The following is a 144,179-nucleotide window of genomic DNA, read 5'->3' as shown; positions in this document are numbered from 1 at the left end:
CTCTTACAGTTCCAAATAAAAGTACCAACATCAAATATTTTTGAAACAGAGAGCTACAGGTTAATATAATTTATAACAGAGGTCTGCAAAAGTTTCAGCCTAAGAAACCACGTTATGCAATAAAAGGTAATACAAAAGACACACACACAGGAGGAAATGAGTTGGAAAAAGGCAAAGCTGATGGAGTTGAAAGGGAGTTTGTGGTCCGCATGTCATTCAAACTACACTCATGTTTATGAGTCCGGTAGGGTTTGTGCCAACAGAAGACCTCAGAGGAATTGCCTGAAACCCACTAATCTATCAGTGAAATCGAGATGAAGCAAATTCTGAAGAAGTGAAGGGTAAACTATTGTATAAGCAAAACATTTTTTAAAGGTAATAATAGAATTACTATAATATTTCTGGAAAGCACCTTAATTTTTTTTAGCTCTTCTGCTTTTTTTTTTCTTTGAATGAAACAATTCTGCACTATATCGCATAGAATGGAAATTCAATAACTGAAAAACCCTTAAAAATGCAATAGATGAAAATTGATTTTATGATTATAACAACAATTCAAGATATATAAGAAAGGTCAAAATCTAACTGTATTTTTAAATTTTGCCTAAAATATCTTAAATTAAATCAGCGGTTATAACATTGAGAGGTAACTATCATTTTTCTTATGTGAAATTTAAAATGATTTCAAGTATCTTTTCAAAATATTCATTAGAAAACAATTATTTAATAAGACCAATCCAAACTATATTATATCTAAATGGAGCTAAATTTAATCATCTCCATGAATCATTAAAATACTAGTGTAAAGCCCATAAAACACTAAAGGATGTTTTATTTTAACTTTCATCATGGGTTGTTATACCACTGAAGTTACTCTTACCTTACTTGTAAACTAAAAAGCAAGCAGTTACCCAATTATTAAACACATAGAATTCTAGGAATTAACATCCTTCACTTTTTATATTACCAAAAATGTAAAATGTTTAATTTTTAATGCTTCGTGTTTTCTAAATATGTATTTCTATTGAGAATTTGAATTTTAATCAAAAAAGCATTTACATTTACATAGATCTTATGAATAAACTATACGGTAAACGTTTATAGTAACATAATCCATATGAGTCAAAATGCATATTTTAGAAGAAATGATAAGAGGTGTTAATACAGAGCATGTACAAGTAGGATTTTAAGGAAGACATGCGTCTTCTATACAGTATTGATTTCTTTAAAATCTTCTAATGTCTGTATATAAGGTTTAAGTGTGAACTTTATAAATGATTACTAAGTGCCCTACTTTCTGATTCAAGGCAATGCTGCTGATAGTTCCTAAGGAAGATTATCTATTCTCTTTTTGCCACAAGATAGCAATTTATATTTTATTAGATCTAAGTTTTATTAAAATTGATTTTACTGCTTCTCCAACTCACTAAAAGGCAATTCCTTTGTCTCAATTAACATACAAAAGTCAGATGTGGAATATTTAAGTGACTTGTTCAAGGACACATGCAACTTAGGAAAAATTAGAATTCTCTTTGCTTAATTTTTAAGTTCGTTGCTTTCTTAAACTACTTATAATTTATTAACCTCTTCAAACAAATTCTTACTTTGATACAGATAACTTTGTTGGAGGATCTTGAATGTTCTGATAAGCTTCTCATCGCTTTTAATTGTCAATATGGTTTTAGGAAATAGTAATTGCATTTAATTATAGTAATTCCTACATAAAAAAATGGAAAAAGAATTTAAAATTATGCTAAGATCTTTAAAACCATATATTTAAAAATTAATTTTTCTGTGATTTGATATGAGTCTACATTGATTTAGTCAATTCTATAATTATTTTATGCTTCAAAAGTTTTTTGCAGTGGTGCCTGGGTGGCTCAGTCAGTTAAGTGTCCAACTTCAGTCCAGGTCATGATCTCACAATTCATGAGTTTGAGCCCCATGTCAGGCTCTGTGTTGACAGTGTGGAGTCTGCTTCGGATCCTCTGTCTCCTTCCATCTCTTTCTCTCTCTCTGTCTCTCAAAAGTAAATAAACATTTTTTTAAAAAGTTTTTTCCATCTAATAAATGCAAATTTACAAGGATGTGGATTGAAAGAAAATTTAGCATTTATGCAAATTTTCACAAAATGATACAATTCTATTTATCAAATATATTGAATGTCGTATTTGACCTAAAATAGTATCTCTATCATAGAGTAAATTTCTGTGCTTGGCTTTCTCATTTTATTTTAATGTCTGATATTTTTGCAATGCCAGATTAAAATCAAATTTTAAAAATATATATTATGCTGCAAAATAATAGCAATACTAATATTAAGATTAAGAAACACACACACATTTAGTTAATACACTTCAGTCCAATATAAAACTGAAGCAGATTCAAAATTTCGGTTTTCCATAAATAAATAAAAATTCTACATATGGTTCGGACATGTTTTGTTCCATGTTTTATTTTTCTATACTTTCCCTCAACTGCTAAACTGAGGTGGGATTAAAGTGAAACCAACTGGTTAGTTTAAGCTGTTTGAACTCGTACCTCAGAGGATGGTTGTCAGGACATAAAGTTATTTTCTTAGCGCTCACATTCTTGCAATTTTCATCATTATCATTGTTAACACAATAGCTCCAAAACTCTGAAATTTATGGCAATATTTTCTTTCTTAAAGAGCACCATCTGTCCTAGATGCACATAGGGCCTTCATACACAATATTTAAGGCAATTCTTCCTTTTAAAAATCCTTTCCAGAATCATTAGTTATAATAAGATAAAATAGTCTCTCTTGGGACATTAAAAGAAGAAAAAAGAATTTTTCTACAAATGGAGAACTTTTGTTTGAAGAGTGGAAAATTCCAAGATTAAAACCAAATTTTGGCTATTTTTGCTATTTCCTGTGCATTTACACTTATTTACAAATAAAATATTCTTAAATTTGAATGGAAGTTCAAAGTCTTAAAAATATTATTGTATACCTTTAAGAAACCTATTAATGAAAGTTTTTTTTTAATAATGAAAAAAGTATCATCTGTGGTATCCAAAGATATAGTTTGATATTTATCGTATTCTCATTTCTCTTGTGCTTATATTTATGTTTTAATTTTAAAATATTATGATAACCTAACATACAAAGAATGTCTTAATGGTACTTACATATTTACCAGGAATTTTAACAATGTACAGGCCAAAAAGGGGCTACTTAGACCAGGGTATTTCATGGACAATGCATTGAAGTGGCACTTGGAGAGATTTATTATTCTGAAATGATAGATGTTATAGTCTTCAAGAGTGATTCCTAAATGCAATCAAGAATTTGTTTACTCAAGAAGCCCACAGACATTTGGGTTGAACTGTCTGGAAGCTGATGTCATCCCCTGCACTCGGGCTGCCGTGCTGGGGATGGGCATAGTCCCCTACCTGAAGAAACAGCCATGTGAAGTGTTTGAGGAATAAATCTTCACTACTTTGTACATCTGTCTCTATCCTCGACATGCACTCAACACAAACACTGGCCTGTAGAGGAACTCAGTTCATCTTTGAATGGATTATTGACTGAAAATAAAATTTTGGACTGACTATAATTAGTGCAGGATGCCAGACAAAGTGGGGAAGGTTTATGTTGCAGCTTTCTGCCCTGGGCTCACAATCTCTTGGGAAGAAGGGATTAGATTCTTCCCCCTTTATAATGGAGAGTAAATTGGTATTTCAGCTACCGATGTAATAAGCCATGCCAAACTTATTAAAAAATGATATATTATTTCTCCTGAGTTTGAAACTGGGCTGAACTCCTCCCAGGTGGTTCTTCCAATCTACCTGGTGTTTGGTGGGACTGAACGTTTAAGGGGCTTCACTCCCACAATGCAGCGATTCAGCTGGAAGGGCTAGAACAGTGGGGCCGCATAGGCTTACCTATCTCTCCATGTGGTTTCTTAATCAGTGTGGTAGGCCCCCTGACAACCCAAGTCAGGACCTCAAGAGACAGTGTCATAAGAAGACAAGCCCCAGTGTTCAAGTTCTTAACCAAGTCCCTGCTTTCATCAACTTGCTAATGTCCCATTGACCAAAGGAAGTCACGTGGCCAAGCCCAGAGGGACTACAAACGAGCACGAATACAGGCTGTTTTCTTTGACTGGAGAATATCCATGTAACAATGTACCACAACTCTGATAAACACTGCACCCAGGAATAAATAAACTGCCATGGCTCATCTGGGAGGAAGCTGTTCATTGTGCTATAAAGATATTACAATGGATTTCATTCATTCATTCATTTTAATAAATATTTTTGAGCAGATGCTAGGGATTCGGCATGGACAAAAGAGATGAGCTCTTGCCTCTGGAGGGTCAAATAATAAATATGCAAAGAAGACAATTTCATATCATGATAAATGCTATAAAGAAAATAAAATAGCATAATAAAATGGAGAGTATCTAGAGGTTGGGGGATGGCTATTTTAGCTAATGAGCTCAGGAGAGCCCTTCCTCAGAGGGGGTAGTTTATTCAAGACATAAATATGAAAGGTAACCGGCCATGTGGAGCTCTAGGAAGGAACATTCTAGGAAGAGGGAACCAGGGCAAAGGAAGAAGGCAGGTATGCAGCTTGACTAAAATTCAGCTTCACATGTTTTAGGGACAGAAAGAAGGTCAGAGTGGCTCACGTGTAGGAAATGATGAAATAGATGGAGAGTAAGGTCAGGGGAAGCAGGCAGGGGACTTGGTGGTCCTTTGAAGTATTATTTGAGCTGTGACCATAACCTTGCCCCTTGAATGTTCTCCTCTGCATTTCCTAAATCATTATTAAAAGGAGCTGGCTTAGTGGCTCAGTTGGTTAAGCATCCCACTCTTGATTTGGGCTCAGATCATGTTCTCACGGTCATGAGATTGAGCCCACGGTCAGGCTCTGTGCTGGAGTGGAGCCTGCTTAAGATTCTCTCTCCCTCCCTCCCCTCCTGCCACTCCCCCAAGGAATTGCCTTATGTAATTTTGGATGCTGGCAAGTCCAAAATCTGCAGTGAGGGTTGGCAGGCTTGACACCCCAGAGAGCCATTGGTGCGGGTGATGTTGAAAGCAGTCTGGGGGAGGAGAATCTCTTCTGGCTTGACGCTGGTCTTTTCGTTCTATTCGGCCCTTCAGTTTGTTGAATAAGGCTCACTCACGCTATGGAGGGGGATATTTATTTTACATAAAACTCACTGATTTAAATAGTTTCATCCCCAAACACCCGCCAACTTGACACATAAAATTAATCATGGTAGGTAGATGGATGGTAAAAGAGGTGAGTTAACATTTGTTAAAAGACAAGATCAATGTGCTTACCTGCAAATTACTTCTTAAATATAAAGGGAAATAATGAACCTTCACTTTGGAGAAATCTCAAACAAAGCACCCTATCCAAGTGACCGGAGTTAGCAGAACCAATATAATAATGCATTACTCTTCCAACATGACGCACTGAAAGAAAATAAATCCTTGAGATTTTACTCTTGACAATGATATATAGCCGACACTAAATCATGGAGAAACAAGACAACTCAACTGTCCTTATTCTATAAAGACACTGACATCATGAGAAATAAAGGTTGAAAAACATATTCCCAGATTAAGGGAGATTAAAGAGTGTTACAAATAAATGTGATGAAAGTTCCTGAATCTGGGAATGGATGGGAAATGTAAATGCTATAGAGGACATTTTGGCAAGAGGGGAAGTTCGTAGTATCTGCCATTTATTCGCAAATTATTTAGCAAAATAGTAAAATTAATACTTCCGGAATAATACTTACAGATTAAATATAATACTTAATACTTATTGAGTAAATCAAGCAAGACAGAATATTACATTTGGTAAATTTAAGTAAAGAATGTATATGTGATCAACTGTAGGGTTTGACCAAGATGGCTTCAATGCACCGTCAGCTGACCAAACTTGGGACAGGCTTCTTCTTGTCTCTAGTCCCCTGTCCTACTTGTAATTGTAAATTTGCACTTTTGAGACATAAATCTTTATTTTTAAGCCTCTTGTCAATTTTATAACCCAGGAAGTGGTTCTCAGGGACTTGAAACTAACCCTTTGGACTGTAATCATCAAAGAAGACAGAGCCAGGGTCTCTCAGTCTCTGCAGGAGGATAGAAGCCTAACCCAAGTAGGTCTTGCTTCAAGCTGTAAAACCATTTTCTTCCAAGAGATAGGAGCAAATGTACTTTTCTTTGAGGAGACCATTTAACAAACACAGATGGCCTGTGCTTCTCAACCCCCCACCTCAGACCCTCAACACTCCACAACCCATTCTGAAGATTTGATTTCCAAGATCTGGCCCCATTGCAATAGCCTTGAATGAAGTCTTCTTTAACTTTTTAGCTTTGTCAGGTGCAGTTTCTGCTTTGACAGGTAGAAACTATTCAAAATTAGTTGAAAATAAAGGAATGAGGTATTTGATTACTAGTGCTCAGCAGAGTGTAACGCTACCTTAACTTTTCCAGGAAAGTATATCACTTAATGTGGGGTAAATCACTTGCTGTAAGTGTTCGGTGATTATACTAGGAAAATATGTTTCTGTGCCCTCATTCCTCAATTTTGGTAGCTCACATGGCACCAGCATCCAAACAGATGTAGAAAACAAAACAAAACAAAACAAATAAAAAATACCTAAGCAATTTGAAAATTGCTGTATGTGCACAAAACTACACTGAAAAACCAGCCACCTGTCTCCTGAGGAAATTTCTGACTCTGTCATATATTTCAAGAAGCTTTTATTCTTAATTTCTTTCCATTTGTCTTCAAGGTGGTTTTCCATGTAATCTATCCTTGTCGACATGAGAATGCTTTTGAGTGATGAACTATTAGCTTTAAAACATCAAGTGACATTCTTTTAATTGGATTTGTATCTGGAAAGAGAAGTTACAAACTTAGTGTTCGTCATACTCATTATTGACAATCAAGACGACTGCTTTAATTTCACTCTATAGTTCTGTCTGTCTACTTGGGCCATGAAGTTATGAGAATCCTTTCTCCTTTTTTCTCAGAAAGTATAGAGAAAAAAATAAGGGAAAGAATGTTTTATATTTTAGCAATGAATATTAAAATCTGAACAGCCGTATCGTACCTACTCGGTTTTACCTCAGCAACCAGTGCTTGGAGTAAAAATTTCAAAGAATTTTCAAATTCTGCTCCTAGGTTAGGGATTCTGTGGTAATAGTGCCCCATCAGGGGACCAGGAAACCATGTAACTGTCAATCATCTCAAGCTCTGAACAACCATGACCGTTTCCACGAAAGCTAAAGTGTTACCAAGTACCCCAGAGCAATTCAACTGTTCATTTCATTATTCTCTTTCCCTATTTCCATATCTTATTTTTTTTCTATGTATTCTCATTTTGGATTTTAACTTCACCTGGAGCCCTGACCTTGGCTTCTCTATTTTTCATGATACAATTAATATTAAAAAAAAAAAGTCCCAAACTAATCTGACACAGAACTTTGGATTGTGATTGAGCCTATAATCACCATCTGAGAAGTTAACGCTTCTAATAAAATGCTTAAACAGTTTTCTAAAAAAAATTAAATACCGTTGTAATTTTTTTATGCTGGCTAAAAATAATTAACTATTTTGTTTCCTGTTAAACGTTCCTAACAAGAGTAAATTGCAATACTGGCCTGTTAGAGGCCGTTTCCCTTACAGGAAAATTATAATGACACTTGACATTTATTTATTTATTTGAAAGAAATTACATTATAATGGAAATATTTTATTTTATTGTAAATTTTATTTCAATTATTTTTTTTCAGGGTATTTAAAGGATATACAGTAAAACCTTGGTTTGCCAGCATATTTCATTCCAGAAACATGTTTGTAATCCAAAGCACTTGTGTATCAAAGTGAATTTCAAGAAACATTGGCTCAGTTGTGATCATGTGATATTGGCATCAGGTACTACTCATATTGCAAGACATGGCTCATTTATCAAGTTGAAATTTATTAGACATGTTTGTTAATCTTGCAGAACACTCACAGAAGAAGTTACTCACAATCCAAGGTTTTACCCTATACCCATGTGAGTGCATTTATAGAATGCACTTATTTCCATTTTCCCTTATCTTCTTTCTAAAGAAGATTCAGAATCTTGACTTCTTCAAAACTTAATTCTCTGTCATCTTTTTCAACTCTTACAATAAGAAAATAAAAATTGGTTGTGAAAAAACAGAAATCTCAATATGGAAAGGATAAGAAGTGTTTAATTTTAAAAATTTATTTATTTTTGAGAGAGAGAGAGAGAGAGCAAGCAGGGGAAAGGCATATAGAGGGAGAGAGAGACAATCCCAAGCAGGCTCTGCACTGTAAGCACAGAGCCTGATGTGGAGCTTGATCCCACAAACTGAACCATGAGATCATGACCTGAGCCGAAATCAAGAATCGACACCTGACTGAGCCACCCAGGTGCCCTGGAAGTGTTTCACTTTAGTAGGTTCATTCAATCTGGGTTCAAGGAAGATTACAGAAATCTTAAAAGCCACATAGGTTGGGTTTGGAGTTGAAAAGTTGGGTACTGGAACAACTAAGGTTTTTAAGAACAGATGAAAAGTTAGGGGAAAAGGGGAATGACTAATAATTTGAATTTGTGTGCCTTCCAAGGTTTTAGAGAAATGCAGAAGAGAACTGGGTTTTGAAATTAGTGCAAGGGATATAATCTGTCCAGGAGTTGAGAACAGTTGATTCACATAGATCTATTTAATGATACTTTGTGGGAGAATGGATTTGATACATTATTACTTTAACACGTAAAAGAGTCAACCTGGAAAACAAATAAATGATTTCTTTCAAAGTACGCAGAAGAATCACTGATGTGAGCCCTACCAGTCTATGATGGATTGGGTGCAAATAAAGAAAAAAAAATGATCCATCCAATCTGATTGGAGGACATTATTGATAGTGAAACAGAGAAGAGCCAATCCAATCCTCAGACATACTTTAAAATTAGACAACACATTTCAGGGGGGAAAGAGCAAATTAACACAGAAATACAGAAACTGAGCACTTCAAGTTTGTTTTTCCTTTCCAAGTTGCCTTTTTAAAAAGTATTCCATTTATTTATTTTCAGAGAGAGAGAAAGAGAGCAAGGGAGTGGCAGAGAGAGAGAGGAAGAGAAAGAATCCCAATTAGGCTCTGCCATGTCAGCACAGAGCTCCACACAGGGCTTGAACTCACAAACCATGAGATCATGAGAATAAGAGTTGGAGGCTTAACCTACTGAGCCACCCAGGCACCCCCCCCACCAAGTTGCCTTTTACTGGGTTTGTTTGGATTCTACTCATTTGCATGTGTGTATACACATAAAAATTTATTTTTACTTATGAATTTATAATATATATTTATATATTATATATAAAAAGTATTTTATATGCATTCATAAATTTAAATAGAATACAATAATGTATTATATGTATATATATATACATATATGTATATATGTATACAATGAATTAATATATTATAAATATCTTGATATTTATTTATGCATATAATTCTAGAATTTACATGGTAAATCATTAGTGATTTGCCCAAAATGCATATACATATCCTATTTGTGTAAAGTCTAGAATTAACTTCAAAATTTCTACAAAAAAATATCTGCTAGCATATTGATTGGGATTATGTTATAGGTGTATATCACATTGTGAACAATAGACATTTTGAAAGTATTGAGTGAGCATTCTTATCCGTGAACATCTCTCCGCTTATTATTTATTTTTATTTTTTTAATTTTTTTTAAATTTATTTTAAGAGACAGAAAAAGTGCAAGCTGGGGAAGGGTAGAGAGAGAGGGAGAGAGAGAAAGAATTCCAAGCAGGCTCTGTACCATCAGCACAGAGCCCAATGCTGGGCTCGATCTCACAAACTGTGAGATCATAACCTGAGCTGAAATCAAGAGTCAGACGCTTCACCGACTGAGCCACCCAGGCGCCCCAACATCTCTCCATTTATTCTGGTATTTAATTTTTCTGTATAATATTCTGTTGTTTTTAGTGTGTCATTCAGTGTGCCAATATTCTTGTTGTCTTCAGTGTGCATATCTGATATCAAATTTATCATTATATATTTCATAATGTCAATGGTATTATAAATGTATTTTTAAATTTCTGGTTGTTTATTGCTAGTATGTGGCTATATGTGGATTTCTTTTTTGCATTCCTTTAGTTGTTACATATATAGGTTTCTATATTTATATATAAAGGTCTCTATATTAATAGACAACATATATTGGATCTTTCAATATGTTTTACCCACTTTGAAAATCTCTTCCTTTCCCCTGGTATGTTTTTCACATTTTTTAACAACAATATTTATCCTGATATCCCTGACATACTATTTCTTAAGTGTGAAGTTATCTTGGTATTTTGATTATTCATAATTTGCCAAAAATACATTTAGTACTGTATTTTGCTAGGACAACCATGTAGATTCAGATACAGGCAAATTATTCTGGAAACTTTTGTGAACATGATTTTTTAGAGATAATCTGCAGAAAATATTTTCATTGTATTAAATTTGCATTTCGCATAGAGGCAATCTCCTGATAAAGCTTCAAATCTAGGTTAAGCGTCATGCTGATTAGAAACATAATTGATATAATTTTAATAAAATTATCAAGCTGTGATAAAAATAAAATTGTTAAAAATGTTCCATCATTATGCTCTTTGGAGGTAATTTATATTTGCTGTTTATACAGTAGGCTTTGTCTTATTTAAAATGGCAAGCATTAAAGTACCCCCTAGAAATTTTCCTTTACTGAGTCTGGAAGAGGGTTTAATTTTAAAATTAGGTTTCTTTCTGTGTCAAAAAATTATTAACAAATCATTAACTTTCCACCCGCTTACTGGCCTATTATTTTAAGCCTGTGTGCTGGGCCTGCTCAATGTTAACTTCGTGCTATACGATGAGCCCTTCAATCTGTGGTAGTGAGATCAGAAAATGCATCGTTAGTAGTCTTTAGTAAAAGTGAGGTGATATCCTTGTTGCCAATTTGGTGTTAAATACTTTGTATAAATTACATCAGTATATTTAAATATCTAAGTATCAACTGATCATGCGTGAACGATGGACAATAATACCTACATAGAAAACTGTGGTGATCACTAACTGTATTAATACACATAAAATGTTTAGAATACTGATGAAGGGCTCTAAAAGTGTTTATTATTACTATTATTGTCATTGCATTAATGAGATATATGGGGAAAAGATGAATAAGTACACAGCACTTATAACTAATGATTTAACCCCCCTGCTTTACTCACACAAAAACATAGATATCTGCGGACACAAATTTTTAAATAAATTTTACTATACTAATGATGTGTAGTATATAATATACAAATACTGATAAAGTAAATAATACACTTTATTATCAGTTCTATAAAGCTAGCTGAAATTCACCAAATCCTTTTTGAACTTTTTTTTGTAAACTCTTTTATCTCCAGGCATCCAATGGTTGAATAGGTAGTTGACATTTGTGTTTATGTCAAACAGTATGACAAAAGTGAAATAAGAAAACGTATGTTTTCTTCATTCTCTGGTGGCATGCATGACTTTCTTTTCCTGGATCAGATAGCAGCCTGTGAGTATTAGAAGTTTATTTCTTCATTTTTTGTGCCATACAGAAGGTAATGGTTACACTTTTCAATTTAATGTACATTATTACTATTTTCTTGATTCACTAAATCAAGCAGTTAATTAAGCTCTGATTTGCAGTCAATTTCTATGGTGTACATACTCTCACCATAGCTGATTTTAAGCTACCAACATGACATCACAGAGTGTGAACTTGGGAAGAGACGTTCACCGTCTTGCCACCGTATATTATTTCCACCATATACATTTAAGACTGACGCAAAGTGAGATCACTGCCATGCTATTTACGCTATTTACACTGATCTAGGTCCCTATATACCCAACCTAAATGGTTTTTGGCTACCGCCTATGGAATCAAAGACCTCAAACCTGGAATAACTTGTAGCATATTTTGATCAGTTGATAGGCATTTTTAAAAGTGCATAGGTGCATAGAATTTGTCACCAAAAATTTTTCAAAAAATGAAGATATTCAGCTAGTCACGGAAGCCTTGTTTATTTGAGCGCCCATAAGACCTCATAGGCAGTTGCCTTTAGAATGTGCATTGGGCAGGCCAGCCTCTGGTAGTGCCATCGTGGGTGTAACTGGAGACATTTGGTTCTAACAAAGACAGCCACATCTGCCTTCTACTAGGAAAGGAATTTTAGTTCCAGGAGTATTCTTGAGTTATGACAGCTAACCAGACAATTAAAACTGTCTTTCACAGGCCCAGTTTCCAGTCTGCAAACACCTAAACTAATATATCTAGACTTGGGCTATACTTTCTTCTTCATCTTCTTTTTAAATAATAAGCTTTAGCATTTTATAAATTGTTTATTTTATAATAAATATGAACTGATAGCTCCAACTTCAGAATGAGTTGTATTTTAAAAGTACATTAATTTGGATTTTTATGGAAATTGGAAAATATTTTCAGCATTAAAACTATGAAAACCTGGGTACCTGGGTGGCTCAGTGGGTTAAACGTCCGACTTCAGATCAAGGCCCAGGTCATGATCTTGACGTCCGTGAGTCCCAGCCCTGCATCGGGCTCTGTGTGGACAGCTCAGAGCCTGGAGTCTGCTTCTGATTCTGTGTCTCCCTCTCTCTCTGCCCTTGCCCCACTCACGCTCTGTCTCTTTCTCTCAAAAATAAAAAAAAAAACATTAAAAAAAACATATTAAAAAGCTATTGTAACAATTCCCAAGCTCACTGGCTACTGTACATTTAAGCCAAAGCATTCTGGATTTTAATATTATAAATAGATTTTGAGTTCTGGGAAGATGAGTTCTATTTAGGTTCATTTATTGACAGATTAATATTTTTATTTTTTTAATGTTTGAATATATATTTATTTACTTTGAGAGAGACAGAGGGAGTGACCAGGGGAGGGGCACAGAGAGGGAGAGAGAGAAAATCCCAAGCAGTCTCTGCACTGTCAGCACAGAGCCCAACGCAGAGCTCGAACCCACGAACTATGAGATCATGACTTGAGGCGAAACCAAGAGTCAGATGTTGAACCGACTGAGACACCCGGGTGCCCAAGATTAATATTTTTCTTAAAGTTAACTTCTATGAAATAAAATTACCATTACCCTTCCCTTGTATCTTCAACTGGGTCTATTTTTCTTTTGCTTATATACAATAAATCCACTACATTTACCTAAAGATAGGCATCATATGCTTTTAACATATTTGATATAGATATTTTGAAGAATGTCCTTAAATTTGGATTTACCATATATGTTCTCACAATCATATTCAGATGATGCCCATACCCCACACAAACATGCAGCTGTCATCGACTCCTACCTTGCTCATCCCTTCCAGTGGATTTTGAGTTGAATTGTTGAGAAGGTAAGGAAGGAGTGATGGAGAAGAGAAGGAAGCCAATCCTATAAATTTTCATTGGCTCATTTGGCAGATCTTTCTTGCATCAAATTTTTAGCAAATCCAGGTTCTAAATAGTTAACTTTAGCTTGTGAGATACATTACTTTTAAAAAAAGACTTTTAACCCAATTTAAAGTTGACTTTTGCTCAAACTTTATATCAGGTTGATGATCTATTTGACCTCAGTCATTATTAGAATGCTCTTTGACTGTCTTTTCCAGACACGTGTGAAAATACTATTCCCATATTTATGTCTTGACACGGACACTGTCATTCTCTTGTGTGATGGATTTTCACCTTAAAATAAAATTAGTGCAAAATTATAATAATTCTAATATAGGATATTTCTAAGCATTGACTTATTTCAATCCTTAGTTTTGTGCCTTTGGCCCAGGTGGGAAAAGACTGTAGATAAACAGAACATCACATTCTTTATGTGTTCCAGCTTGTGAATTTTGCTTGAAGTTATGTGCTTTAGATGCCATCAATTATTTTTATTTTTATGTTTGCAGTAAAATAAGCTTTTAGCTATATTTAGCAGTACTCTCTAACACATCTCCTGTGAAGACAATATCTTCTCCATGTACTCCCTGCAAGGGTCAAATGAACTGAAACTTAACTAAATTAGCAAGCAACACAGAACTTGTGTTTGTCAATATCAACCATATAATACTTCCCTTTTACAATAGGTCTTTTAGGCTTCTATATTTCTCCTGCTTTTTGTAATAATACCTACTTTTTATTGTTTGGCTAAGAAAATTAAAAATTGCAGAGTTAAATACTCCTTTCCCCCCTCTTTGCCAATTTCAAGTGATGAAGTTTCTAGTGGATACGTCTTCTCCTCAAGCTCTGTTTGCAGCGGAACCAAGCATAAAATATAGAAGTTTAGTGGCTACTTTCCAAAATCTCTAAATGACAGTGAACGAGAGCTCAGAACTCCCCAGCCCAGGAGATCGATGATTCTAAGTAGTGTTAATGTTTGAAATTAATTAGCTTACTATCCCCATCTTCACATCTTCACAACTATAATATTTTGAAACCGACCCCCCCCCCACTCCCAGAAGTTTTCTGATATCTCTGTGTAACCATGGAGGAGAATCTCATACACACTCCGCTTTCAGACCATTGTATTCTCTAGCACCTATGTGGAATTCTGTGCCACATCTCAGCCCTACTTAGACTGACATTCTTGAGGGTGGATTTGGTCTGCTGCCTCACCAGGATTCCTGGGTCCGTGCTGCCCTGCCACTGCTTCATTGATTCACTCTAGTTCTGTTGCCACACTGAATACTGCTGCCGTGTCGCCTGCACATGTGTGGACAGGGCCCCATTCCAAAAGCCATACCTTCTGCGACTTAAATTGTGTAACGCTTTATGTAACTGAAATTTCACTTCAAAAAAAATGGCATCTTCAACTTCTGCCTCTACACATTATTTCAAGGAAATTCGGGTCGGCTGGGATTTGTTTCCCCTGAGATGGATGACAAACGCTAAATCATCTGACTTGAAAAAGAGAATTCATCTTTGCCTCATGTAAAAGAGGTCTGGAGGACATGTCCCAGGGAAAGCAGATTCTTCTGCCCTGTTGTTCTGCCAGCCCCATCCTCAGCGATGCATCTTGCAGTCCACACGGTCCAAGATGATTCCCTCAATTCGAGCTATCATTCTCACATACAAGCCACCAGGAGGAAAGAAGAAGGGTGTGATAATTTGAAGAATTGTGCAGCAGATGTTCATTTGACATCCCCTATCAATTTGGGCAGATTTTTCCTCCTCCCCCATTGCCGCTAGGCTTGGCCATATAACGTGCTTTGGTCAATGGAATACTGGCAGATGCAAAGGGCAGATAGCAGGTGCCCTCTGTTCTGGCCGGGACTCTAGAATAAGTAGATATGAAGCAGACAAACCCAATTCCCTTTCTAGATCCAAGTTCAGCTCCAGAATAGCCACCCAGGTGACCTCAACCCAGACCAGCTGAACTGAAAACCTCCGTGTAGGAGGGGTAAATTCTTATTTTTATTTTTATTTTTTTTAACGTTTTATTTATTTTTGAGACAGGGAGAGACAGAGCATGAACGGGGGAGGGTCAGAGAGAGGGAGACACAGAATCTGAAACAGGCTCCAGGCTCCGAGCTGTCAGCACAGAGCCCGACGCAGGGCTCTAACTCACAGACTGCGAGATCATGACCTGAGCCGAGGTCGGCTGCCCAACCGACTGAGCCACCCAGGCGCCCCTAAATTCTTACTTTTAAATGCCACTAAGATGTTGAAGTTGCTTATTACAGACATGCCTCCAACATCCTGCATAGATGTCCATCATCCTACATTATATTGCCTACATCACCTAGGAGTATGTTTGTTCACAACTGCAAGCCCAAAGGAGTCCCTAAGTGCTCTCATGTGAGCTAAGCCTCAAAGCGATTCAACTCAGTAATTTCAGAATCACCATCCACCAGAAACTTCAATTTCTTTCCCCGTTTTAACTGCAGAGAAAACTTGTGAGACCAAAATACACACTATAAGTCCCTTGTTTCCATTTCCCTTTGTGTGCTTTCACTCTCAATCTGCTGCTTTTCAACCCAACCTCTTTTGTCCAACTTTTCCAAACTTCCTCTGGAGACTTTCAAGTTTTAAAACAAAGTGGTCCCACTAGTCTTTACCGAACAGATTATTTCATTGTTGTTGAGGTTGTGATTGTAATCAAGAGGCATCACTCTCTTTGAAGCCTTCTTTTCTATGGAACTGTGCCTGTTTTCCATGCTATTAATGGATATTTCTGGACAGTGAGATTAAGGATTACTACACTTTATCTGTAATCACATTTTTTTACAGTGCAAATGTAGTATTGCATGTTTTTGAAAAAAAAAAAAAAAAGCTATTAAATGACCTGGAGAAAACACAAAACAGTTTTGCCTTCCCTGTGTGGGGATATCATAAAGCAATTATTGACATTACTTTGCTAACATTAACAGTCAAATTGATTGAGTCTTTAAAACAGCTTTTTCTAAATCTGCCATTGTATTTAACATTTTAGATAAAATACACAGCCCAATAGGATCAGCAAAAATTATAGGGATTTTAATTTTTATTATCATCAAATTTGCTAAAGGCAAATTAGAAAGCCCATTTGAAATGCTGACCCTTTAAGTATTAGTAAAAGATATATTAATTAAGAATTTCCAGTTCTTGACCCACTAATGCTATTCTTTAAATACATTGGGAAATATTCATTTAATACTTCAGTGGGTTTATTGTCCTTGCTATCTCATTTCTCATTTCATGCCGAAGAGCTCTAATTTCTTCCTTGATTAAACTTTTGCTGTGATAATAATGAAAATTTATTTTAATTATGTGAAATCTTTATCCATAAGGATTTGATATCTTTCTTACTTGGGTTTTGTTGTCCTTCAAGTTCACACCATCATATTATTTCCATATCTTAATTAAATGTTATTTTCTTTTTCTAAAATTAGAATTAACATCTTTTACCTTTTTTTTAGCTTATGTGGTGAAGTTCATATATTAATTTTCCTTTTTATTAAAATCAGGTATATAGTAATTCATCGATTTAGTTCCTAAGTCTATTTGGTGATATATAAAACCAGAGATCCAAACTGTATGGTTGCACAGAATAGGATTTTTGAGTATTTCTCACTCTATTCTTCAATAATGTCATAAAATTATCACTGTGTATCTACATAGTCATGTCTTTGTTTTTATAGTACACTTTTTGTGTCAAATGTTATAGAAGTAGACAATCATCTATGAGTCTATATAGACATAAAATATTCATGTCTATATTCTATATTATTATTCTATATCTTATTCTAATGTATTCTATATTATTTATTACTGTCAATCCAGACACAAAATGAAGTTAAGAAAATTAATTAGTTCTACTATTTCGTGGCTCGTTCACTTGCCCTTTATGTCCTCCACTCACACCCCACTGCCAGACACAGCTCCTTACTTTTTATTTTGTTTGATGTTTATTTTTATTATAATTTATTTTTGAGAGGTTGAAACAGAGAGCAGGGGAGGGGCAGAGAGAGAGGGAGAGAGAGAATCCCAAGCAGGTTCCGGCACCCAGTGCAGATGCAGGGCTCGAACACAAACCGGGAGATCATAACCTGAACTGAAATCAAGAGCTGGATGTTTAACTGACTGAGTCGCCGAGGTGCCCCACAGCTCTTTACTTTTTAATAGAGAAATTAAGTGATAGTCACTTTAATATGTATTTTGTCTTCCATTCTTCCTGCTCTTTTTCATTATGTTTTACCCAGATCATTTGCTCAGCTTTGTTGTTCAATGCTCATTCTTTCTTTACTCTTGGATGGTTCTTTTCTGTGACTATGGATTCCAATATTATACATCAAAGATTCCACATTTATATGCCTACTGTATACCTCCTCTTTTTTAGACATATATATTGAATTCCTTCTTTGAGCTTCCTCTCCAAAGGATGTGCCATAAGATCATCTTAACTCAAAAACAGCTTTGTTCTCCTTCTCCTCTCTACCCTCAATGCCAGTCAATGGCACCACCATCCAAATCTTGTGTAGCCTTATAGGTTTCTATTTCTGACCTCTAGTTCCAATCCATAAAATCCTTTCAAATGGATTTCCTAAAACTTTCCAAGCCATCCATTTTTCAAAATCAACACCTAATGTAAACCACTATCATCTCAAACTTATACTGCATGAACATTCTCATTCAATCCTCTCTCCTCACCTCAGGAAGGTGCCAAAGAGTTTCTAAATGCATAATATTTTGTTTTTGTTTTAACTTAACGCATTCCACCTTGACAACAAAGCACTTTTGACCTAGATGGTTGTGGAGGTAAATCTACCTGTGGCATAACACTTAAGGGGGGCTAGAAGTCATTCTTTACTCTGCAAACCTTAGATAACTGACGCATTTGGGGAAGAGTATAGGAGGAAAAGTGTTTAAAATGTATACTAAAACTTGTAAAAAAAAATCCCTGAATTTTCAGACATTAGACACACTTCACTGAGCCAAACATTGGAAGCATCCCTCTGAGAGCCAGTGCAGCTAACCTATGGATTGGGCTAAGTGAGGGACACTTTACAGGAGTAAGTAAGTTCAGTAAAGCTATGTAGTCCTCACTTCCAGATATGTTGTGCAATGAACAAAACAAGGGGAGTCAGAGTTTGTGGTTTGCAATGAGATTGAGAATATATTTAACTTTCTTCTTCTCTGACATTTGCTCATAATATTGACACTTTAGAGTTGAGTAAACATATAGGGTTCTTCAAAAATTAAAGTGCAGGAACCAGAGAGATGAGAGAATGTCGCTTTAAATTCTGCTAATGTGAATACAGGCATCTCCAACAAATAATTTGGGGGAAAATGTTTCCATATTTTGATCTTATTTAGATTTGATATTCTATTTGACCCTATGTGTTATTGGGTAACCTTTACATTACTTACTATTATATATTGTGACTAATAATTTTTTGAATGAAACCAGGGTTTAAATGCTTTGACAGTTCAGTGGAGTTGGTTCCCATTTACAACTAGGATAAACAATTGACCTCATGATAGTAAACGGGGCACTGACAGGAAGTGATGTCGATGAAGAAAAAAACAGCACCATATAGAAAAGAAAACAAAGATTAAAAGTCCAAGGATGTCAGCCTGATGAAAGTGAGTTTCATTGAATAGCCCCAATGCAAGCAGTGTCAACATTCTCCTTTAAGATCTATTACAAATAATGCCTGAGTCATATCACTCTGGCAAAACATGAAATCATTTAAATTTATCAGAATCACTGATACATAGGATTTAAGATTGACATCATTTTTATACTTCTTTATTAAAATTTGCATCAAATTGAATACTACTATGTCAAAATTACCTATAACTTTATAAGGTACTTGAAAAAATGGAAACTTTTTAAATGGATAATTTAATGTTTCTCAAAATCCCAGGTAGTTTTAAATCATATTTTGACAGTTTAAATTTTTTTTAATGTTTATTTATTTTTGAGAGAGAGAAAGACAGAGCATGAGCGGGGGAGGGGCAGAGAGAGAGGGAGATACAGAATCCAAAGCAGGGTCCAGGCCCTGAGCTGTCAGCCCAGAGCCTGACGCAGGGCTCGAACCCACAGACCTTGAGATCATGACCTGAGCCAAGTCGGATGCTCAACCGCCTGAGCCACCCAGGTGCCCCTTGACAGTTTAAATATAAGAAGTTTTTAGAATGTTTTAATGTGCTTAATGTTGTAATAATTATATCACATACGGCTGTATTGTGAGAAATAATGAGAACACAAGAGTTCTAATTTTGGAGAGTAATGCTCCCCTTTCAGATTAATTTATGTAACTGAATAGCATGAGTAAATGTTTCTGTAATGCAACAGCCTAGGCATACAAAAGAAGTAACATTAAAGAGTAAGGAAAACGTTTTGCTTTTTCTCGTCCTATTCTTTTTGGACTCATCATCTACTTCTAAACTTTTTTTTCATTATATTCAGATAACCCCTATGAGAATTCTGTTGCTCACTGTCCAAAGCCCAGGTATATGCAGCATGGGCATTGTTGCCTATTGTTTTTAAAACTCCCGTCCTCCTACTTGGATCTGGCCAACACTGCTTTTCCATGCTTCTCAAACTTGTGACACTAAGGGATATTGATCTTGGACCTGTAACTGACCCCTGTCCCAGTCTTTACAAGCCCTAGTTCTAGGTATGGTAGGCCTGGAGTGTTCTTAACACCGATGAAACCTAACGTAGATCTACCAATTGGACTCAGCTCCTTAAAGCTACAGTGTGAAGAGGCCCTCCTGTTTTTTGATGCTTAAGATGAAATAATTCCCTTTTCCCTTATATATATTTCTCTATGACATTGTTCTCAAAGTAATCCTACATGTCAATCTTAAATTTTTTAAGTAATCTTTTCCATTTTTGGTGCTTTTTCACGGAGCCCTTAACCCTTGATTTCACCACCATACCAGATAAAAATCCAAGGTTGGTCTTGAGAACAATCTTAGTGATACATTGCTATATTTAAATATGTTCATTCCTTCTGATGATCGAGCTAATGTTATTGAATACGTAGATATGCCTTATTCTCTTTTCTCTTAAGATGAATTATTACTCCCCCCCCCAAAAAGATAAATTATTACCCAGGAAACTTTATTCTAAAGGATTAGACATGTAATAGATTCCATAATGAATTCTCCAGCTATTTTCTAAAAATCAAAAATATAAATATCAGTGGCTATAAATAAATAGTTCAAATTTCGAGAAGTATTGAGAGTTAGCTGAAATGGTTGACTATAATATAACACAGGAACAAATACTTCTGTTTTATTCAGTTTTTCTTCATTAACCTATCACTAATTGTTTTTAAGCAAACCTAAAGTACTTACTTTGGTTAATGTAGGCCTGGGATTTTTGCCGGGTAGTTTTGACAAGGAAAAGAGAAAAAGCGCTTGGGTATTGCCAGATTTTAAACTAAGAATCGCGGAAGCTAAAACATCAAATGTGTAAAACATAAGCAAGGGAATTAAATAAAAATAAGAGACAGAAAGGCACACCAAGAAACAGACTTTTAACTATAGAGAACAAACTGAGAATTGCTGGAGGGGAAGTGGGGGGGAGGATTAAATAGGTGATGGATATTAAGGTGGGCACTTGTGATGAGCACTGGGTATTGTATGTAAGTGATGAATCACTAAATCCGACACCTGAAACTAATATTACACTGTATGTTAACTGGAATTTCAGTAAAGACTTGGAAGGGAAAAAAAAATAAGGTGAATTAAGAACAGATAGATAAGGAGTATTTTATTACTTAATAAACCAGCCAAAGGGACAGGTTTTCTCAAGAAAGAAGGAGGGATAGGAGGATGAGACTGGGTCTTTATATCGAAAATCGGGCAGGTTCGAACTGTATTAAAATTCAAGATGCACACACGAGAGCTGGCTGATATGGATAGGAGATCAGTGCGTGATAAAGAGGCCAAGCATTACAAAACCTATTAAATTAAATAACAATTGAGTAGAGTTGGCGTGCAATGCTACATTCGTTTCGGGTACACAACACGGTGATTCAACTTCTATGTTATGCTACGCTCACCACGAGTGTAGCTACCCTCTTTCACTGGACAACACTACTACAATCTCATTGACTATATTCCCTACATTGTGGCTTTTATTCTGTGACTATTCATTCCCCAAGTGGAAGTCTGCATGATGACTATAATGATGGCACATATTGGAATAAAGAGAAAGGCTCACACACTACACAGAGCATACTCACCCAAGACTTGTAACAAAGGCAAAGAATACAGTGGGGCCAAAGAGAGAGCACGCTAACATCAGAGGTCTGAGGGACCTCTAGGGTCAAACCACCCCCAGAGCTTTCTTATTCATTCAAGGCCACGCTTTGGCTTTGAAATCAACCACCAACATGAGTGTGATGAGTATTAGTTGCAGAAGACTTCTGATAAAAGCTTCCAGCTGAGTCTTATGTCTGCCGCCTGGTCAAACTGCCATGTGAAAACCATTCATAAATACACCAGGCCTGGGTGTCATGAGAGGAATTTTGGCTTTTAAGTAGCACATCACGAATCATTAATTAGTTAGTTAACCCACGTGCCCTTATCTTGGCCAAAAGCCAAAGCTAGATCCCCTCGCCTCCTCAGAGATAAGGATAAATATCTCCCAATCCGACTGTAAAACAACTCTGGCCAACAGAGTGACCTGCCCTCCACCACCCTCGTGCAAGGTGACCTGGTGAAAGTCACTTGCATTATCCCAAAGAGTTGGTGATTGTGTCAGCTGCTAATTTCTCTGAGGAATTGCCTAGGATTTGGTGATAAAAACAATGAGGATACTTGACAATTAACAGAGTGGACTCAAAGGCGCCAATATTTCTTATACAAACATATAGTCATACATAGATTCGCAAAGGGCTGGAAAGAGTAGAAGGTAGCTCATTCCACTTTCCATCCTCAAACCCTGTTATCGAACCTCCCTAATCATTTCTCTGTTCAGGTTGCCATAACAGAAATACCGTGGAATAGGTGGCTTGAAAACAAAGAGATGTATTTCTCACCGTTCTGGAGGCGGGTGCCAGGCAGATTAGGCATCTGGTGACAGTTTGCTTTCTGGCTCATAAATGGTGCTATCATGCCGTGACCTCACATGGTGGACGGACACCCTGTGGGTGGTGAGGGATCCTAGTGAAGCCTCCTGTATGAGGGCACTCGTTCCAATCATGAGGGCTCCACCCTCACGATGTAATCGTTTCCAAAAAGCCCCACCTCCTTCTCACATTGGTTTGGGAATTAGAACTTGAATGTATGAATTTGGGAGGTGAATTTGGGACACAAATCCATACATCATCCGGTCAGTACATAACATCATCCATTCAGATACTTAATGTCACCTCTTTAGAATTATTAAAAAAAAATCCATAGGAAAATCTGCTATTCTCACACACACACACACACACACACACACACACAACACAGATTCCTGGGTGCCTGGGTGCCTTAGTCAGTTGGGCTAACGACTTCGGCTCAGGTCATGATCTCACTGTCCACGAGTTCAAGCCCCATGAGCTGTGCTAACAGCTCAGAGCCCGGAGCCTGCTTTGGATTCTGTGTCTCCCTCTCTCTCTGCCCTTCCCCCCACTCATGCTCTCTCTCTCTCTCTCTCTCTCTCTCTCTGTCTCTCTCTCTCTCAAAGATAAAATAAAAATATAAAAAATAATATTCTAAAAAAGCATGGATTCCAGTTAGAAATTGTTAAGCTCTTCCTAAAGAGTTATTGAATATAGAACTATTAATGTTAAGTTGGTTTTCAGTGAAGTGTTTTGTCATTTTAAAATTACTTTATACTTGCTATTTTATCAATTTAAAAAGCAAAAATCACAATTTTGGAAGTTAATTAGGAGAAACATAATTTGTTTTATGTTTGCTTACTGAGAGCATAAGCCTGAAATTTAGCTTAAAGTGTAAATATCCCTTGCCTGTATCACCAATAATGCACTCTCAACCAACACATTTGGCTTAAATCACAAGAAATTTGGAAGTATTAATGCCATGAGTCTTTCCAGATGAAGAGTTTCCCATATATGTGTGTATATGTTGATTGATAGCCACGAACTCATTCAAAGCCCAGGAAAAAGCTGAGTAACGTCAAGCAGTTGGCAACTCTGCAGATCGATCAAAGAAATACCTCATTGCTCCAGAGACAATGACAGGAACTCATGTTGAATCTGACAGGTTCACTGACATTACCTCTAATAAGACCACATTTCAGTGCAGTTGCATTAGACGACAAACAGAACTGCTCCCTGCTCGTAGTCCTTGAGGGAAAGACATGATTCACACCCTCAGATAGTGCACAGACAGGCCATGAGTGATTAGAGCTTACATGAGGTCTCGGAGTAGACATGCTTTAAACGCTCCATAATCTTCTTTGAATTGCATTAGTCCAAAATATCCCTCTATTTTTAACAAATAAAAAACAGCCCAAAATATGTGCCCAGCAGGTTGCTGGACACTCTGAGGGGATTCGTGAGATATAAATTATGCCCTTGCCTTCATGGATCTTGGGGAGCGATGTGTGTGCTCGTTCTACTCTTACTGATGTTAGGGCTTTGGCCTTTGGACCCCTAAGAGCATTGGCTATGCTTAATTAGTAATACATCAAATGTGTGATGTTGAAAGAAAATGTTATTTGAAATTCAGAGCATAATGATCCCCAGGTAAATACTGCATAATGACAGTTGGCATTGAGTTCAGCTTTAATTGATGGCACGATTGGGAAAAAAGGGTGACGGAAAGGGGAGGGCAATTCAAGAATCAGACAATGAAACAAAAGCATAAAAATATGAAAGACTAGGACATGTAACACGTTCTAAGAGGAGCTGTTTGCAACTTGGCCTTGCAAATCAGAAAATTTAGAGAGGAGGAGAGTGGGGTAAATTGAATGACAGGGATTGTGAAGGGCTTTGAACACCAGGTAGAAAATCCCAATCTCAGCTGTGCGTGGAAGTATTTTTCAGCCATGAATAATTTTACATTGTGGCAGGAAGGAAGAAAAGATCGTAAATTTTCAGTAGTGTTGATCCCTTGGTATTGTGTCAATTGGAGATGAAAGAACCAGGAGTTAAGATGATTATTACAAAGCCACTTTTGCTTCTGGGCAAGTTTTAGTGTAAGACATCAGGAGAAAGAGGAAATATGAACTAGACATGAATGACATGTCAACAGACGAGTAGTGTCTTACGACTTGTTAAAACAGTGAAAATAACTAATGGGCTTTCTTCTTATTTTCTCAATTGCTTTGTAATCATGAAACAAATATTAGCAAAGCTCAAAACCTTTTTTTTTTTTTGCAAGGGGCAACTACAGGAAAATGCGTTTACTTTTGTTATTGAAAGTCTATGCATGCCCTCAGTTTTAAAACGCCTATCTAGGGGGCACCTGGGTGATTCGGTCAGTTTAGCATCTGACTCTTGATTTCAGTTCAGGTCATGATCCCAGGGTTGTGGGATCAAGCCCTGCAGTAGGAGCATGGAGCCTGCTAGAGATTCTCTCTCTCTCTCTCTCTCTCTCTCTCTCTCTCTGCCTCTGCCCCTCTCCAGCTTGCTCTCTCTCTCTCTCTCTCTCAAAAATAAAAAATAAATAGATAGTAGCCTATCTACTGTCTTTTTCAAATGTCTAATCTGTATTTATACTATTCATCTCAGATCAGTTTATCTTACTATTATTCTATACTTTTTTTTTTGCAAATTTAACTGTATATTGTAGAAATTCTCATGCATATTCAAAGAGAACAGGATCATAAGTCTCAATTTCCCCATCACACAGCTTCAACAACATAGACTATATCTCCACTAAATCTCTGTATCTATTTCAATTATTATGATTATTTCTAGAGGCTTTTTTTCTAGTCCAATTGAAACACTTGTCTCTTATCATTAACTTTTATTGCCTTACTATGATTTATCTGGTTTATTTTTATATGTTACTGATAATGCAAAAGGAAACAAGGTGCATTGGATTTCGGAAAGGAGGGGGAAGAAAGATGTGAAATACCAGGCACTGAGGAGAGAGTCAACTGGTAACTTAGAAAAATCTTAAATTGAAAAGATATAAAAAAGGGAAAAATAGAATCAAAGACACTGCTGGTGTGTGTCCTGTACCTGAGCTTTAAGCCAGGCCAGTCTGCTCATAGAATTTATGGATTAGTAAGATATATTAGCCTGGTTCCAAGGTAATTGGAAAAGACCCCACTCTTCACTCTTGTTGTTTCAGTCTGTGTTGAGTTTGTGTGAAGACTGAGTCCTGACTGGTTTCCATTAGACTCAAGCTTCATCTTTCTTTCTTCATTGCCTGAATCCTTCCTGGTCACATGTACACATTTTTTTTTAATGTTTATTTATCTTTGGGAGAGACAGGGCATGAGTAGAAAAGGCACAGAGAGAGAGGGAGACACACTATCTGAAACAGGCTCCGGGGTCTGAGCTGTCCACACATGGCCAGACATGGGGTTTGAACCCACAAGTGGTGAGATCATGACCTGAGCTGAACGAAGTCTGACACTAAACCAGCTGAGCCAACCAGGCACCCACATGGTCACATTTGATGGCGGTAAATATAAACTATAGTGCAACCTCCTTGAGCCCTCCTGCTGCAAGTGATTTAGACCTATTGGAGGCTGTTAGATAGGTGACGTTATATCAGTCCCCTTATTATTTATATGTTTATTTGGGCTTTCTAATTCTTAATGGTATAGTCTTGGTATGTTTTGTTTCTGTGGTTGGGTAAACTGGAGAGGGTCCTGGGCCCTGAGGCCTTGACCCAGCCTGTCCCAATGATGTCACTGGAGTCTCTTGACCTCTTCTTGAGAAAGATTTCAAGGACAGACAATGCAATGGAGGAGCAACACAAGTGGGGAAAGTTTACCAAGGTGAAAATACACTGTTCAGATGTGACAGTGGGTGACCTCAAGAAAGAGAAGATTTGAGTTTCTATCTTCTATTGGCAAATGTTAACAAGGAGGTGAAATATTTCTCACTTAGAGGGGATTTCTTAGAAGCTGGGTTTTGCACTTTTTCTTCCTTATTTGGTCAGGGGTTTCCAGGTCTGGCATCCGCCATCTTGGGCCCATCCGGTTTGATTGGCTTCTTGTGGAGTACTACCAGGACAGGCCTCTGATTTTCCCAATAGTCGATAGTGGCCATGACTTCCCCTTTGCTGGCCTCCAGGTATCCAGTTAGAACCTAACTAACTGCCTCTGACATTTCTAGGAATTTATCCATTTCTTCTAATTTATCCAATATGTTGGCATGTAATTGCTCATAGTAGTCTCTCATAATCTTTCTTATTTCTGTGGCATCAGTTGTAATATCTCCTTCATTATAATTTTACTTCTTTGAGTCTTTTCTGGTTTTTTTAATTAATCTAGTTAAAAGTTTTTCAATTTTGTTTATCTTTTCAAAAAGTCAACTCGGATTTATCTTTTCTATTGTTCTTCTAGTCTGTATTTCATTTATATCTGCTTTAATCTTTATTAAATTCTTCCTACAGCTAACTTTGCATTTATTTTTTCTAGTTCCTTGAGATGTAGTTATGTTTTTGAAGATCTTTCTTTTTGTGTTTCTATTTTCCTTTAGCTCAAGGTATGTTTTGACTTCCCTTTTAATGTCTTCTTTGACCCATTGTATCTTCAGGAATGTGTTCTTAAATTTCCACACTTTTTTGTAAATTTTTCAATTTTCCACTTGTTATTGAGTTCTAATTTTATAACGCTGTTGCCAGAAAAGATACTTTGTATGATTTCAATCTTCTTAAACTTTTTCAGAGTTATTTTGTGGCCCAACATATCATTTGTGCTGGAGAATGTCCCATGTTTGCTTGAGAAGAATGTGGATAGATATTGTATATCTGTTGGGTCCATTTGATCGATAGTGTTGTTCAAGTACTCTGTTTATTGATTTTCTGCCTGGATAATCTATCCACGGTTGAATATGGGATATTGGATTCCAGTAGTATGATTATATGGCTGTCTATTTCTCCTGTCAGTTCTGTTAACATTTGCTTTATAAATTTAGCTGCTTCAATGTTGGGTTCATATATATTTCCTATTTTATTTCCTTGTGATGAACTGACCCATGTATCACTACATAATGACCTTCTTTGTCTCACATGATCATTTCAACTTAAAATCTATTTTGCCTGATAAAAGATCCCCCCTTCTCTCTTCTGGTTACCATTGCATGGAAGATATTTTTCTACTCTTTTACTTTAAGCCTTTGTCTGTCCTTATAACTGAAGTAAGTCTCTTGTAGGCAGCCTGTAAATGAGTCTTTAAAAAAAAAAAATCTATTAAGCTGATCTATGTCTTTTGATTAGAGAGTTTAACTATTACATTTAACTACTTACAGGTAAATATACCATTGATATTTTGTTCATTGCTTTCTGACTGTTTTATAGTTCTATTATTCCTTTCTTCCTCTCTTATTGTCTTCCTTTTTAAATTGATGACTTTTGTGTTTTTATTTTGTAATGGTATAATTCAATTCCTTTCTCTTTAACATTTGTAAATTTACTAAACATTTTTTGTGTGGTTATCATAGGCTTATATAAAATATCTTATAGTCATAATGTTTTATTTTAAGCTGATGATCACTTAACATTGATTACATACAAAACTCTGTACTTTTTTCTCGCATTCACACATCTTATGTATGTCACAATTTACATGACTTTACATTGCATATTCATTAACAAAATATTATAGCTGTAACTATTTGTAATCTTATGCTAGAGTTAAAAGTGATTGGGGCACCTGAGTGGCTCAGTCTGTTAAGCGTCCAACTTCAGCTCAGGTCATGATCTCATGGTCCGTGAGTTCAAGCCCCGTGTCAGGCTCTGTGCTGTCTGCTCAGAGCCTGGAGCCTTCTTCAGATTCTGTGTCTCCCTCTCCCTCTGCCCCTCCCCAGCTTGCATTCTGTCTCTCTCTCTCAAAAATAACATAAAAACAAAAACAAATTTAAAAAGTGATTTATACACCATCATTACAGTATTAGAGTTTTAAATTTGACTATATATTATACATGTGTGACTATATACTATATTTATCAGTGAGTTTCTGCTATCTCATGTTTCTATGTTGCTGATTAGCATTTTTGTGTTTCAACTGGAAAACTTTCTCTAGCATTTTTTCTTCTTTTTTTATTTTATTTAAAATTTTTTTAATGTTTATTTATTTTTGAGACAGAGCACGAACAATGGAGGGGCAGAGAGAGAGGGAGACACAGAATCTGAAATAGGTTTCAGGCTCTGAGCTGTCAGCACAGACCCTGATGCGGGGATCGCACCCATGAACCATGAGATCATGACCTGAGCCGAAGTCGGACGCTTAACCGACTGAGCCACCCAGACTCCCCATTCTTTTTCATTTTATTTAAATTTTAGTTAACATACAATGAAATATCGGTTTCAGAATTAGAATTCAGTGACTCATCACTTACATACAACAGCCAGTACTCATCACAGTAAGTGCCCTCCTCCTTCCATCAACTCACAGATTATTCTCTATCATTAAGAGTCTTTTGTGGTTTGGTTCCCTTTCGTCTCTTCCTCACTTCCCATATGTTCATCTGTTTTGTTTCTCAAATTTCACATGTCAGTGATATCATATGGTATTCTTTCTCTGATTGACATATTTTGCTTAACATAATACACTCTATTTCCATCCACATCATTGAAAATGGCAAGATTTCATTCTTTTTGATTGCTGAATAATATTCCATTATACATATATATCACCTCTTCTTCCTCTATTCATCAGTCGATGGACATTTGGGGTCTTTCCATACTTTAGCTATTGTTGATAGTGCTGCTATAAACAGTAAGGTGCACATGGCCTTTCCAATCAGCACTTTTGTATCCATTGGGTAAATACCTAATAGTGAAATTTCTAGATCGCAGGGTAGTTCTATTTTAGTTTTCTGAAGAACCTCCATACTGTTCTCCAGAGTGGTTGTACCAGTTTGCATTCCCACCAACAGTATAAGAATGTTCCCCTATCTCTGCATCTTTGCCAACACCTGTCATTTCTTGTGTTAATTTGATCCATTCTGACAATCGTGAGGTAATATCTAATCATGGTTTTGATTTGTAATTTCCTGGGGATGAGTGATATTGAGCATATTTTCATGTGTCTGTTAGCCATCTAGATGTCTTCTTTGGAAAAGTCTCTTCATGTTTTCTGCCTATTTCTTAACTTGACTATTTTTTGGGGGTGCTGTGTTTGATATTTTCTTTATAGGTTTTGGATATTAATAACCCTTTATCCAATATGTCATTGGTAAATATCTTCTCCCATTCCATAGAATTCCTCTTAGTTTTGTTGCTTATTTCTCTTGCTGTGCAAAAGCTTTTTATCTTGATGAAGTCTTGATAGTTTATGTTTGCTTTTATTTTCCTTGCCTTCATTATTAGAGTGTTTTAGTATTAGTGTTTAGTATTAGAGTGTTTAGTATTAGAGTGTTTTAAAGTTGCTGTGGCTGAGGTCAAAGAGGTTGCTGCCTGTTTTCTTCTCTAGGATTTTGATGGTTTCCTATCTCACATTTAGGTCTTTTCTTCTACGGCAGGTCTCATGCCAATGAACTCCTTCAGCGTTTGTTTGTCTGGTTGTCCTTTTTTTTTTTTAATTTTTTTAAACATTTCTTTATTTTTGAGAGACACAGAGAGACAGGGCACAAGTAGGGGAGGGGAAGAGATGGAGAGAGAGACAGAATCTGAAGCAGACTCCAAGCTCTGTGCTGATAGGCCCAACGTGGGGCTCAAACTCACGAACTGTGAGATCATGACCTGAGCCGAAGTGGGATCCTTAACCAACTGAGCCACCCAGGTGCCCCTGTCTGGTTAAGCCTGTATCTCATCGTCATTTCTGAAAGAGAGCTTTGTAGAGCCTAAGGAGAGATTTCACTTTCCTAAAGGTTTGGACTCAGGGAACACAGTGACTCTTCATGCAAGTCTAGGATTTTGTTAATATGGATAGAGGAAGAGGGACATAGGTATGAATCCAATAGTGTGTGTGTGCTATAGTGACAATAAATATCATAATCTACAGATAAAGAAACTAAAACTTAGAAATGTACATGCTTACTCAAGATTTCACAGTGTATGCCTGTTATAGCTGGAGTTGAGAATCACTGAAACAAAGGTCATTTTTACCCATTTTTTATCTCTTTTTATATGTCAATTCATTAAACATACATGTATTTAAAAGCTACTACATCAATTATGCCAAATGCTGGTGCTTTGAAAATAAATAAAATAAAATAACAAGATAGTAAACACCATCAAGGATATCACAGTCTAGAGGGGCCAGGCGTACAACAGGTAATTTGTCAACGAATGCCAGTTAGATAAAAAGATAGCTGTAGCTTTGTTTTAAAGACAAACTGAATAAAGTAAAGCGAAATGAATAAAATATAATAAAAGGGATGGCTAACAAAGTTCAGTGGGACCTATGGGAAAGGAAAGAGTTGAACTGAATTGCAAAGAATAAGACCCCAAATTTATGGAAATCACTTGGAATCTTCCATAAGGAAAAAAAAAAAGGAAATTTATGAACACTAAAAAAGTCATTTCCTTTTCTTTTCCTCCTCCTGATTTTATTTACTTTGTTATTCATAGTCTTTAGATGTTGGCTTTATTCCTTTTGAGACTTAAGTAAAAGTTGGTTTTTATGACTTTAAAATTTCCAGTTAAACTTTGACATTTATACAAATTTATCACATTTGTAAGTTCTCAGGAGGGAAAAAATAATTTACTGATGAAAATCAATGGTTTATTATTTAAAAAATAAACTCATATTAACAGGAACTACAAAATTATTTCCTTAATCTTCTGGCAAAATTCTTTCAGTACTTTTTCTGCCCTGTCAATATGAGTATTTTAAAATATCATTACACTATTATATAAATAAGTTCATATATTATAGCAGTAGATTTTAAAACCTTTTTTTTTTTTTCCTAATTGTGATGGTAGAAATGAGTCAATGTCTCAGAAATCCACAGTTGTTTGTGTTGAAAAGGAAAAGAGTCTTTTTACCTTTCCCTTTCGGGATTCTTTGGGTAGGGCCCTGTATTTTGGACTAACAATGGACATTGACAAAAGAAAAACAAACTGAAATTTATTAACAGGAGCAGAAGACACACCCTCAAGTGGTTAGAATTTGGGCTTAAATAGTATCTTAACAAAAGAACAATACATTTTTTAGAGGAGTAACAAGACAAAGGAAAAACAAAACTGCTTCTAGGAGTGTCAGATTGCAGGTAAAAAATATATGGGGAAACAAATGGTAACTAAAGATCAGTTTATCCAGGTTTGCTTTGTAGAGTACTGTGGCGATGCCTCTGAGCTGATAAAGGTCTACAGTTGCCTCCAGTGATTAATTTCTGTCCTTCTTGGTAGAGAGGGGAGGAGACAAATTTACAAATTTATGTCTTTCCTTAGGCAAATCAGAGAGCTTTTGTTGTATTTGCTTCCTCTTAATTGCCTTCAGCTCAAAATAATTCTCTTGCCAAAACGGTAGCATACGCCCCAATTTTTCACTTGAAACTACATAATAACCTAATTGAAAAACCACTTAGACAATGAGAATAAAGTTTTCATCTATATACATATACCTTTCCAAATGTAATAAACCAGGAATAAATTAAGAACATTTTGGCATGTTGTTTATTACCTGGCACAGTTAACTCGTTCAGAATCCTGGTCATTCATACAATTTATTTAGAAGCAAACAGTATTGATGTCAAAAGAAAATTTCAAAGAAAAGTAAAAAAAAAAAATATATATATATATATATATATATATATATATATATATATATATAGAAAGAAGTAAGGATTTTCTCCTAGGGTATGTGACTCAATTATTTATAAAACCATTCCCTCAAAGTAGTTAGAACTCTTGGGACGCCTTTTTTGCTCTCTTTGTTTGAAGTGGAAAGCTAGAAATAAAATCAATAGGATTACTCCTCCTTACATCTTCCTTGGAACTGGCAAACAAGTTCTGCCCACTTTTCAGACTTAATGAAAACTCTAGTGCTGGATGAGCTGAAAATATCACAAGATAGTCAAAGTTTGAGGCATGGACCTCTAAGGAATGTTCTGACATTTATAGCCCCTGTTCACAATTTCTACTGTGTAGTTTTACTTAAGAATGATGAAAATTATGGAAACCCTAAAGACTAAAAAGTCTTCAGGCATGAGTATTTCATACAATTTATACAACTGCGATGGATATTCTTTTGATAGGAGTAAAAAGAGACATCCAGAGCCATTCTTGAAGTTTTAGCCTATCACATTCTAAGGAATGAGCAGAAGTCTAAAAAATTAATAAAGCAAGGGCTGGAAAAATATGAATGTACCTTCAATACAATACGATATAAGAGAGATTCTACTAATAGTATAGAGTATCTAAATACAAAATAAAAATACAAGGGTGGGATCTTAGAGGGAAAAATGGCATTCCCCAATTAGCAAGATCCAATGGAATGCACAACCTCATCATTTTATTATAGTATAAAGTCTGCTTAGCAAGCACATATTTTCACATTAGAGGTGGAGGCATTCAGGACTTGTGACAGTGAGATGTCATTAAATGTTATATTCCTTTAGCCTGATGTCATCCTCCTTAAACTTCTGATTGAAATAGATCTTAAAACATTTGTTTCTTATAATGAAGAAATGTGCTGGTTTTCTCACGAATTTTATTCTGCTCATTACAAGTCAGTAAACTGATATATTGTTTCATACTCCCCCCCATTTGTAAGTTTTACTAATGTGAGCCAATTCTTAAAACACTGAACCTATCTTATTAGTGCCATAGCAATAAGCTGAGAACCAGACTATAAACAGTGATAACTGTCTTTATGTCAAGCCAGCCTATTCAGCAAACTTCTAGGCAAAAACACTTCAACTTACAGTTTCCTTCAAATCACACTCTTTACAAATGGACAAATTGAAAGAAAGTATTAGGCAGGGTATATGTTACGGTAGTCAAAAGCACTTGTTTCAAGTGCTTTATTCCTCCAGAAAGTTAATATAGAAAATTATTCACGCAAATGAACACACTGACTCATCTTCCCTGCATAATTGACAGAGGTCCTGTTACAGAAGTAATTTTTTTTTATTTAAAATGCAAGTAGAGGATCATCTGATCTTTATTATGGATAACTTTCCAGAATACCAGAAGAAATTTAAGTTTGACTGAAAGATAGAGTAGATCCAATTGAATGAGAAAAATATAAGGGTGGGGAGATTGGAAACAGTAAGTCCAACCTTCTTGGATGTCACCTTGCCTCAATTTGTATATAAATTAATTTGTCTGGACTAATAAAGCCAAGAGTTCAATAACTGAAATGGGGACAAATATTTGTCGCACTTACAAGCTAACAGTAGATGCTGGCAGAAGACACGAGATTGCTGGATCAGAGACAATGGACTTTCCTACTCACCACACAGAGGCAGCATGAATTTTATGTTCACAATGACTTCCCTTGTCACCAAGTCCCAGTAGGCAATGCAGATCAGCTCAGATACATGCTGCACACACAATATGCTGGCATGGCTGAGGAGCAGCTCCACGTTTCAGAAATCTCAATCTTTCAAATGTAGGTGCTACCAAGCATGTCCAACCTTTGTTCCAGAGAAAGACATTTTTTTTCTTTTTTTATTCTGGGGAGAAAAACAATCTGTCCTTTGCCGTGAAGAGAAGTAGCATTCTTATCCTTCAAAACAAATGTTATGAAAGGTATCAGTGTCTCTATTCAGAAACCCTTCAGGAAAACAGGAGACCCATTGGGATTTATTTCTCAAGTCATGAACAGTGCTCATTGACATTCATTATTGTGTAGACATGCAGTTCAAGAGAAAAAAAAAAAATAAGGGAGATTCCATAGAAACTTCATGTGTAAGGATATTTTTGCCTTGGTGATTGTTTTTTTCCCTCTTTTAATATATATTACACACACCCACATACACCCACACACACTGTATGAACTACAGAACTATTTTCAATATGTTTTGTTAATCATCTGGAACTTTGTTCATTTTGTGCTACTTTTGCACAGAGGAAAGTTCTAATAAAATATATGTTTTTTCATATGGTGCCTTGATATTGAACTTCTCAGCCTCAAGAACTGTGAGAAATACAGATTTGCTCTTTATAAGCCACCCAGCTTATGAAATTTTACCTATACATTGTATTTTCAGTTCCCTGGTGTGTGTGTATATGGGTATAAATGCGTGTGTGTATATGTGTGTGTGTGTGTGTGTGTGTGTGTACTTCATACTCAATATCAGTATATTTTCCTTTGTTTCCTCTGATTTAGAACAGTAGAAATTTCTAAGAACTCAAAGGAAAAATATTTTCTGACTGAATTTTCTTTTTTTCCTCCAAGTTTTTATTTTAATTTCAATTAGTTAACATACAGTGTAATATTAATCTCAGGTGTAGAATTTAGTGACTCAACACTTCCATACAGTACCTGGTGCTCATCACAACAAATGTCCTTCCTAACACCCATCACCCATTTAGCCCATCCCTCCCCCTACCACCACCCCCCCCCACTCCGCCCCTGCTGCTGGCAGCCATCAGTTTGTTCTCTGTAGTTAAGAGTCTGTTTCTTGGTTTGCCTCTCTTTTTCATCCCTATGTTCATTGTTTTGTTTTCTAAATTCCACACATGACTGTAATCATATGGTATCTGTCTTTCTCTCACTTATTTTGCTTAGTATAATACTCTCTAGCTCCATCAACGCCGTTGCAAATGGCAAGATTTTGTTCCTTTTTTATGGCTGAGTAATATTCCATTGTATATATATACCACATCTTCTTTATCCATTCATCAGTTGATGGACACTTGTGCTTTTTGCATTTTTTAATCAGTTTTTCTCTAGGATTTATATTTGAAGCGTAGTTTATTTTGATGTAAAATTATTGACTTATTCTTTCTCTCTCTGATTATATTTCAAGCTCTGTCTTCTCTTTGTAAATGTGACTGAAGAAATATGTGACTTCGTTTATTTTATTTCAGAAGAGTTGTTATAATAATAATTTCAAATACTTGTTTTCTCCCATTTTTGTCATATTTTCTTTACCTGGGAGTCTGTGTGTGTTGGATCTTTTTTGTCTATCTCCATTACGTAGTATTTGGTTTTTAATCTCTCTATTTCAGGATAATTGCCTTATGTGTTAGTAGTAAACTGAATATTTCACTAATCTAAAACAACTTCTGTTTTTTGTTAAGCGGAAGTTTTTCTGACAACTGTTGTTTTTCTTTTTCAAGTAGCTTTTTTAACTTTACTTTGAATTCTTTTTTTTTTAGTTTTTTTTTAACATTTATTTATTTTTGAGACAGAGAGAGACAGAGCATGAACAGGGGAGGGGCAGAGAGAGAGGGAGACACAGAATCCGAAACAGGCTCCAGGCTCTGAGCGGTCAGCACAGAGCCTGACGCGGGGCTTGAACTCACGGACCGTGAGATCATGACCTTAGCCGAAGTCGGACGCTTAACCGACTGAGCCACCCAGGCGCCCCTACTTTGAATTCTTAAATTTCTGATTTGCTGTGTTAAATCACAGGTGTGATTTATGCATGATTGCATACATGCAAAAGTAGACATATATATAATGTATATATTGTATACCCACTGAAATGTGCAATTATACATATTTGCATATGTATAAATATTTGTATACATATAGCCATATACAGACATGCATATACATATATACACATTTAGAACTAATAGATATTAATACCAACTGTATATATCTGTATATGTATGTGTGTGTGTGTGTATATATATATATATATATATATACACATATGCATTTATGAGCTTATGTGACATCCACTAAAACATGAGTGTGTATGTGTATGTATGTTATATACCTGACATTGTGCGCATATGTGCACATACATTCATTTCAGGTTTGAATATTTAATGGCTGTTTCATCGCATCTGATGCCTGATAGAAATACTTTGTTAAGTATACCTTGCCCTCCTTTTTTCTTAAAGTATCTTTGAGTCAACACAGTTCAAGTTCTTTAATACTATTCACTGGTGATTGAGTCACAATTTGCCAGACCAGCCAAATGGGGAAGATTCCTTGGGAGTGAGGAGGAGTAACGGTAGCCTTTCACTCTTCACAATCTAAAACTCTTTACCCACTGCGTGGACTGTTTCATACAAACCTGGCCTGGTTGGTGAGAGTCCTTGTGTAACTCTGCTTTTTGGAACCAAAATGGCTACAGATAACTACTTTCACCAGCACCGTTCATTCCAGATGCATCTTCTTTATCTGCTAGACCGTCTCATCTCTCTTCACACTTGTGTGCGTGTAAACTTTTTTCTGTAACCGTTTCACTGAATGTGATGCTTCTGTTAACACTTATCTACGTTCCGCCCATTGTATATGTGTCTAGTTTAACTGAGAACAGAACTTGTAAGGCTTTCATTTATCACGCTCTCTATGCAATTCTAGAATTTTTTTTTATAGAAGAAGGGGAAACAAATACCTTGAAGCATTGTTATTCATTCATTCACACAAATTTATTTTTCTCTCACTTGGATCACCTAATCACTAATGAATACTGACCATTATATAAATGCATACCTATATGGTTTTACTTATATTCATATTTATATATTTCACTTTAATATCTGTCCACTTGTGTCCATTTCACATAACACTATGCTAGTTACTAGTCAGAATTATACTAGATCTTATTAATATTTTCCTATCCATTAATAAAACTGTTGATTCCTATCAATCTATGATAGGTCTAATAAATTCTTCCTTTGTTTGCAATAGTTCCAGTAGTTTGTCAAGTATATTTTCTGCTCAAAATCTAACTCTATACTATTATTTTTGGTAAGTTTTATATGTTGCCATAGATTTAGACATATCAAAAAAATGTAAAAATAATACAGAGTTCCTGTATTTTCCTTACCCAGTTCTCCTCTAATGTTAACATTTTTTATTACTAAGAGAAATGTCACAACTAGGGCAAGTATTGGAAAATTGTTATTAACTAAAATGCAGATTTTATTACAGTTCTCCCAGTTTTTCAATGGTTATATTTTTTGTTTCAGTATCTAGTCCAGGATAAAACAACCTGTCTCCTTAATGTTCTCTAATTATGATAGTCTGTACTTGTTTTCAAAGACTGAGAATTTTGAGTACTGATCAGGGATTTTGAAGAATGCTTCTCAATTTGAATTTGAGTCCTATTCTTCTCATGATTAGACTACAGTTATGGAATTTGGAGAAAACCATGAAAAACAAATGCCCTTTTCATCCATTTATCAAGGTGTACAGTGTATCAAAATGATTTATCAACTAGGTATATTAATCTCAATCACTTGGTTAAGGTAGTGTTTGTTAGTTTTTTTCCCACTCTAAAACAACTACATACTATTTTTTTATTTTTTATTTTATGGAATCAAGTCACCAAGTTCAGTCCACATTCAAAGGGAGGAAGAGGTTATATTCAATCTCCTGGAGAAGGGAATATCTATCTATCTATCTATCTATCTATCTATCTATCATCTATCTATCTATCTATCAATCATTTATCTGTCATCATCTATATTATTTGGAATTTTCTGAAAATAATGAGCACTCATTTGCCTCCATTTATTTATTTAGTAATGTATTATAACTATCCACTCATGTATTTTAGTTTTATACACTGCATTATAGTCCCAGGCCACCTTATTTATTTTATTCTCAAATTTCTCCAGCTTTTTGCCATTAAGAGTTCTTTTGAATTGGCTCCTGTGCCCTTTGACATGTTCCCCTCCTCCTGTCTTTTGATCATTGCTTTGTTTTCTGCCACCATAATATGCCAAAGCTTCATCTTGTTTTTGCCTTTCCCAGCCCTAGATTTGGCTATTTCTTACAGAAATCCTATTTCCTTTTATTGGAAACCAAACTCTGTTCTCTGGGTTTACCTGTTGAGCACAGTTTGTAAAATGGGGACAGATGCTTTGTTTCAATCACTTCAACTTTTGCTAGAAATCCCAATCTTCACAGATAAAGATTGAAAAATGTTCTCTTTTGACAAAAACAAAACAAAACAGAAAAACAAAAAAACAAAAAACCCAGACACTTAAATATAGAGAATAAACTGGTGATTGCCAGAGGGGAGGTGGGTGGGGGGGATGAATAAAATAGATAAAGGGAGTTAAAAGTTCACTTATCTTGATGAGTACTGAGTAATGTATAGAATTGTTTAATTATTGCATTATATACCTGAAACCAATATGACACTATGTTAAATATACTTCAATAAAAATAAATAATATATTCTATTTTGGGGATTATATTAGGTATATTAGTGTGTTTCTGCTATCATAGCAACATACCATAGACTGGGTAGCCTAAACCATAGAAACTTATTTTCTCACCATTACAGAAGCTACTGGTCCAAGATCAAGGTGGCAACAGGATTGGTTTCTAGTGAAACCTCTCTTCTTGGCTTGCAAATGGCCACCTATCCTGTGTTCTTACATGACTCTTCCTCTGTCCACAGAGACAGATCTCTGATGTCTCTTTCTCTTGTTAATCAGATTATCAGTCCTGTCACATTAGGGCCCTGCTCTAATAATTTCATGAACCTTAACTATTTCCTTAAAGATCCAAATATAACTACTTGGTGGCTAGGACTTCAACATACAAATTTGTGGGGAGGACAATCCATCCATACCATTAGGCAATAGCATAAGGATTCAAGTACAGTACGTATTTCTGTGCCTCGCAAAACACTATCTACAAAAATCAATACACTGGCATTTAGTTTCCTCAGCAGTGGGGGGAAAAAAATGGGGGAAAAAATAAACAAGTGGCCTGTGTTTGCAACAGAACTCTAACTCTTTCTTTTTGTTTTATGTGAGCATCTTTATAAATCAGGCATTGTTTGACATGTAGTGACAATCTCAATTTTTAAAATTTTGTATTTTTTGAAGAGGCTTCCCTCTGATATATCAGTGCTTCTTTTGAAATCTAAATAAATGAATGAAAAATCAAACAGCATCTACCACTGGAGTCCCTGACATTATTTTGAAGTAAATTATCGGCCTGTTTTCCAATAATTATGAAAGAATTAAGTCACCTCTGTTTCCTTTGGCAATGGTATTGTATTCTGTGTATTCTTTGAAATACCAAGAGAAATATTTCATTCTCTTGCTAATTCTCTTGGTAAGAAAGGCATCAGATTGAATATAAAATGTGAATAAAATGTGGTCAGTTTTCCTTTCACTCCCCCTTTTTTCCACCAGAGTTTTTGGTTCAGTCAAAGCAAACAAATAGATGTTTTATTAATAATTTTATAAATGCTTTGTAAACGCTGATAAAATTTTGGCAACAAATCAAAGGAAATGAACAAATAATGAGACAAGCAGATGCAAACAACAATAAAAGCAATCAACGTTGATTCTATTCTTGCATGATGGTCCTTGGTGGCTTGTCTGTAGTTTCTGATGATTAGTGCCTCAGGAAAACAATTTGGTGAAATCAGTGTTCCATTTATTTTCTGTATCTTTTCAGCGGCTGGAGAGATTGCTAACACTGTAAGTGACAATGAGCTAAATCTGCATATATTACAAACCTATCAATTCTTACACTTTATTTAACTATTTTCAAACTTAGTACTATGTGAAAGCTACTGCAAAAATATAAGCACTTAAAATCTGTACCATATTTTGAAAAATAATTTAGTAAATCATATAAATCAAATTAATATTTACTGTTACAAACTTGTATATAATATAATATGGGTGGATGTATAATTACTTGTTATCTTATTTTTATTATTGTTGTTAATCCATTCTGTTTGACTAATTTATTGTTGGAGACATTTGAATGTCCTTATCTATCTGCATTTGCAATTGATTTTAAAGGCACATCAATTATACGTAACTAGAAAATCTCATAATTTTTAAATTAGTAATTTCTCCATTTTTTTCTTTTGCATTATTGGGGCCCCCTGGGATATTGTTATTCTTAGACACTTACTCACAAGAGGAAACAAATAAAATGAATCCAATCTGATGTTCACAGTTGCATAGTACGATATTTCACTAGCTTATACCAAATAATGTTACTAAGTACCTCCTTGCTGGTACCTTCTCTGCTGATGAAAATTCTTTATCTTCTCACCCTATAGGGAAAACAGACAATTTTAACACTGGCTATCTGATATTGAACAGTTTACTTTTTTTGTCCACCTAGACATATGGTTGAAGACTGCAAAAACATTGTTGATAAGACAAGGTTTTAGGAGGTTTTCTTGAATTGATTATCGCTGATTTAAATAAAAATTTACATCCCTTAAAAATATGCCAATATCCTTTCTAGAATTATCCTAACATTTTATGAATGGGAGAAAACAGACATTTTTATTTGGCAACTGATTCTCTTTCTTAATATAATGCAAAAAAAGTTTTAAATTACACTTAAGAACACAGAATGGTTTTATTGAAGTCTTAGAATTGACAATGTCTTAGTCTGTTTGGGCTTCCAGAACAGATTACACAGCCTGGGTGACTTATAAACAACAGAGAGTTATTTCTCATGGTTCTAGAGACAGGGAATTCGAAGATTAAGGCACAAGACAGGTCTTTTGTGAGGGATCTCTTCCTGATTCAGACAGCACTTTTTTTATTTCTCTGTGTCCTCACATGGCATCGAAGACAAGGCACTCTCTGAGGTCTCTTTTATAAGGACATTGATCCTATTTATGAGGGCTCTGCTTTTATGACCTAATCATCTCCCAAGCCCCTATCTCTGAATTCCATCACACTGAGGTTTCAAAATATGCATTTTTGGAGGACACAAATGTTCAGTTTACAACAGATAATGAATAGGTGCGTATATATAGAATGTTATATAACTCCATAACCCATTACCTTTTATTTGGTAGTTTAGGAATTATTTTACAAAGAATCTGTTAACCATTTTTAAAAATATCTCTCATAAGTACATTTTAGAAAATTCTCTGTCAGCAATATATGGGATTTGCCAGGGTAATAGCACGGACTACTTGAAAATAATCTATTAATTAACTGCCCTATTTGCACACCTTGTTCTATGTTAAAAGTTGCTAAAGTCATTGTGACATTTGACAATGAATATATACAAAGTTGTCACCATTTACCTGTCTTGCTAATAGATATAATAAATACCAGAAGATTCTCCATGGGAGTGGCAGAGAGAGAAGTGAATAAGAAGGCAAAGAGATAAAAGGAATGACACATGTTTCAGGGCAAATGTCACTGGAGTATCTCCAAGGCCTAGAGATTGATGCATCAATCAAAATACACATATTCATGGTTGCTTTTAATATACTGCTTGCAAATTTCCCTGTAGGTGGAATTTTAATTTTCAAAATATAGCTCAGAGCAAATCATTTTAGCATCCTTTCCTTATACTATTTGGCAAGTTTACTTCATGACTCCTCTGTTGAAGACATCGTACTGAACACCATGGGAGTTTGAACAACTGTCGGATCCATTATCTACCTTCAAACTTTGGAAGCTTCCAAACTAGTCTGGTGTGTTGTATATCATATATGATGCAAGACATTTTAAGTTGAGTATGTGATACATAAATGTACGGTGTTTGTCAGGCTTTATCTTCTGAGATCCGAGGAGATCTGGCACATTCGGAGTGGTATGGCCATAGACTGCCAGCCTTTTTCTTAAACACTTCACATTTCTGAAGGTATTGAACATGCCTTACATAAAGAAATACAGTTACTGGGGCGCTTGGGTGGCTCAGGTGGTTAAGTATCCAACTTCAGCTCAGGTCATGATATTATAGCTCATAAGTTCGAGCCCCACGTAAGACTCTGTGCTGACAGCTCAGGGCCTAGAGCCTGCTTTGGATTCTGTGTCTCACTCTCTCTCTCTGTGCCCTTTCCCTACTCTCTCTCTCTCTCTCTCTGAATAAATAAACAATACTAAAAAAAAAAAAAGAAATACAGTTACTGAATAAAACCAGAATACATACTGAATAAGGAGCAGAGACTATTTCCTAAACCTGATGCAATAGTTTAAATGTCCTCCAAAAATGACATTACAATGGAGATATTTAAGGCAGGAGATTTTTTTATATTGATTGCTAGCACTATGTATGGTAAAGTAGGTGGAAAATCAGGTTAGAAAGATAGATTGACATTATTTTACATCTATGAAAACCATGGTAAAGAATTTTTATTCAAATCTGTAGTGAGTAACAAAAATATTTGGGGAGCAAATAAGCTTTTAAATGATGGCTTACTCGTAGAGCAGTGGTGTTTATTTATTTAGTCAATTATTTATACCTGTTCCCATAAACAAATTATATACTGGAGGCCCATTATATGTCAGACGTTAGGGTAAGCTATAAAATTAAAGTAAACTGATAAAGCACACGAGAAATTATAGGCTACTAAATAGAAGTAATCCTGGGACACATTTGGGCTTCTGGTAGAGAGAATTATAAGACTGCCGTGTGACTGAATCACGCAAGGTTAAGTTCACACCTATATTCATACTCTGACTTGAAATATGAGCTGCCTAGGTCTGACACATGTTTTATTACTCGGATGTTTTATTATTCCAGAGTAGCACCTTGCTTTGGTTCCTGTGCTCAAACTTCTCACAAGGTGAAGCAATGAGGGTAAGATACTTACCCGCACATGCAGTGGAATTTGTGCTACAAGGAGGACGCTTGAAATTATGAGAGTTTATCTAGGACAGCTAGCACATTGTCCTCTCCTCACCTGCAGGAAGAGAGAAAGACATTCAGACAAATCCTCTCTGTGAGGTGAATGGAAGGTCCCTTGGTTTCATTAATCTTAGAATGTAAACCAAATGTCTCCAGGAGAGAGTTTAAAAGCATCTAAAAGTTTATTACCCTTAGAACGTACCACCCAGTAGCTGAATAAGTGTTTGGAGAATAGCTTCAAATCCCAGAGGAAGGACTCGAAAGACTAAAGGAGGACTGAATAGCAGTTCTAAAGGAATAAACCTTCAGTTAGTTTCTGTAACAGGGGACAGAGCTTATGGGATTAAATTCAACAGAACCATGAAGAAAGAGGTGGGAAATCCTGTCTGATTCTGTCATCTGCATTATTTCTGGCGGTTAGCTACATCCACAACTTGATCAGAGGTCAGTGTGTAAGCAGAGGAAAATACTTCCTTACTTGCAAGATATCAGTATACATGCAAAAAATATCAGCCTATATTTGTCAAGCCAGGCTTTCCATGACTAATGAAAGATAGAACAATTGCTGAAGGGTACAGACAATTCCCATGTCCTGGAGCTAAAATTAAAATTTTAACAAAATTTTCAGTTACGTGAATTAAAGAAAAGTTACTCAACATTGTAATCCATATCATAAACTTGGAGAGAATGAATATGAGGCATATCACGAATCACAGAGCAAAATATAGAGATAATAATCAGAACGGAAAACATGATGGTATTTGAAGTCATACCCAAGAGCATAGCTAAAAAAATAATAATGTATTCACAAAAAGAAAGAAGATATTTAAGAGATGGAAAATTTCAAGAAACGTTCTTGAGCCAAGAAATGGCCTAAGTTTGTAGATTCAGGTAGAATTATCTAAGTTCCAGTCTGGACTGATGAACACATGGATATAACTGTGCATATTCTGATTTTTGAATCAAAAATATGAGAAATATGGGGCCCCTGGGTCCCTCAGTGGGTTAAGCTTCCAACTTTGGTTCAGGTCAGGGTCTCAGTTGGTGAGTTTGAGCCCTGTGTTGGGCTCTGTACTGACAGCTCAGAGTCTGGAGCCTGCTTTGGATTCTGTGTCTCCCATTCTCTCTGCCCCTCCCCTACTCACACTCTGTCTCTCTCTCTGAAAAAAAAATAAACATTATTTTTTTTTTAATTTAAAAGTATGAGAAATAGTAATTTCCTGCTTCTGATAGAGAGAAAACCAAGGTCCCAAGATAAGCCACCACCCTGGAATCTGGAGAGAGAGAGAAATGCAGAGAATTACAGCCGGGATCTGATTACCAGAGGCAGGAGCCTCAAGAGCCATAGACTTGTAGGAACACTTACACAGGAACTGTGATGAATTATTTGAGGTGGAGTGTAAATTGAATCGAGCATTAACCCCCCCCCCCACACACACACACATTGCTGTATTTTACCTTTAAGAATCCCTGTAGGTTCTCACAGTAAAAAGCCAAGAATTTTGTTTGTCTAGCAGGCAGAAATAAAAGAAATTATTGTGAAAACACCCAAACCCTTCCCCATAACATAGGTCTACTCTGCAATGGAAAATGCTTCAACCTGCTTAATTGGAAGGATACTTACTGACTCCAGCCCCTTTTAAACTTCGGGTCTTTCCTAAAGTGATATGAAAACAAACAAAATCCAAAAGAACCCACTTTGATGGTCACTGGCCACTAAAAGATTAAGATTTAATCATAAGATAACAGATTGTTTCTCCACTTCTATACCTTACCATTAAAATTAGAATCCATTATAATAATACTAGATTACAGATGAAAGAATTTCAGAGTGTATACTCTTGTTAAGGGGAAGAAGAAAAAAAATAAATCCAGACATTAGAGAAATGTGAAATCTCTGATACCTACAGCTACAAAAAACATTCAATATAGCCTAGCTCCTAGAAATATTAACATTAATACCTCACACTTACCTCATACCATGTTATGGTATACACCACGCCCAAAATTCAACAACAACAAAAAATGACAAGGCATGCTAACAAGCAAGAGAAAACACACTCTGAAAAGAAAAAAAACAAGTAGCAGAATTAGACTGACCTATGATATAGAGGTTGGAATAAAAAAAATTAAATAACTATGATTAATATGTTAAGGGCTCTAGTGAGAAAAGTAGACAATAGCAAGAAAAGAAGGATAATAGAAGCAAAGAGATGCAAAGTCTAAGAAATAACAAAAAAGAATGCTAAAAAACAAAATCACTGTGACAGAAACAAGAATGCCTTTGGTGGAATCATCAGTAGAACAGACACAACCTACAAAAGAATTGGTGAACTGGAAGAATTTCCAAAAGTCAAATGCAAGGGGAAAAAATTACACACACAAAAAAAGACAACATAGAACACTTAACAATTGTGAGATAATTTCTAAAGGTGTAACATAGGTATAATTGGAATACCAATGGAAGAAGAAAGAATGAAATAGAAAACAAGTTTGAAGCAATAATGATTGAGAATTAAAAAAAAAAATAATGACAGTCACTAAAGCACAAACACCAGAAGCTCAGAGAACATCTATAAGGACAGATACCAAAAGAATCTACATGAAAGCATATATGTCAAAAGTCAAAGTAATATGTATAGTTTTGTAAGAATCCAGGATTTGGAAGAGGGGAGAGAAAGCCATGCATCCATAGAGAAGATAAGGTAAGAAAAATAGCAGATTTTCATATTGTGCAGGCATGCAAGAAGAGAGTAGAGTATGCTATTTGAAGTGATTAAAAAACAAAACAAAACAATAGCCCTTAGAAATCTATATTGACTGACTTTTTCCCCCTCAAAAGATGAGGAGAAATAAAGGCTTTTCAGATAAACAAAGACAGGGAATGAATCATCAGAAGATCTACACGGCAGAAAACACTAAAGGAAATACTTTACACAGAAGAAAAAGTGTATATATCAGGAACTCAGATCTAAATAAAAGAAGAACATTAGGGAAGAATAAAGGTTAAATAATAACTTGTTTATTCATAATTAATCCAAAAGATATTTGTTTAAAATTATAATATTAGGAATTTCCTGGGTGATAATAGCATAAGTGAAAAGAAACACAGCATTCTCATAGGAATAGGAAGGAGAAGGTGGAAAAGCTCTGTATGAGACTATTTTAACATGAGAAACAGCATAAAGTTGTTTGAAGGTGGAAATGATAAGTTGCAAATGCATATAGGAAACCCTCAGGCAAACACTAGAAAATTAAAAAATCAAGTATAGTCAATATGCTAAGGAAAGGTATGAAGTGGAATCATATCAATTCCTCAGCTAAAACCAGAGAAAGCAGAAAGAGGGGAGAAAAGGAGCAAAGAACAGATGCAATGAATAGAAATAGTTATAAACATGGTAAATACTAAGCTAACTACATAAATAATGACTCTAATTAATGGTATGTATACCAATTAGAAGAAAGAGATTGGCAGAATAGATCAGAGAGAGGGAGAGAGACCCAACTACGTGTTATTTACAAGAAACCCACTTTATTTTTTTTTCAATATATGAAGTTTATTGTCAAATTGGTTTCCATACAACACCCAGTGCTCATCCCAAAAGGTGCCCTCCTCAATACCCATCACCCACCCTCCCCTCCTTCCCACCCCCCATCAACCCTCAGTTTGAAGAAACCCACTTTAAATACAGACTCAAATATGGGGTGTCTGGGTGGCTCAGTGGGTTGAGTGTCAGACTTCAGCTCAGGTCATGATCTCACGGTTCATGGGTTCGAGTCCCACGTCTGGCTCTGTGCTGACAGCTCAGAGCCTGGAGCCTGCCTTGGATTCTGTGCCTCCCTTTCTCTCTGCCCCTCCCCCGCTCACGCTCTTTCTCACTCTGTCTCTCAAAAATAAATAAATGTAAAAAAAAATTGTTTGTTAAATATAGACTCAGGTTAAAAAATAAAGTGGTAAAGGTACACATCCTAGCACTAATTTTGAGAGAGCTAGAGCAGTTATATTAATTTCAGGTAAAACAATCTTTAGATCAGGTAAAGTTATCTGGGTGCCCCTATTTTGTATTTTTAAGGGGGTAATTATATAATGATAAAGAAATTAATTATCAAAAAATTATAGTAATCTATAACATACTTGCATTTAGCAACAAAGCATCAAAAATCATGAGGAAAAAACGGATAAACGAAATGGAGAAATAAACCTACTATTATGGTAGAAGACCAACATTTATTTCTTTTGTAGTAATTGATGGACAAAATGGAAGAAAATAATTAAGGATATATTGACCTGAAGAGCAATACGATCAGCTTAATTAGTTGATATATTTAGACCATTTCAACAAATAAAGCAGGACACATTCTTCTGAAGCTCACATGAAACACTTCCCAGGATAAACTGCATTCTTGGCCACACCTTGCCAAATTAAAAAAAAAAAAAATAGAAGTCAAACAAAATATATTCTCAGAACTTTAAAATATTTTTTTAAGTTTTTTTTTTTAATTTATTTTTTTTTGGGGGGGAGGGGCAGCAAGAAAGGGAGAGAGAAGCCCAAGCAGACTCTGTGTTGTTAGCCAGAGCCCAAAATGGGGCTTGATCCCAGGAATTGTGGGATCATGACCTGAGCCAAAATCAAGAGTCAGACGCTCAACCAACTGAGCCACATAGGGACCTTATATTCTCAGATCTTAATGGAACTTAACTAGAAGTCAATAATTAAAGATCTGGAACATTGCCAAATATTAGAAAACTACATGTTAAATTACATATTAAGAAATTTCACAACACTTCGGAAGAATACATTGGGTCACAGAAGAAGTCTCAAGACAAATTTGAAAATATGTTGAAATGTATATTGGAAAATATATTTAAAAGAAAATATAACTTACCAAAATGCGTGGAAAAAAACCAAAACTGTGTTGAGGAAAATTTACAGCATGAAATAGATGTGTTGGAGAAGAGGAAATATATAAAATCAATAATCTAAGCTTCCATCTAGGAAAACTAAAGAAAAAAGAGAAATGTAAGCCTAACATGAGCAGAAAAATAGAAATAAAACCAATAGTAAATCTTGGTGTAGAAAAGCAGATGTGTAAAAAAGCACGGCCAGCCAGGGGGGCCAGAGTCCTTGACTCCAGCTCTGCCGATTGGGCACCCAGTTTGGTTTGAGGACAATTTTCCCCCATTAGGCCTACTGGATAAGTCTTTGTAATTGTCCAGTGTCAGACCTTAAAAATGATATAGATTTTTGGTCATGAGCCAGATTCTTCACAAATTTTGGAGAAAATGAATATCCTTAAATGTTCATTTTATTTTATTTTATTTTTTTTAATTTTTTTTTTTTCAACATTTATTTATTTTTGGGACAGAGAGAGACAGAGCATGAACGGGGGAGGGGCAGAGAGAGAGGGAGACACAGAATCGGAAACAGGCTCCAGGCTCTGAGCCATCAGCCCAGAGCCTGACGCGGGGCTCGAACTCACGGACTGCGAGATCGTGACCTGGCTGAAGTCGGACGCCCAACCGACTGCGCCACCCAGGCGCCCCTAAATGTTCATTTTAGAGAAAAAAATTAAGATGACTGAAAACTTATATGTCAAGAATATAATGCAGAGTGAAGTAAAAGAAATCCAAAGGATCTCGGAAAGAAGAAATGTGTGAAAATTACTTGATAAGATTGCAATAAAAAAATCAAAATTTTTGGACATACTAATTAAAAAATGAAAAGCCTCTGGCAAATGGTTCAATACCTTATCATTATTTTGAATTTAAAAAAAAAACCTTTTTAACGTTATTCATTTTTGAGAAAGAGAGAGACAGAGTACAAGCAGGGGAGCAGCAGAGAGAGAGGGAGACACAGGATTCGAAGCAGGCTTGAGGCTCTGAGCTGTCAGCACGGAGCCCAACACGGAACTCAAACTCGCCAACCATGGGATCATGACCTGAGCCAGTCAGACCCTTAACCCACTAACCCATCCAGGTGCCCCTATTTTGTATTTTTAAAATAACGATAGGGGCACCTGGGTTGCTCTGTTGGTTCAGTGTCCAACTCTTGATTTCGGCTCAGGTCTGGATCTCATGGTTGATGAGTTCAAGCCCCACATCAAGCTCTGTGCCGACAGTGTGGAGCCTGCTTGGGATTCTCTCTCCTTGCTCCTCCTCCACTCACACTCTCTCTCTCTCATAAAATAAATAAATAAACTTTTTAAAAAATAGAGGAAGAACAAACAGCATATATAAATACTGTTATATATACTATTAATATGTTATAGTATATTACTTATTCTCTATATTAAAGTGGACCCTTGAACAACACAAGGGGCAGGGGTGTGAACCCATCAGTCAGTGAAAATATGCATATAACTTGATCTTTCAAAAACTTGATTACTAATAGCCTACTTTTGACAAAGTCTTACCAATAACATAAACAGTTGATTAACACATATTTTGTATGTTATATGCATCATAGTGTATTTTTACAATATGTATTCTTACAATAAAGGAATCTAGAGAAAAAAATGTTACCAAAAAAATCATAAGAAAAAAACATTTACAATATTGGACTGTAAAAAATCTGCATATGAGCAGACCTGCACAGTTTAAACTCACGTTGCTCTCACCAGTGTAAGGTGGCATCTCAAACTGGTTTTGATTTGCATTTCCCTGGTGATGAGTGATGTTGAGCATCTTTATGTGTCTGTTAGCCATCCGGATGTCTTCTTTGGAAAAGTGTCTATTCATGTCTTCCTCTCATTTATTCTCTGGATTATTTGCTTTTTGGGAAAGCGAACAACTCAGGAAACAAATGTTGGTGAGGATGTGGAGAAATGGGAACTCTTTCGCATTGTTGGTGGGAATGCAAACTAGTGCTGCCACTCTGGAAAAGAGTGTGGAGCTACCTCAAAAAATTAAAAAGAGAATTACCCTACGACCCAGAAATAACACTACTAGGAAATTATCCAAAAGATAAAGGAGTGCTGATTGATAGGGGTACATGTATCCCAATGTTTATAGCAGCACTTTCAACAATAGCCAAATTATGGAAAGAGCCCAAATGTCCATCACCTGATGAATGGGTAAAGAAGATGTAGTTTATATATACAATGGGATACTACTTGGCAATGAGAAAGAATGAAATCCTGCCTTTTGCAGAAACAGGGATGGAACTGGAGGGTATTATGTTAAGTGAAATAAGTCAGCCAGAGAAAGACAAAAATCATATGACTTCACTCATATGTGGAACTTGAGAAACTTAACAGAAGACCATGGGGTAAGGAAAGGGGAAAAATAGTTTCAAACAGAGGGGGAAGCAAACCTCAGAAAACAAACTGAGGGTTGGTGGGGGAGGGGAAAATGGGTGATGGACATTGAGAAGGGCACTTGTTGGGATGAGCACAGGATGTTGTACGTAAGTAATGAATCATGGGATTCATGAATCATGGAAACCAAGAGCGCAATGTAAATGCTGTATGTTAGCTAACTGGACAATAAATTATATTATAAATAAATAAACAAACAAACAAAAAACCAAACAAACTCATGTTGCTCAAGGTTCAACTGTAAATGAATATATACAGAAAGAGACTGTCTATCTAATATATTCATGTATAATGTATACATACATCAATATGCATACACATATACACATATATTTAAGAGAGAGCACTTTTAAGAGAATATTATGTCAAACTTTGTGTGAATAGTTTTGAAAATTAGGCCGAATTTCTAGGAAAATACAAATAATTAAGATATAACCATGAAGGAGAAAATCTAGACAGTCCTAAAGCTGACAGAATATTTAAGCCATTACACATATTCCCACAAAGAAAAGACAGAACACAAATGATTTTACAGATAACTTTACTAAATATTTAAGGACTAAGAACTTGAAAATTATGAAAAATGCTGCAGGGAACAAAACAGAAGGGAATGCCTCAACCAATTCTGAAACCAGTTTAACATTGTTATCAAAACCAATTAAGGACTAAATGATAAATAAAATTACAGGTCACTATCATTGGTCGCCAGTGGTCTTAACACTGGTGTTACTTCTATCTCAGATGGATAAAAATGAGATTAGGTTATGATCAGATTGGGAGCTATAGGAATAAAGTGTTAATACAATATTTTAAAATTATTTACAATTAATACGGTAAGCACAAAAGGATAAATGCCATAAATTATCCTAAATGCGAGACAAAAATTCTATAAAATTAAACATTCATTTCTGATTTAAAAAGTATAAAATAATTCCTTTTCAATTCAGGAATAGAGGATAACCCACTAAAATTTAAAGGCCAACAGTAAACATACTGAATGGTAAAATAATGAGTCCATTGCTCTTACAATCAGGTACAAGACAAGGATGTGAGCTAGCATCTCTTTTTTTTTTTTTTTTTTTTTTTACATTTATTTATTTTTGAGAGAGAGAGAGATAGAGCACAAGTGGGGGAGGGGCAGAGAAAGAGGGAGACACAGAATCCAGAGCAGGCTCCAGGCTCTGAGCTGTCAGCACAGAGCCCGACTCAGGGCTCCAACCCACAAACTGCGAGATCATGACCTGAGCCGAAGTTGGACGCTCAACCGACTGAGCCACCCAGGTGCCCCTGAGCTATCAACTCTTTTATTCAATATTCTTCTGCATTACTTTTGTATTGTTGCAGTAATACCAGGTGAAAAAAAAATCTACATTTGTAGTGTAGAAGATTAAATAAAATGTGATTTAGGGGCACAATGTTGAGCTCTAATGAAATAAAATAGCATAATTAGCGCAGTTATTATAACAGCTGTCGTGGGAGAAGGGAAGGAGGGAGGGAGGACGACATGATCAGGAATCCAGACAGGGCATTTCAGAGACATGGCATCATTGTGTTTCTTAAGTTGGATGGTGAATACACTAGGATTCATTTTATTCTTGTTTAAATTGCCCACAGAAATTATCTATGCATGGGTATGGATAATATATTTCATAAGAAAATTCTGTGCTGGACCAAGGGGCAAAAATGTATGAGTTTAAGGTCATTCAATGTCCAGTTCAGGCTTTCCTTCCATTGAATTATCTGGCTTATATTAATTACTATGATTCCAAGAATTTTTCTCTCACGCACTAGAATATTTCATTTAAGAATAAAGTCTTTTAGGACACCTGCGTGACTCAGTCGGTTAATCGTCCGAGTCTTGGTTTTTGGCTCAGGTCACAATCAATCTCACCGTCCTGAGATAAAGCCTCGCATCAGACTCTGTGCGGAGCCCGCTTAAGATTCTCTCTCTCCCTTTCCCTATGCCCCTCCCCTGATCATGCTCTCTCTCTGTTTCTTAAAACAAAACAAAACGAAGCAAAACAAAACAAGCGATGAAGTCTTTTTTTCATCCAAGATCTATTTTATTTTATTTTATTTTATTTTATTTATTTATTTTTTTTTTTTTACTTTTTTTTTTTAACCTTTATTTTTATTTTTGAGACAGAGAGAGACAGAGCATGAATGGGGGAGGGTCAGAGAGAGGGAGATACAGAATCTGAAACAGGCTCCAGGCTCTGAGCGGTCAGCACAGAGCCCGACGCGGGGCTCGAACTCACGGACCGCGAGATCATGACCTGAGCCGAAGTCGGACGCTTAACCGACTGAGCCACCCAGGCGCCCCTATTTTATTTATTTTATTTTATTTTATTTTATTTTGTTTTATTTTATTTTATTTTATTTTATTTTATTTTATTTTATTTTAAAGTTTATTTAAGTTTAAGTTTATTTTATTTATTTTGAGAGGCGCCCCTTCCAAGATCTTATTTAAATTCAAGTTAGTTAACATATAATTTGGTACTGGTTTCAAGACTAGATTGAAATTGGTGATTTATCACTTACTTATAACACCTAGGGCTCATCACAGGTGCCCTCTTTAAAACCCATCACCTTTTAGCCCATCCCCCTACCCACTTCCCCTTAAATAACCCCTCTTTCAATACAGCTAAGCACCTTCTCTCATTCATTATCAAGCACCTGAAGGTGGTAGGTCCAATAGTAAGGTCTGAGCTAACTCACTGCATGCCAGAATCAGGGAACCTTGTCTACATCACCATAAGTGTAGACTTTTCGTCTCATTATGGATCAGTCCTTCAAATGATGCTAATAATGTTTTCAGAAGCTATAATTTTGCTGTAAATTATGGTATGTAGGGTAGAAGAAGAATGATATTAAAATCCATGGTTTGTGTAAATTCCCCTGATACTATACTTTATTTCTTTTTTTGTTATTTGAATTAAAACGAATATATAGTGTTGTATTAGTTTATATAGTATAATGACTCAGTTTTAGATGTCACTGGGTGCACATCACAAGAAGTGTATTCTTATCCAACACCGTACTTTGAAATTAAATGTCTACTAACATACATTAAGATACGAAAATGGTTAATTGTATTTTATAATACTTTAACAGATTTTGCACTGAGAATTCTGTTCATTAACTGAGATTTAATCTTTGACCATTGTCTAAAACCAATCATCTATGTTACATGCTTAAGTATGTAAGTTAACATGATGTTAAAACAAATTAAGTAAAAATAAAATCCACTTTGAAAGGTACTTAAATTAAGCAGCATGTTCTTCTAATATTGATGATATTCAAATTCATTTCCACTCAATATTCCCCAGAGATTGAAATTCAGAAACATATGTGCATCTATTTTTATAATTTTCTGCACATTTGTGAAGACACACTGCCCTCTTTTGAACAAAAGCAGTTAAATTTCAGGGGGGAAAGCAAACCAAATTCAAAATTCACAAAACGAAATAGGAAGATGATGCTAAACAAACCAGATTGCCTTTCCCTTTTGACAAAAGGTTAAAGAATGACTGTTGTATTGGATTTCAATACAATTCTCAAGGCCAAAATTTCTATTGCATATGTATTTTTCTGTCTTTTGTTCACTTTCGTGGACACATGTGAACACAGCTTGCTTGTTTAAAGAATTTTTGCACTTGGAAAATCTGGTCTTAAAGATATTTAATATTTACAGTAATTAATAAAAAAATCCCTGATATTCTCTGCAGAATCTCTATAATTTATCCGAAGTGTTTATGACCATTTTACTATTTGCTATTATTCATCTCCATGAATGCTTTGTCCTTAACAAATGAGCACCTATAGTTTAGCAACAAGGCCATTGCAATAAACCTGTCAGTGTGAGGTACGTTGTGTGTATATAAGTTTATAAGATGGTCTCTGTGGTAGATGGCTACTTAAAATTTATTTCTCGAATGCCACATCTATATTCACTTTTTCTTTTATTTTATAATCCTTGAGGATTCTAAGTTGAAAATTAAAGATAGACTACAAAATAAACAGGGACAGTGGCACAACGGATAATATGTCTGACTACAGATCAGAAGATTCAAAATGAATGTGGCGATTTCATAATTATTAGTCATTTTTAATAGAAATATTGAGACCCAGCACGACAAAGGAGAATTTTCCATGCAATACTGATGTGATAGATGTTTGATCACTGATTCTTGAGTGAAAGTAGATAAGCATAGAATATGGTAGCACTGTAATAAACAAATGTAGTGCAATTACTCTAATAGATATGATGCCCATTAAAGTAAATCTTAAGATGAATCTATTATTCACATGTTTTAAGTCCTATTCTCCTTCTATGATCCAAAAGGAGTCCTTTGGAAAGAGTGAGCAAAAGATTTTCTTCTGCCCTCTGCATTTTGCCCTCCCCCATGATGAAGAGTCAGACAAGCATATCCTTTGTTGTGGTCCAATATGAATGATTTAATAATGCAGCTGATAATTAAGAATTTTTGTTGATAATAAAAATGGAAATAAGATTAGATGTGCAATGAATTATCATCACTTCTATTGAAAAGTAACAGGTTCCTAGACAAGATGGCTAAGAGAATCACCAGTAAATTGGTGGTTTCAACAACTACCTTCGTGGTAGAAAGAGGAAGTAAGGTAGTAAGTAACCAAGAAAGTAGCAATATAATACAATTAGGAAGAGGCTCCAAAAAGGATAGTAATACACAGGCTCTATGGTTAAAGTTCAAAACACAAATAAAAAATGGGGTAGAAAATGGATCATTTATTACGTCCCCACTCTTAAGAGAATAAAAGACTGTACTCTATCCCTGTTTTACCACACTTGACTCACACTGGTAGGAAGAACAAAACAGAGCTTAAAGAATCTAATAACAACAACAAAATCGTAATGTCCATCATTTAGGGTATGTCCTGCCTAATGAGGAGAAACAATCTCTGCTAATACACTAAAGATTTTCCAAACTTATATTAGATACCTCATAAAATGACAACCCCAAAAATTCCTACATGCTTTAGTCTGTTAAAGATGCTATTACAAACTACCATAAACTGGGCAGCTTATAAACAAAAACAAAAATGTATTTATCACCATATGGAAGCTGGAAATATAGGATCAGGGTGCCCACATGGTCAGGTTCTATATCTGACAAAGGACTATTTCCTGGTTCACAGATGCCCTTCTTTTCACTGTGTTCTCAACATGGTGGCAGGAGCAAAGAAGCTCTCTCAGGCCTCCTTTATATGGTACGAATCCCATATATGAGGTTCTACCCTCATGACCTAAACGCCTCCCAAAGCCTCACCTCCAAATATCGTCACCTTGGCAGGTAGGTTGCAAAATATGAATTTGCTGAGAGGACACAAATGTTTAGCCCACAGTGCTGGGCTTAACTAGATATTGTTGACATCAATGTCGATTTCTTCTGAAATTCTAAAACCTTCCTATTTAATTGACTTAAAATCCTAAAGCTAAAAGCACATTTAATTTTTGGCGCTGTAAATCTTCAAAGGAGTACATTTTGGCTAACATTAATACTGAAATTCTATAAACTTATGCTAAAAATTGCATTCATTAATATAGTTTTTTTAAATAATCTGAAAAAAATTCTTTTTTTAATTTTCTTATTTTTGATCTAGTAAGTTCAGTGAATCTAGATATCATTGTCTAATAAATGTTACAGATAAAACGTATTGTTATCACAAATGGGACAAATTAAAATGTAGTTGTATAGGTTATTTATTAAAACAAGTTGTAGAGAATGTTAATATCTCAAGTGCTTAAAGTAAATCTTACAACTTGGGATTAGCAGCAGTGATTCTGATAACCTATACCAAGTGAAAATATTTTATGGTAAGTAAAACCACAATTTTTGTTAAAATGCAGGAGCTAATATTTGCACAAAATATAATTTTAAATATTAGCAATATTAAAATAAAAAGAGGAGGAATTAATTTTTATGGAACTAGCAGTATTGATTAACTCATACGAATTTAGGTCTTGAGGAGTTGCCGTTAACTTAACTATTTCACTTTTCTTTTGTTCTTTGGAATCTACTGTACTTTGGAGTTATTTCTATTTTTTTTTCCTAAAAAAGAAACTAAGAGGGATGTCTGGGTGGCTCAGTTGATTAAGTGTCCGACTTCGGCTCAGGTCATGTTCTCACAGCTCCTGAGTTGGAACCCTTCGTTGGGCTCTTTGCAGACAGCTCAGACCCTGGAGCCTGTTTCAGATTCTGTGTCTCCCTCTCTCTCTCCGCCCCTCCCCTGCTCATACTCTTTCTCTGTCTCTCAAGAATAAATAAACATTCAAAGATTTTTTTTGAAAATGAAACTAAGAAAAATGTGAGAATATTTAAACAGAGAACATGACATATATCTTTTCATATGAACCTAGTAGTGTAGTAATGTAATTTCCTTTACACTTAATATAACACTTATCTAGAATTTTCTACATGAACAATGATTAGACTCTCAGGATGGTGATAATGTTTTATGCTTTTAAATCATAATATGACAGTTAATATTTTATTTAAACTTTACAGACACACCTAGAAAAATCTAAAATGCAAGTTAGTCTGTCAGTATGAAAATAGTCAAGTCCTAGAAATTTAGTTTATAGTTAGCTTTTCTGAAGTAATTGCTTCAGAAAGTCTTGTACAACTTGCTGAGATATTTTTTCCTAGAACAAGCATCAAATTCTTTTTTATTTACCTGGTTATCATTTATATTTTGGGGAAAGCTCTTTAACTTATGGAAGCTGACTTGCTCATCTGCAAGCTTCCAATGAATATTAAATGTATTAACACGCGTAAACCTCAGTGCAGTGACTGATCAACACTGAGTATTCAGTACCTGTTAGCCATTATTAAAATTACTCTACACACCTGTATTTGAAAATGCTCTGAGGCCTGACAATAATAAAGTCAATATTACCTTCCTTTTCCTCCCACCATCCTGCATACACTTCTATTGCAACCTTCACAAAATGATATCCTATTCCGAGATTATTTTTAACTTTGAGATATTCATCTGGGTTAACAGTTAATGAAGGTTCCCAGCAGAGTGTAAAGGTGGCAATTACAGCAGATTTTTTGAGCTGCAGAACTGAGTTGTAAGGCAAATTCTATCTTAATCAAAGCACCATCAAGAAAGTGATAGCACAGGGTAATGCAGTAGCTACACTGGGTGGGTATCTGTAAGGGACATACATCTGCTGTTAACAGCCCTGAGGACACCATTCTCAAATACCTGTGTTGAGGGGGAAATATCCATTCTTAGGTTCATGCATATGTTCTGTTCTTCAGATATGATTTACTTCTCATTTTAGATAAGAAGAGATTAATAACATTATTCTTTTTGTTCTTTTTTTCTAATCACTAAAATAAATATGGTCATCATGTGTAATTTGAAGATCTGTGAAGGGGTGCCTGGGTGCCTCAGACGTTTAAGTGTCTGACTCCGGCTCAGGTCATGGTCTCGTGGTTCCTGAGTTCGAGCCCTGGGTCAGGCTCTGTGCTGATGGCTCAGAGCCTGGAGCCTGCTTTGGATTCTGTGTCTCCCTCTCTCTCTCTCTCCTGCTTGTGCTTTGTCTCTCTCTCAAAAAGAAATAAACATTAAAAAACTTTTTTAAAAATGAAGATCAGTGAAGGGTACAATTAAGCAGTAAAAAAAAATTGTATGGAACATGCTATTTAATGATATTCTTTTTTTTTTTTACTTTATTTATTTTTAAAAGAGAGAGACAGAGCATGAGCAGGAGAGGGGCAGAAAGAGAGGGAGACACAGAATCTGAAGCAGGTTCCAGGCTCTGAGCTGTCAGCACAGATCTTGACACAGGGGTTGAACTCACAAACTGTAAGATCATGCCCTGAGCCAAAGTCAGACACTTAACCAACTGAGCCACCTAGGGGCCCCTATTAGATGATATTTTTAAAGTCATCTCAAAATGTATGTTCATATTTTCTTGTATCTAATATTATATAAATGTGGCTTGCAGATGCACCAGCTTACTTCCATCAATTAAATGGCTAAAGCAGGAAGTTGATTCTAAGTCTGTTTCTAAACTTTGATTTAATGTTAAAACTGGTTTTCAAATAGAGAAAAATAATAATAATAAAAATAAGCCTTCCCAGATGTCTCATTCTCAAGGTCAATATTGGGTAAGATTTAGCATATTAACCACTGCTTGCCTTAATAACATTTTTAGTTACAGCTCAAATTGGAGTAATTTAATTTACAACAGGGTTGTGACAATCAGGTAATCTTTTTCCCTTAAGGCTACCAGTCACAAAGACTCTGGCAAAAGCTACTTGCCTGTCTCCAGGCTTGCAACCAGTTTTCTGAAACAACTTTGTCAATGTAATTTCATTGATACCTTTAAAGACATTGGTTCAACACTTAAAAATGTCTGTTTAAATCCAAAAAGGATTTCGTAACATTGAAAGAAGTTCCAAATTCCAAATGTGAAAATGTGTGACACCTATATCAAATTTATATTTGAATAAATAAAGCCTTTGCATAGCACTTTAAAAGGTTATTATAAAAAGTGTTACGTAATGAAACAAAGATGGGGGTGTCAGACACAATGTGGGTAGGTACAGATCTTACAAGTTAAACATTTTAAATAAGAATATTAATTAAAAATGAAATAGGCAATAAGATCACTACGAACAATATATATAGCTGTTCAATGGCAGAGCTTGGGTTAGAATTCATCTCTCCTGCTTCTTTTTCCAACTGCTTTTCCAAAGCAGTCATACCATTTGTATTTCCAGCTGACCCTTGAAAATTGCAACATTTTACCTAATATAAGCAACATTTAGTGTTTATCTATAAATTTGCATACAAAATATATTTAAGATTACACTAAATTTTCTGAAAATTAAGATAGAGTTTGGTTGTTCAGATAGCATCCTTATTTATTCATAAAACTGTGTGCATCCCAAGTATTTATTTGCTAAGATACAGCCAGAGTCAACAACGTTAAAACAAACAAAAAGATTTAAAAAACGGGCAAAAGCCTTGAATAGACATTTCTCCAAACAAGATATACAAATGGCCCATAATCAAAGGAAAAATGCCCATCATCACTAATCTTTAGAAAATGCAAATAAAAACTATGAGATACCACATCACACCCGTTTGGATGGTTATTATTAAAACAAACAAAACAGAAACAGAAACAAACAGAACACCCAGAAAATAGCAAGTATTAGCAAAAACATGAAGAAATTGGAACCCTTTTGCATTGCTGGTGGGAAGGCAAAATGGTGCAGTCACTATTGAAAACAGTATGGTGATTCCTCGGAAAGTTCAACGTAGAATTACCAGCAATTCCATTTCTGAATATACGCCCAAAGGAGTTGAAGCAGGGACTCGAAAAGATATTTATAGGCACATCTTCATAGCAGCATTATCCATAGTAGGCAACAAGTGGAAACAAGTGTCCATTGGCATAAAATTTGATATATACATAGAAAGAAATATCGTTCAGTCTTCAAAGGGAAGACAAATTCTGACAAATACTAACTACAGCATGGCTGACCCTTGAAGACGGTATGCTAAGTGAAATAAGCCAGCCGCAAACGGACAAATGACTTAGGAGCTTCCTAGGATAGTCAAATTCGTAAAGACAAAAAAGTAGAAGGTAGTTGCCAGGGGTTGGGAGAGGGGAAAATGGGGATTTAGATTCAGTTGGAGAAGATAAACAAGTTCTGAAGATTGATTGGGGTAATTGTTGCCCAACAATGTGAAGGCACTTTATGTTACAAAACTGTGCACTTCAAAATAATTAAAATAGTAAAGTTGAATTTATGTATTTTTACCATATTAAACACATAGGTATAAGAGAGATGGACTCCACATGATTTTAATTTGCAGTATAATTTTATATTCCCCACACCCCCAAAAAGTATATTTTAGTTTTATTCTAATAAGCCAAATAAACTATTCAGTAGACAAATGTTTTGATTTTTCACTGAGGAAAATTATACATATGCATGCGAATGATTGTCCTATAAAGTTCCAAAAAGAGTTCATGTGAAGAGTCCTAATTGTCGTTTCCAGAAAAGGATTTCAATGAGCCTCAGCATCTTTGTGAACTGAAGTAATTAAGATCTGTGTGGTTTCGTTTTGGCCTCAATATGTAATTAAAGTTAGATTTTTTTTTTCTTTCAGCTGGTCACATTTCTCAGTCAAAGAAAAAATTTGTATATAAATGATTCTGCAAGTTAAATTGGTCCCACTCAAAAATACTTCTTCTCAGGAATGCAGAGTGCACATCACCTTAAACAGGAATCACTATCTGGGAAAAAAAAAAAAAAAGTCAGAATGTATATGGAATTGAATGGAATGTGGATGGCCAGCTTTTCCTACAAACAAGCTCCACAAGTGTCCTGTACAAGTGTTTGCTTTATCTGTAAAAAAGGAACCTGTTCTCACTTTGTCTCACTGGGGTTTGCCTAATATTTTGCCCTGTTGATACTTCTGTAAATGAAATACTGCAGTGACTGTGAGTGTAACATCTAATATCCAATACATTTATTTTTTTCTCATTTTAGCTTTAGTAAAGTGATGCCATGCATTATCTTTAAATATTGGCTTCAAAAGAAGAGAAGCTGTGTCAAAGAAGGACTGTCCAAGAAAGAAAGAAAGAAAGAAAGAAAGAAAGAAAGAAAGAAAGAAAGAAAGAGAAACAAAGAAAGAAAGAAACAAAGAAAGAAAGAAAAAGATATATTGATGTGACATGATGAAAAAACAAAGAAACAAACAGTGTGAACCGGAAGCTGAGAACTCTTGGTTCTCTTTAACATAAATTAACTTTGTGGTCCTAAGCGAGTCTACTAATATACCATCTCAGAGTGGCGATTAGACTTGCTAAATAAGCAGAGGACACTTGAATGAGAAGGTGTGAATTTGTTAATAAGCCCTCCTTTTTGGCTCTTCAAAAGTGTTTTAAATATAAAAAGTTGATGAAGACTTTTAGTCTCTCAGTCATTCTATATAACTCAGCAAAGTTATGCAGTTGAAAACAACAAATTTGACCCATTCTCTCCTGGCTCAAGGGCTTACATACTTTTTCTACATCAAATTTTCTAGACCAACGGCTGGGTTGGGACATTCAGGGAGAGATCATTTCTAGGCACTTGAAAGGCCCAAGTTCAAAACAGACTCTTAACCAGAGAGGACAAATGGAGGGTTGCTGGAGGGGGGTGGGGGGTGGGGAGAGATGGTTTACATGGGTGATAGGCATTAAGGAGGACATCTTTTGGGATGAGCCCTGGGTGTTATAGTGATGAGTCACTAAATTCTACTTCTGAAACCAAGATTCTACTATATGTTAACTAATTAGAATTTAAATGAAAACTTAAAAAAAAAAAAAAAATAAGGCCCAAGTTCAATCTGTAGAATAAGATAAAGGCCCTGGTGCAAAAGTCAAGGAGGTGATCACAGTCTTGCCAAGGAAACTTGAGAGGTCAGTACTAATATTCCTTGGGTTTTAATCAGAAATGGAACTAAAAAAATTCCTAATTAATGCCATACTCATGTTAAATATGACCTGAGGCCTAAGGTTGGAGTTACTATTGTAATAAACAAGTAAGTAAAGTCAGAGAGAGTTAAAGAGAGTGAAGTCAAAGGCATATATTGTTGCTGTTTTTCCTCAAAGAGTTTACTCCCCTGAAACCTACATTTCTAAGTATTACAGAGTAAATTTTAAAATGAAAACAAAAGTGGTCCTTCTCTAAAGCTTTATGGCAACGATATAAAATGATTTTTGGTTTGATGTTTCCTGCAGCTAAACCTGATGAGGAAGAGAAAGAAGTAAGTCAAGCTGAGTACTCTTACTCGGTATTAGGGTGAGATGGGGAGCTTGTCAGTGTAAAAACCTACCACCAGCAATGGGCAACAAGATTTTATCGAAACGTTCATTAAGAACATACGTGTTTTGGGGGCGCCTGGGTGGCTCAGTCAGATAAGTGGCCGACTTCGCCTCAGGTCATGAACTCACAGATCGTGAGTTCGAGCCCCGCGTCGAGCTCTGTGCTAACAGCTCAGAGTCTGGAGCCTGCTTGGGATTCTGTGTCACCCTCTCTCTCTGCCCCTTCCCCACTCACACCGTATCTCTCCGTCTCTCAAAAATAAATAAACATTAAAAAAATGTTTTAAGAACATACATGGTTTTGCTGCTCTTTTCTATCTGTGCTACCATTGGGTAATTTTCCTTTATTTAAGAGTAGAAACTAGCTCCCGTTGCAAGAATGCTGAGTTTTAGGTCATTTGTCTTCTGTCTGACATTTTTGCTTACCATGGGAAAAGTATATTTTAGTGTCCCAAATATCAGGTTTCCTTGTGACAATATGATTTCACCAATGTTATATCAAGAAGGTAAAAATAAGCAAGTGTGATAGCATTTTTTTTCACTGACACACAACCATTAGCAAATATTAGACTAAAGTTTCATAAAATCAACTTTGGATGATATAGTCTAACTATTTAGAGCTGCTGATTTGTGAAATCTCATTAGAAATCTGAAACTTGGCCTTTTCTTCCCTTGGGTAATTTATAATGAAGTTGTTTCACGTACTGTGTTCTGAGAAGCACCAAAATAAATACTAAGGAAGCAATGGAACAAATAACCATAAGACAACCAGGTAGATGTTTCCCACTTGAACAATAGTGGCTGTTGGGTACATGAAAATTACTGTGTCAGCTTTTTTGAGATGGCCTTGCTAACTTAGTCTCTGATGGACCATTGACATTTCTCATTTTATCAATTTGTTTTGAGAGAAACCACCTGGAGGTATGATTCTTTCTGTTTGAAGAAGTTCACAGTACTCTGTAAGATTTAATCATAAATACAGAACTTTGAAATGTTTTTGCCCATTCTTTTAATTCAAGTTTATGGGAAACTTAATCTAACAAATTTTGAAAGCTGCATTTAAACAGTTTAAGGTAAAGTAATCAATTATCAGGCCCCTAAAGGAATCTTGAATCCTTTTAAACTAACTATATAAAATGGTACCTGGAAATAACATTTTAACTCTCTAACAATAAATGAAAAGGGATTCTCCATCTTATAGCTTTCTTAGAGTATCAATAACAAGTAATTGAAATATATATTGGAGCAGAGCTTTGATATTAAAACTGTGCCTTGGCAAATATCTAAAAGAAAACACTCAATGCTTTCAAATTTCTCTTGACTACTTCATCTCATTTTAGAACCATAAGTAGAGTTTACCCCACTTTCTTGGAAAAAGAGTTTACCCCACTTTCTTGGAAAAAATCATACAGGTAGCTGAACTGTGTCAATCTGTTAGATTTTATTAATTAAATACTCCTCATCCTCATTTTAAATTTCAGCTGACAGCAACGTTACTGGAAATGACATGATGACTCATTCACTATAAGATGGTTGTGATTAATATGTGATTACTGGGTCATCTCTTAAATGGGAGTTTGCAATAGTTAAGGGACAAAGACTCATCCTAAATAAGTTCTAAACATATTATTTCAGGTATCAGAAGTAGGCTTGCACATGAAGAGATTTGGGTCATTCAGATCTGGTAATTGCATGTGTGTGTGTAATGCATTTCTAATTATGTAGTTAAGTTAAGTTAAGTTAAGTTAATTTTGACCATATTCAATATGAAGATATATTTTCATCATGACATTTTTAACTAAAATATTTCTATGAATAGGTTCTAGCACAGTATTTATAAATACTGTTACCGCTGAAAAAATCATAGGGATAAATCACTTAAATTCTACAAGACATGTACAGTAGGGAATGGAAATGGGGATAATAAAGGTGACTACTCCCTGGCTACTTAAAAAATTTTTGTGTATAAGTATACATATATTTATACATATTTTATATATATAACATACAATATGTACAATATAATATACATTATATATTATATGTAATATAATATGTACAAAATAATGTGCATTATATTATAAACAAAATACATATTTTTAAAAAAATTTTTATCATTTATTTTTGAGAGACAGAGAGAGACAGAGCACGAGCAGGGGAGTGACAGAGGGAGAGGGAGACACAGAAACCAAAGCAGCCACCAGGCTCCCAGCTGTCAGCACAGAGCCCAACGCGGGGCTCGGACCCACGACCTACAAGATCATGACCTGAGCAAAAGTCAGACGCTTAAGTGATGGAGCCACCTAGATGCCCCTAAATATAATATGTATTAAGTATATGTACTATACAATGCATAATAAAACACAATGCATATATGTATATATACATCATTATATATACACATATGTGTTTATATGTATTATACATACCTATCTGTGTTCTTGACACCACGATGAATCTTTAGACGCTATGATAGTATATAAGTATTCTGGGCTACTAAACTATGAAGAATAACAAAATACACATTACAGAGGCCCTAACGTTGTTTAATTTTTATGGGCTCGTATCATAGCAAATTGTGCAGATTCTTAGAAACTAAAGTGATGAATACTTGCCCAAGTCTATCATAAAGGCTAAGGAAAATTGCAAGGTCAGTGTAAGGCCGTTAGCAGAGATATTTCATAGTCTTCTAACAGCAGGAGTATTAAATGCCAGAGTGACAGATTTTTTTTTTTCATTTTTTGCTATTGTAATGTATCTTTAAAGAAAATTTAAAGGACTATTTCACATTTTTCAAATAAAAATTTTATAACGAATCACATTTTAAACTTGACTTTGAGGGGCGCCTGGGTGGCTCAGTGGTTGAGCGTCCAACTTCAGCTCAGGTCGATTTCACGGTTCGTGGGTTCAGAAGTCGGACTCTGAGCTGACAGTTCAGAGCCCGGAGCCTGCTTCAGATTCTGTGTCTTCCTCGCTCTCTGCCCCTCCCCCCACTCGCGCTCTGTCTCTAAATAAATAAATAAATAAATAAATAAATAAATAACATTAGAAAAATGTTTCAACTTGACCTTGATGTAGATATAAAATTAATTCTTTAAAAATGTGATCAGAAAGAACCTCATTCTCTTGTTATAGTATAATAATGCCAATAGAAGAAAAATGATGGGTGTAGAGAAATATTGATATATATCTATGTATATATTGCCTGTGTACTTGTTTGTTTAGACATAGGTTTATATTTCAGAAAGTAAAATATACCTTTTTACTTCCAAACTGTGAATGGCAGAAAATAACATTTTTTAAAAGTGATACTAAACCTCATCCTTATCGTTGAAAGCAGTCAGACTATAGAGAGCGAATAAATGTATGTGTGCTCTGATGTGAAAGAGTTTGAATTGCCTATTGTTACATTAAACATAGGGTTATATAAATTTCAGAGGACCTTATTTCTAGTGATGTGTAAGTTATAAAAAATGTTGGCAGCTTTTCTTCTTAAATCAGGCTGGAAAATGTTAATGTACTATAGCATTTTTTAGGGGCTATTTTGACAAATTACTCATTTGTCATTTGACAAATATATCATTTTTCCTTTCTATTCTGAAAATTACACTGTATGATTATTAAAAAATTTATTTTAAATATTGTGTTTTACCAATTTGCCTAGGTTATAAGAAACAGCCTAAAATACCACCGTTTCAACTTTTATCTGTATCCTTCCAGAAGACAGACAAAATTAATTTCAATTATTTGATAAAAAAGTAGAATAAAGACAATAATTCTTGACTAATATTTACGAGTTTATTAAACACTTTCTCAAAGTACTATTTTGCTATTTTCTTAATTACAGAAAAATATTATGAAATAATTGCTGAGAAATTAAGTAAAATTAGGGAAAATATTTATGATTATACATGAATATGATTCAAAATATTTGAGCCATGTTTCTACTGCAACAATTTGCAATATGAAAGAATTGATAAATTAATAAACTATTGAAACAAATTCAAGCAAGCACACATTTTGGTTTTCCCCCCAATGAATCAAATTATAATAGATTATTAAATTAGTGTTTTTTGCTGGATGTTTATCCAATGAGTGTCAGAATATTTGAGGATTAATATTCCCAATTCCAAAAATAAATATATCTCCATGTTAAATTCCAAGTTAACGTCTCTCTAAATTAAAAATAGAATGTAAACATCAGTTTTCCTGTTTATCAAATACATGCTAAGAAAAATCACAGAAATAGACTCTCCAACCTCTTCATTCTCAAATCAAAACAAGTTTATATCTAAAAACAGAACAATCATAGGAAAAGTCATACGAAATGTCATTTACTTTGGACACATTCTGCATTTCCTACATTGTCACGTGATGAAAATAATATAAATTTTTTGTATACTTGAGGTTACATATTTTGAATTTGTATGTCAATTCAATATTGAACACATGTTTCTTCTTAACCTATGCACACGATCTCAATATTTTGAAGGTAACACATCCATTTAATCAATACTTGCATGTGTTCAATGAGTTTGTAACTTGGAATTTGACAAATGTGATAACTCCAAGAGTAAGTGGAAAGTATATGTACCAACAACAAACAAAATAATTTATGTAGAATTTGTAGGATTAAATATGTTAGTCATCGTACCAGGGTATTTCACATATTGTATCTCATCAGTCACAAAATAATACATGACATATTGCATCATCTACTCCATTCAACTAATGCCATCAGACTTGGATTCAGGCTAACTATCCAACCAAATACATAAACACAGTGTACCTCACCCACAATATTTACTTAGATTTCTAAAAGAATATGGGTCAGGTAATTACACAGCAGAGTAAGACCTTAGGATTTAAAGGCATAGTTTCAGATGTCCTAGGCACTCCATATTTGGGATCTAGGTGGTCACACACACACACACACACACACACACACACACACAAATTGAGTGAGCAAGAGTCATGTAGTTAGAGAAACCCATCTCTTCTAAGTTTTTCTTGCTCTTGCATATGGTTAATAACTTAGCTCTCACGGGTACCTGGCCAGCTCTTTCATAAATTCTCAGTCAAGCCAGCTCTTCGTGGGTGGTAAACATATAATAAACCCACATTATTTTGTGTTTTTAAGTTTGTTTTTGTACACCGTCAGCTTTGAAATGAAATGATCTGATGAAATGTAGCCTAGAGGACACAATTAAGACACATTGTGCTGTTACATTTAACAGAGTTCTCAGCAGGGTCTTAGTCACAATGGAAACTCAAAGAATATGTGTCTGTTCAAATCAGGATCCATTTAAAGCCAGCAAGAACTACTTTTAAAGCTCTTATGTAATTCACTGCTCTTGAGAGGAGAGCTGACTCATTCTTGAATACTCTTTCTCCAATGCCAGCTTTAACTGATTTATTTCCTGTTAGAAGTCTGTAAACATGTCTAAACAAATTAACTATTTCAGTGAGCAAAAGAGAAATACGTCACTTTTCAGTATAAAGATACATAACTCAGACTCTTAAGGACCAATCCCAACACCTTTCCATTTAGCTAACTAATTCCAGGACCAGAATAAGGTGTCTGCTTTCGCATTCCAGTTTTGTTTTTTGTTTTTTTATTTTCTGAGTAAATAATTAGCCCTGTCTAGTAAGCATCAGTATGGCACATTTTAACTCTTTCTTGGAATTCTCATGAAATATTCATAATTTTATTCCCTGTACATAAATATCCTGCTACATCATCACCTAGGGCTCGTATGTCTGACAGTACAATGAAGCCATAAATTCCTAAACATCACCTTGGAAGTGAGAGCCCAATTCTTCCTGTAATGTCAGCTATATTGCCAGTTCTGTCCTACATATGCAGTTATTCTTGCCTACTCCACTTTACCATCTACGGAGTGAATACCGGCAGAAATACAAATGACCTCCGATCTTTCCATTTGTGAACATCCTTCATAAAGAAGGTGACAAGCTTTGTTTCACTGGTGGAGAAAATTGTCCAGTTTCAGGTAATTAAGCAATAGAAGCTCTCAGTTCTTCTGAGGGTTTTAGTGTAAGTCCCAAATATAGATCCGATCATAGCCATGATGTTCTCAACCAGACCAACTGGTAATGACTCACTTCCATTTATACCATTTTGATTTTATCTTTCAGCTTTGCCAAGCTGTTCCATCCTCAATGGAATATAGCCTTGACACGACCCTTGATACAATAAAAATTTGGGATCCAGGTTTGGCTACATCATTTGTGAGCCCCAGGGCAAAATAAAAATATGGGGCCCTTTGATCAAAACACATTAAGAATTTCAAGACAATCACAACAGGACATAAACCAACCATGGGGCTCTTCTGAATATGGTGCTTTATGCAACAGCACAGATAGCACACCCATGAATCTCAGAAGTATTTCACATCAATCTCTCATTAATTGAGCTGTCTTTACCAAAGCTATGTAGCGGGCCAGCAATGGACTCTCAGGATGATTCTAGCTAGCCATGGCAAAGGAAATTTGTCAATCCAAAATCCCTCTGGAAGCTGTGTGACAGTACTCTTCTGCCATCGACGCCAGTCTACACGTCTTCACAGAGCAGATATTCCACATTAATGTGCAGAAACCGATAAATGCTACTCAGGGATCAGTTGAAACTCTGCCTGACTCTTTTGACAGGGGGCTTGTTCTGTTAGGGGATCTTACCTGAAGAAGCAGAGGGCGGAGGGAAACTTGCCATTAGGCCATTTGAGACAGTACATAATACTGAGTCTTCCTTTGAGACCTCACACCACATATTGGTCAACATAAAATATCGGGCATCATGAACACTTTCGTCATATGTGGTGAAGCAGAGGCTGTGGGTGGAACCAGATTATTCAAGTCATAAAAAGTTTCCGAGAACCATCGGCTTTTCTCATCATAAGTCAAGCAGGATTGTTTTGCAGTGTGCTGTTGACAATTAAATCCTCTCTTTCAAGCATTTATTTTATTTCTAATGTTTGATATTCACTATAGAGAAGATATGGGACAATTCTAAAGCTTGCTAATTAAGGTGTTCGATTAAAATTGGCAAAAGATATAAATTCCCCCTCTCCACTCTTACATCTATTTCAATTATGCACTCACATATAAGTATTTTTTGTAATTTTACAAATGTTCCTTTTATCATAATTATATTACCTTCCATTACACAATCATCGTACCTTCAAATTTTATTTTCAACCTCCTATTACTGTTCTTTTATCCTTCTGTAGGGATAATAGCTCACTGTGCACCAGTTTCTAATATTCCCTAATGATTCTGTTTCTCTACCGCCAGCCACTCAATTTTGTTTATTATAGAGGCAACTCGGTTGCTCTCCTAAGGACCAACAGTTGTCTTATCCAAATTCCACTTTTAATATTTAGCCCCAGGAATCACTGACAAAACTTTCACCACATCAAACCAAGAATAGTTTATCAAATATCCTTGCCTCAAAGTCGTGTCAGAATTTCCCCGTCCAAAACTTCTCTTATTCAACGCTGCCCTTGATGCATTGATAGAAGGATGTGATCATCATTCCTGCTTCTGCCCCCACTCTGCAACATGCTCTCAGCGCCATAAGCAGCCACAGTCTTTAGATCAAACTGACAATCAAATTGTCTAGACAAAACAGGCCTCGTACTGTGCTACTGTTTTTAATTACATCAAAGCATAGAAAACGGGAAAATGTGGCATTCACAGCAACAGTATATTGTAATTCTTGTAATTTCCAAAGAGAGCTTCCACATATCCCCAGATTACTATAGTTGGGACAGACATGGTCACAAGAAAAAACTTGAGTGCAAACCAAGAACGCCAAAATAGAGAAACAAGCCATAAACGCAGGGAAATTTTTGAATTCCAAACCCTGCCAGTTATGAAGCCACTCTGAAATACTGATTAGATTCCCCCCTTTTTTTGGCACAGCTATATCTTATTATTACTCGTAATGTATTTCTTGATTTAAAAAAACCTCAAAAATGGGCACATGTTCATAAGGGGGTAGGCCAAATTCTCACTTGTCTTGAATTCTTTAAGAAAGCGTTGTAAGAAGTATTCTGTCAAGGATCTAATCCTTAGACACCTCTAAGAGGAACACACAATTACTAGAATCAGTTTTAGCCAGTTCCCTCCATTGACTTGCCTGACAATTTTAAATTTCATCTTTGTTGTTTAGGAATTTGCTAAATAAGATGAATTATGATTTTTTTCTAATCAATTCTGCCTGAACCTCAGGAAATCCTTTCAATCTGCATGGTTAAGTCTATTCCTCAACTCAGAGAGTAATTCTTCTAATATTTTTTTAAAAAATCATGCATCACCTCTCTCCATCTGGTACTTCTTGCCTTTCTTCATCTTCCATTACTCACAGATCACACCTCTGATATCTCTGCTCTGATAATTTTTTTTCTCCAAAATGGTTGCCTCTCGTTGCATGCTTATTCCAAACCATGTCTTCTGCTTGATTTCCATCTCCCTTATTCAAGTCTCCACATTGAGAGTCTTCCCAGTTCATCTGTAGAATTCTTCCTTTTATGATTTATTAACTTTCTCTGAACAAAGACGATCTTTCTCCAAGAGTACACTCAAGCAGTCAGCATCCATTTGTAATTCTGCGGGACCAAATTCTGGAGGACTCAGAAATTCAGGTTCTCTCCAATGTCTCATCCAGAACTTTTAGAGACATCTTCCTAGCTTCTCTTCTGGTCCAAGGAAGGAAATGTCTCTAGAGGCCTTCGTACCTCCTACTCTAGGGCACAGAAACTGCTAAACTAAAGGAGACACATGGAGTAGATTGGAACTGGGGGAAAATTAGGATGCTTCCTGGTCGTATGGCTGTAGTCTTAGCTAGATGTTTGTTTCTTTGATCCTTAGAAAAATGTCAGAGTCCTATGCAAATTCAGCATCTTTTTCTTATACAAGCATGAAAAATCTATAATTGTATTTAAATCCCCATGATCTTTAATGACTCAAAATATTCTGCTGTGCAATTGAATGTGACCATATTTGATGTGCAGATCATTAGTTTCTCAATGAAATGTTTAAATTATGACAAGATAAATATATAATTTTACTTTTAAAATCCAGAATATTACATACATAACTATTTAAGTATTTTGTTTGTATTAATTTTTAAGGAAAAACATTCAGTGATCTTTTTATTCTACTTCTCCTTGCAAAAGTATTTGCCTTAATTTCACACCAAGGGTGACGTGAAGTCAAATTGAGTCTAAAGATCATTGAAAATAATAAAAAGGCAAATTAACTTAGCACATTAGAACTACTTACAGAGACATCGCAAAATATGGATTAATGATCAAACACAATGAAAAGAACTTTAACAACTGGATTAAAGAAAGAATAAACCAGATGACTTTTTAGGTAAAGGAAATAGGAGGTTCTTAAAATCAGAAGTATTCCCAAATTGCTAACTTTCACCGAAAATAAGAATATCTTTTTCATGAAGAAATGCAATTTCTTTTCTGACAAATACCAAAGCAGCGTAATATATTCCCACGGAATTAAAACAAATAGAGCTGCACTGCCCTGAGAGAAGATCTATTCTTGACCAACATGCTTGTGTAGTTTGCATCTTCCAGAGCGTAGTGAAAGAGATTGATTGTTCCAGTGTGTGGGGGTTTCATAGATTTGTGCCTTTTGCTACAATATGTGTAGATTTTACATATGTATGTACATTTTCTAACATAAACTTCAGAACACTGCATTAATTCTGAATTCTAAAATTCAAAAATAAGCCAATGGATAAACACTAAGACGGTAATTAGTATTTATATCACTAACATCTAGCTCCTTTTTTATAATTATTGGTAAAATAACAAATAACAACTTTTTGAGCTAGTAAATATTGTGTCATTTGTTTAACTGGTTGGAGAGAGGGAGAAAGAGAGAGAAAAATGGAGAGGGAACATACCCTATGAATGTATAACTTACTGTTTGAAATGTATTAGTCAAGTTTCTTAGAATTTTTCAGTTTCCATATAAATGACTTTGCTTGGTTAGTGATGTCATACCAACACGGTCATAGTTTTACTCTCAAATTATTACATAATACACCAGAATTTTCAGTTATAGCTGTTGTAATTTAAGACAATTCTCATTCTGCCATTTGAACCATTTTAGATGAATTTTAAAGAGATACACTAATATAAAAAACGTAATATTTTTTACATTCGTATTTTATTTAAATGTGTTGTCTCTTGCTAGGATCCCAACCTCTATTTCCTCTAAAACCTCCAGTTTAGATCCTACCTCAAAGGGCTTCTGAAAGCATAGCCTTTCATGACTTTCTCCTTTTCCATTGGATCGCCTGTGAAACACCATGCTTAAATCCACTTAGCACGAAAAAATGCAAATAGCAACAAGCAAATATAAAATCCTTTCTTCTGAGATTAGAAAAATGCGCTGCCAATTTACTGGTCATAATTCTTGTTTTATTTTCTGTTTACACACAGGAAGAGACTTTAAAATTAGAGTCTGTATTTTCCTTGAAAATGAGTGTTAAGTGTACTTCATACCCTTTCTTGGCAGTTGGTAGACAATTTACGAATGGTCTGCTTCTGAGCATGAGAGATAACAGAAGTCCCACTGAGACCATTGGACTACTGGCCAAGGTGATTTGCTGACAGCCAAAGGAGACAGGAAAAGACATGCAATGCAGTAACATTTCAAAAAGTCACACCACTAAATAAATCATTTTCACGATTGTTTGCATTTTAAAAGGTATTTTTGTTATAAATGTAATAATTGCTTATTCTAAATATGCCCATGTATACATAAAAATGTGTGCATACACTTATACCTATTTCAAAAGATGAAATCCCCTTCTTACTCTAATCCCACATCCCCACCACCAAAGCTCAAGGGATAAAGACTCTTTAAAGTGTAGTGAACATCTGTACCAACTTCGCAGCCAGTCACTGAAGGAACTATGGACATGGACAGTAGGGTCACTAGACAGATTTAAGAGAGAGGTTCAGTACCGTCCTCCCAGGATTTGGTACCTGACTAAGGTTGCCATGAGGACTGAAAAGTTGGTACATGTGAACTCCAAGCACATAATGAATGTTATGTAGGTGTTTCATTAAAACAAACAAACAAACAAACAAACAAACAAATACACAAAAGGTATTTGTTATATTGTTAAAAAACAAAGCGAAAAAGCAATCTGAGTGGCCACCTGAGCTCAGATTTCAAATCCCCCACTTACTGTCTGTGACCTTGGGCGATGTACTTATCATCCCTTAGGGCTCCTTTTCATTCCTCTTCTGTGAGGTAAGGATGACAAGAGTTCATGACTCTCGAGATTGTAATGGAGATTAAATAAATTACTATTCATGAAGCGCTGAGAACATTACTTGTGGATTTATGAAATAAAGTGCTACCACTTATAAAACAAAAGATCCCTGGGAAATCACTAGAACTAAATAGCTAAACAAAAAATAAAGTATATCTAATGCTATATATTATATAAGGCATACGGAGATAAAGAATTAGCGTTATGTTGTGTTAATACTTATCACAAAGATTCCAATTCTTCATATACATGTGCATATATAAATATACAATTCAAGACACCACATGCTTTTCTTTTCCTTCTTGCAAACATGAAGAGTGATTTTAAGCTTAAGTTTAAGGGTGACTGGGTGGCTCAGTCTGTTGAGCATCTGACTTCGGCTCAGGTCATGATCTCACTCCTCGTGGGTTCAAGCCCCACATCAGGCTCACTGTGGTCAGCACAGAGCCTGCTTCAGATCTTCTGTCGCCTTCTCTCTCTGCCCCTCTCCAACTTGTATGTGCTTGCTCTCTCTCTCAAAGATAAATGAACATTAAGAAAAAAAAATTTTAAAGATTAAGGTCAATGAATCGAAGCACAATAAATCCTTTTATTTAAAAAAGTACAAAAATAGCTATTTAAAAAATTACTTTATCTAATTTTGAAAGTACTATGCTGTTACATTAATTTAATCAAAAATAAAAAAAATGGTCATGATTAGGAAAATAGATTAATGTAACGGAATAGAGATTAACAAAATAAGTGGCAGCAATGTGTGTGTATGCATTTGTGTGTGTGTGTGTGTGTGTGTGTGTGTGTGTGTGTGTGTGTGTGTATACCAAAACCAAATAATAAAGTACTGGATAAAATGCAACTTTAGAACACACACACACATACATACACATTTAGAATATGAATTAGTTAACATTTCTGCTCATAGAATGAAATATTTGGGGACAATATTAGGTCCTTGTTGCAAAAGGAACACACAAATAAATCCTGGATGGATTAAATATTTGAAAACAATAGCTATAAAAATACTACAAGTTAAAAATTAACCGTTACTTACTATTATCTAGATCCTATTTTAAGTGTTTTATGTATATTACTTCGTATAACCCCCACAAAACCACCATATTTTAAGTACGGTTGTTGTCATTTTTTTTTAAATTTTTTTTTTAACGTTTATTTATTTTTGAGACAGAGACAGAGCATGAACGGGGGAGGGTCAGAGAGAGGGAGACACAGAATCTGAAACACGCTCCAGGCTCTGAGCTGTCAGCACAGAGCCCGACGCAGGGCTTGAACTCACGGACCGCGAGATCATGACCCGAGCCGAAGTCGGCTGCTTAACCGACTGAGCCACCCAGGCGCCCCCGGTTGTTGTCATTTTTAATTGAGGAACCAGAGACACATTGAGTTAAGTACCTGATCCAAAATCATGTAGCTAATACAGGGTCAAGTCAGCTTAAGTGCAATGACACTAAAGCAAATTTGCTTACCCCAGATTTGGGGCAAGAAAGAGTCCACCTAAAAGAAGTTGCCAAAATAGTTTGAATTTCCTTTTCTGTAGTAATGACACTTATAAAAATTTGTGTCTATTACAGCAGTTGTTCAGGTAGTCCTGATCATGACATTAATTAGTGAGAATAATTTGTGACTTATTTTCAGTCCCTAATAAATAATGGGCAAAAATTTCTTAGTTCTAAGAGTTGGTCTTCCAAATTGCCAAACCAGATTTCAACAGAATCTGTTGTGCTATTGTGATTACTATATTTTTTTAATTTAAGGGAATTTTTTTCTCTCACTATTCCTTTTTATAGCAAAGTATTTTTCTTCCAAACCTCAATTCACTTTAGGAATATTACTTATAAAATAATTACAGTTGGCCCTTGAGCAATATGGGTCCATGTGCTTGCAATTTTTTTTCAATAAATATAATGGAAAATTTGTTTGAAACTTATGACAATTTGAAGACACTCGCAGATAACCCATGTTGCCTACAAATACTTAAAAAAATTAAGAGGGGATCCTGGGTGAGTCAGTCAGTTAATTGTACGACTTCAGCTCAGTTAATGATCTCACAGCTTGTGAGTTCAAGCCCCATATCGGGCTCTGTGCTGATAGCTCAGAGCTTGGGGCCTGCTTCGGATTCTGTGCCTCTCTCTCTCTCTCTCTCTGCCCCTCCCCTGCTTGTGCTCTGTCTCTCTCTCAAAATAATAAAATAAAATAAAATAAAATAAAATAAAATACATTTAAAAATGAGAAAACTTTAGATATTATTGTAAGAATACAGTAGCTAATGCATTTAACATACAAAATACGTATTAATTGACTGTTTATGTCATCAGGAAGGCTTCCAGTCAATAGCAGGCTATTAGCAGTTAAGTTCTGGGGGAGTCAAAAGTTACATGCAAATTTTCAGTGGTGTGAGATCGGTGCCCTTAACCACAGTGTTGTTCAAAGGTCAACTTGAATACAGTTCTCCTTGTATTAACATATCTCTCAGTCTTTGGTTCCTTCTGCTTGTCCCATCCCATGTTTTTGTACGTGCTCAAATGTTAAAGGAAGTTGTAGTTTGGTCAGTATCCACAGCTTGTGGAAAATACGTGGATACTGTGGAAGTCACCGAAATCAATTCAGGTCTCTCTTCACCTCTCCTGGCACAGTCATAGTGGTGTGAAAACTCTGGCAATCCTTGGAAAGGCTTCACCCTTTGTGAAATGGCCAGCTGGGAATGGATGATCACGTAGGCTTCTCTTCGTTCCCTAAGAAGCCTAAAAGATTCAGGGCAGGAGTGGGCAGCCAGTGCCACACGTACTGCCCCCTGTGCCAGCATCGATTCTTTACATCAATGATCATCCATGTTCATTATAATATCTATGGAGTGGACCTTGGGTCCCAGTGTCCGCTGTGTGCACTTGTTCCTCACATGCTCACGTCATCAGACCTCTGCTAGTGACATTTCAGGCTACCTGAGCCTTGTTAGCGCATCATCACTTGTAGGAAATAGGAAAGCAGTTTTATTAAAGTAGAGACTATCAGAGGAATGTTCTTCCTCTAACTCTGTTCGGTCTATTTTTCTATTTGGCTGCTTGGCATCCATTCAACACAGGGCCACTTATATCAACTATATTTTCTTATCTTCTATATTTTTGATGGCCTGGGATTTGGAAGAATACAGATCCAAGGAAAAACTGTCCTCCCAGGGTTATCTAATTCCTGAAGATAATCACGGCTTGCCTAGGAGCAATTCCTTCATATATAAACCTCTTTGTCTCAACCTCACACACCAAGCCAATATGTCCCCCGTCCTCAACATGTGAGGGCCAGGTATCAGACAACTATGAACAACAGCTCTATGTCCCAAAGACTTGCCTTGGCTTCCCCATGGAAACCCCAATAAAGGCTCAGACTCAGATTTTCCTCTTGCTTATATCTTCTGTCTTTGACCATACGGACATTTCCCCTGTGTCCCTGTGTGGTGTGGCATGTTTTCTCTCGAGAAATGGAAGTAATAAATTCTTCTTTCTTTTTTCCTCAGTATTATTGGGATATAATTGACAAAAAAAAATACTGTTATATCAGCATGAGGTATACAGCAAAATTATCTCACTGACATATATTGCAAAATGATTACCACAGTAAATTAACATCCACTATCTCGCATAGGTAAAAAAGGTAATTTTTAATAATTTTCCCTTGTCATCACAAGTACTCTTAGGATCTATGCACTTCATACCTTTCAAATATGTGATACAACACCAGTGAATCCTTCATTCGATAGCATTGGCCTCTGCTTGTCATCAATCAGTCATATCTTCATAAAATAAACCTTAGGTGCGATTTCAGAACAGTTCTATTGTGCCGCTCCATTGTCCCTATGTTTGCAGTGACTGCTTACAAGTGGCTTTGTCACTACACTCTGTATGATATAATCAGTTTTAGAAATATACTGTAGCTTCTGTGGGGCACCTGGGTGGCTCAGCCAGTTAAGCACCTGACTTGGGCTCGGGTCATGATCTCATGGCTAGTGAGTTCAAGGCCCACATCAGGCTCTGTACAGACAGTGCAGAGCCTGCCTGAGATTCTCTCTCTCCTTCTCTCTCTGCTCCTCCCCCACTTGAGTGAATGAAAAACAAACAAAAAAAGAAATGTAATATAGTTTTCAGCATTCTCTTGATTTGGATTATTCTGAATTGTATCAGAATAATTGTATCAGAATTGTCTAATATTGTATCACATTCTCCTGGAGATATGATTGGGACTGGATTGGTTTTCCCTAACATTTCATGCCTAATACAGATTGGTGTTTTGGCAAAGGGTATACATATTCTAAGATTGAGGCTAACTCAAACATCGTACACCTAGTAACAAAATATGTGCAAGAAACCACTGCTTCTTCGGGGGTCCCTGGCTGTTCCCAGGTTGCAGCAACGAAGGTCCCCTCCAGACTCACTGTCATTTCTCCTTTGAAGCAAACCCAGCCTTCTGACCTCCACTTTTCTCCCAGTGCTCCCCCGACCCCTACCCTTCTCCCGGTGAGTTCAGTCGCTGTCCCTTGCCTTAATGACAGTCTCTGAAGCACGCAGCCTAGGCAGTAGTGTGCCAGGGAAGAGCCACAATCACCAGACCTGACAGCAGGTAGCGCCATGAAATGCAGGCAGGGAGTGGCAAGCAAATACAAACTCGGGAGAAACCATCTCCGGAGGAGACCGACAGGAGCCTGTGGCTGCCCAGGTAACAGGACTGGATCTAGTTGCAGGACGAAAGGAAATTTCTAGTGCAGGTGAGAAGAGAATTTTGGTAAGCGGGGGCTATGGAGAACATGGGGGGTTAAATTAATGTTGCTAAACTAGGCTCATTACTGAGAGTCCTCTAGCACCCAGGATAGTAGAATTTTTCGCGGGCATTCAATACAGTAACTTAAGTTGTATTTTGAAATGTTAAGAAAGTGAGGGTGCCTGGGTGGCTCATTTGGTTAGGCGTCTGACTTCGGCTCAGGTTATGATCTCACAGTTCATGGGTTGGGTAGCCCCGCGTCGGGCTCTGTGCTGATGGCTCGGAGCTTGGAGCCTGCTTCGGATTCTGTGTTTCCCTCTCTCTCTGCCCCTCCCTCACGTGTGCACGTGCGCGCGCGCGCTCTCTCTCTCTCTCTCTCTCAAAAATGAATAAACGTTAAAAAAATTAGGGATGACTGGGTGGCTCAGTGAGCTAAGCGTATGACTTTGGCCTGGGTCATGATCTCGTGGTCCATGAGTTTGAACCCCGGGTGGGTCCCTGTGCGGACAGCTTGGAGCCTGGAGCCTGCTTCGGATTCTGTGTCTCCCTCTCTCTCTGCCCCTCCCCTGCTTGCACTCTGTCTCTCTCTCTTTCAAAAATAAATAAACATAAAAAACATTAAAATGTTAAGAAAGCACATTTGCCTCCTTTCATTTTCTCTGAAGTTCATCCTCATTGAAAATGTCTGCTGAGACCCTGTTAAATGCATGTTTGATTAAGCAGCACTAAAATTAAAATCAAGAAAAATCTTCCCCACTCACTAATATTTTGTTGGCTAAGCAAAGTCAGTTATTGTCTATCATTCTAATTCAGTTTTCACCAAGTTTATTTTGGTTTCTTTCGGCTTTAATTATGCTTCCAATCCATCCACTTTTATTTACACTTATATTTTAAATCAATGTTGTAGATCATTTAAAATTACATGTTTTAAAACATCTGGTTTCATTATGCTTCCTCTCTTATTGCCATCGTTGCAGCAGCTGTCTCTTGCACTGACTGCTACCAGAAGTTTATCCTGCCTCATTTTTCAATTTCGTTTTCTTCTTTATGCAAACCGCCCCCCCCCCCACATTACAGCAACTATTTTCTTCATTATTTTTGTTTTCTAATAGTTGATTTTGTGTTCTACAAGGAAGAAGCAAGGCATAGGGAAAAACCAACAGTGAGTGAACTCTGTGAGGAGAACAGCTTTGTATGCTGGATCGGCACCCCCACTGTTTGTAATTTGTCTGTGGCATTTTCCTTAATGTTCATATATTTTGAGAGAAAGAGAGAGAGAAAAGAGAGAGCACATGAGTGGTGGGAGGGGCAGAGGGAGAGAGAGAGAATCCCAAGCAGGCTCTGCGCTGTCAGCATAGATCCCTACGGGTGGCTTGATCTCACAAACTGTGAGATCATGACCTGAGCAGAGATCAAGAGTCCCACACTGAACCAACTGAGCCACCCAGGTGTCCCTGGCTGTGGCTTTTATCTGAACTTTAATGCAGAGGGGCTGAACCTGAGGGCACAAAAAGATTGAGACAACCTTCTTCTTATCTGACACTACCCAGTTACCGTCACTGAAACATAGAATAATATGAATAAATCCTTGGGAAATAGATCCACCCAGACGTTTCCATATTTAGAAGTACAGTTTTCTAATTCGCTGAGCTGGCACTCTGGTGCTTAAGGAGAAGCAAAGAGGTAAGAGTGGGGTATTACGTCTTCCAGCTTAGGATACATTGTTTTGATCTTCTCAATATACAGTTGAGTTACTTTTAATCTTTATTTACTTATTTTGAGAGAGACAGAAAGAGAGAAAACTAGCAGGGGAGGGGCAGAGAAAGAGGGAGAGAGAGAATCTCAAGCAGGCTCCGTGCTTTCAGCACAGAGCCAGACACAGGGCTCGAACTCACAAACTGTGAGATCATGACCTGAGGGGAAACCAAGAGTCGATGCCTAATTGACTGAGACACCCAGACACCCCAACAGTTGAGTTTTAAGCCCAGAGGGCTAATAAGACTTTTTTTAGTGTTTATTTATTTTTGAGAGACAGACAGTGGGGGAGGAGAAAAGAGAGAAGGAGACACGGAATCCGAAGTGGGCTCCAGGCTCTGAGCCATCAGCACAGAGCCCAACGCGGGGTTCGAACTCACGAACCGTGAGGTCATGACCTGAGCTGCAGTCAGATGCTTAACCGACTGAGCCACCCAGGCACTAAATTTGACACTAAATATAGATTGCATGGTGTAATGTTACACAGATACGTCTAAAATTAAACTATCATTATTTAACGTGACACACAGCAGTACCTCCATATTTGTTTTTTTATTTTTTTTTTATTTTTTTTAACGTTTATTTATTTTTAAGACAGGGAGAGACAGAGCATGAACAGGGGGGGAGGGTCAGAGACAGAGGGAGACACAGAATCCGAAACAGGCTCCAGGCTCTGAGCGGTCAGCACAGAGCCCGACGTGGGGCTCGAACTCACGGACCGCGAGATCATGACCTGAGCTGAAGTCGGCCACTTAACCGACTGAGCCACCCAGGCGCCCCAATATTTGTAACTTCATATTAGAAACACCTATGATAAAAAAAAAAAAAAAAACTTCACGATATTGAAATTCACTGATACTTGAGCAGCACCAGAGCACTTTAAAAAGAATTTTATATATATCATCTCACTGCATCTCCAAGACGCCACGAAATTATTATAGTCTCCACTAAGCAGATAAGGAAGGTGAAATTTGAAAATGTGATAGACCTGCCCAAAGTCACACATATATTAAGAAACAGAAGTGGTACTGGAATCTGAGGCTTCAATTTGAGGTTCCTTTCCTCCTGCATGGGGGTAATGAAATGTCACCAGTTTAAGGGGCAGGAGATTGAGGTTTTAATTCCAGCTCCATCGTTGGAAAGTTATTTGACAAGTGGAAAGTTATTTTATGTTTCTGGGAGGACATCCAGGAGTTTCTATGTAAGGTGAAAAAATCTGGGGTCTGAAATATTCCATCTCACTCATTTACACATGTGTTTATACATATATGTATATATATATACACACACATATATGTGTAGACACATATAGACACATATACATACATATTACAGCTTTTGAATTATACATTAACATAAATAAGTTCCAATGTTTTCTTTTTTAATAGTAATACTAAATAACCTAGCAATATTAACATGCTACAAAAAGTCCACAGGGCTGCACGGGTCATGTTCTTATAATATTTGTGGAGAAATAACAACTATTATTCAATAACGAAAATTCAAAATGTATTTATTTCATCTTACCTGCCATATGAATGAATGGGCCAAACTATTTTGTTTTAAAAATGTTTAACATTAAGAAGAGTGAAATATTTAACTAAAGAGACCAAAACTTTCGGGGTGCCTGGGAGCCTCAGTGGGTTAAACACCCGACTTTAGCTCAGGTCATGATCTCACTGTTCCTGAATTCGAGCCCTCTGTGCCGACAGCTCAGAACCTGGAGCCTGCTTTGGATTCTGTGTCCCCTCTCTGTCGCTGCCCCTCCCTGACTCGTGCTCTGCCTCTCTCTTTATCAAAAACAAATAAACCTTAAAGAATTTCAAAAATAAAAAAGAGAGACCAGAATTTTCAAACTTCAGTGATGCTTTGTTCAATCCTTCTACACCAAGTCGGTTGGAGAATGCTGATTGAACTCCCAGACCTGTCTAACCAAGATGTGAGACGTGTCCTCTAATATATTTTTATTTTAACGAAAGAGATTCCCAAATAATTAGCAAAATTCTTAACTAATTACATTTTTTCAAGCCTTCTTGAAGCTTCATGACTTCAGTTTCTTGAGTCTCTGCATCATAGAGTCAGTCTTCCCTTCATTCTCTACCTTTGTGTTGAGTCTTGAACATAGCATCATTTGGGAAAATAGCTCACCTTCCCTCTGCAAAAAAATTAGCTATTTTTATTTTAATTCGAATATCTGTCTCTCCAGTAGTAAGTCATCAATGCAGTGGACAATAAAACATAAAATCAATAACTTTGTGCTATGCCTTGATAGAACTGTATGTTTTCATTTGATGGGATTATCATCATGTGGATATTAGGGGAAGGTCAGTGAAGAACTGGTATATGAGTTCCTGGAAAGCAGTAGCTGAGATGTCTCAGTGGTCTCTGATGTCACTGAGTACGTGTTTTTGGAGTTCACTCAGTCTGCTCAGTGCACATCTAATGCATATCTGTTTGGGATATAGAATAACAATCCATTTTCCTCTTGTATTTAACATTACAAGGTAAATAACAGTAAGTCAAGGTTATTTTTAGGGCAGAAATATGATGCTTTCTTAGATAATCAGGTATATTATCAATATTTACATCACTTATTAACACCTAAGATTGCTGTTTCCCAATGTGAAATAAACATTACAGAATTTTTAGCATATATTAAAGATACAGACATAGGTCATCAAATTATACTTAAGATCGTGATATAGTATGGTGGGGCGCTTCCAAATGCTGCAAAATATTAAGGTAAGCTTCCAAACTGGGGAATTCAAACAGCAACAACAACACAGTCAAATACACCCAAATTAAGGAAAAGGAAGACAATAAAGGTGAGAACAAAAATTAATGAATATTTTAATAGCAAAACTTGACCTGCTGAAAATTTATTCCTTTTTAAAGAACTAGCAAATTAAACAAACCTCTAATTACTGGTAAGAAAACAGAAAAATAAAATACACGATTGGAATGGAACGGAGACATAAAATGAGCTGCCGCTCATTTATGAGCTGCAGACATGAACTGTTAAAACATGGATTCGATGAATAACTTTATATCAATAGCTTTGAAAATCCAGATAAATTGATAAATTCCTAGAAGAACATGATATATGAATATTGAAGAAATTTTTATTCCAGAAGATACTGAACATCTAACTAGTACCAAAACGTTTGTTGGAAAGATGAGTCAGTGGGGCACAAGCCTGGTTCAGTCAGCTGAACTTCTGACTCTTGATTTCGGCTCAGGCCATGATCTCACAGTTTGTGAGTTTGAGCCTCACATCAAGCTCTGCTCTGACAGCACGGAGCCTGCTTGGGATTTTCTCTGTCTCTGCCCCTCCTTCATGCATGTGAGTGTGCTCTCTCTCTCAAAATAAATAAACATTTAAAATCAATAATAATAAATAATATATAAGTAAACAAAAATTAAAAAGGAGTCAGTAATTCATTTTTTCTTGAAAGTTATTATGTGTCATGTGATAAAATTGGTTACATAAGTATAAAATAATCTTGATACAAAAAAAACAAACAAAAATGTGGAAGAAAGGGTAATTGTACATTTATCTCAGTCATAACAATTGATTCAAGTATCGTAATCTAAATATTAGTAAACTGAGTTCAGTAATGCATGAAAAAGAATCGACACCGAAAGATCCATTTGGATGAAAATCATGAATGCAGGATTAGGTCGGTATCAACCAGTCAATTAATACGATTTCCTAAAATAAAAGAGATTACATAGGAAAATAGGATTGTCATTGCAATTAATATATAAAGCTATATAACATTTAATAGCACCTGTCAGTCTGGATGATCTTATAAGAGACATTTGAATAAAAGCTTAAGGCAAAACCATACTAAGTGGTGAAAATTACAATATGTGTTAAAAGACATTAAAAATACCTAAATAAATGCAAAGTGAATGAAAGATACAGCATATTCTTGTAGGGAAAAGACCTCATAGAAAGATGACATTTCTAAAGGATCATTAGGTTCAATACAATGAAAAGAAAAATCACAGCAGGATGTTTGTAGTGTGAAAAAATGCAGGAGAAAATGGCCAAGAATAACTGAGATTATGATAAAGAACAAGGCAGTCACACCATCTCTAGTGACTATTCACATAGACGATAGAAATGATAGTAATTTTTATTGTTATTTAGGAATTTCAGTAATTTCTCTGGTATTTGAGTGGGAATAGGCAAATGGCTTATTGGTTTTAAAGACTGAGCCCAGGAGCGCCTGGGTAGCTCAGTCCGTTGAGCGTCCAACTTCAGCTCAGGTCATGATCTTGCAGTCCGTGAGTTCGAGCCCCACATCAGGCTCTGTGCTGACAGCTCAGAGCCTGGAGCCTGTGTCTCCCTCTCTCTCTGACCCTCCCCCATTCATGCTCTGTCTCTCTCTGTCTCAAAAATAAATAAACGTTAAAAAAAAAAAAAAAAGAGTGAGCCCAGGATCAGATTAAAAAAGTGTGGGCACCAGTTTTTTCTAGAACAGGTATTTTTGAGAATTTGGAATTTTTTTAATTATCTATGAAGTTATATAATTTGGAATTTGGAAATTAAATTATATAATTTGGAAACGATATTGTTTACTGTACAAAAAATAATATAAAGAAAAGAAGTGGTGTTGGGACAATTAGTTGGGAAGAAAATGAAACCAGATACTACCTCACAATATGTACAAAATTCACTTTCATTTACATAAAATACTCAAAAAGATAAAGGTATGAAGGTCTTAGAAAGTAATACAGAAGAAAACCTTTCTATTGTTCATAAGGAAGGATTGCCAGCAAGGGGAAAAAACAAACTATAATGGAAATGTTTCATAACATGAACTCTATTAAATTCCAAAAAGAAGTATACCTTAAAAAGAAAAACTTCATATGTCAGGACAATACTGCACCCAAAGAATTTTAAATCTGAATACAAAGAAGTCCTATCAACATTAGAATAGATCAAATAATCAGATGTTAAAGGGCAATTTGCAGAATAGAAACACAAATTGTGCATAAACAAATGAAAACGTGTTCAAACTCGTTAAAACCGGGAAAATAATGAAGGCCCAAATTTTCTGTTTACAATATTGGCAAAAAGTTAAGTTAAATGTATTCGCAGTAAATATTGCTAAGGATGTGTGGAAACTAGGATTTTTACACTCTGGATTGTCCAGCAACATCGAGAGAGTTGAACATGTACATCAGGCATTCCACATGAGAAAAATCAGGAAGACCACATGGGGGGCGACACGGGAAATGTTTCCTAATCTAAATGGGGGGGGGGGGATATAAGCCTTCATTTATCTTTTATTCTTTAATCTGAATAGACCATAAAAAGGACATACTTAAAGAGTTTTCATTCTTACAGTAAAATGAGTTGTAAGTAAACACATACAAAAGTGTTGTCAGATTAATGGTGGATTAGTGTTGTTATCATGTAGCACATTTTAAGTGATACATGTATGTCTTTATGTATTGTTATATATTTAACCCACTAGATTATAAAAACTCATATGACAAGGCCACACATCCACAGTATTTGAACGTGGTAATAGGGAATATAAATGAACCAAAAAAAAGGTATCAAAAGCTCCCAAATATCTAAAGTATCATAGGTATGGTAATCTTTTCATTTTTTGGTAACTGTCAGAATTTTTGAATAGATCATTAAATATATGATTATCTTTCCACACGGACCAGGAGGCAAGTGTAAAATTAAAAAAAAAAAAAAAAAGGAACAATAACTCATGAAGTATAAACAAACACAAGTAAGAATATACCCAGTATTTAATCCACACAACACGATGTTGTAGGTACTATCATTATTCCCATTTTACAGATAAGAAAATTAAGACATACAGAAAAGTCTAGCATCTTCTGCATGGTCATAACCTCTAAGTGGTGAAACTGGGATAAAACCTTGGCCCTTGGCGGTGCGTCGCCAGTAGCCATGGTCCAAATCACTATGCTGTGACACATCAGCAGAAATAGAGAGAGATAGGGTTGAAGCCCAAATCTGTGCTGAAAACATCCTCCGAGGTAATACAGGGTTTCCCAGCTTTTAACTGCCAGTGACAAAATATAAGCCCAGGTCCGTCTGATCACAAAGTCTAAGCTCTTTACTGACATCCTCAAATGAAAGGAAAAAAAAAAAAAAGGATCTAAAGATGTACGTGATGTGAACCAGTTTGGATTCCATCCAAACATATCTCTCTTAGGCTCCATTCAATTTGTCTACCATAGCTGAAACTTCTATTTAAATCCAATTGGCGCTTTCTTCCTATCTGTTTGGATATCGTGTTTGATACTTTGCTTCTCCTGTCCATGCTTTCTGGGACTTAAAATGTTATTTGCACCTTTTCTCCATTCCTCAGTCACAGGGCAGCCAAAGCCACCATCAGACAGAAGCTTCTCTAGGAAGAAGCAGCTCCAGGCAGAAACCGTTTTCTCTGAAAGAAGGTTCAGTAAGAAAAAAATAGTAATATATACACTTCTCTTTTCTCTCTTCACTTTTGTGTTTGAGCAACTTCTCTTCATTTTCTAAACAAACAAACAAAAAACTTTTGGGGCTTTCTGGAAGTTCTTCTTGTATGTAGCTTTTTCTACCATGCACACACATACCACCCATGCACCATGCCATACACGTTTTTGCAAAGATTATCATTTTAATGAAAACATAGTCATCTTCTATCTCTGCTCTAAAACACTTAATGGCCCCTTGTTTTCTACAGGGTTAATTTAAAATCTTTAGCATGGGAAACAAGGACATCTTGAAATGTTTTGCATGTATATGTTGAGGAGTAATATTGTTTTAAGATTGCTGCTGACATTTTTCTTTGTCTACTCAATAAGCACTCATGCCATTCTCCTAATAGACCCCCGATGCATTGCAGATAAATAGTTGTTTCTTCTACTTCCTTTATGCCTGGGGGGAAGCTGAATCCAGTGGCTCAATCGATTTTGAAGTAATCTCCAAAACCTTGCCAGAGATTGCTACAGCAGTGGACTATGATCCTACCACCATAACTAGTGGCAGTGGACTCAGAAATTTCAGGAAAAGTTTTCTCACTTTGAAGAGAGACTACAAGAACAGGTAGGATTTTCATTTTCTTCAGGATATGTTTGTGCCTGGGAATGTGACAACTGGAATCAATATGGCCTTTTTACTACCAGCCTGAGAATGAATTAATTGAAGGGAAGCAGGTAGAAAGATCTGGGTCCTTGAAGATTCTGCTGAGATGCTGGCGAATGACCCTGAAGTCTATCCCTGTTCACATTCCTTCATGGAGAAGCATATGTTTTATTATCGATCACACCAATTTGAGACAAAATCCCTGTGAATGGCAGGGGAAAATACACCACACTGTATGTAATATCTGAGAATGCTATATCCTGAATTTCTCATATTTTCTGGTGTTCCTCGAATGAATCAATCAGTGGCACTCGTTGCTTCAGGGAGAACAGCAGATTTCTAAATAGATTTTTTGCATGCTTGGAAGAAATATTAGTCTTAAAGCAGATACAATTTTATTATGAAAGCTAGGCTGTTTTGGAGATTAATTTGAGCACAACAGTGCTACAAGCCTGAAATATTTACAGCCTAGAATGCATACCATAAACCATAGAGTGGGGAGCAATGGAGAATTATGTGAAAACTAGGTTTTCCTCCCACTAGGAAAAGAGATGCATGGTTGAACAACTATAGAGGGCAAGAAACTTTATAGAAGACATAGAAGTAATTTTATAAAATCTGAGTCCCTGAGAAGGGTGATAAAGACCCAACTCCAGACTAGACTAAAGTCCCGGAATAAAGGAGGGATGTTAGAGAATAGAAAACACTGTGTTTGCATCCAAAAGACTTAGTTGGGGTGACTGAACACCTAACCAAATGCCCAACCCCAATGTGAAGTAACAATATTTGATGAGTAATAATCAAATCAGAAGTGTGCCCAAAAAGGCTTTTTAGTAGCCTCACAGAGACCTGTGGACCTCAGCTGGGCAGTCCAAAGGTCAGCAATGAGAAGAAGCCTGAGGATCCTACAGTCAGGTGGAAAAGGCTACAGAGTGCACGGTCCTGGAGAATGAAGGCCATGGCATGAACACAGATTTCAAAACCTGATTCCAGTATATGATTGTTCGTGATGAAAAGGAGAGAACATGAGACTCCATTCAGCAGATGCCAGCAGAGAGTCAGAGATGACTGAAGACCACCCTTCACTGGTTAGACAATATGTACACTTTCCTCATCTTTCCCAGTAACACCTGGAATTGTCCCTATTAATCTGGAGTTTAGTAAGTTCCGTAAGAAGACCATCTGCAAAAGAAAAAACAGTGAATCCATTGCATCACTGAGGAATGTTTTTGAAACAGTAGCATCTGGCAAGGGCACCTGAATTGCCATTAGATGTGGAGTTTTGGCTTTTATTGATTCACCTCAACTACAGTTGATTACTCACCGCTGGTAGATGATCTTGGATCCTTGGGTGTAATGATAGCCATGAAAGCTCAGAAATTGGTTGTAAGTCATCAGTCATCTTTCAACCACCTTAGGTTAATTGAGTCTGAACTGATTAGGGCTGGAAGCTTTAGTCCCTAAATGTTGAGGTGACTGGGAGAACGAGCAGCTGTTTTTTAAAAATGTTTATTGGGGCGCCTGGGTGGCGCAGTCGGTTAAGCGTCCGACTTCAGCCAGGTCACGATCTTGCGGTCCGTGAGTCCGTGAGTTCGAGCCCCGCGTCAGGCTCTGGGCTGATGGCTCGGAGCCTGGAGCCTGTTTCCGATTCTGTGTCTCCCTCTCTCTCTGCCCCTCCCCCGCTCATGCTGTGTCTCTCTCTGTCCCAAAAATAAATAAAAAACGTTGAAAAAAAAAATTTAAAATAAAAATGTTTATTTATCTCTGAGAAAGAGAAAGAGTGCAAGCGGGGAAGGAGCAGACAGAGGGGGACAGAGGATTTGAAGTAGGCTCTGCACTGACATCAGACAGCCCTATGTGGGGCTCAAACTCAGGAACTGCGACATTATGACCTGAGCTGAAGTCAGACACTCAACTGACTGAGCCACCCAGGTGCCCCAATAAGCAGCTATTTGTAATAATTAAGCACAACTGAGATATAGGACAGGTTTATCAAGATGGCCATGATGATCCTTCACAGAAAAGACTCAAAATTTCGTAAACAAAGTGTACCCTTAAAAGCATAGATGCTGAATTATGTCTCCAGATTAATAGTGTGTGCACAGGATGGGTAAGGGATGGCTTTCCCTAAACAGAATCTCTAGAGCTAAAATTGCATAGGAGTTGTGAAAGGGGTTGGCACAAGTTTGAAGATATTGAGGAAAGAGTTGCCAAAGTCTTCATTCTGGCGAGGGCCGCTTCTTGAAACAGGAGCAATGGGAACAAGAAAGCAATGCATCGAAAGTAGAGGATAAGAAATAGATAGCTGGGGATTCCAAGGATTCTGAAGCTATTACTGAAAGACTGAGAGTGAGGAAAAATACACAATACAACATGTTGCTAAGATTCTAGCTTACTAGCTTACTACACTAAATGAAAGGTGATCAGAAGAAATGTTTTTTTAAGGGATGTTGATGAGAATGACTTTAGTTCTGAGCCAATAACATTGAACATTGCCTCCTAAATCACTCAGCATCCCATAGTTAAAAAAATGTTACACTCATATTGAGAAGGTTGCAAAATTTAATGAACAGACCAATCACAATGTTGTGTTTAGAGAAGTTACAGAGGATAAAGTACCCAGGAAAGGGGAGGATGGGAGTCAAAGGGGGAAGCTTTGGAAACCAGTGTTTCCTCCACCCTTTTTTTTTTACCTGGCCATGAGTTTGGTTATCACTGCTAAGTACTCAGATGGAGAGGCAGCACAAGAGGACTCAAAACAGATGTGTGTAAGAATGTTTACATGGATTCCCTATGGCCTGGAGTAGAATGAAAAATATTACTGAAAGCAAAGAATCTAAGAAATCACCTGTTCCAGACCACTTTTATATAAGGTTGTTATAGACGTCTTGCCCGGAGCTCTAATCATTAATATATTTATTTGTGTGTATCTTCAAAAACTGATTTTTTTTGCTCTTGACTGTGTGTAAATTTCACTTTCTGCAAGAAGTAGGAAAAATTTACTTTTGTATATGTGTGTGTGTGAATTCTCAAAACATTCACATTGCCAGTATTGGTCATCGTTTCAATGTTTAGGAGTAGACATGAATCTTTAGATAATTCAGATGAGTGTATGCTGAATGAAAATATGATGTGAGAAAGAAGCAAGAAGGTTTAAGTTTTTGAATTCCTGACTGACGTTGTAGAGTACGTGCCCCATTCCTCAGAATTAATGGTAAAATTTGAGATTAATTAACTTATTATCTGGCACCTAAGTCACCAATGTAGCTAAAGTATAATTTTACCAAATTTGGTCAAACTAACTCAAAGTTCATAAACATCATATTTTCATTTAGCATGCATTCACCTGAATTATCTAAAGATTCAAGTCTACTCCTAAACATTAAAATGATGACCAGTAATGACAATGTGACTGTTTTGAGGATTTTGTTATTTAAACACCCTGTAATAAAATCCAAATTTATCCATTAAAAATTACTGACTTGGGAGGCGCCTGGGTGACTCAGTTGGTTGAACATCTGACTCTTGATATCAGTTCAGGTCATGATCCCAGGGTCGTGGTTTTGAGCCCCTCATTGGACTACACACTGAGCATGAAGCCTGCTTAAGATTCTCTCTCTCTCTCTCTCTCTCTCTCTCTCTCTGTCTCTCTGCCTCTCTCCCCCACATGCATCCCCCCCCCAAAAAACAAAAAAATTACTGACTTGGTTTTATTTCTTTTTTTAGTGTTTATGTTTGAGAGAGACAGAACATGAGATGGGGAGAGGTAAAGAGAGAGGGAGACACAGAATTGGAAGCAGGCTCCAGGCCTGGAGTTGTCAGTACAGAGCCCAACACGGGGCTCGAACTTACAAACTGTGAGATCATGACCTGAGCCAAAGTCGGACGTTTAACCAACTGAGCCATCCAGGCACCCCTGACTTGGTTTTATTTCTGCTCCAAAGTGCACACTTCCATTTTATCCATGGAACTATTTTTGCCACTTTTTAAAGAAATTTCCTTGTTATGTGTCTTCCAATAATAGCCAAGAAGAAGCAGTGACATGTAAACAGGGAATGGCTACCATCTCAGATGACACAAATGTGGGCAAGCATTCGTGAACAGGAGACACAGAGGTACCTTATACACTGCTCCAGTCAATTCTTCCCAATTCCCATGGGACGGAGACAGAAAATAAATGGAAGAACACATTAGGGTAGCCTCTTATGGACCAACTGTTTCATATTCCATAATTGAACTCACTTTAAGAAAGCTATTACGGACTGTGATTGGAATTTTCCTTTTGCATTATAATTAAATGCTAACCTACCTGTTATCTCTTATTACAGAATAAACTAGCAGCCAAACTAGTCTGAAGGAAGTATTTTAAGATTTCAGTACAGGTGGCCTTTGTAGATGGCCTGCCAAACCTTTGCGATACTTGGTAGGGGAGCCTGTGCAGATGTGAGTCATGGATGAGGAGAACCAAGGCGGTGCTCTGTGAGAAAGAACGCAGACCATGGGACATTACACCGTCTGGGATTGCTAAGGGTAAAAGCCAGCAAGAATGTACCCGTCGGGTAGTGGGGGAAGGAAATATCCACAGCCTTAGTAGCATTACACTAGGCAAACTCTTGAGAGCAAGGCTATGAGGAGGGTTACTTGTGGGCATGATGAAGCACCAGGTCAATCTTCTAGAAAATATGTATGAGAAAAACTGTTTTCTTCTTGAAACCTGAAGAACTTAAGTCATTTTGATTATAAAAAAAAATTGCATACATATGTATACCTATATATGTGTACATATATGATTATTAGTATGATTAGCTTTCTTGGTTTTACTTTAAGGTCATAATAGTAAAAAACCCTGAATTAACTGGGTATAAGCTAGAAGGCAAGACATTTTGCATACATTTCTAAGCTTAAAAAATCCCTTTAGAGGTAGCTCTTATAGTTTCTATATTACCAATGAGAATCTTGATCCAAACTCGAGATCCTCAAATTTGCTCAACAACTAAAAGAGAAGTAATTTGCACAACACCAACGCAAAGTTGGAAAAATAACTGAAGTTTCCAAAACTTTAAGTTCTATCACAATACATCTTACCACCTTCATTTTCTCAGTAACAGACATAGATGTAATCATGTATGATTTTGTGAAAATTATGTTGTATTATTTATCTCACAAGATCTTGTTGCCATCTGGATCATTTACATAACAAAAAAATGAGCCGGTTGCACAAGGAAATGACAATAGCTCTGAATTAATTTGTAGATTCAGTGCTATGTTTTGGATGACCATGTAAAATAAGGCTGATGTCACAAACCAGCAAGAGGGAAATGGAACACTGAGATGTAATTTTCACAGGAAATTATGATCTTAAAATAATCAGTCAGTGCTTCTCCGTCTCATGAAAATATATTTAACTCTAAAACAAGCAAACCAAATAAAGAATGCTACAAAGTCTTTTGAGATAAGAGTATATTTTGTGCTACAGATATGCTATTGAGTTCGATTTCAATCAAGCAGATATAGAGATATAGACACAGATGACATAGAGATAGGTATGGATATTAATGATAGCACTAAAGCTGTAAGATTCAGACCCACTGCAATCTAGCTCTTTTTTGTGCCATTTTATCACCACCATTGTCATCCATCCAAAATTTACGACATTAAGATAGGATCAATAACAAGACTTAGAACTGCAACCTGCCAATGTCACATACTAATCATACATGCTGATACTGACCACATAGCTCATTAAGCTCAGTTGATAAGATATATGAAAACAGCTTTAGAGAAAAGGAAGTTAACTAGAAAGACCACAGCCAGAGTATTTAGCAGAAACATTCCAAGATACTCTGAAATACAATTTAAAACAATGCCTGCCACGACACTATACATAAAATGCACCTAGGTTCTTGGCAGATTAAGATGACTTCTTTAGAAAAATCTCTAAAAGTAATTCCATGCTTTGCACTCTCCAGAGGCATAACAGAGTGTGGGGGATGGGAACCTATCTGTTTCCTACTCCAGAGGCTAGTGAAGCAGGGGTCTACAAAGTGTATACAGTATATACAAAGCAACATTTGGGACATACATACTTAATATAAAATAACCGATCTATTTTGTTAGTTAATTAATTAATTGGAATTCTTAGCAATATAATATATATATATATTTATACATATATATTTATTTTTTCATACATAATATACATTTTAGTGTATATCAAATATATACATGCAGCAGCAGCTTACCCAGAAGCCTGTTAAAAATACAGAATTTCAGGGCACCTGTGGGGCTCAGTCAGTAAAGCGTCTGACTCTTGATTTCAGTTCAGGTCATGATCTCATGATCTTGAGATTGAGCCCCACATTGGGCTCCACACTGGCCATGGAACCTGCCTGAGATTCTCTCTCTCTCTCCCTCTACTCCTGCTCTCTGCCTCTCTCAAAAACAAAACAAAACAAAACAAAACAAAACAAAACAAAACAAAACAAAACAAAACTGCAGAATTTCATTCCCATCCAGACCTATTGAGTTAGAATCTATATATTAAACAAGATCTTCAGGTGAACCATATACACACCACAGTTTGAGACGCCCTGGTCCATACTGTATAAGAGTGGACATGTTCATTCTTGCATGAATTATTTTTGCAACCCAGATTTCCTAAGTGGCCTTGTGAGTAGAAAAATATTTGTGGGAATTTTAAAATTTGTTTAAAAAGGAGGGAGTTTCCTGCCTACTTATTTTCTAAATTTTCCAAAGAAGAATGCAAAGGTAAAAACTGGGTTAATATGTGTGATATTATGGGAATGTATTGTGCACAACATGGCATTTATTCAACTATTGATTACCGATCAATCAAATAATTTTCTTTATGGTGCAGGGCATGATTAGTATAAGGATATCTTCTCTAAGAAAACTGGAGAAGATGGTGAGGCAAGACCATTAGGATTTGTCTGCATATAATTTCAGTGGGGCTAAATAATATGTTGCATTTGTTGTTCAGGCTTTAAAACAACAAAATATCAGTTTGCTGAACTGGAAAAGGCCTCCGAGAGCAATAGAAGACATGAAATCATCATTCCATATGCACTAAAGAAATTTGCCCTGATATGGCGCTTCCTTCCTGATACTCATTCTTACCCTGAAAGTAGTCTAAAAAATTGGTTCGTGATGAACATAAACATTATTGGTAAAACTACTGAAATGGAAAAATGTTCTTTTAAAATTGCATATCACCATGTAAATTTTATTCGATTATTAGAAATGCATTCCTTTTAAAATTACTTAGTTTAAAAACACCAAAAATATAATTGTAACCATTGTGTTCTATTCTATAATGCAAATTTGTAACATAATTTACTGTATTTTCCCACTGTGTAAAAGTACACCAGGGAGGCTAAGAAGCATTTTTGAGCTCTTTCAGGCCACTTGGATATTATATACGAAATTAGCACTCATTATACTGAATAACACACTTGGTGCTTAGAAAGGTCAATGTAGCTTTCAAAAATTCTAACTTGTGAGATTATGGCTCTAAAGTGGTCATTTTGCTTTAACTACATATTATTAGTTATATGCAAATAAAAACCTTATTTAGTGATAATAAAAATGAATATATGCCTGGATATAGTTACTTTAATTTCTGGTAATAAGATGAGATATATATTTATGTAAATAAAATAAAGTAAAATAAAATAAATATAATGTTACTTTTTACAAAGACAGTTATCTCTACATACGATGGGAGTAGGTCGATGAACTCATTACTGTGAGATGTCTATACATGTTTAATGGAGAGAAATAATCCACCTTCATTATCATGAGTCCTATTAGAAGCCCAACACCTCATACATTTCATAGACTCAGAAACTTCTTGAATATTCAACTTCTTAGAAATGTGTATATGTTTTCTATTACTCTGTGCTAACATGCTGATATATATCTAGTCTATTGTGATTTAACAAAAAATTTTTCATTTTTGAGAGAGAGAGAGACAGTGAGAGAGTGTGAGCAGGGGAGGGGCAGAGAGAGAGGGGACACAGGACCGAAGCAGGCTCCAGGCTGTGAGCTGTGAGCACAGAGCCTGACGAGGGGCTGGAACTCACAGACATAACCTGAGCCGAAGTCGGACGTTCAACTGGCTGAGCCACCTAGGCTCCTCCTTATAAAAACTTTAATGCAGATTTTATCAACTCTATTTGATGATACCAGAAAATGTGCTTAGGAATGAGAAATTCCTTCTTTGTGTCTATATGCAATGCGATTTCACTACTTTACCCATTCTGGTGATTAATTGCACATGGCAACCTGCCAGGGCCTTGGGGTTCTCAGACATTTGGTCAAACATTACTTCTGGGTGCATCTGTGAGCGTATCTATGGATGAGGTTAAAATTCGAATCCATCAGTTCACAGACTAAAGCGTATTGTCCTCCTTAACGTGAGTGGGCCTCATCCAATCAAACGAAGACCCAAATACAACAAAAAGGCTAAGAGAGCCTTACCTCTTGCCTTCCATGTCCTTTTCTTGCCTTCAGGCTTCAACTGAAGCATCAGCTCTTCTTGGGTCTTGAAGTTGTGGTTTTCAGATTGAAACTGCCAACTCTCCTGGTTCTTAGGTCTTTGGACTCAGATGGATACTACACTACTGATTCCTTTGGGACCCCAGCTTGCCAATGGCAGGTCTTGGGACTTCTCAACCACATAAGTCATGTGAATTATATCTACATTAGATGCAGCACAGAGGGGTGACCTAATCCAGTCCTCACAGCCACACCTATGCACTTGGCAGAAAAGAGCAGTAGGAGCATAAAGTTGCTGAATAGGCTTTGAATGGATGTTCTTCTTCAGGCTTCTGTTAAAATATGTGCTCATCATAAACACACAGAACAAATTCTGAGAAAACTGCTCTACAGCTGGTATAGTTTGATTTTTTGTTTGTCTATGCCTAAGATTCTCATACCGCTCCACTTTAGGTAATACCTAACGGATCACTGAAGGGTTAATACAGTGGATTTCTGCAATGGAGCAAATCAAATTCATTACTAATACGCTTCTGAGGCTCAGGTCAATATTTATAAGTAACCACAAAAATAGTTTTACCTTCACTTGTTTTATTATTACAAATTTCTGATTCTCTATTTTAAGGCAATTATTAACTTAAGACTGTATGTAAAATAAGTTCAATAGCTAGAAGGAAATTACTTATGACATTTATTAGCTCTAGAACACATATAAAGTTCATCAGTGGAAGCTTTTGATGATTACATAAAATTCAAAAAGCAAACTATGGGCTTTTCAACAAATGGTGCTGGAGCACCTGGACATACATATATAAAAACACATAAACAAAAAAATGAACCAAGACATAGACTTTATACCTTTCACAAAAACATTAACTTGAAATGATAATAGACCTAGGTATAAAACTCCTAGAAGACACAGAAGGAAATCTAGGTGACTTTGGTGATGACTTTTCAGATTCAACACCAAATCATGATCCATGAAGGAAATAATGGGTATATTTGATTTCATTAAAATTAAATATACCTACTCTGCAAAAGACACTGTCAAGAGAATGAGAAGGCAAGCCAGACTAGAAGCAAGTATTTAAGAATGGCTAATCTGATAAACAGCTGTTATCCAAAATATACAAAGTATACTTAAAACTCAACAATAAGAAAATGAACAACTCAGTTAAAAAATAGGCTAAATAGGGGCGCCTGGGTGGCTCAGTTGGTTAAGCATCCAACTTCGGCTCAGGTCATGATCTCATGGTTCGTGGGTTTGAGCCCCACGTCAGGCTCTGTGCTGGCAGCTCAGAGCCTGGAGACTGTTTCGGATTCTGTCTGACTCTCCCCTACTCTCTCTCAAAAATAAAATAAAAAATAAAAATAAATAAAAAAAATAGGCTAAATATCTCAACTGACATCTCACCAAAGAAGATATACAGATGGCAAATAAACAAAACAACACTCAACATCACATGGCTTTAGAGAATTACAAATTAAAACAACCATGACAGGACACCTGGGTGACTCTGTTGGTTAATCCTCCGACTCTTGGTTTTGGCTCGGGTCATAGTCTCATGGTTCATGTGTTCGAACCCTGCATCAGGCTCTGAGCTGACAGTGCAGAACCTGCTTGGGATCCTCTGTCTTTCCATCTCTCTCTCCCTCTCTCTCTCTGCCACTTCCCTGCTTGTTCTCTCTCTCTCTCTCTCTCTCTCTCTCTCTCTCTCTCTCTCTCTCTCTCTCAAAATAAATAAATTAAAAAGAAAACAGAAAATAACCATAAGATATCAACACCTGTAAGAATGACAAAAATCCAAACCACTGACAAATGCTGGAAGGGATCTAGAGCAATAAGAACTCTGCGTCATCACTGGTCAGAATGCAAATTAGCCCAGCCACTCTGGAAGACAGTTCGACGATTTCTTAGGAAACCACACACTCTTTCATATGATCCAGTTCTCAAGCTTTTGTATTCACACAAATCAGTTGAAACACACCCAAACAAAAACCTGTATATGGATCTTTAGAGCAGATGCACTCATCATTGCCAAATCTCAGAAGCAACCAAGGTGTCCATCAATAGGTGAGTGGATAAACAAACTGCGATTCATTCATAAAAAGGAATATTGATTATAAATAAAAATCAATGAGCTCTAATAGAGCCACAAAAAAGAAAAGGTGAAACCTTGAAAACATATGGGTAAGTGAAAGAAGTCTATCTCAACAGGCTACCTATGGTCTGATGCCAACTATATGACATATTGGAAAAGTCAAAACTGTGGAGAAAGTGAAAACATCAGTGTTTGTTAGAAGTTTGTGGAGAGAGAGGAAGCGACAAATGGAGCACTGAGGATTTTCAGGATCCTGAAACTCTTCCGTGTGATACTATAATGGTGGTTACATGTCATAGTACATTTTTAAAACTTATAGAATGTACAACACAAAGAGTGGATCCTAATGTAAACTATGGACTTTAATAATAGTTTATCAGTATTGGCACATTAATTGCAAGAAATGTAGCACACTAACATGAGATATAAGTTAAAGGGGGAACAGGGAAAGGTTGAGGAGATATACAGTAACTCCTTGTCTATCTTTAACTTACAACTCTAAAAATTAGTACACAAATTAAAAAAAAAACTTTATAATCTACATGTTTATAGATTCTACATGTTTATAGATTCCTCTCAATAGACATTTTGTCTTCAAAACTCTTCAAAAGAGTTACCATAATTATCCCTATTATCCTGTATGTTTGTTTTTAATAGACATAACAGCTCTTATTGAACTATAAGATTGCCCTTATAACCCAATTAGAAGAATTCGTGGTGTTTTGTTACTTTCATGGTTTTTAATTGGAAGTTTCATATATATTGCTTTATAGTTTTATCTCTGAAGTCTAGGTACAGAAAACAGAAGTGTAATACTATTCACTACATTCTGAGTTTCTATGTGATCACTATTTAATTCAATATGCATTTATTCTTTCTTTATAAAAATATATTAATTCCCTGATCATGACCAACTTCTTATTATATAAAAAATAATATATGCATGATTAAACTATTTCCCAAGGTATGCCTTGATAAATTATTTTTAAACATTTAGCTTCATTATTCATCTTGGCTGGGGAAATGAGAATCAATGTCACTTTCTGGGAGCCATGAAATAGAGTAAATAAATCTATTTCGGTGGACAGCTTACTTAATCTATCATCTCAACTAGCCTTTGTATTTAAAATTTTTAATTTATATTATTTTTAAAATTACCTTTTATTTTTTTCATTTATAATTAGAGTACCTCAACTGCATTTCTCTCTCAAACTGAATAGGCATTTATAGTTCAAATAAAATATATGTGAGTTATTATATTATATATATTATGTTGTATGCATTATTTTACATATTTCACATGAAGTTATAGATTTCATATAAATATATGTATTTATATATGTATGGTGTTCTCCTAGAGACATGGACCTGATTTTAAGTGTATATATATTAAATATTTATTATATGTGATTTATTGTATATTTTTTTGTTTAAAATTCAGATACAAAGTAATAGATTGGATTCCACCAGATTTTGAATATATTAGCATCATTACTTTTAAGAAGTTTGCTAGTACTCATAATTTTAAAATAATCCAGCTATGATTATGCATAATACACACAGAATACATACAAAAAGAAACCCTGGGCAGCAATTGCAAGAAACAAAACACTGCTGAGATGAATTTGAAGTGTGTGCTCAAAGCAGAGGAGAAACAAAACAGAGAAAAAAATTAGCCCTTTCATAAGATAAAAAATACAATTTAGCACTTTTATAAAAAAATCTATTAAATCTTTCTAAGTAACAAAGATAAGAGCATAATTGGAATCATTGGGATGGCAAAAATAGCGAACACACATCCTTTGCAATGAGACTTTCTTTGGAGATCATCCCATTAAAAATTAGTCTATTTCCTCACCAATAGAAACTTGACTGGCTTTGCTACTTGCTTGACTAATATATGTCTGACATAAAGTGATAGTGACCCAGGTTTCATTAGAGTCATCAACCATTCTTACTGGCTTCTGCTTTCTCTTTTAAATTCTGGTGTTGCCATGTGAACAAGCTTGGTCTTCATTTTATGCAAAAGTGAGATTGTCCAGCAGGCAGCCAGAGCCAGAGCCAAATCAAAGGCCTTCAGCTTAACGCAAATAGATGCAGTAGCTGGAGACCAGTCTAAAGTTGAAACCTGAAGAATCATGAACTAAAAAAAAAGCTTTTTATTTTATGCATGGATTATTAGTTTGTTATGCATCAAAAACAGATGTGAACAAAAATATAACAAAAATAACAATATGAACAAAAAATGCCACAAATCTAAGACATTGACATATTATTATATTTTTGAAATAATACACATTTTTGAAAAGTCACCTAAAGAGAAGATCCATGTTTGACATGGGTAGACAGATAGATGGATGGATAGATGGGTGGATTGTAGATTGATGGATGAAATGAATACGCAGGCAGAGAGATAGACAGTTGATAGATAGATGATAGATAGATACATAGATAGATAGATAGACAGATAGATGATAGATAGATAGATAGATGATAGATATAGATTTGCAGTTATTTTACATAAAAATATACATACATATATGCTTGAAAAATGAATCTAAAACATTAGTTGTTAAAGCATCTACAGTTTATTTTAGAAAATTAAAATTGTTTTCTAATGAAAGTATTTAAATAAAACTAATTGAAGTTTTCAGTTTTGGGAGCTCCCTGGATAGAAATTCGCTGTCTCCTTCATCTTACATTTCTTTTATAGTTTTATATTTTGTTCAAAGGTTCAAGATGAGTTTCTCTAATTTATCTTTAAGCTTTTCTTTTGTTTTGAGGCTATATTTTAATTTTCACAAGATTCTGTTGCCTTTTCAGATCTTTTTGAAAATATTTGAAGAGATCTAGATCTCCCTTTTCTGACTACCCATCGGATTTGCTTCCTCTGAAACCATCTTTTCTTTTTTGTTTTTTTTTTTTTTTTGCTCCTTTGCATCCTCTATAGGTCAGGTGACTGATGATTACACGTAATTAAAATTTACTGAATAATGTGATACTTCAAATATATGTATATGAAGCTATGCATATACATGCACACATACATATACACATAAAATATATGTAGTAAATATGCTCACTAAAACAGTGTAATATAAATACATGAGTTTGATTAATCTGTAATTTAAGGGCAGATTTCAAAATTTGAACTGCTTTAATCAGAAACTCACACACATACACTACACTCATTGTGTTCATCTTATTTAAAAGTTCTGATGTTTGGTAAAAACTGGCTACCAAGACCTTAGTAAGTCCTATCCTAAATATGTACTGGAAATCTCGCTAATTAGATTAACATTAGGTTAATATCTGACTGATGATTAGATTATTACTAATTTACTGATTATTAAAAATTGCTAAAATAAGCAATGTTTAATAAATACTCACTAGAAAGAACTGTCATGTTGCACAGTAATTTCATGAATAGGAGACACCTTATATGAACACTTTGCATGAGCTGGAATAAGCATCTGACAACCTGCATATTCAAAATTTACAAAAGAACATTCCAGGCTGAGAGTTCCACTTATTCCAATCATGGAATATCTCAGCTACATGATCTCAATAAAAGGTTAACTTATTCTGCCAATAAAATTGTGTGGCATCCACCTCAGAGAGAATTGAAGCAAATCATCACCTAATTATATGTCTTGCCACAGTGTAAAAGCTTAAGAACTATGTTTATAAAAATGGGAGAACTTTTAATATTATTTTGTTAGGGGAAAAATTTCTAAATTAAATTCTATTAAGCATTTGTTGAGAACCAAGAATTGGTCATTTGTTGATCACTGACTACTAGCTAGCACTGTACTATAGAAAACAAAGTGATTGGGGTGCCTGGGTGGCTCAGTTAGTTAAGCGTGGGGCTTTGGCTCAGGTCATGATCTCATGGTTTGTGAGTTCAAGCTCTGCACTGGGCTCTGTGCTGACAGCTCAGAGCCTGGAGCCTGCTTCAGATTCTGGGTTTCATTCTTTCTCTGCCCCTCCCCCACTTGTGCTCTGTCTCTCTCTGTTTCTCAAAAATAAAAAATAAATAAATGTAAAAAAAAAAAATTCTACAAAGAAAAGTGATTAACTCCACATTCCTGCCTCCCTTCTAGGGGATAAAAGATAAGTCAGTGAGAAAACAAACAAAAAACACAGGATAAGTCACATAACATCACTTCTAAGATAAACATAAAGACACATCAAACAGCAAAGAACAAATAGAAACCACCGTCTTTGAAGATAGGTCTTCGTGAGAACTGGGAAAGTGCCTGATCTAACTGGGGACTTTGTGAGCATCCTTTGGAGCCTGAGACAAATCACTTCTCCAGGTAGAAGTGATGACCCCCATCAAATCATGCACATGGAGCTTCTCTGAAGAGACCAGCGGGGGTGAGACTGCCTGTAGGGTACCCGTTTATTGTAGAATATTCTTTCTTATTCTTATTTTACAATACAAACATTCTAGGACAGATATTATCTTAAATCCTTATTACATATTATTTTTATAACATATTTATATCAAATTTGTGTTGTCAGGCAGGGATATTGTCCCAGATAGAAGAAGACCTCACACGACACAAAGGTATGGAAAATAGGAGCAGAAGCCAGCCAAGAGGACCAAGATCCTGATAGAAGTGGCTGAGATCATTAGCATCCAAGAATATTAGCTATAAATCATAATCATAATACCAAGCCAGTGTTGAGCATTTACCATGTGCCCAACTCTGCAATATATGCTTCAGGTATATTATCTGTTTTATTTTCAAAATAACCCTTTAAGGTAAGTATGAGTTCTACACTTTTTATTTTATAGATGAAGAAATGAAAACTTGAGGAAGTTAAATAACCTGTTCAAACTACATAACAAGTGAATGTTGAGTCTGAGATTCAGTCCCAGGTATCCTAAATCTATTCTGGACCAACGATCCCAGAATTCATGTTTGCATGTGGGATGCACTCTGTTGGCCTCTGTGTTTTTGTTATCAGTGTAAGAGAGTTTAGAATTCTGTATGGAGCCAGCCCTGACCTCATACAGTCAGTTTCCATAAATCAAATCAAATACAGGTGAGGAGCAAAGATATTCACCTTACTGATGTTGTAAAAATAAATGTTTTGAGCTGCTTGTAAGTGCCACGCCATGCTTACCTTTTAGAAACAAAACAAAACTACAGTGATTTGGTGACCCATTGTTAAGTTTTTAATAAAATATGTAGTGCATTCATTTTTTTTTATTTTTTAAGGAGTTTTTTTTTAATGTTTATTTTTGAGAGAGAGAGAGAGAGCAGAGGAGGGGAAGAGAAAGAGGGAGACACAGAATCCAAAGCAGGCTCTAGGCTCTAAGCTGTCAGCACAGAGCCTGACGTGGGGTTCGAACCCACGAACTGTGGGATCATGACCTGAGCCGAAGTCTGATGTTTAACTGAATAAGCCACCTAGGTGCCCCAATAGTGCATTTAATTTAAAATATTTGAAACTCTAATTTACTTTTGTTTTTGGTGAATGTAAATTTTATTTGTAAATTAAACACATGAGCTACAGAAATTCATTTTTTAAGAACACTAATTATTGAAATCCCAATTCTACAAATTTTATAATTAAGAAGTACTTCTTAGTATGGTTTATTAGTAATTTTATGCAACAAATATTAAATTCTGTGGCATAATGCTTTAGAAAGGTGATTTTTAAATAAGAATTTTTATTAGTGCAAAATAATCTGTTTTGACATCTGCTATTAAAATGTTTCATCGTATTCAACCAGTGAGATAATTAGGAATAATATTATTGCATACACCCCAGTCATCTACTTATTCACTCACTTGAGAAAGGTTCATTGAATACCTATGATGAAAAGGATTTACTTAATTTTATTCTTTATTTAAAATTTACAAAATTGGTATATTACAAAATAGACTGTGAACCTGATTTTCATAGCAGCCCTGTGTTTACAGTCATAAATCACATTCCTTAGTCTTATATAGATTTCTTTTCACCTGTTTTACTTGTGTAGATAATTTGTGAAATGGTACTCAAACTAATAATAATGATGATAATAGTTCTATTTTACCATCTCAAAAGCTTATTTTGATTTATGAATCATAAGAATAAAATAATTAGTTTAACATAGGATAGGGGCAGTTAATGTTAGAAATTAAATGGCCTAGGGGCACCTGAGTGGCTCAGCCAGTTAAGCTTCTGACTCTTGGTTTTGGCTCAGATTATGCTTTTGGGGTTTGTGAGTTAGAGCCCTGCATTGGGCTCTGCACTAACAGCATGGAACCTGCTTGGGATTCTCTCTCTCTCCCCACTCTCTTCTCCTCTCCTGCTCATGCTCTCTGTCTCTCTCTCAAAATAAATAAATAAAATTATAACATTCTTGTGGATAACTTTCTTCTTGGCCCCAGATCTAATGAACTCAGATCCACATCTTATAGAACCTATCCAAACACAAATTTCCTATCTTTAGGCCAAGTTACAAAACAACTGGAAATTATTTTATGCATTGTAAGATGTTGTCCACAAAAGAGATATTTAAGTCAAGATCTTAATGTCTTCAATATAATACACCTGTGGATTGAAGATTTATCTGATTTATCCCCCCATGAGGCCACTACTGATAATGACCATTCTGGTTAATTACTTCCTAGATTGTACCAAATATACTAAAAAGCCTATGGCTTTTTAGAGTAAGTTACCATAATATAATATTGGGTATAATATAATATAATATAATAATATTGGGTATAATAATATTTGTTTTCAAGATTATCAAAATAATGTAGCCTATTTAATAATTAAAAACAATTTTCCACAAGAGCATAACTGTCTTCCATAAATTTTCAAATACACAAATACAGAGAAGAAAAATTTTCAGTATGGTAGAATTGATAAATATTTAGCTAAATATAACTTCTGTTGTTTTAAATGTATAGCATCAAATAGCCACCAAAACTTGTCAAAACCATATCAAAATGTTGAAGTCGTAAGTAAAAGAAGACCATGTTTTCAAAGCTCAGAGCACTGGTCACAGCTTTCAGAGAAGTGGATATTGCTTGAAACAAATTCCCGGTCTCCCTGGACCTTTTCCTCCAAGACATTTCTTGACCTTTGTAACTCAACAAACACCTAGCCCCCAAAAGGATGTACATTAACCTTCTCACTTTTCTCTGTCTTCCTTTCCCCTTACCCTATCGTTCCAGGTTGCATTAGATATTTTAGTGGACTGAGTTTTAGTTTTAGACAATATATCAGTATAAAAGGTTGGTTGTTATTTCAGACAGAAAACAGGCACATGGTGGGTGTTGGATGGAAGTGAGGCGGCGTAGCAGATGGGTCCTAGCTAAACTCCAGTGGACTTTCATCCTTCTTGGCATAAAGATTAAAAGCTTTAATACTCTCCACAAGGTGCCACTTGGTCTGGCAAATGTAGACTTTTCCAGCCTCATCTGATGACACTTGTCTTCTAGGTCAGGCTCTGTTTTTTTGTAATATGCTTTGAGAGATTCCCATCGGGTTGGAATTGTGCTCAGTGCATGTTCTCTTTCTCCTCCGTCGTATGGTCACAGCAGGTACACAACAGCTTTTCTACACAATAATTCAGGCAGCCTCTACCAGTCACTTAGAAACAATTTAGGAGAGTAGGGGTGTCTGGGTGGCTCAATCAGTTAAGCATCCGACTCTTGATTTTGACTCAGGTCATGATCTCACGCTCAGGAGATCGAACCCCTGAGACAGTTTCCCCACTGAGCATGAGCGTGGAGCCCTCTTGGGATTCTCTCTTTCTCCCCCTGCCTTTCCCCTGCTCACTCTCGTTCTAAAATAAAACTAAATAAATAAAAATAAATAAAAATAAAAATAAAGTAAGTTTAGAACAAAGCTGAACTTGGGCTCCTGGGTAGCTCAGTTGATGGAGCTTCTGGCTATAGATTTCAGTTTAGGTCATAATCTCACGGTCTTGAGACCAAGCCCTGCAATGGCCCCCCTGCTGAATGTGGAGTCTGCTTGGGATTCTTTCTCTCCCTCTCCCTCTACCCCTCCCTTGCTCTCATGCATGCACACCCTATCTCTCTCTCTCAAAATGAATAAATAAACATTAAAAAAAAAAGAAATGATTTAGGAGAGATTAAGCCTAATAATCATCCAAAATCTGAAGCTATATAAAGTGATTAAAATACCCTGGAATATCTGACAGTTGTTAAGAACAGTGTAGGGATTTAAAAAATCTCTTTCTGGGAAACATCTGGAAAGAATGGCATGTTAATAGCTCTCTTCCCAATACTCATTATAGAAACTAAATGAAATGATTGAAAGTAAACACACATAGGAAAATATTAATTAACATGGAGATAATGATATCAGCAACCAGAAACTACTGAAATATATGAAATTATGAAGATTAGATTCTTGCACACAGGAGAAAAGTGAAACAATGAATAAGAAGCAAGTCAATATATTCTTTCCAGGGAAGAAAAAGGGTAGCTTTTAAATACAAACCTAAAAAAAAATTGACTAGTGTTTCCAAGTTCAAAAGCTAGAAATAAACGCAAGCAAGAAAAGGAGAATGCTCTTCCTGTGAATTCTTTCATTCAATGGCAGATCATCAATATGCAACATGTATAAGGAGGATAGAGGTCACCCTGCAAGCCACATGACAGAGAAAGTCTGTAGAGTTATGTATTACCAGCACTCACCAATGTACCATTCTCTTTTCCCTGGAGAACTGAATCCAAGAAGGGCACATTTCCCCTCCCACTTGTTCAAGTCATGTGACACACTCTAGTCAACCAGCCTTCAATGTATCACTTCAAGGTTCCAGAATAAAAAGTCAGAGGCAAGTTCTCTACTTTGCTAGAATTTTCTAGACAGCTGTTATGGAGGCCAGTGTTCCAGATAATACAATGGGGGGGGGGGGGGTCAAGAACTGTAATTTTACCCTATTTGCAAACTAACAGATTAACTTGGAACAATGTCATCAATGAGAGCTGAACATATGACACTTCTTTTTTTTTATTTTTTTAATGTTTATTTATTTTTGAGACAGAGAGAGACAGAGCATGAATGGGGGAGGGTCAGAGAGAGAGGGAAACACAGAATCTGAAGCAGGCTCCAGGCTCTGAGCTGTCAGCACAGAGCCCGACGTGAGGCTCGAACTCACAGACCGTGAGATCATGCCCGAGTAGAAGTCGGAAGCTCAACCGACTGAGCCAACCAGGCACCCCACTTATGACACTTCTTCTGAGTCAGAGTCAAATAACTTTCTTTCAAATAGTACAGCAAACAGCAGGGGCTTCATGATCACATTAGTTCTACTTGCCTCCAGTTCCTTAGAGAATGACCCAGGTGAATGCAGCAAGTGCAAGATGAGTTTTGCCACAACTGAAGAACCCAGAGTCTAGGAAATCTCCAAAGGGGCTGCTGACAGATCCGTCCAACCTCTGTTACAGAAAGACATGATCTTTCTGTTATCATCTGTTCCAAAACCATTTACTATTCTAATGTCCTTGAAACATTTCAGAATAAAGTTGCTAATGTCTCTTCATAAGACCTGCAGGAACAAGTAATCCATGGAGAATTGTCTCCCAAACAAGAATGTCTCTAACAGCCAGAGTATCAGAACAAAGATTAACTCATACCTGATACATAACTTGATAAAAAAATGAAACTTGGTTGTTTCAAGCTATTGACATGTGGGGATTGACTGAATGCTACACTATTAACTAGTCTACACTCATGAAAATCAACGGTAAGAGATGGGGCTGTGAAACCATGTGAGATAACAATACTTATATTGCTGGAGCACCTGGGTGGCTTAGTTGGTTGAGCACCTGACTTCAGCTCAGGTCATGATCTCACAGTTCTTGAGTTCGAGCCCCACATCGGACTCTGTGCTGACAGCTCAGAGCCTGGAGCCTGCTTCAGATTCTGTGTCTCCCTCTCTCTCTGCCCCTTCTCCACTCATACTGTCTCTTTCTCAAAAATAAACATTAGAAAAATTTAATAATACTTATATTGCTGATAATTTTGTTTCTCAAGGGCATCCACTCTGGATTTGCCTTCAGTCACAGCGTTCCCTGTTGAAACTGCGAGCTGATGCAATTCTAAGAATGGATAAAGTATTGCTTTGCCTCATGATCTAATTGTACATACTAATTAGGAAACAATAGATTAAAAAACATATTTATTTTGATTCTGTGTGGGCATGCAAAGTTATAGAGTGGTTCTATTTATACTACTTGTACAATTATATTGGAATGTAATTCTAGTAGAAATTACAGAACATACCGGTCTAATAATAGATGACTCTTTCAGATTAGTTTTAAAATCAAGACTCAGAGGCAAACACACTGCTTGAACTGGGCTGAACACTGAAGAATGTAATCAAGTGATAATATGACACGGAGAGAGGTTCATCCACAGTCTCCTGTTCAGACATTTCAAAGGGTTTCAGCCGAGTAGTAATCTCTATGTGGCCCTGGTGGAACGACTTCCTGTTTTCTACTAATTCAAAGAAGTGTCTATAATCAGTGTCTTGAAATAGGAAGGGACCCTATTGTGAGAAAATTGGAAAATGTTTATCTTCTGGGTTGAAAAATTGAAAACAAAATAATGCTAAACTCATATTTATTTTGATCCTGTATTATGTTTGACGTGTACACAGAAACTAGAAACTGAATATATGGCAAGAAATCAGGATATTGCCATGCACTCAAGAGAATTATTTTTCTGGCGAGGAGACAGGGTTGGTTGTAAAAGATCATTTATATCCAGAGAGCTTAGTGGTTCCAAAATATTTACAGAGCCTGAAGCTGCAATTTGGCTCATAATTTAAATACTATAGGAAATTATATCTCTGTAAGGATTCTAGCATTCAGATAGAAAATAGGAACTTGTTCCAGGAAAAATAGGTGTCTTTTGTTTTGTTTTACTTAAATAGTTCTAAAGAGGTGTCCTTGCACATTAAAAAGGGTATTTAAGGGCACTTGGATGGCTCATTTGGTTAAGTTTCTGACTCTTGATTTTGGCTCAAGTCATGAGCTCATGATTGGCGAGTTCCAGTTGGTGAATTCGAGCCCCATGTGGGGATCTACGCTGACCTCACAGAGCCTGCTTAAGATCCTCTCTCTCTCCCCACCCCTGCTCTCACTCTCTCTGTCTCTGGCAAAAGTAAATAAATAAACTTTAAAAGAATAAATAAAAATAAAATAATGAAAAAGGCATTTAGCCAAAAATAACTAGAAAGATTTGATATAAATGAACAATTCCTGCCTATTTCATACCTTTCTCGGGAAGCTTCATCTTTAACATGCCTTTTGGCAAATGCGAGTAAATCGTTACACACTTATTTTAAATCTTAAACGATGCTATTCAAATGTATACTTATATTTTTAGAAACCAAAAGCGAAAGCCTTTTTAAGCAGATTGGAAAAAAAATGCTTCTTGTAAGTTGCATGTTCACATGCAAGGAGATGGAAAGGAATATACAGAAATGTAAGCCCCAAGCTGACGAGGGAGGAGAGTTACCCACTCTAAAATGCCACAGAAGGATTTTCTTTGTGGGAAGAAGCAGTTTGAAAGATAGAGGCAACATATTAAAAGTAGTGTAAAAAGACAGCTGAAACATCCCATGGCCCAGAGAAACGGTACGCATTGCAATAGAATGACGGGAAAAAGATTCGTGTTTTCTTGATCAGGTTAAAGAACGGTGTCCACCCAGTAGAACATAAAGTAAAGAACCAATACCAGGATGTAAGCTCTGATGTAAGGACAGAGGGGTTTATAAATTTTTGTCACTGCTATAACTTAGCACCTAGCCTAGCTCCTGACCAATAATGATGCTTGGGGACTATCTGCTCAACATAGGATTCCCTGCATGAAACTCGAACAGATAAAAGATTATAGAAGAAGACAAAAATTCTTTCTAAGTTGTAGCGGGAGTAGGGTAAAGGCCTTGTATGTTTCTAGAAAGTTGCCTTTCAAAAATTGTACATTGACTCAGAGAAGACCTTAGAGGCATGGTTATTTGGATACTATTAGCAACAGAATACCATGAGCCAAATAATGCAGCATTGTTTTCTTATCCAACAGGGTTTCTTTCACACGAACACTTGTATACTATTTGCTTAAAGACTGAATACTTTTTTTAAAAAATAAATCTTATTTATTCATTTTGACAGAGAGAGAGCAAGCGAGTACAAGTTGGGGAGTGACAGAGAGAGGGGAAGAGAGAATCGCAAGTAGGGTCCATACACAGTAAGCAGCCCAATGTGGGCTCTATCTCATGACTGCAAGATCATGACCTGAGCCGAAATCAAGACTCGGATGCTCAACTGGTTGAGCCACCCAGGTGCCCCCAACTGTTTCAACTTTTTTTTATTATTAACTTGTTTTATTTTTTATTTTTTTTTAATTTACATCCAAATTAGTTAGCATATAGAGAAACAATGATTTCAGGAGTAGATTCCTTAGTGCCCCTTACCCATTTAGCCCATCCCCCCTCCCACAGCCCCTCCAGCAAACCTCAGTTTGTTCTCCATATTTATGAGTCTCTTCTCTTTTGTCCCTCTCCCTGGTTTTATATTATTTTTCTTTCCCTTCCCTTATGTTCACCTGTTTTGTCTCTTAAAGTCCTCATATGAGTGAAGTCATATGATTTTTGTCTTTCTCTGACTGACTAATTTCACTTAGCATAGTACCCTCCAGTTCCATCCATGTAGTTGCAACTGGCAAGATTTCATTCTTTTTGACTGTCGAGTAATACTCCATTGTATATATATACACCACATCTTCTTTATCCATTCATCCATCGATGGACCTTTGGGGTCTTTCCATACTTTGGCTATTGTTGATAGTGCTGCTATAAATATGGGGGTGCATGTGTCCCTTCGAAACAGCACACCTGTATCCCGTGGATAAATGCCTAGTAGTGAAATTGCTGGGTCGTAGGGTAGTTGTATTTTTAGTTTCTTGAGGAACCTCCATACTGTTTTCCAGAGTGGCTGCACCAGCTTGCATTGCCACCTACAATGCAAAAGAGATCCTCTTTCTCCACATCCTCTCCAACATCTGTTGTTGCCTGAGTTGTTAACGTTAGCCATTCTGACAGGTGTCAGGTGGTATCTCATTGTGGTTTTGATTTGTATTTCCCTGATGATGAATGCTGTTGAGCATTTTTTCATGTGTTGGTTGGCCTTCTGGATGTCTTCTTTGGAGAAGTGTCTATTCATGTCTTTTGCCCATTTCTTCACAAGATTATTTGTTTTTTGGGTGTTGACTTTGATAAGATCTTTATAGATTTTGGATACTAACCCTTTATCTGATATGTCATTTGCAAATATCTTCTCCCATTATGTCGGTTGCCTTTTAGTTTTGCTGATTGTTTCCTTCCCTGTGCAGAAGCTTTTTATTTTGATGAGGTACCAGTAGTTCATTTTTGCTTTTGTTTCCCTTGCCTCTGGAGATGTGTTGAGTAAGACGTTGCTGCGGGCAAGATCAAAGAGGTTTTTGCCTGCTTTCTCCTCAAGGATTTTGATGGCTTCCTGTCTTACATTGAGGTCTTTCATCCATTTTGAGTTTCTTTTTGTGTATGGTGTAAGAAAGTGGCCCAGGTTCATTCTTCTCATGTCGCTGTCCAGTTTTCCCAGCACCATTTGCTGAAGAGACTGTCTTTATTCCATTGGATATTCTTTCCTGCTTTGTCGAAGATTAGTTGGCCATATGTTTGTGGAAAGATTGAATAAAAATGTTAAAGGACTAAGCTTTATTTTGTATTACCTGTTGCTAAAACATATAGCAGATACTAATCACTGACCCCCCAAAAGCAGATGACACACACATAGAGCACAATTACTTGAGGCTTCCATGTAGGTGTTATCTGCAAAACTGTAGCAGAGTGTAGAAGAACCACAGGGATCAGAAGAGCAACAGGGAAGCAGAATGACCTGTGTTCCCACTCATATTCCCTAAGAAAGACAAGAGGGACAAGTGATTATCCAGACCCAAAGGAGAGAGTCTTGTGAAGGGCACCCAAAAGGAAGCAATAATCCTTGATTAAAGGACACTAGGGTGGCAGGTGAAGAAACCAGGCAAATGTGTACACTGAAATCATTTTCCTTCCTCATCATAGATCCAATCCAAATGGAATTCAGAGAGCAAGGAATTTTTTTAATATTTTTTGGTGAGTTAGGAAAGGTAGAAGTTTGCCTCAGGACCAAGTGGATGGTCAGGGAGCACAGTAACAAACAGCTAACTAAGAGGATTGGTAATTATATACAAAATACTTTTTTTCCCAAAGTTTCTTTATTTTTGAGAGAGAGAGAGAGAGAGAGAGAGAGAATGCAAGAGCATGGGAGGGGCAGAGACAAAGGGAGAGAGAGAATCCCAAGCTGCTCCCAGTGCAGAGCCTGATGCAGGGCTTGAACTCACGAACCCTGAGATCATGAGCTGTGCCAAAATCAAGAGTCAGATGCTTTAACAGACTGAGCCACCCAGGTGTCCCAAAATATTTGTATTTTTATTGGTATTTCATTACATATTTAACCAAATTAATTATTTATTGCCATACTGTATAATGGACTCATTAATGTTCTGAATGTTTCAAAATATTTTGTTTTTCAGAGATCTGGATCTAATAGAATTAGGTGTCTCTAGAGCAGAGTAATGATTAAATCAACATTTTCATAATGAACAGAAATTCACATCATATTTTCTACAAGTTACAAACTTAGCTGATGTAAACAACAAAATATGAAAAATATTCCACTTTTTTCTTAGAAATCCCCCCTTCTTTTGTTCTTTTAATCCCCCACACAATGAGTCTAGGAAAAAGAGAGCACTAGGTGCTTACAATGGACTGGCAAATTTTAGATCTTATAAAGATAGAAATTTCTTTTCCTGTGATAGGCCATTATGAATTCATATTTGTGAAGTACTTAGGAAATAATTCAATTAATATGTATTATAGCCATTGGCCATTCATCTGTTTCATTCTAGTCTTTCATTTTTATGATCACAGACAGTCACAGGGGTTCTATATGCAATTCGAAATTGCTCTAAAACACAAAGGAAAAAGATTGCTTGCATTTCAAACTGTCTGAACAATAATTCATGGCTACATTTCTTCTGGGGACTTTATCATTTTGGACTTCAGAAATACATGGATTGTAAACTCTGAAGCCTTTCTATTTTTGTAAGTAATTAAATGTAGATCAAATATTGTAAAGGTTTTGACTAGGGTGGAATTGAAACGTCGTCTACGCCGTCACTAGTTTATCTGAGGTTGAAAAAACTGAAAGTCAGAGACTGAAGTCACACAGTTAACTCTCTTAAAGCTGTATCAGGATGATGTTGGCTTTCTAAATTTAAACAAAAAGAAAAAAGAAAAAAAGAAAGATTAAGCAGGAGTACCAGGAAGGAGAGTTCAAAATGCAAAGAGGAAATGGTATATTTCCATTTATACATGTAATTTAAAGTTATATGTGAACAAAAAGGTAGAAAGATTTAGCTTTATAACCATAAATTTGAGTTTTTGCAAATATTTTTGTGAAAATTCTCAATGAATGTTCAAGAACAATCTGGATCCCCTAAGAAATGCCCAACATTTATGTGTGGTTCCACGGACACTCTTAAGTGTTTTATTTCTTCTTTATGATATAAATATCTTAAAAGCAGGGCTGTAGAGTTATATTTCTTTGATATTTCTAATAGCTTTCCTTATTCCATATTATAGTATTCTATTGCTAGATCTACCTATAGATTACCATTGGTCAAAGATTCACCCTCTTTCTTTTTAACACATATTTGCTACTCCTCCTCTAGATACTTTTACTGCCTAATTATAGTAGCTTTGAAACTTATTAACTATATGAACATGGCCAATTTGTTTGATGTATTGCAGCCTTATGGTCCTTATCTATTAACTGGGCATAATACTATCTTGGAGAATAGTTCTGTTTTTATATTTCATAGGTGTACAATAGGGGGAAAATCCAGAAGGATATAAAATCTGTAAGCTCACACCCTCAAAAGAGTCAATTACCTCAATCTGAATGATAGCTTGTGATGAGAACATTTCAGGGTGAATATTGAGGTCAACTCATCCCGCTTAGTCCATAAAATGATGGAAAGCTATATTTCAAAAGATAGATTTTTGAAGTGTTTCAGTAATAAAACATAAATATGTCTATGTTAAATCACTGAGGTTTCCTTTAAAGGTCCAATCCTACATAAAATAGATAAACCATTTTAACATGTATGCATATTAGTTATGTAAGTCATACTACTCTGATACTTTAAGAAAATACATTTTTGGGGGACTCCTGGGTGGCTCAGTGGGTTAAGCATCTGACTTTGGCTCAGGTCATGAATTTGCAGTCCATGAGTTCGAGCCCCGTGTTAGACTCTGTGCTGACAGCTCAGAGCCTAGAGCCTGTTTCAGATTCTGTGTGTGTGTCTCTCTCTCTGCCTCTCCCCCAACATGCTCTCTCTTTCTCAAAAATAAACATTAAAAAAAAAAAATGAAAGTCTTCATGCTGACCATGCGGAGCCCACTTGGGATTCTCTGTCTTCCTCTCTCTCTGCTCCTCCCTCACTTGCTCTGTCTCTGTCTCTCTCAAAATAAATAAGTACACTTAAAAATAAAAAGAAAATATTTGTTTTAATGTCTATGCTTAACCCTACCTTCAGTCATTAAATTTCAATACAGAGTTATTGTAAGTGGTTCAGAGGATGTTTTGTATGAAGCTTTAACAACTGTACACGATACTGGGTAAAATGAATTAAAATCAAGTTCAAGGAAAATAATCTATCCTGTTGAGAAAGAAATCACACTATGTTATACAAACTATTCTATAAAAGTTTAATCTTTCTAAAAAGAAATTATTCATCATTCTGCTGCTTAATTCTATTCAAAAGTGCCCCAAATTGACCCAAACTTAATGCTACACTATACCATGTTTAAATTGCCCAGTTTACAATCTATTTCTCCACCCTTCCCTGCTTTATTTCAAATGCACCACCATGGCAATGACTTGTTAGTTCTCCAAATATGACAAGCCATACCCCACTACAACGCTTTGTACATGCCATTCTGCCTGCTCCGAGAAGAGTGCTCCTGTTTTCAAATCTTCTGGTCTTGTCCAGATTCTTCTGAAGGTCTTCAAGCTTTACATTGTGTTGCACTTCCTCAGAAAGCCTTCTTCCCCACTCCTAAATCTCTGCCAATCTTTTTCATTGTTTCGTTATCAGACCTACTTATTTTATTTTATTTTATTTATTTTATTTTATTATTTTAGGACCTACTTTAATTTTAACGTTTTTTTTTTTTTTTTTTACTTATTTATTTTTGAGACAGAGAGAGACAGAGCATGAACGGGGGAGGGGCAGAGAGAGAGGGAGACACAGAATCAGAAGCAGGCTCCAGGCTCTGAGCCATCAGCCCAGAGCCCGACGCGGGGTTCGAACTCACGGACCGCGAGATCGTGACCTGAGCCGAAGTCGGCCGCTTAACTGACTGAGCCACCCAGGCGCCCCATGACCTACTTTAATTTTAAATTGGTTATTCATTTGCTACATTGATTTTTTTTTTAAAAGAGTATGTCTTCACAAAAATATAAGTTGCATAGAGGCAAGGATTGAGTATAGTTGGTTTATTATAAATTCCCTATAGCTTATTCAGTTTGGTGTATAGTAGGGGTTCAGTGAGAAGCTACTGAATAAATGAATCAATCAGGAGTAACTATACAATGTAAAAACAATAATAAAAACCAATGAAATTAACAACCATAACAAAATCAGCTATGTGTGTGTTACATATAAAGCACCGAGCATAGCTTTGTGTTTATCATGTCATTAACACAGTAAAGCATCCTATGAAAAAGTTACTACTTTCCTCACTTTTTAGGTAAGAAAATAAAGCAATTAATCTTCTCTATGTGGCATGGATAGTAAGTGAATTTAGATACATTTGATTTCGGGGCCTATGAAATTAATCAATGTTTCATGTTCTCTTGGCTTTTATGACTTTACCAGTGTTTTTGTTAAGTTATACTCTGTCTGTTCTTTGGTAGCTACCTTAAAAACATTTTAGAAATGGTTGAGAAGGTGTTTATATTAGACAGATATAGAAGCAGATTTAAATTCAGACTTTAATCTAAAGCTATCAGAAGACCAACAAAATCCATTTCAGAGTATCTACTACATGTGAGACATTACACACTAGTGAGCTCACATGGAGATGGAAATCAAGGTGGCTGCCAGAAAGAAGCTAAAACATGAAACCAGCACATTTTATTTTTAAAAAATAGATTAAAACTGCAAAGCAGAAATGAAGCATACACTGGGATTGGTGGAGCAGACACTCTATCCCAAAACCCAGGGAAGGGAAAATCTCATTACCATCTAAATCTGAGACATAACCAATTGGCCAGAGAAAGACATACCATCCAAGTTAGGCCAGGCAATGATTCTCTCCAGGAGCTATGCACTGGGGCACTGACACTAAGTCAGAAGATATGGCCTCTGGAACCAAAACACTGCCTAGAGATTGTGCTAGAGTCATTGTACTGACCAGTCAGATCTATGTGTAAGCAGAAAATTTGGATAAAGAGAATCACCAAAGGAACAAAGAGAGTGATTCTGCAGAGAGAAGTATGAGCATGGAGTAGACACACAGAAAGAGAAGCAAAGATGAGAGCAAAGAATGGCCCCATCAGACAAAGTGATTGTTTCTGCTTTTCCATTCAGCCATATTTCCCAGACTTGCAAAATCTATTAGGTTATACATCCATCCATTGTGCAAATATCTGCTTTCTTGAGCTAACAATCCATTGCAAAGGTATAAAAAAAGATCTTTAATTAAGATAAGATAGGTATTTTAAAAATTGAGTATGTAGTAAATTTCAATGGAATTCTTAAATAAAGAAGATAAAATATGTAAATACTTATAGTAAGTAATTTCTGAGCTTTAAGATGTATCTTGGGAAAACAGGTTTAGGATTAAGATATATATGTATACACACACACACACACACACACACACATATATATATATAATTTTGAGAATATTGATCAAAAGAACTTCAAAGCAATAAAGAAATAATGCTGATTTAAGCAATAAGAAAGTCAGTCTAATTATTTAAGTAATGTATAAATAAAATCAAAGTGAATATAATTTGGTTAAGAATTATTTTTCAATCTAAATCTCTATGTAAATCTGATTAATTGTATACTAATTAGGACTATTGACTTCAAGAACAGAAATCCAAATTGACTTAGTTAAAAAAAAAAAAAGTAAATAACTTTAGTTCTTAGAATTCGAAGTGGAATGAAACCACTCAGGTGCAGAAAGGGCACAGATGGAGCTTGACCTCAGGGGCCACATGAAGACTTAAATAATATCAGGCTCTCTTTAGCTCTGGCTGCTGTGTCTTAATCTCTGTGTGCTTGATTCCGTCTATTGGCATATTTTGTTCCACATGACAAAAAAGTCATCCATTGACAGTTCCATAATTTTAAAATTCATAGCTTCAAGCACCTTAAGAGAGAATGACTGGCAACCAGACCCAAACCCAAGTCCCATGGAGCTAGTCTTTGGTTCAGATTAAATCAGGTACTCATATTTGGACCAATCATTATCACCTGTCACAAATAAAATGAGAATTAATTAACAGGACACTCATGATAACATGTGCATGGGACAAAGGAAGTTTGATAAACAGAATAATGACCTCAAAGATATCTCTACTCTAATTCTTAGACCTGTAAGTATATTACTTTCCATGGCAAAAGAAACATTACAGGTGTGATTAAGTTTGGGTGGGAATGTTGAAAAGATCATACTGGCTTATCCTAGGAAAGCTCAATCTAATCAGAGGAGTCTTTCAAATTGGAGAAGGACCTGTCTCAGTTGTGGTCAGAAACAGAAGGCAGCATGAGAAAAACGTTGCGCCCTATTGCTGGTTCTGGAATGCAGGGGGCTATGTGCAAGGATCAGAGGAAAGCCTTTAGAATAAGGAACGGCAAGGGAAACGATCCTTCTCTAGAGTGTCCAGAAAGGAATGAAGTTCTCCTGACATTGTGATTTTAGATTATGTTGGATTTCTGACCTACAAAATCTAAAACAACGTTTTTTTTTTTGTCTTTAAACCACTAAATCTGGAGTAATTTGTTATAACATGAACAGGAAGCTAACACAGGGAAGAAACAAGAGACCTTACAAAAGAGGTGCTATAATGACTGTCCCATATGTACCTAATATCAGCCATATTACTGTGACTGGTTGTGTCAAACTCTATTGGCATGCCCTACAGCTATAAAGTCTGATACATAGATGGTAAATAAACAGACAAATATGACTCAAACCGGCCTCAAAAAATTCAGATTATCAAACTGGCTTCATGGTTATGATAATTATTACACATTTGATTATTTGCTTTGAGTGCATTAAAATTTTAGGCGCTCTGCATCATATTTATATGTAAATAAAATTAGAAAAGTTCAATTATGTGTATTTGAAATAATAAGAAATATATATGTGTATATAGAATGTCTCTACCTCCCACCCCATCCCTGACACACAGATCCTAACACCCTTGCAAATGGAGGTGCTAAGAAATCTTTTGTTCTGATATTTAGTCGTTGACCCCTGTTCCTGACGCCAAGTTCCTAAAGTTCCTAATTTCTTCAGTGATGGGAGGGCTTGACGCAGTTTCTCAATCCCTTAGAATTTCCTGAGTGATAGGAAGATCTTCTGTTCTAATGAGGCAACTTATTAATGCTTCTGGATAGGGGATGGTCACCAGAAAGTCCAAGCCAAGTTGGGAACTTAGAACTTTCAGCCCCACCCTTCAATCTTCAGAGAAGGGAGAGGAGCTGAAAATGCAGTTAATAGTCAATCATGCCTGTATAATGAAGCCTCCATAAAAATTCTAGTAACGCAGAGTTTGGAGAGCATCCAGGCTGTCAAACATACCTACATGCTGGGAGGGTGGCACATATCAACTCCATGGCGACAAAAGCTCTTGCATTCAGGACCCTTCCAGACCTCTCCCTATGTACCTCTGCATCTGACTGTTCATCTGTATCACTTACCATATCTTTTATTTTATAATAAACTGGAAAACCTAAGTAACTGTTAACCAAGTTCTGTCAGTAGTTCTAGCAAATGATCAAATCCAACAAGGACTTTGTGGGAATCTCCAGCTTGGGGCCAAGTCAGACAGAATTTGTGGATAACCTGGAGACCCCAGTTGCAATTAGCATCTTAAGTGGGACAGACAGTCTTGTGATATAGAGTCCTTAACCTGTGGGATCCTTGCTAATTCGGATGAGTATCAGAATTGAACTGAATTGCAGGACACCCAGCTGGCACTGGAGAATTGTTTGATGTGTGAAAAACCCATGCATTTAGTGACCAGAGACAAAGTCATACTGAGAGTACAGAGATATTCTGTGAGTAATGAGTACGGGAGAAACAGGAGTGGTTTTCCTTAAATACTACTGAATATATTTTGTTGCATCATTTTTTTAATGTTTATTTACTTTGAGAGAGAGCGAGAGAGAGAGAGCAGGGGACGGGTAGAAAGAGAAGGAGAGAGAGAATTCCAAGAAGGCTCTGCGCCATCAACAAGGAGCCCCACATACAGTTCAAACTCCGGAACCATAAGATCATGACTTGAGCCAAAATCAAGACAGATGCTCAACTGACTGAGCCACACAGGCCTCCTTTGTTGCGTTATTTTATAAAGTAGGTAAAATTCTTTCCTAACATGACAGAATGTTAACATCTAGATGGTTCTTTTTGTATGTTCGTATTTTGCTATAATATAAATTAAGTGTGTACACTACTTGATTTTAGAATCATTATTCAAACAAAATCAATACACAGGCCTATCTCTTGAATATTTGTTTTTAAACCACACCAAATAAAACACTGACTTTTTATTTTCCATTGGTATGTATTGGAAATCAATCTCTGTCTTGGAAGGAATGAGTCAAGCTATGAAAAACACCTTATGATAGGCATCACAAAGAGACCAGGAAAGACAATTTTCATCTTTGTATAATTAATGAATTATTAGACAGTTGTTAAGCTGAAATAATAAAAAGTCATCAAATATCAACTTACATTCTTTCAAAAAATATAGTAGATGTGTAACTAACATTTAAAATAAAGGGAGTTGTTATATTGACACTGGAAATTCTAAAGCTTGTAAATTTAGACTTGGCCATTGTCTTCATCTCAGAAAAAGTGGTTAAAATCTTTAAATATAATACAATAGGAATAATTTTCAGGTGTTTACTTCTAATTACACTGGACTGTAATCACCACATGATCTCCTAATCTTCTCAATCACCCAATACTGGACAAAGAAGTGCAAATTTAGCATTAGAAATTCATACTATGAATAACAATAATTCCTCCAAAAAATATCCTGGTGATTGTCACTTCTGCAATAGGACTTTTACAAACTGAATTCTATCCCCCCAAAACTATAGATTAAAACTCTAAACCCCAATTTGACTGTATTTGTAGGGAGAATTTCTAAGGAGATAATTAATGTTAAATGAAGTTCCAAGTATAGGACCCTAATCCAACAAGACTTGTCCTCATAAACAGAGGATGAGACACCAAGAATATCCACAGGGAGAAGGCCATGTGCGAACATAGAGAGAAGGCAGCCAAGGAGAGAGCCTTCATGAGAAGTCAAGACACCTTGGTCTTGGACTTCCAGGCTCCAGAGCTGTGAGAAAATAAATTTCTGTTGTTGCAACCACCACGTCTCTGGTATTTTGTTATGGCCGCTGTAACAAACTAATAAATGGTGTTGATCACTCATGTGCTAAGACTACAGGAATGATTGAAGCAAAAGACGTCTCTTAATGCATCATCTGCTATAGTCCACTGTGCAGTATATTTAATATTATTATTATGGATTATTTTAAATGATAAAGCAGCGACATAATTAAATATGTCATGTATTTGCAAGAAGCTCATCCCACCAAAAATAAATTGCTAGTGCTCAAAACAGTCACTCATTGTTCCAAACAAAAACAAAACAAAACAAAACAAAGTAAGACTTTTTTATATGCATTGTGTAATGGTAGGAATTAAATATCTGAGGATGATTCTAACCCAAAATTGATGGGATTTATGTTTGTTTCTAAACTTTCTTCTTTAAACTATTAAAAGCCATAGTCGCGGGGATGGACATTAATGGAGAAAATAATCATTAAATTTTATTATTCAAGGACAGCGAACAGGATTCCGTTCCTCCTATTCTCCTTCATCCAAAAGGATATCTCCTTTATCCTTTGCTTTATGTGTTCTACACTTTTTATTATTTACACTTCTCACTTTACTTTTTACTGACCATTCGTTTGAAGAAAGGAGTTAAGGATGAGAGTAATGGTTTAATACCACCACCGGAGTAATACATTCATCATTCCAGGACTTTATATATAAATTAATGATATTGAAAGTTTCTGAATGTATAAACAAAGATCAAATGTTGAATAAGCTATTGCAAATCACTTTCCCAAAGTATAAATACAAGTAATTTTACTGGTGACTATTTTGAAGACTGGGAAGAACTACATCGAACTACTACCATAAATGTCCGACTGTGGAAAAGACTCAAGTCACAAACTGCACATACTCATGGAACAACTATGTAGGAAGAAGACATATATACTAAGAGCAGAAAAAGGATAGGAGTCTGTCTTTCCACTACTGGGTCCTATAATGTGTACTCTGTCCAGATTTCTAACGACCACTAGCATGTGGGTAAAGCACCCGGGTACCAGGTGTCAGGCAGGAAGCCCAAAGTCTGCTGGTGGGAGTCTGTCATAGTGAACTGTCACATGGGCATTCCAGCTGCCTGAACAGTCTTTAACATAAAAAGCCTCAAAGTTACAGTGAAGCCAAGTGCAAATCATAAATCCAATTACTATTATTAAATAATGCTGGGAAGGTAGTACATTATACCCTAAAATAACTCACGAAATTGTGGTTGTACAATATCATTTACATAGCTATTATATTCCATTGGGTTCCTTGGGGGACATTATAATGCTCTAAGAAGTTCTGTTGAAATCATTTCATGATAGCTGTCACAGTCTTTTATCATTTGACCCATAGCTACCTCTCTAGTTTTGTTTGTTTTCCCTATGCTCACTCTGCTTCATAAGCAGACCATCTCCCTAGTTTTGCCTCCAATACATATTTTTCCATCCTCCTGTCTTCAGGGCCTTGACACTCCTTGCTATGACCTTCAAACAGTCCTTTGTGGGGACACTCCTTCTCATCACTGATCCACACACGCTTTTTCAGACAGATCTTTCTGAAACATGCTACCTAAAAGTCTGTCTTATGGCACTGAGCACTGTCGATATCATTTATCCTCTGCTTCTCCCACTTAAACATAAGGTGCAGGATATCAGGAATATCATAGTCCTGGTGCCTAAAACGGTGTCCCTCACATGGTATTATGCTAGCATACATTTGCTACATGACAATGAATTTCACTTTATTTGGTTTATCTCTTAGACAGACAAAATGATTTGATTTGGAAATAGTTTAAACGCTGAAGCTGTTCTACATATATATCTCTATAGATAACCACATGATAGCTATAGATATAGACATAGACATAAACGCATAGAGACATAGACATACAGATATGTGGGTATCTATCATCTATCTATATTGCTGTGTATATATATATATATATATATATATATATATATTGTAGATATATATGTATATATATATATTGTAGATATATATATGTATATATATATAGTAGATATATATATGTATATATATATATAGTAGATATATATATATGTATATATATATACGTGTATATACGTGTAGATATATATATATGTATATATATATATACGTGTATATATATATATACATATATATATATATATCTACAATATTGGTGGGTAATATCCATATTCAGATTGATCCATATAAAGTCAATTTTAGTGCTATAGATATTGGTTCAACGAAAATCACCCAGTTACTTTTTAATTAGTGTAGATATTTAAGAATTGAAAACCTCAAATGCACTTTATATCTCCAGGCTTTCATGCTGTCAAAGCATAATAATACATATGGTGTATATCTTGAATTTTGTATCAGTGTCACAGACACCATGCTTTTCAAATTTTTCTTTTTTTTAGTTTTTATTTTAATTCCAGTTAGTTAACATACAGTGTAATACTAGTTTCAGAGGTAGAATTTAGTGAGCCATCACTTACATATAACACCCAGTGCTCATCACAAGTGCCCTCCTTAATGCTCAACACCCATCTAGCCCATCCCCCGCCTACCTCCCCTGCGGCAACCTTCAGTTTGTTCTCTATAGTTAAGAGTCTGTTGGGGTACCTCGGTGGCTCCATCTGTTGAGCGACTGACTTTGGCTCAGGTCATGATCTCAGGGTTGGTGGGTTTGGGCCCACATCGGGCTTTGTGCTGTCAGCTCAGAGCCTGGAGCCTGCTTTGCATTCTGTGTCTCCCTCTCTTTCTGCCCCTCCCCCACCTGCACTCTGTCTCTCATTCTCAAAAATAAATAAACAGTAAGAAAGAAAAAAGAATCTCTATGGTTAGCCACCCTCTCTCGCTTTTTTTTCTCCTTCCCTTAAGTTCATTGGTTTTGTTTCTTAACAAATTTTTCTTTTCTAATTGCTGATGAATATAGAAGTCTATAGTTGCAATCATTCTTCCTTTGTTTTTATTTTTTCCTATTCTTTTTACGGTTTCAAAAATACCTTCTATGAAACTCTGCTGAAACCTGAAAGTACCAAAGGCAAAGATTTGCCTCGCCTTTTGGATTAATGTATAGTGATAAATAAAAACAAAGTTCAGGGGGATTAATACCATTTGTCTGTAATAATATGGTTTATTATCTGCTCTGGGGAAAATAATTTTTAGAATTATATTTTTCCCCATTTCCTCAGGTTAGCTGAGCTTAACTCCTCCCTCCAAACCGCACTGTGACTTAAAAAATGGTAATTGGAGTAGATGTCACTGCTGAGCATTTTGGGGATGTGAATCACCTTTAAACCTAAAGTATTGCTCTGAACATGGGGCCGCTGATCTTGGGCTTGAGCTATAACTCAAGTCTTGCTAACATCAATCACTAGATTCAGTGACAAATGGAACAGATTCTACAAACTACCTTGCACAAATAATGCTTTCGGATCGCTTGTTGTGTTCCCTTTCAGAGATGAAGGATCTATTTGGCTTCTAACCCTTGAGGACAAAAATTCATGAGCCTTTCTACTTCTACTCCAATCAGTGCCATTTTTTCTCTCGTGAGTGACTAGTTGTGTGGAACATCTGGCTGTCATTTTAACCACTGGTTTATGAAAGCTTCAGTGTGATCCAGAACTCTCACATTCTGTAACCTTCCACACAGACTGACTGGCTGGAAATAAAAAGGTAAATACCTCAGAATAAAGCTGTTTTTGATCTTAGTTACTCTTTGACTTTAGATAGCTCCTCAAATAATGAAATCACTGCGGTAAGTGCTTTGTACGGAAGAAGTAACAAGTGACAATGATTTTTTAAGAATATTTAAATTTGTTTTTAAATGCGAAATGTTGCACTTATTATTATTTTAACATTATTAAAGAGAGTAAGTATATCATTAAGGAATACAGGCACTATAGAAGTGTTTTGTATACTCCAAATGTGTATCTATATTTTGCCTCATGTTGATTTTAAGTTATTCAACGAAAAATAGCAAATCATTTTAAAAATTTTTTAATGCTTATTTATTTTTGAGAGAGAAAGAGGCAGAGTGCAAGATGGGGAGGGGTAAAGGAAAAGGGAGACACAGAATTCAAGCAAGCTGCAGGCTGTGAGCTGTTAGCACAGAGCCTGACATGGGGTTTGAACCCACAGATCGTGAGATCGTGACCTGAGCCAAACCTGGATGCTTGACTGACTGAGCTACCCAGGAGTCCCAAAAATAGCAAATCTTAATATGGCCAATAATTGCCTTGCATATAGTCTATATCCAATAAATAAGGGTTGAGTGCTTGATTGTTTGAAACAAAACAGCATGCAAACTTTCTGTTGTGTCATACCAACTTTGTGCAAATCCTAATGGCATAGTTTTGATAGATATGCAAATATTAATGTATTTTTTAAAGGACATGTTTTCAGTGGCCAACTGCTCTGAACATGCTTCTCATAAACTTCCAGACATGTAATTCCTGAAGCAATTTTACTATGAGTGGTCTTTTTATTTAAGTATGTGGGGGGGGGGGAGTATTTATAATGATATAAAACTACATTGGCAAATATCCAGTATGTCTTCTTCTTTGTCCCAACTTTGATAGTATCTCATAACCAAAAATTTTCACTTTGCACCCTGGCTTAGTACCAAGCCCCTCCTTCTGAAGGACAAACATCAATACTCCAAAAAAAAAGCTAAACTAATAAGCTATGATGCAGTGTGGAAAGATGATAGTTATTGATATGTGAAGTCAACAGTTTATATAGAGAAAGATATATTATATTGAATCAGACAGGAAGCAGAATGAACTGACAAATGAATTTAACAGAAGAGAAAACATTAAAGAAAAATTTTACAGGGGTATATTTGGGGTTAAGGGAATCGAAGGAATGAGGTCGGGGATGTAGATACTAGGAACAACGGAAATCTATAACTACTCTTAGGCCTTAAGTGGCAAAGGATAAAATTATTTGGAACTAGAGCAAATAACGCAGAACCCTCCTATGGGAATTATAATTTTAGAAGATTATAGCTATGCAAGAACCACAAAGGGGGGATACCAATAGCATCTCCCATTGGGAAAACCTACCAAGCCTCAGCAATGGAGTCTGATGATGCATGCATGGATGTTGACCTTTAGGGGCACAGGACCATGGAAGGAAAGAAGAAAACAGACACAGTAGGGAAACAGCTCAGGATAATAATAATAATAATAATATATTTTAATCAAACGAAACTAGGCTTAACATATGGGATACAAGCACTTGAATTATTGCATATCAGCAAAAATATAATAGTCATTAAAATTAGACCAAAAGGTTTAGGTCCCATGCTGAACTATATTTCTTTGCACCAGCTTTGATACTGGTGACATCGCTATTTATTCAATACTTATTCACAGGTTACTAAATATGCCTTAATTAAATTAAGCATAGGTGATTTAATTTATGGGTTTACTCTTTCTTCAATTTGGAAAATTTTTTGCCATTATTTTTTCAATTGTTTTGTGCTCCAGTCTATCCCCCTCTCCTTTGGGAACTTTATTGCTTCTACATCACAGGCCAACAACTTGAAATTTTCCCATGTCTCATTGATGCCTTTCACACTTACTTCAATCTCCCTTCTTTGTGTCTTTTAGATGTTCTTTTTAAGTTGACTTATTTATTTTGAGGGAAAGGGAGTGAGCTGGAGGGGGGCAGAGAGAGAACAAGAGAGAGAGAGAATCCCAAGCATGCTCCACACCTTCAGCCCAGAGCCCAACACAGGGCTTGAACTCACGAACAATTAGATCATGACCTGAGCCAAAATCAAAAGTCAGATGCTTAACAGACTGAGGTTAACGACCCAGGCATCCCTGTGTCTTTTAGTGTTTAATAGTTCCTATTTCTATGCCTTCAGGTTAACTAGTGTTTATTCATTCAATGCTTAAACTTTTTTTTATTACCAATTAATGCATTTTTTTAAAAATCTCAGACATTATAGTTTTTATTTATGGAAATTTGATTTGGGACTATTGTACACATATATACATGTTAAGTACACCTCAATTAATATATGCAATCTTTTTTCTGGCTCCTTGGAGATATCTAATACAACTATAATAACTATTTTAATATTCTTGTTAATAATTCTAACATCTGTGTTATTTCTGGGTCAAGATTGATTTTTTTTCCTTCTTCATTTCCTGCCTGGCAATTTTGGATTGAATGACAGATATTGAGAAATAGTCTTTTGGGGTCCTCAATATTTTGTATTTCTCTAAAAATTCTTTAGCTTTGTTCTCTGATATGGTTAAGACACTCGGAGACACTATTCAGATATTACTTTTCACTTTTGGTAAACAAGGTCGGAGTAACATTTACTCTCTGGTTAATTTAAATAATTACCATATTTTAATAATTCAATAAAGCAAAAACTGCTGAGTACCCATCTTCATGGTCCATGAAGGTTTTCCACTCTAGCATATGAGAACAGATAGTAATCTCCGACCTCATGATAGCTCAAGTAGTATCTCCTGCAATCCTTTGAAGGATAGTTCTTTGAATAGTTCTTTCCTTGGCTTGAGTAGTTTTCTCATACACATATGTTGATCAATACTCAGCAGAAGGCTTGAAGAAGACCCCATATAGATTACTATAAAGCATTCTACTCTGATAGTCTGCACTGGTACTCTAGCTGTGTTGGCCTTTGCAAAGGCCAATCACTGTTTCTCAATGAGACCACTGTGCTCCAGGTGTGTGCCCTCTCCCTGTACTCCAACCAGTAACCAAACTGAACTTTTCGATGGAAATCTGGAATACTCATTCGCAGAACGCATGCATTTATAAGAGTTTGTTTTCACTCAGGATCAATTCAAACCACGCCTCACTTAGAATTGACAGATTGATCCTTGTATCACTTTTTTATAGAAAGGAATAAAGAAATTAAAGATTAATAAGAAAGAATTCTTGAAAATGAATGAAAGATATACATTCTAAAAAAGAAGGAAAGTATGTTACGCAAAAACCAAATGCAGTTTTTAATGGAAATGATCCAAAGAAAAATTAAAATCATTCAATTAGGTCAAAGAACTGCGAGGGCAATTTTAATGGCTGATTAATCCATTAATGGCACTAAAAGAGATTCTTGATAATCATTAAATCAAGGAAGTCTCAAACTATAAGGCCATAAAATTAAAAAAAAAAGGTGATATAATTTGCTGCAAGGTGATTTGATTTGCAATAAGGGTACTTAATTCTCTTTACTCATCTTGGCATCTGGCCTCTACAACCATATTAAATATATTACATAAATAAATGCTGTCAGTGAAGGTCTGCTTAAACACTTAAAACATAATCAATCATCAGAAAATAGAATGTACACATTTACTCAATTTATTCATGTGTTACTCATATTTTAAATTACCCCAGACTTTTGAGCTGCTATCAGTTGGAATGTCTTGAAAGTCACATATTGAAGAACTGATATGACAACAAAATTATCTAGAAATTGGAAGTGAATGCTGTGTACTAATTTCTGCCAGTCCCAATTCCCAAATTATGCTCTTTTCTTGTTTTTCAGTATAAGTAGGACATGCATACAGAGACATTTTTTAATTATATTGATTTCAGGATAGAAGCCAATATAAATCATCATGCAAAATAATATATAGTATGGTATCATGCTGTTACATGGTTGTGATACAGTTTATACTATAATCATAGAAAAATTAAATCAGAAATATATTATTTGACAGGATTTTTATCTATGAGTACTTTACATTTTTCTTTCTCATGAATTTATTTTGTTATAAATGTAGGTTTGAAAATTACTACTACTATAAATTTAAATGTTTTACTTCAAATTACTAGGAAACTGAAATTAGCAGAAGACAAAACAAAACATTTTGTAATATGCTTTCTTAATACCACATGTTTATAAGAAAATAAATATAGACAAAAAGACTTTGAAGATGGATTATTCCTGTCACAACATGGTCTAGGCAGTTGATTCACACATGGATTTATTTATGAGCAAATAAAGCACATCTTGTTGTAGTGTTTTATATGGACGACCAGGCCAGAGAAAACTCAGGAAAGTTATGGTGAATCTGATGACATATTTAACAAAACCAATTTAAATAAATTTTATGGAAAACTTCATCAAGAAAAACTGTGCATTATTTCATCCTGACATGAAATATTTATCAAAATTGATGGGTCAATTATAATTAATTGATCATAAAATGGGACAAGATCAATTAATTTCAAAAAGCTGTGATTATTTGTTTCTGTTCTCTGACAAGAGCAGAATTAAGATATTCATTTATAGAATTAAGAATTTAGTAATAAAACTAAGTAATCTGTTGGTGGAGAAAGAAGTTGCAAAGAAACTTACAAAATATATTTTCACTTGAATTATAATTAAAAATGGTAAATCAGAACTTGTGGAATGCATGTTAGCAGTGCTTTAGAAATAATAGAGCTTCAGTTACAGCATTAGAAAGAATTCTAAAAATAAATGATTCAAGATTTATATCATAAAGTTTGAAAAACTTAGATGCAATTTAAACCCATAAGAAGTAGAAGGCAAGGGGCACCTGGGTGGCTCAGTCAGTTAAGTGTCTAACTTTGGCTCAGGTCATGATCTCAGGGCTCGTAGGTTTGAGCCCCACATTGGACTCTGTGCTGACGATTCAGAGCCTGTAGCCTGTGTAGGATTCTGTGTCTCTCTCTCTCTCTCTGCCCCTCCCCAACTCATGCTCTGTCTGTCTGTCTCTCTCAAAAATAAATAAATAAATATGTATATGTGTGAATATATTTGTTTAAATGTTAATATATGTATGTAGATAAATCATCTTGTATTTATTCTTAAAAAATTAATTTCCTAATTTAAAACCTTCCCTGAAAGCAAAATCTGGCTTGAATATATTCATTGTTTTTTTCCTCCAGATATCTGGGGAGAAAATAATATCAGTTGTATACAAACTTTGATAGAAAATAAGAGACAGAAACACTTCCTAACTCATGTGGAGCTAAAATCATCCACAAACCAGACCAATATTTTATAAGAAATAAACAAGCAAAAACTAAACAAAAACTAAAGATTAATATCCTTTATGCAAATAAATGCAAGAATTGTGACTAAACTATTAGCAAATAATATTCAGAAATCTATATAAAGGATGGGCATTATGTCCAATTGTGATTTATCCCAGGAATACAAGATTACTGCAAATTTTGGCAATCAATCAATGTAATATCCCATAACAGTAGGCTGAAATATAACAAAAAATGAAAACAATGTTTAATCATCTCCACAGATGCACAGAGCACTTGACAAAATTTACTATCCACTTACTACAAAAACTCAATAGGCCAGGTAGAGAAGGAAATTCAATCAGATATATTATAAAGTGGTGAATATTATAATAAATTACACCTCGAATTTAAAATGAAAACCAGAACTTGCAAACAAAGAAACTTTAGATCCAGTTGAGTTTACTAGTAAAGACTTCAAAGAATTTCAGGAACAAATAGCAGGAAATTTGCACACATTTTTTCAGGTATTAGAAAGAGCGGGGTAGGGAGAAACATTGTGATTTATAGGGAAAAAAGTGTCCTTACTATAAAAGTGTAAAAAAGAATATTTCAAGAAGAAAAACATTGAGATTGTTGAAAATAATCCCGTGGTAGATCTTCTGTATATGGAAACTTCAGGTGTGATTGCAGTGGAAATGGAGACTTTCCTCAGTATGGAAAAATCAAAAATGATTTTCAAGTTTCCCACTTTTTGAAAGAAAAAGAATGCCTTCCTTTCACCATCAAGAAAGAAAAAAAATCAAGTCCAGTTGGATTAAATATTAAATATGAAAGTATCTTTTAGGATAGAACACAAGCAAATGTCTCTATGATCTTCAGAAGACAGCAATGTCATAAACAAGATGGAAAATAGGAGAGAATTTAGGAACTGACAGTAAAGGCAAATCTATATAAAATATTTATCAAACAATAAGATAAATATAAACAATGCAAAAGAAAAACGGATGCAGAATATCAATAAGCATTTCACAGAGTAAACAACACAAATAGGCACTACATCTAAGTCCTAGATGCTCAGCATCATCAGGAAGCAAAGTGATACAGATTAAAACACTGAAAGTTAAAAATTTTTTGTTCACCTGTAGGTTTAGCAAGAATTAAAATCTGGCAATAACGATTTTGGAGACTATTTGAAGCAACCAGACCTCATGCGTTGCTCAAAGTAAAAATTTTTTTAATTTGTCGAAGAACAATTTGGAATAATCTACTAAATTTAAATATGCATTTATCCTAACACCTAGCAATTACCCTCTTGCGTACAGTCCTAAGAGCTTCATTTTTGTGCCAAAAATCCCATAGATAATCTTTAGGACAGCATTGTTTGCAATATCAAAAACTTAGAAATGGGGCTCCTGGGTGCCCACTCAGTTAAGTATCTGGCTCTCGACTTCAGCTCAGCTCGTGATCTCATGGTTCTTGAGTTTAAGCCCTACATCAGGCTTGGTGGGAGAGATTCTCTCTCTCTCTTCCCCTCCCCACTTGTGCTGTCTCTCTCAAAATAAATAAATAAATTGACAGGAAAATGGGACTATTTGTGTGTCTATGTGTATATATACATAGAATAATATATATTATCTTACACATACTATGCTTGTAAATATATGCAAATATACTTATTATGCATACATACTATAATACTATATAGTATTAAAATCTTTAAGTATGAAACATGCAAATATAATGCTGAGTGAGAAAGATAATTTGCAGAATAATAATCACTGTGTAGTAAATTAGATAATTTCAGAGACCAGGAAAACAAACTACTAAATACATTTTAACTGCACATGTATACATCATAAAATAACATATGGAAAAGAAAAATATTGATCAGAAAATTAAAGTATCAAGTTTTGGTTAATTCTGAAGGGAAAAGTTAAGAATGCATCCGTGAGAGCCATAATGTGTTTCAAGTTTATTTCTTAAGCTGATCAGTTAAAAATATGTTTTTTCCCCTAGTACTCTTTATGATATTCTTTAAATGTATACTTTTTGCATATTTAAGATGTTTTAATAAGCCCCCTTATATAGATTTGCATGGCAAACAGCAGCACAGTGAGCAGTTTTTTTTAATTGAGCTAAAATTTACATTATGTAAGCTTTCTGCATAAGTTTAAGGTGTAAAATGTGTTATCTAAGTAACTATGTATTTATGTATCTATCTTTCTGTTGTGGTGAGAACATTTAAGATCTAGTCTGTTAGCAATTTCGAAGTATATAAGACAATATTGTTGACTATCACTATCACACAGTGCAGATTTCTAGAACTTACTCATATTGTAGTTATGAGTTTGTACCGTATAACATTGTTGAAAGAGCTTATCTAGATATAATTTAGGATGTCAGCTATAATGCTCAAAAGCTAAAAATGCTGTTAGTATGATGATCCAGTAAAAATAGAATGCAGAATTAGGCATTTAGAATGTAGCAAAAATTCCTAGATTTCTGTATGATAGTTAGTGGACTCTTGAACACATGATCCTTGCAGTCTAATGCTAACTAACCAAGCCAGCCCAGGGCAGATTGTTCAGCCTACACTGCCCAAACTCACCACCCTCAGAGTGGGCCTGCCTCTGTAAGGAAGAAGGGGAAAAAACTCACTTAAATCTGGCCTACCACATATCCTCTGCTATAATACTCTTTTGCCAACACAGCTATATACCATAGTGAAACCAATCTCAAAATACAGTAAAACTTTGGTTTGCGAGCATAATTCGTTCTGGAAACCTGCTTGTAATCCAAAGCACTCCTCTATCAAAGCGAATTTCAAGAACCATTGGCTCAGTTGTGATCACGTGACATTCGGCATCAAGTTCTACTCATACTGCAAGACCTCGCTCGCTTATCAGGTTAAATTTTTTGGAAATGTCGTCTCATCTTGTGGAAAACTCAGAGGACGAGTTACTCACAATCCAAGGTTTTACTGTATCTTCATCAATCTTCATTCTTTTTAATTTTTTTTAAAACTTGGAACAAACTTTGTGATCTTGCCTAGCTAATGAGTGTAGCAGGATTTTGCTAACCTCACCTCACATATTACATACATATCTCATGTTTCTACAATTTTGAAAGAAACGTGACTGAGGAAGGCCTTCTTTCCCTCATGATTATACTGTATTGACATTATTTCATGACAGATTCAGCAATTTCCCTGTTAAAAATTGAGCTATGTGATAGAGTTTAATAATTTTATAAATTAGCTTTCATAGTATTAAAAATTACTTTTGTGAATGTTAAAAATCGTCTGTAATTTTTATACATTATTTCCGTACCATGGTATATTTTCAAACAATATGCACAGGATACTTTGCAAATATAAAGACATTACCAAATAAACTCTTCTATTTACTAAATGTTATTTCTACTTTATATGGCCACATTTTGAAAAATGATAAAATGACCTCTTTACATGTTTATCTGTGCTTTTAAACTTTTAGTTAAAAGCTTTTGCAAACCATTGAGTCTTTAAAATTAATAATTTCGGGTACCAGGGTGTTCTGGTTGAGCGACTGACTACTGATACCAGCTCAGGTTGTGATCTTGCAGTCGTGAGATCGAGCCGCCCTTCAGGCTCTGTGCTGAGCAGGGATTTTCTCTCTCCTTCTCTCTCTGCCCCTCCCCCACTCATACTCTGTCTCTCAAAACAAGTAAATAAAATTTAAAAAAATAAATAAAATAAAATTAATGATTTCAACATACTAAGTTTCCTAAGTGTAAGCTGCCCAACGGAGCAGACATTTCCTGCATCAGATCTTCAGAATTTTTCCTTGGCAGTCTCTGACTTCGTTATTTGACTGAGGCTCTTGACTTGTTCAAACTGTGTCTAATTCACAAATGGCAATGTGAATTGGAGTAACTCGACCAGCTCTCTTTACAGGGCAGTTTCTAAGATAGAATTATATACAAAGGTGTATTGAAAATCACCAACAGCTTTAACATTAACACGCAGAAAATGAACTGTCGTTATTTTCACAGGTTGGGTGATAAAACTGAAGACAAAAAATAAAAGCGGCATCAAAACACGAAAAGAACTTTGGTCCTGATCATTTTACGTTATCTGGTCAAATACAGATACTTCAAAAGAAAGACCCCTTACGGTGTCATGAGTATGTGATGAAGTGTACGAAGATCAGCTCGCTCCCACATAAGCTGCTATTTGCGGTTCATGGCAGAGTTCCGCCATATTACGTTGAAGACACAAAGGGGAACATTGATAACACCTCACTTAAGTGTGACACTTTAATATTGCATTCTTATAGCTGAAAGCCCTCACAAAAATTTGATGAGATTAAATTGGTACCTTCTCACATCAGCTATTAACTTCAATTGAGAGCTGATCTTTTTATGAAGAAAAGGAAACAAGGTACAACTTTTAAGTGCTTTCTGTTTTTCTTTCCTTTTCTCTCTTTTTTTTTTTTTGAAAGCTAGCACTCTCACAAGAAAAACCCTGCACAACTAAACTCAATGGATGCGGCAAAAATTATTTTTTCCCTACTTAGGCATCAAACACTCCTCCTGCAGCAGAAGCATAAGCTCATTGTGTCTGGGCCTGTAGTTTCATTCAGCGGCTGAAATTTTAGAAAACAGTTTTAACTGGATGACTCAGTCCTCATTTTCCCTTTTGTTCCTTCTCTGTAAAGCTGACTTTATGAGAGCCTCATTATCACCGCTTTTCCTTATACATTCCCATTGTCATCTCCTCGTGCTGTTCAAAAGATAAACAGTTTACTTTCCCCTCCCTTAGAAGATCTAGTCATTCACTGAAAAGTGTTCTTTAAAAATACCTGCTGGTGGGGCGGCTGGGTGGCTCAGTCGGTTGAGCTTCCGACTTGGGCTCAGGTCACGATCTCCTGGTTTGTGAGTTCGAGCCCCATGTCGGGCTCTGTGCTGACAGCTCAGAGCCTGATGGAGCCTACTTAGGATTCTGTGTCTCCTCCTTCTCTCTACCCCTCCCCTGCTCACACTCTGTGTCTGTCTCTCAATAATAAATAAACATTAAAAAAATTAAAAAAAAAAACCTGGCTGGTCAGCAGACAACAAGTTGTGTGAGATAGATAAATCTCATTTAACTCCAGCATCAAAGAACATGTTGAAATCAAAGGGATTTTAAGGGCTAAATAGACGTTATAAGAGATATACTTGAAAGCCCTTCGCAAACTCAATAAACTAAAGAAGGATGACAGGGGTGAGTCCATGGCAGCTCACTGCCAATTTCACAACCCCCTGACCTCATGGGTTAGCTTTGCAGACCAGTTGTAAAAGAATGCAAACTTTTCTTCCTCACTCTTGTCGTTCTCCAGGTGATGTCCTTTATACAGAGAAGAAATGCAAATCAAAGTTATCTAGTGTAAAAAAAAAAGTCTTCAAATTAACGTTTCTAATATCTTCATGCATTGACCTATAAAACTTTAGAAAGTAATAAAGGCTGTCGGGTGAACAGTAAAAGTGAACAAAACTTAATATCGTTAAAAAATGCAACAATACTGCCATCTATTGCTGCAAATATTTGTCCTTCTTTAATATTAATTGTGTATTTCATGTTTTAAAATAAAAAATACATGACTTACCTGCTGCTTTTAAGTAATTTGATACAGATCATACAATATATAGCATTTGAATATAAATGAGAATTTCTTTTATGATGCTACATATGTCACATAACATATATGATTATCATTCAAAAGATATAATAATGTCGCCAAACTGCATTTTGCTTCCTAAGGTTTTTTTCTAAATTTTTTCAAGGTGTGAGCGGAGGGTCATGCTTGGTGAACCTGCTATGGATAAGAGTATAAGTGGAGTTTAGGGTAGACATGAAATTTGAAAAAAAAAGAGCAATTTATAGTTTAAGACATGATCATAACTGTATTGAGGCTACTCTGAATGTTCATAATCTGTACTACATTTCTCCCATCATACTACATACTTCAGCCTTAATGAAGATCTGCTTGAAACAAAGGAACAAAAAAAATATTTCAAAATGCTTTTCCCATCAGAGGGAAACACCAAGAAGGTTGTCACCACGCCAGTTACATGATGAGTTTTTTTACCCTGAGCTTAATTCAGCCTCATGTTAAAATCCATAGTGATGAGTCTACATTATTAACTAATCTGCTCTCCAGGACCCCCACATCTACTCAGGCCTGGTTTTGAAGAGCTGGGATCGAATCTCACCACCTTTAGCAGCTGGAAAGCAGCATAATAGACCCTTTAAAAAAGAAATAATGCAGGGGCCCCTGCTGGCTCAGTTGGTTAAGCGTCCGACTCTGGCTCAAGTCATGATCTTGCGGTTTGTGTGTCGGAACTCAGAACTTGGAGCTCGGACCTGCTTCAGATTCTGTGTCTCCCTCTCTCTCTGCCCCTCCCCCAGTTGCACTTTCTCTGTCTCTTAAAAATAAATAAACACTAAAAGGAAGGAAGGAAGGAAGGAAGGAAGGAAGGAAGGAAGGAAGGAAGGAAGGATGGAAGGAAGAGACAGCCTTTCATGTTTCAATTCAGCAGTCTTTTTGTTTGTTCTGTTTCATTCATGATTTAGAATAAATTACAAAAGCACTGGGCATAAATCTATGTTCACAATTCTCAAGCTTAATTGTATTACTTACATTTCTGTCCACGGGGTAATGCTATTTTGCTATTTTATTTTCATTTTGTTTTTACTTAGACTGCACGTTGTACCGTGGTTGACTTGTTTGAAAAGTCTGAATCTAGGGGGCAGGTTGGTGTGTGTGGGCTTGGGGCTGTGTTTCTGCTTCCTGGTGGACTAGACTCAGGTTTGTCACCGTGCAGTGACCTCACCAAAGATAACTTTTGCACTTACGTGATTTGTTTTTTTCTTGGAATACGGTCACTTGCATTCAGATTTCTGGTTTTCATCAGTTTCTATTGCTCTGGAGTTGTTAAACTTGATAACAGTTTATTTAAACTCATAAAAGAGATTTATCTGACAGTTTTTGTGTTGAGTTATGAAAGATATGGCTGCTTATGGTTCCCTACACAGCTTTCTAACCACATAGTCAAGAACACCCAGAAGAGAAGGGCTGCTTCCATGCAAAAGATACGGAAAACTGACCAACGATAGATCGGAACAATACGGGAAAGAGATAAGCCTCTAGACCTATCACCACGTGCTTCTCCCTCTCAGAAATCAGTGATTCCATGGGATGCCTGGGTGGTTCAGTCGGTTAAGTGTCTGACTTCAGCTCAGGTCATGATCTCAAGGTTCATGAGTTTGAGCCCTGCGTGGGGCTCTGTGCTGACAGCTCAGAGCCTGGAGCCTGCTTCAGATTCTGTGTCTCCCTCTCTCTGCAGCTTTCCGGTCTGTGTTCTCTCTCTCTCTCTCTCTCTCTCTCTCTCTCTCTCTCTCTCTCTCTCTCTCTCTCTCTCAAGTAACCACGGGGCTGCCCTCACCTTCTTGTGAAGAAGCCGGCCAGGCTACTTCACCTCTTCCCGGTACTTTCCATTCCTTCCCCACAGAGTTTACTGTCTCTCTGAAACAGCACGGTTAAGCAAGGCAAAATGACTTTAGGAATGAATAAGCTAAAACAATGCTGTATGAATTCCCTACTGCTGCTGAAACAAATTACTTTGTAGCTTAAAACAACAAAACTAACAAAACATATTATATGATCGTTCTGGAGGTCAGAAATCTAAAGTGGGTGTCATAGGGCGAACATCAAGGTGTTGACAAGCATGAGGTCCTTCCAGCCACTCTTGGAGAGAATCTGTTACTTTGACTTTTCCAGCTTCTAGAGGCCACCTCCTTCCCTTAGCTCATGACCCCTCTGCCAACAGAATATATATCAGTCCACTCTGCTTCCTTAGTCACATATCTTTCCTCTTTGACTCTCCTACCTCCCTGTTAAAAAGACCCTTATGATTACATTGGACCCACACAGAAAACCTAGGATAATCTCCCAACCCAAGATCCTTAATTTAGTCAACTATAAAGTCCCCCTTTGCCATGTAAGGTAACATGGTGACAGGTTCTGGGATTAGGGAATGAATACCTGTGCAGGGAGTGGGGGTCAAGCAATCATTTTTTTGTTCGTTTGTTTTTTTTACAATTCGTTGGAATTGCTTTATTTGGTAATTTGGCTTATAGTTGCCTTATTTCTAACAAGCACGTATTTTGTTCCTGCTGTATTACTGAGATCTTTATTGGAAACTATTACTTTCATTTTTACTTTAATATTTTAACATTTTCTTTTAATTACAATGTCACAAAAATGAAATTTTCTTCAAGACATATTTTACTTTTAAAGTTCACGACCTAGTTAGTGAGCAGTATTTTAATAATCTGGCATATTAAATTCCCAAATTTAACGTTTAGCAAAATTTTGCTCCACGAATTCAGTTTGTCAGAATGATAAGGAATATATACGACTTAGAACCCATATGCAGACAAATGCCTTTTCCCCTCCTCAAAATAAATATTTTGAGAAGTACAGTATAAAACTTTTAGATATGAAAGTACTGCATGGCTCTGAGTCATTGGGCTAATGTGTGCGAGGGGTGTAACTTCCAGTGGACTCCAGTGGACGTCTCACAACATTTAATAGCCTTGGACAGAGCGAACACTGAACGTTCTAGTTTGTCTTTCACTCCCACAACTCTCCAATAACGGAGGAAATTATCAAAATAATTATTATGTCATGAAATAACTTCCACTAACTACTCCCTGCCTTTTTAATCTTAAAGTGTTCCTTTTTGCTTTCTTTGTTTCATTCACAGAAGTTTCTTAGCACTTGAAAATCACTTAACTGTTTCTCATCTCAGTGACTTCACGTAAGATTTTCTGTGTGTCTAAAACGATATACCACACTCACTTTTTAAATAGAATGTTTAATGCTTCGGTGGGTCTCAAACTATTTGCATGTGTCTGACCTTGTGTCATCATAGAAGGTGGGTTAGGGAGACTTTCAGGACACCTGCCATTTCTGCACGTACATACATGCATATACACCTCATGACCAACATAAGTTCCTTCTGAAGGCTCTGGGGGAGAATCTGTTTCCTTGACTTTTTTTAGTTTCTAGAGGTCACTTTCTTTATTAAATAAGTGAGTTAATAAATAATGCAGCAACATGTTCTTTTGGTAAACTTTGTGCTTGTTTTAAATTTTCAAAAATAAAAATAAAAAATAAAATAAAGTGCATGAATGCACGATACATATACAACTTCCAAGCAATATAAACATATTTTAATAAAATGTGCAACATCCACATCAACCCCTCCAAGTTTAGCTCTACCCAAAGGCTTACATTTTAATAATTGGGTTTGTTTTTTTCCAGAATCTAATCATTATATACATGGATATGCCGAGAGCAATTTCAGTTTCAAAATAGAATGTAGAAGGGAACTGCAAGCCACTGCAGCAATTAGGGAAAAAATGAAAAATATTTTAAAAACATAGTTTAGAAATATCAGATAGCTGTTGAAGCAAAGGGAACTATATGAAATAAAATTCCAGAAAGGAAATGTTTTTTTCAGGATACAGTATATGTATTAAATCAGGGATGTTGCATCAGGAGAACATATGTGCCTGGGATCCAAGGAGTGAGATCAGGAGTCACCCAGTTATCCCACATATCATAATTTTGTGCCTCCTGTCCCTGAAGTTTTGGGTCATGCAGGATTGACCCATTCTCTCCAAAGGGAGACACATTCTTATCAGGGAACATGGAAAGTTCTCAATGAACTACAAAATATAGTTGTTTCCAGGATACTTTGGACCTTTTGTGGCCAGGGCATAGCCAGCTTGGCTAGGAAATGCTATGCTGTCAGGGATAACTGATCCTAATCAACAGATATTGATTGGGTTGTTTTTATGCAATGGAACAAGGAGGAATATGTGTGGAAACCATGTGACCATTGGTGCCTTTTAATTCTTCATTGATTCACTGCAACTATGAATGGACATGAAAAGCATCCTTATCCTAAAAAGAATATATCTGCCAAGCACTCAAATCCCTCTCTAACAATGGCTTGGGCCATTCTAATGAGCAAGTTATAAAAAACTTCTGAAGTGAGACCTGAAGTGATAGCTGGGTTAAGGTGAATTTAGAATGAATAGTTCTCAAAGGGAAGGAGAAGTACCAGTTGCAACTGAGAACCTACAGTTCATTCTATTAATTCCCTGTTCAAAATTTTACATCAGGAAGAAGCTCCCAGCAACTATGGAGGAGCTACCCTCTAACCCCATCAAGGAAGGAGGTCTGTGTGATGCAAGTGGCAAGCTTCTCACCATGAAAACGTGAACTCAGATTTACTGCTTCTGGAAGCACAACTGCCCCATGGCCCCAACGCTGCCCTGCTGTGGTGCAATGCGTAAGAAACACAGACTAGAGAGAGGAAGCCTTCAACATGTAAAACAGGTCTTCCACTCCAGACATTTGCCGGGTTATGAACCTGAATGTGCCTAAAATCTGGTGAGCTAAGCTCAAAGTCTCCAAAAGGTAGAACTTTCAGAAAGAACTGACAAATACCTGCGAAGCATTGAGAGATCTATACCTAAGGGATGGAGACGGTAGTGGCTCTGGACCTGAAAGGCGATGTGAGACTACTGGCTTATGTAGGAGGCAGAGTCCCATTGTAAGGAGTGATCCACAACCTGTACACATCATAACACTTTCAGTACCTTAACAACGATGGACTAAAACAGCTACAACTACCCCCCAATACAGCCGTATCAGTAGGATATCTAAGGGACCTCCCACACCTTCTATCTGTCACCAGAGGAATGAACAAATAAATACTCCTAGGGAATAAACAAAGGATGTAGCAGAGAGAAAAATCAATGAATATAAAGAGAGTTCAATAGAAATCATCTTCAGTAAAGCACTAAGAGAAAAACTAGCAGAAGGAAAGAGATCTGTGTATATGGTACATAAAAGATACAGTCAAACAAAGACTAACCAGAACATAATGGTGGTACAAATGGTGGAATGTCTGCATTTATACATTTATCACATTTAATCTCTTTTTGTTCTTTAATTTTTTTATCCTGTCAGCTTCTTTCTCGCCAATACATTTTACAGTTCAATGTGAAAGGTAAAATTAGAATAGTATTTATTAATTATTTTATTTCTACCAAGCTTATGTCATTTGGAATGGCTTGCAATATAATTCAGAGTTCCTATGTGATCGCACAATATATTAAAATAGTATAAAATGATAAGAGTCAAACAATGGGTGCCTGTTGTCCGAAATCTGTTCCTACCTTGATAACTAGTCATCACGTAACTTATCTCTTTGCTAGATCTCTTTGCTAGACCGCTTGCTCCTTCCTGCATACCTTCATTTCTGCTTCTGAGAGGCCCTGTATGCAGAAAGTTACAAAATGAGTGTAGTTACTGAGATGTTATGGAAACTGAGCCCCAAAGCTGATGCTGAGTAAACTGAGAGGTAAATTTAAACAAAGGACAGATCACATCAATTTCATTTATCAAGCACAGAAGCACATTTGCTTAACAGAAGAGCTTTGCACTTAGAGAGCATAAAAGAGCCTGTCTGGGGTAATTTATTTTGGAATTGCTCTGTCAAAAGCTAATTTCATTTTGGCTTTGTGCAGCCAGTTTGGCTCATATGTCTGTGTTTTGATAAAGGCACTAGAATAGTATTAGAATTCTAGCAGCTCTATGGAGATTAAGAAACTTCCTTGACTTTGGAAAGACTGAATGATGACTAATAAATGAGGGGAAAATTTTAAATTGATTCACTCAACAAACACTTATTGAGTGAATGCTGTGTGCCAGACACACACTAGGTATAAATCATCTTCTGCTACAGTGAGTGAACCAGAGTGCAAAACTAATTTTCAGGAAACAATTGTTATTCAAAATGGCTGCTTCACCTTTATGCAAGATTTCAAATTTAGTCAAATTTCAAACTACCTTAATACGGATTTATCTAATCTTATGGATTATAAGACCCCAAAATATAGTCACTTGAAAATATGTATTTACCTCTCACCTAACATACAGGGCATGTACTCCAAGGTTCTCTTAGCAGCTTGATCGTTAGGGAAACAGACTTCCTTTTATCGTCTACTCTTCCATCATTACATATTTTTGTCCACAGTGGAAAAAAGAAAAGAAAAAACGGAAAATAGCTCATAATATCATTTGAAGAAAATTATCTAGAATTTGACCACGTATTTTCTACTTATGTCTCATTAATCAAAACAGGACACTAGGTCACACCTAATGAAAGGGAACACATAGTGTTGAGCTGGGTGGTTGTGTAAATCCTTCTTCCCACAAATAAAATAACTTGATCTCTAATCTAAAAGTGGCAGCATAGAACCTATGTATTTACTATACCATGGTGAAATTACACATCTTCATGATAAGCAATCATCTCCAGAAGCTGTTTAACACAAATACTAAACTAAGTCCTCTTCCACATAAAATATAAATCAGAACGGAGTAATGATAACTACCATAGTAACTCCATTTGGAAAATGAAAGCATAGGGGACATGTATCCTCTGTTGCCAGCAATCGCCAATACCTGTCAGGAACGAATGTGAAAAGTCTCTGCACCGGGATTCAAGGAACTCTCCTTAATGGGTTTAGAAGGCAGTTCTGAGTTGCTGTTTTGCGGATTCTTCTTTGCTCATTTTACTCTGAGGCCACACCTGTGATACTGATGAGAAGGGGAAATGGTATCCTTGAGAGATACCCAACGTTGTCACCTGATTCCTGTGGCATATGCTTCACAGGCTTTTGCAGTCCAGGTATTATGGTTTCTGGTTCATTTGTTTCTGCAACACAATTCCTGCAACGAACAGTGTCAGGTTGCTTGTTTCCGGTAAATTTCATATGCAAGTGAGACAGCAAAGACTATAACTTTAAATAGCTAGTTTGTTTTGTTTTGTGTTTTGCTCTCTGAAACTTTGTTTTCTTTTGTTTGTTTTTTTTTGCATTTACAAACTTTGACTAGCCTCAGAACTCTGCCAACCTTCTCTGTCAACATCGCAACATGACAGCAGTTTCAAAGTGAGAGTTCAAGATGAGACACTATTCTGGATGAATAGCATGGAAAGAGGATCTCCCTAGGTGCCACAGCACGGTCACAGGCATTGACACAGCGCATGGACTGTGCCTTTGTAAAGAGTAATAGGTACTCCTTCTCAGCGCTGCCAACTTCACTGCATGTTGAATGAGGTCAAAGCTAGATTTCAGTCCCAACCTGCCCTCCTGCCCTCATCCCTGGTAGCCTTTCTCAGTGCATCATTCAGCTGCACACATTGATCTCGCATTAAGGTCATCTGGAACCAGAGGCTAGAATTGCTGCTAAAAAAAGTAAATAAAAGATGTTCAATCCAATACAGAAAAACCTTGGTTTGCGAGCATAATCTGTTCCAGAAACATGCTTGTAATCCAAAACGCTGGTATATCAAAGTGAATTTCCCCATAAGAAATAACGGAAACTCAGATGATTCATTCCACAACCCACAAATATTCATATAAAAATGATTATAATGCTGTAATATAATACAAAATAATACAGAAAATGCAAACTATAAAGAAAAATGAACAAATTAACCTGCATTCACCTTTGGATACCTTCGTGGCTGGTGTGAGGGAGACGAGAGAAGAGGGTTATTGGGTAGGACCCGTTTCACTATCACTAACAGAATCACTGCTATCTATTCTTTTTCGGCATGGAGGGCATTGTATACACTCTCATGGATGCTGACTACAGTACAGTACTAATAAAATCTTGTCATAGACTGTATTTTATGTAACTGGCAATAAGGCAGCAGAGGAAAGGGTCTCTATCTGCAGGCAGCCTGACCTAGAATGAAGCAAAGCATTCCTAAGCTTATTCTTGTATGGAAAAGCAAAGGATTGTCCACAGGTGCTTGGAAATGACAAAAAAAAAAAATACACTAGTGTCTGTTGTGGGCACCTTCCAACGTTCTGACAAATCAATGATTTCTGCCAAACACTGAGTCCTGAGACCAAGCATCTGAGGATGGAAAAGATCACTCACAATCCCACAGAGAGAGAGAGAGAGAGAGAGCGAAAAGAACCATTGGCTCAGTTGTGATCATGTGATATTCCGTGTTACATACTACTCCCATTGCATTCATTTATCATTTATCAGGTTCATTTATCATTCATTTATCAGGTTAAAATTATTAGAAATGTTTACTTGTCTTGCAGAAAACCCACAGAACATGTTACTCACAATCCAAGGCTTTATTGCAGTTGCAGCTTAACTGGCTGAGAAGATGGAGAATGCCCTAGGGACACAGTGTTGTGTCCTGCTTACACTTCCTCTTTAGAAGAG

Source organism: Panthera pardus, unplaced genomic scaffold, assembly GCF_024362965.1.
Source record: "Panthera pardus isolate Hobbes unplaced genomic scaffold, ASM2436296v1 HiC_scaffold_16, whole genome shotgun sequence".
Classification (NCBI taxonomy): Eukaryota; Metazoa; Chordata; class Mammalia; order Carnivora; family Felidae; genus Panthera; species Panthera pardus.
The sequence above is the reverse complement of the archived record's forward strand: the minus strand, read 5'-3'. Positions refer to the sequence as shown.